Source organism: Sparus aurata, chromosome 11 (genome assembly GCF_900880675.1).
Source record: "Sparus aurata chromosome 11, fSpaAur1.1, whole genome shotgun sequence".
NCBI classification, from domain to species: Eukaryota; Metazoa; Chordata; class Actinopteri; order Spariformes; family Sparidae; genus Sparus; species Sparus aurata.
In genome coordinates this window covers 19,953,954-20,098,132 of record NC_044197.1, presented here as the reverse complement: position 1 = coordinate 20,098,132, position 144,179 = coordinate 19,953,954, and the positions used below count along the sequence as shown (strand labels likewise).

Here is a 144,179-nt window from a genome sequence, read left to right as displayed (position 1 = left end):
GAGTGGATATTTCCATTGAAAAAAAAACAAGCCTCTCCTCAAAAGATGCCGTATTTTCTGTCTTTTAAAAAAAAAGATGATATCTTATCCTGGATCGGGTTAGAATCAGCAGGTGTTTACTGCCTTGCTCATGGACACTAAGATAGCCACTGAAATCACAACATGGCTATGAAAAATGTTTCAAGGCACTGTGCCATGATGCCGATGTTCAGTTCTTTGTGTATAATCAGGGTGTGTCACCGTCAGAAAAAAAAACATGTAAATTATGGGTTATTGTAGTCACACCCACTCTCTTGTTTGTCAGATAAAGAGGTGAGGATGAAACTATTGGCTTCACAGGTTTCCCTTTATGAATGCACCGACATGTGATGTAATTATCCTTTTGTGCAGCTCGACTAGAATGAGCGCCAACATGAAACGCTGGCTTTGATGTCAAAAGGAAACAAAAGGAGGGGGTGAGCGCTGTAGGTATGTTTGTTGTACTTTCAAAAAAACAGGGTAAAGCGCGTACATTTATGCACATACAGAGGTCGGTCAATTATATCAAGGCATCGACACAAAGAAACACGTACACACCCACGTGACAGTGCGAGGGCTGCGTCAAATTGCTGTTCAGATCTCATCTCAGTTGACCTGATTTTGAAACAGGCCTAATTTCTGAGTGCACAGTGGCATTAACAAGCTATCCGTCTAGTTGACTATCCATCCACAGGGGGGCGATATTGGTCTCGGTTTGGGCTTTTTTGGTGACATTACCTCCCCCTAAATCATCACTTCATTAAATAAAGCCTCACACAACCGTCACACCAAATCAGTTACCGTCAGCATTTAAAGAGTCACACAGCGACACATGAGAGCATAGGCCTTTGTCTGAGTCCCACCAATTTGACGACGCGATTCCAGCGTACAAATCGCCCCCACCGATGCATCCCCGTCGACCCGTTTTGTCGTCGAGCGAGTAAAAGGTTTGTGGATAGACCAACACGTTCCCGGCCCAAAAATAAGCCCTCTATGTCTCCGGCTTTGAAATGGGATCTTAAAAACAAGAGCTTGGCCCAGCCACACTCTCTAATTAGAGAGGCCCACAGATGCCTGCATGCTCCCACACACACACACACACGTAGAGAAACCACACACACACACACACACACACACACGAATTACAGAAAGACCAGAGAGATCAAAGAAAAGAACACAGTACAGTAGTTTGTGTATTTACAACACCCCTTCCAAAAAAATGACAAGTAGCAAGTGTTGTTCTTTCCTTTTTTTTATCATGAACTGATGCCGCTTGTGCACTGAATGCCATGAATGCTGCCTCTTCCAGATATTATTGGCACACCCATTGGTTTCTGTGTGCGTGAATGAGCTGGCTGTCATTTTCTATCTATGCGCTTTTTCAGTAATGTGTCACATGATCAGCGAGGCAGCCCTAGCCAGCCTTTATCATGCTAATGTTTTTCAATTTCCCCCCACAAAGAGCATACATAGCTCATACAAAAGATGGCTTCAGACAGGCCCGTAACTCTCCGTCTCTGTCTCTCTCTCAAACGCACTACACACACTCTGACAGAGTCCCATTTCAGTGGCCAGATACAGTCATTTCTTGTCTGATGCACACACTGACGCATTGAGGTTCACCCACAGACTACGTACGACACACACACACACACACACACACACGCGCACACACACACCCCCCCCCCCCCCCCCCCACACACACACAGGGGCTCGAACGTACACAAACCCTCCATGCGTTTACACACTTGCAGAGAAAAACACACTAATGCCCAAATGCACTCGCTTGTACTCATCCTCACAGCTGGTCGCCCCTCTGAATGCGAGCAAGTGGATCTTATCACTGGTACTTATGTGTACACACACACACACACACAAACACGCACACACACTTTACACTCACACACAAAGTACAGCACAAAAAGGCCTCTCCATATCCAACTCTGTCACTACCAACCATTCTTTCTTTCTTTCTTTCTTTCTTTCTTTCTTTCTTTCTTTCCTGTCCTCTTCCTCTCCTTATCTCCCCTCCCTCAGCCGGGTGTCCTTGTTCAGTCCCCAAATAACCACGTCCTCTCAGCATGTTAACAAAGAAACCCAATCAAGAGATAAATGTCTCTCTTTTCTTGTCTTATTATTCTGCCTCTGTCTCTTACTCTCATTCTCTTCCTCACTGCTCTGCGAACGAACAACATTTACCCATCCTGTATTGGTTCTTTCCACCATAAGTACGCTGTCGATATATTAAAACATTATCGTGGCAATTAGCGCTGTGTGCGGCTCACTTGCAGAGGCACTGAACCAAGTAAGTGAGGTTCGGGATGCTGCTAGTATTGGGAATAGAGTACAATCATATGCACGTTCTGCATGAGTGAGGCAGTGATGTGTTTGCATTTCATGTTGATTTTAGCACCGTTTAACATCCTGATTTGTATTTAATCTAATATTTTACAAACAGAGATATCCAGCCTTTGGAAATAACCGTCTTCTATTTACCGACTAAGTGATAAGACTAAATTGAACAGGAAAGCAAATACTTAACACTCATGTACATACTCAGTGACTAAAATCAGGTTAAAATAGATGATCAAGTGATCAGGTTTTTTTTAATTGTGCATATTGCGCAGTCGGTCAGGTGAAGTACAGTTGTCCTTTGAGCCTACAGCTTACTGACAGTCGACCTAGCTGCAGGCTATTGTTGTCTAACAACAGACACACACAAACACACAGATGCATGCATACATATGCCCTCCCCCACCCCCCTTTGAATAAATCACCACATGAAGCATATAATTCTCCATGTAGGGGCCATTTAAGGGGGCATTATGGCCCATTTTAAAATCTCATTAGCAGGGCAGCTGCACTTTGCACCCCAAGCTGGTGATTGGGGCTCTCTTTTTGTTTTGGGTTTTTGTACAGGGGGCCCAAGCAGAAACCTCGCCACCCCACCCCATCCCACCCCGGCACCCACCTCCTTCCCCACAAAAGACATTGTGGCAAGATCAATGGCAAACACCCAGGCGAGGAGGTCACTTACTCTGCATCTTTGGGGGTTTTATCTCCTCTCAGAGGAAACTCAGATGTGATGTTTAATAATCAGTGTGAGCAGCAGAAAGCATGTGACTTGCACTTGAATGCCTAAATTAGAATTTGTCAGCATCCCGGTGTAACAATAAATTAATCTTCACCTGAGACGACTGTCATCGTTTTGGCAGCTTGGCACAGAACTTATAGAGCAGCAGGACACGACAAATAGGAGGAGACATACAGATGACCTAATTGGCGTACTTCAGCACACATAATGTAAGTAAAATGGGTGAAAACAAGAGCGAATGTGATGTTGTTTGTTGTTGTGAGGGTGCGGATCGTGTATGCGGATAAACGCCCAGTTAATTACATTCATGTTTTTTGTAATTTAGGCATCAGTTGTTGTTCCATGTGTGAGGATTCCCATCGCAGGAGTTGCTTTTGTGCCAACTGTTTGTGATTTGTTTTTCCAGGGGTTTTATTCATTAAGGTATGCGCCTATCGAGTTAGAGTTGCACCCCCTCTGGTATTACGGTGATGAACATGTGCAGCTTTCTCACACGGCAATAAGTCAGGCGAAAGGAGGACACGTTCCGGGGGAAAGAGGATACGGATCGCGGTCATTTTGCAATCATCAGTTGCTGCAAGATTCATTTTTTCTGTTTTTCTTTGTTACAAAAGAAATGTTGTAACGGAACCGTTTTCAATGAGGTGTTGACAGACAGATTTTATTACAAAAGACTACACATTATTCACCAGATTAAAAAGCCTGCTCTTGCAAAACAGTTTATAATAGATGATGATAGGCAAAAGTAAATAAAATCATCCCAAGACTCCTTCAAATGTGCTCTCTCTTCACTGGAGAATCTTTCCTACGAGTTAAATAATGCCCTTTTGATTTTGTTTCAATACTCATGCACAATAAACAGTTTAACTGTAACTACTACCCTGCTGTTATGTTTGTCTATTTTTACACCATGTCACCGCTTTCCAGCTGGACACTGTTCTTTTTTTTTTTTTTTCAAACCAATGCTAGAACTCGATAAGGGAAGATGGTGTGTGAAAACAATAATTTCACACCTCGCCTCGGAGCGCTCGGATCGCTCCCCTTTTACGCACATTTTTGTGGAAAAATCATTCTGAGGGAGAGAACTTTGTACTCCCTGAAGCCTGCTTTCGCATGATGGGAGCTTTGTGCAGCCGCAGACGAACTCTGGAAGCGCACAAGCGTAGTGAGGGTAAACATGCTAGGTGGTTGGTACACACCTTTGGGCATATTTCTGGCAGTCTGTCGGTGCAATATGCAACGAAGGGTTAGGTAAAAGTGCCAGTGTTAGCAGGAATAAGAAAAAAAAAACCTCACTGTTGAAATAATTCAGCGTAGTGTAGAATTTAGCAGGGACTATTTTTAAACTGGGAAAAACCTCACAGCCTGTACTTTAAGAGAAGGTCATGCGAGGCAAGATGGAGAGGTGCCATGAAGGAGGTTTTGGCAGATGTGGAGCTGTCGTTTTGTCTCTTTTTTCTACGTCTGTTTCCTTTCCTCACTTCCTCCAGTTTGTTTCAGGGGCTGCTGGTGCCTTTCTGCACTCACTTTCTCATCTCCCCTCGTTGCGCATGTGTGAATTTACTGCTCGTGAGACAGCCAAAACTGATGATGACCTATCATCGTTGAATTAAGATCATTTTGTATCAAATTGCCCAGTGTGATCTCCAGAAGTGAACTACAGTGTTTTCAGGAGGTAAGCTGTCACAAAACACTGTGCACCGTTCACTTAAGTCAGTTTTTGGCAGAAACGTACAAATGGGAGATGTCAGGTTTGCTCGTTGGTATTCAATATTCAGTCAATATTGCTTTAGTGGTTTGTTACTATGTGCCAACAGGAGGACTCTGGCAAAAGTAGGCAGATAATTGTTTTAGAATATTTCAATGTGCTGAGACCTTGAGACGAATGAGTCTGTGTGGAATTCATGTGTCAGTAATGTCAAGGCATCTGCAGACAACTGAAAGATTGTTGGTGGAAACACGTACAGAGTTCTGCTTTTATTGGAGACAGTACAAAATTGTGTTTCTGACCCCTGTAGGAGCAAGCAAGCAATCGAGCCAGCAAAATGTTTTTTCTAAACGGGCAATTCATCACATGTGGAATCACAAAGTGCTGCTGAGCCAGAGAAGTTGCAGCCACAAAAACAAACAAAAAAACGTGTGTAAAGATAAAGCGTTAGATATAAGTGGACACAATTAAAATAAACACATACTTAATACACATGAGTTGAAAACTGATAAGAAAATAAAATGAGACTAGTAACAAACAAAATTAATAAAATAATAATGACACCTTTGCATTTAAATCAAGATTTTGACTTCGATAAGACTAAATTAATATTTTTAGAATTTGACATGAAGTCCATATGAAGAAGTCTGCTTGTTCATCTAGTGAAATAATATCCATACCGTGGAGGCTGTTAATGCATTAAAGTCGACATGGCCTTTGGGGCCTTATCGCAAACCACAACGTGTACCTCTATATTTTGAAATCTCCTTTTAAATCTCACAAAATCAAATATCACAATAATTTTGACCAAATACCTTGATATTGATACTTAAACAATATTCTAGTGGAGACAGGATGAGAATTTTGATAAATAGTCATCAGTAATGTGGATATAATGACTAAGTGGGTAAAGGCAAGTATTAGAAAACACTTATGTCATATCAGGATATATTACGACATTTGAATTTTGATATGATATACAGTATATAGTCTCATGGGTTATATCATGACGAAGATAAAATATTGATATGTTGGCCAACACTTCAAATATCGTTACACGACATTTGTGGTTTTAAAATAACACAACTCTTTTTCAAATACTTCCCGTTGTTTAACACACTTACACTCTTAAATTCTACACACACCTCCAAGTAGGCTGTGTGTGTCCTCTCCCCTGTAATTTGCTGCATGTCCTTGCCATGTTGAATGTAAAAAAAAAGAGAGAGAACAAGGAAGAACATCAGATATCAGTGCGGCTGCGTCCTCCCTACACCAGATCCAGCCAGATCCACTGATAGACGTGAGGCTGACGGAGAGTATACGCCCCAGACAGGATATTAGAATGGACGTTTCCTTCTTCCCTACGCCACAGGCAGGGCCCTCTCCCACTTGTCTTCTCTGCAGAAAGACACGGGGAAAAGATAAAGACGTGAGCGGAGCTGACAGGCTGCTGGAGCCACAGTCTCCTTCACTGTTTGCATCTCGAGTCGGTTTCTGATTTGATCCTGAGAGGATGATTGTGATGGGGGGGCTTTTTTGGTATGCGGACAACAGATGGCAAGGGATGATGCAGATCTCCATGTCCAAGATAGTAGGAAGCTATTTGATGGTGGAGAACAATATTTGTCATGTTTTAATTTAACCTTTATTTAACCATGTAGCCCCAGAGAGATAAGGAATCTTTTTTTATTCTAGGAGACAAGGTCAAGAGAGCCACATCATGATGCATCTGAAGCTGTGGAAAAAAACCCCACAAGAGATGAAATGAAAAAGCTAATTTCAAACAACGTGAGAGGAAGAAGGAAACGCAGAATGCGCAACACAGAGCAAGGGTTAAAAGGGTGTCACTTTTCTTGGAGCACCCAAAATCTACAGACGTTGTTTATCTAAGATTCACAGAGAGGACCGGACTTAGTGAGGGTGCTGTGCCCGTTTTTTTGAGGCACAGATGTGACTCATCCTGCTACATGGCACAGTGTGTGGCAAACAGAAAGACCAGGTCGGACACACTGTTGTCGTGCCAATTTTTCAAGTGTTTGCAAAGAGCTCCATCTGTTTTGTCAATGTATTATTTTGTCACATTCATAACTGATTTATTTTTGTTCAACTGTAGATTAATCTTAGACTATATGCCAACTATCAGTTTTAGACACCTGCAGCTTTACATCGAAAACCTCATCATACTGAAGGCCTTTGTTTTTTTAACAAACATAACATTTTTTATTCAATTTTCAACCAAATTAGACATCTATTAGACAATTTTGTGAGTTTTTCTTTTTCAGGGTTTTCAGGATTTGGAAGTGGGTTATTTCTCCAGACCGGTTCATCACTGTGTTGAACCATGTGGTGGTAAATAGAGCATGACAGCAGTGTATGAAAATGTATATGTGAAAAAGTGCACCTGTTTTCACTGGAATGTAATTAAGCAGGACTGTTTTTAAGTACAGTTTTGAGGTACATGAGTATTTCCAATTCTGCTACACCATACTTCCATTCCACTACATTTTAGAGGTAAATATTGTACTATTTATTCCACTTCATTTATTTGTTAACTTTAGACACATGCTACTTTGCAGATTACATGCTGCATCCAAGCCAAACTGGTGCATTTTTAAATGATGTAATTTATTGTCAACTGGCAACTTTTACTTGTGGTATTGATTCTTAAGTTCATTTAATTTGAGATACCTTAAGACTTTTACTCAAGTGCTATTCATATGGATGACTCACTCACTTTTCCCAAATTCTTTACTTTTCCTCAAGTATAACTTTTGGGTGCTCTTTACAACACTGACTATTTGCAGAAAAATTGTTGATTGGTTGTCAAATACTGACGCGTTGGGTCGGTGATTTGGGTCCCACACCAACCAAAAACACGAGGTTTGACAGCCTGGTATCAACCCCAACAAACATTTTAGTAACCGAGGCAAACATACTCAAATTGTTGCCAAAAGAGGCCTCAGGTTTCTGCAGCCCCTGATTCTCAACTTCCTGCAATACTGCCATAAAGAAACACCCCATTGCTTTTTTACACTGAACCAAATAGGAGCGATATAATGCTTTACACAACAACGTCAGCATATAGTGTGGCTCACAGCCTGCTGATGCACCCAGCAGGGATTCAGCTCTGTTACTATATCAGCTACCAGCTTAAAGGTATAAAAGCATTGCCTCTTCATTCAATGTTTGTACATTTTATATAAAACGGTGCGGCAGGGTAAGGGTGCAACACTCTTGCCTTGAACAGGCTGTCTAAGAGGAGCTTACATCCGTCTTTAACCTCTCTGACAGAAACACTGAAGGATGGAATGAACTTTGCCTGACCATCAACCCCACTTTGATTGGCTCCAACTGTATTAAGTCAAAAGTGTGTTTGTGCATGCCAGTGCATTCATGCATCTGAATTAGTGTTTACGCATGCCTGTGGATGGGAATTCCATATGTGTGAGCATGTGTGCATGCATGCATACGTATTCCATCACACATGACGTACTGTACCTACAAACCAAGCTCTCCACGCTCTGCAGTGGTGTGTCTCGTAACGCCGTTAGTCACTTTGAATGCAGCCGTTTGTAGGTAAATGAGTGGTTTTCACCTGCATCATCACCAAGACGTTCTAACAGACCAGACCAATCAACACGACTCTGTTTTATCCAGAAAATGCTTTATTTTGATGTGACCTCATTAACATGTAGAAGTGGATGCATATGTGGCTGTGCATGTGAGCTGACACATAATTTACATAGCTAACAAGCAGCCGAGTGTGAATAAAACATGTGAACCATAACGAGACAGGCAACATCGTGCAACAAATGTCCTGATCGGATGGAGAAGCGGCCCTCTACACCCCGCCCCCTTTAGGCCTCTAGCAGAGCACCTCAGTGCCTCCAGAACAAGAGCTGAACGAGATTTATATTGATGCGTTTTTGTTTTGTTTTTTTTGTTTTTTTTACCCTGTGTGATAAAAAATGTTTTAAATCCTCCATTTGTAGGGCAAAACATGTGCGGTTCAATTTTTATGGCACTTCATGTGTCAGGAATGATTTTAGCTCGCTGTAAATCTGCAGCTGAGCTACAGAGGATGGGGCTATCCAGGAGATAATATACATATGGGATTACAATCTGTCGAATATGGCACAGACTAAAGTGCATAAGTACAAACAGGGTGGACTTATGTTCGAGGAGAGTGTGAATTTATGGTAACACACACTCGTATCTTTTTTTTTTTCTCTCCCTGCTCTCCTCTCCCCTGCTCTCTCTTTATCCCTTACCCTCAAATGCTATGTATGTGAATTGGTAATTGCCTGATACACTGGGAGTTTAATGAGAAAACGTCTGGCAAAGGCAATCACCAGTTCCAGGCTATTTGCTTTCAGCACAGATTATTTCAGTGAGTGAGTGCACAAAATTGGATCATTATGGAGTGGGTTTTATAATGCGAGAATGACAGAGAGCATTAGGACGAGTAGTCATGACGCTTTCTTATTTAACTATTTCATTCGTTTTATATTCATCTCTCCGGGTCAGTCCGAGTCCTCTCTCCGCAAGTTACGGACATCAGTTTTTAGAGACAACTTTAAAGATGGTGATGAATAAAGTAAGAAACAGCAGAGGGAAACAGAATGATTTTCTATATTACTTTTTTTATTATAAATCATTACACGTGCTGATCGTTCCATGGAGACCTTCCTTATTAAGGCTTTCATGACCAGCAGCAGCACATCTGTTAGCATTTCAAATAAAGACCTAGACAATCTAAAAGTGAGACAGGAAAGAGGAGATTGATTGAAAAAAGATCGGGTGAGAGAAAAAAAAAAGAAGATAGAGGCAGTTGACATGATATTCGTTTTGAGCCGGTAATAACAACGACAGTGATGAATGTCAAATGGCTGGTTGTCGGACTGGATAACTTCCAGGTGAGAATGTGTGTTACACTTAAACCTATTTCACAATGAGCAAAAAACTCACCAACACCCACTAACATCTGGTTTGTGTCTTCAGTGGGAAAGGGTACAGTTGGCGTTCACTGCCAGGTCAAATGGAAAAATAATGTGGCTCATTAACTCTGCCAAAGAGGTTATGATTTCCCCACTGCCCTTTTTGATGGTTTGTTTGTTGGTTTGTCCGTAGAATAACACAAACACTACAGAACTTATTCACCCCGTGGGTCTCCTCGCAACTCTTGGTGTGGATCTGGACCGAAGGGGCAGATGCAGGATTTTTAAAAACATTTTATTTCACATTATAAGATCGGTCGTTTTTAAAAAAAACATTTTCATTCATTTCTGAGGGAATTATGCGTAGATCTTGATGAAAAAATAAAAATCAGGTGTATTTAGGCTTATATCTACGAGCGAGTACAAAAGCGAACTGATGGGCAGAGGTATGCACTCTACTAAGTGCCATTCTATTTCGGATGTATTGATTCGGATATTTTTTTTAGTTTAACATTGTCTGGGTGCAGTCTGATTAGACATATCATCTGCCTTCCACTGTCCCCTGTTTTCCAGCATGTTAATGATGCTGAACCTGCCACACCAGAAAAAAACAGAAAGGCAAATTTGTCTGCTGGCAATGGGAAAGAAGTCAATCACATATTTTTGGTGGGTTTACAATTGTTGTGAAACTTGCTTAGTGTACAGCAGTCTGATAGAAAAAGGGTGTTATGGGTTTATAACCTTTATTTAAAAAAACAACTGTGGGAAATTATTCATAAAACACAAATATTGATGCAGGCAGGCAGGTTATTTTTTAATCCTCCCTCGCTCCCTCCGTAACACCCCTAAAATCAAGTGAATCTAAAGCCTCCCTCAGGCCTGGTTACGCAAGCCAAGACATTTGTGGGGTTGGTACAGTATGGTTCCTATTTCCTATATATGGTACTTTGAATGTATGGGCCAGACTGTTTAGACAAAGCCAGTCTATCCGATGCCAACCAGGGTGTATGTGAACTCCAAATCCTGTCGATCTTTCCACCCAGCGCTATGTTGGAAGCATTCCCAGAGTTATGGTAGGTTGAGGCCACTAGTGATGACTTCACCTTGAGACAAACTAATTCGGGAACTGTCGTGACATTGCCACTAAATCCTGCTTAAATAAAGCTTTGACTTTGAATCGTGCTGTGAATTATGGTTTTGAGGAAAACGCCTGTTGGGATTTTTTTTTTCTTCTTGATTAATAGTGTCAGAGGACTTATATAAATGGGGTGGGGAGGGGTGGGGGGTTCTGCAGACGGAGAAGTGGTGGATCTGTGAATGGGTAATCACATCTGCAATCCTGGACCCTGCCACCTAATACTCACTGCAGGGTCCAAGGTAAACACAGCTGTGAAATGTCCTGAGCGACTGCACAAATAATAAATCTGTATGTGTGCAGTGGGCGGCTGTTGGGCCATTTCTCCTTCAGCCCTCTGTCTGTCTGCCTGTCTGTCAGTCGGCCTGTCTATCTCCCCGTCTTTCCCAGAGGGAAAGTAACGGCACTCAAAATCAGCGGCAGAATGCAGCGACTGTGTACGAATGAAAGACGGCAGCAAATCAAGATGGATGGCAAAAACAATGACAGCACGCATGCTTTTGGAGGTATTGTAGATTTGGCTCCATCCATCCATCCATCCACATTTACTCTCGATTTGGACAAGCTGTTTTGTTTGGAGCACCGTGCTGCTTAGAAGTGTGTGAAACGTTATGAGACAGAATTCATTCATGTGAGAGGAATAAAATGTTTATTTTTAAAACTTTATACTGCAGGAATGGTGGATGTAATATATGTGGAGGAGGTGAGAAGTGCTAAGCTATATCATATCAAGTTCTTCCTCTCCTTTCAGAAAGAAAGTTTTCTTTTTTTAACCTTAAATTTAGATTTTTCAAGCACAAGAGATGACCGTGAGCAAATATGACTCAGACTTCACTGGTGCATAAAGGATTACCAAAATGCAGTTAATATCTCACATGAAATTAAAATATGTTTGATGCTGGGAGAGAATTTTTTTTTCTGAGTAGTCAACACTCTTTTTCAAGAAATGTAGCCAAGAAATTCTCTTCTCCCATTTGTAGTCTGTTGAAGGTTTTTCAGTCATCCAGGTCATGGTAATTCTAAGAGCTGTTTTGTAGGCAACTGGGCTTGTTTCAGTTCCTCGAAGCAATTCACTTCTCATCCAAGAGGCTTCTTCAGTTCTAACCAACTGGACGGGAGTTTCCAGGCTTTCAAGCACATTCTTAGTGTTATACATTTTCCTACACAAAGCGGTAGCATTTAGATTTGGATGACTAGTGCTGTGTTTGAAGCTTTGACACGTCCCATGCTGATATTCAAATGCCAGGTTCCACAGGTAAATGTGCAAAGTGTTTTATTTGCTCTATATTCACTAAAACTTTACATTAACCCCAATTATAATTGGCTCCTTCTTGATTCCAAGCCCAACCCCTGCTCTTTTTTTGTTATGTTTTCTTTCTATAATCTTAAAAGTCAGCAGTCTTTTAACTATTGAACGAAAGACAGTAAAAGTGGACCACAATTATCAACAAAATGCAGTGTGACCAAACCTGACTGTGGCTATTATAGAGGTGGAAATGAGAAAATCACTTTTTCCTGATTCAAATCACTTCTTTCAGTTCAAATATTCATAATCATTAATTATTTCGTTAATTGACCGCCCAGTAAGTGAATGCATCATACAATGTACATCCGGTCCAATTGTAGACTATGGTTGTTTTTATGGCTTTTGAAGTCTTTTACAAGGTTTTAATTAGAAGAAACCTCTGAAACATAACTGAGCTGCCAATAGTGCCCTCAGTCCCCAGTGAGAAGCTCCACAGACAAAAGATACTGATTCAGTTGAGGTAAAAGATTATTCAAAATCGTCAGTTCATTCTGAAAATATGTATACTGGAAAGCTCTCTCTGGTGGTGGCCAGAGCTTGCATTTTCAGGCCAATTCAAATGTGCATAGACAGAATGTAGGTAAGAAGTAGTGATTGTCTAAACCTTACTGTCACAACATAAAATAGAAAATTCAGCCTGAAGAAAAACGTAATGTTGAAACATGAAGACATGTTCTTTTTTTGTTCTTGTTAGCCAACAGTGTTAAATGTGGCACACAGATTCAGATCAGTCCTGTTCTGTGTGTATAAAACCAGGTAGCTGCTTGGAAAAGAGAAAAGTAACATTTTTTCAACAAGTGCCTTATTTTTGTAATTTTTGGGCAACATTCCTATCGGCTGCAAAAGAAATGTCCCCATTTGTCAAAAATGTGTTGATTTGTTTATGTCGTGCCAACTGGCACTTCTGTGGTCATGATTAGGTTTTTAATAGGACCTGGCAATAATCTACCCTGCCAAAAAATCTCAACACAAACTCGCCAACTGTCACCCGAGTAAATAAGTCAGGCGTTGCTTGAGGTCTACTGCAGAGGCGAGTGTTTGCCTAAGCCGTTCTGTCATGTATTTGTCACTGAAGTGTGGAGATCTCCTGGAGGGGATTCAGGGCAGGTGTAGGAACATTGACTTTGTCATTCCTTTAACTTGTGTCCTTCTTGTCAAGAGGTGTTGAGCGCTCTGTATGTGTCTCTGAGAGTGAGAGCAGAGGTGGAAGCCAGGGAGTTTTTCCCACTCGGACATCTCAGACACCCTGTCCGTGTCAATGTTGTCAGATGCAAACAGAGTTTGACTGGCCAAGAGGAGATTCAGTTCAGACCCAAATTCTAGGACGATTATACCACACTCTCTAACCCATCTCTAAAATATGCAGATATATTCTCATGCCCTAAGAAAGTGCCATCTGGATCTCGCCAACATTCACAAAAGTTTGTGACACCGATTTAGAAACAGCTTGCATGAACAATGAAAGGTGAAGCAGTGGTTGTTCACAGCTGTGACAGTTTCACATACTATTAGAATTTATGCTTCTCTGCGGTCAGTGATGGGTAATAACGTCTCAAGGCAGAAAAGTTTATCCTGCTGCCCAATTTGCACCTGAGAAATATTTTCCATTGACAGCTGCACAATAAATGCTCAGCTCGTCCTTTATTTTGTCCTTCACTCCAATGTGAACAGTAAGGCACCACATCAATATTTTCAAGCACTACCACATGTCTCACTATTATATTTCAATGCCAGGACTGAACACTCTCGTCACAACAAACTTTCAGTCTTAATTAAGTTTCACATATCATAACAATGCCTCTAGGGACTGTTTTCACACTAAATCTATTGGAGGGATCTTTTTCATAAGGCCATTTATGCAGAAGTTGTTCTTGAACTCCTGTGCTGTCTAGAGAAAATGCAAAAAAATTGAAGTGTATAACTTATTGTATACAGTATATTTACTAAGGGAATTCATAGGCCTTTAGTCCTTTACAGCAATGTGGTCTCAGTGTGGCATTTAAATAACGTGCATCTTTGAAGGACATTTTGTGTGTCATGTCATGCACTTATTAAGAACGACAAAATCTTTGTCAGAGATTGGTTGATTTTCCTAAACCTATGCAAGTACTTTTGAAACCTAACCCTAACCAAACTGCGTCGGTTTGACAACGTGAATTACTGTCCAAAGGTTGAAAAGGACGAAGGGGATGGTGACCTTTGACCACATGGTCAATCATTGTTATCATTATCATTAATTATGTTTAGGAAAATATCAGGATTTGAGTTGAAATAAGTATGTTAACTTACAATATATGCGTGAGGTAAGTTAAATATGTTAAGTAAGTTTTAACATGCAGAACACAAACATCCATTGTGATATCACACAAAATGACACTGGTGTGCTCGTCATATTTTCTGAGACCAGGCTAGTCTCACAACTCTTTGTGTCAATGTTAGAACATTCATGAGATGGTGTGGGTGCTAATATAATGAAAATTTGGAGAGGATGTATAGTCTGACATAAGTAGGGTTGTTGTAATAAGCTCACCTTCATGAAAGCGTGCAAAGCACAAAACACTCCTCTTATATCAGGCTGTGGTTTTTCCATTCGAGAAATATGCCTCCTCTGAAGCTGCTGCAGCAGATTAAACGACTTAAGATGGAGTGACGTTCAGTACTTGCGAGTGCTGGCAATGGGAGCGGGTCGTTCATCAACACAAGCACTGACTCGGCCATGGAAATGAAATATAAAGAATGTGAATCCCTAGTGTCCCCAAATAAAGGGTCAACGCAGCTGATTTCCACCTCAGTGCCACGGAGCCATTTTGTCGGTCACGGCCACTATCAGCATTTCGCTGTGCCTTTAAATGTACTTTCATACTTGGTTATGAAGACGCGTGTGTGTGGGGGGCACTGTTGTGTTGATTGAGTCACATCCAGCAGTGCTGCTGTGGGTGCAAAACAGCCTCCGGTATTAGCATGTATAAACAGGCTTATAAATGGAGCACTATTTGGCTGTTCATTTTCATCCTCTTAACAGTAAACAAGGCGGAACAGGCCCTGACACCCTCAAATAAATGGAGACCAACGCACGCAAAGTCGGCTGCAGCAGGGAACCGAGGAGGATTGTTTGAGTTAAGGTCAATCCTGTTTAGATTGCGTTGGTCGTGGGCCGTATTTTTTAATTTTATTTTTGTGTTTTGTTTGTTGAGCTTTTCTGCGAGGCAAATAATGTATTCATGTATTCGCAAATCTGATGTAATGAATGTGACTGTGTTTGCCAGTGTTGTCTTGTTCTTATGGCAAAGGGTGTGTGTGTGTTTGGAATAGCGGTTGGGTGCAAAGGATTCGGCACAGTGGAGTCACTGTATAGCGGTGGATTCTGGCAGAGGCTTATTGGTGAAGTATATAATGTGCTGTATATCTAAATATACAGAGACATACAGTATGTGGATCGGTTTGTTCTGTGTTACACAATCGTTAAACTTCCGAGTGCCTATTTTCTGCTCTGTATCAAATCATTTGAGCTTTGGCTGGGGTCAAACTGGGGATTAGAAGACTCTTGCTCACGAAAACTTCATTGTGTCAGTTTGCCATACCGAGGCTGTTACAATGATTGAATCAGTGCCCTCAGACATGCTCAGTGTGCGCTGTTTAACCTACACAACATGCCAACAATCATAAATTGATGAGTGGCTGTTAAAGACAGTCGAGCATCTAACAAACCGAAAACCCAGAATATTTGTCAGGTGATGTTCGTCGACTGCTTAGATCCATGATCCGGTAATTATGGATCTGTGAGTTTGCTAACAGCTTTTACTGTCTTCTCAGTCACGCCTTACAGCTGGAGGAAAAAAAGGCTTGATGCCCGCTTGATAAATGTAAGGACATTAATTTATTTTTCTTCAACCGACTTAGTGATTAGCTGCACAATTACCTCCTTGTGACAGAATATGGAGAACCGTCAAAATGTGTATCCTCTAACAGATGTGATTAAAACAGTTAAGCACCGCGCTTCAAGTCAAGTGAAATTTAATCGTCATGAAAACTGTTACAATGACACTGAATTGCAGTAACAAGAACATTAAGTACCCCGTACCATAGCTGGATATGACAAAAATAAATTAGATTCACATTCAAATGTTACATTATGCAAAAGGAGCTGGACTGTACAATACAAAAGCTAAATGGCAGTCAGAGACTGAGTAATATTTCTACACGCCATTTGACGGTTTCATCTTCCACCTTTCAATGACAGAAATTTACAGCGTGTCTCTGTTTGAGCCTTTGAATCATGCTACATGCGAGGATAATGGTGATTGTCAAAATGGCGGACAGGTTATATATGAGATCTCCATTCATTAAACGCTATCAGTCGTTTCTGAAGAACCCATTTAGGCGAACGCACGGGAGACAATGTGGCATGTCATTGTGATAGGTCCCATCTTGGCTTTTTGGAGCTTTGCTAAAACAAAGACAGGATTAAGAGCATGGATTGAAATGGTAAACCCGAGTCAAATACATTTGTTTCTCTAACACGGCACAGTCTCCGCGCTCCCTGCGGCGACCTGCTTCGAGTTATTTATGATGTCGAAATTAATCTCACTTAGCTCGATGGGCTCTCGAAGAGGGGCCCTCCTTCTGAGTCGGCCGCCGAGCGAGGGATGAGAGAGAGATTGAGGAGAGAGGGAGAGAGAGCGCGGAGCCACCGAGGACTTATTCAAATCCTCCCTCATAGATTAGCAATCGCAGCTTGACAAGCCGCCATGCAAGTTATTATTTATTACATTTTTTTTTTTTTTTTTTTTTGAAAATCGAAGCTGTTTCTTACCAACATGTCAGAGACAGGGGGTAATCCATTTGGAATTTACGAGTGATGAGACGGGAGACAAACTTGCCGGCGTGTCACAGAGTACAGAGGATGCAGGAAGTGAAATATGCAAATGAGGTGTGCAGGCTTTAAAGCAGCTGTCTGTTTGATTGCTGCTCTCTGGCATTGTTTGCCCATGATGGATGGAGGCTTTCATGGCAGGGGCCCATTAGTAGGACAAATATTATGATTTATGATAACACATGATCTTTGATTGTGAGTTGATGTGAGGGCTCTTTAATGTATGGTGCGCTATTGTTCAGAAATGTATGTGTGGACGTAAATACAGATTAATGTTGAGGTAAAAGAAAAAAAGAAACAGCTCACTTGGATGTTCACTGGTGTCTGCATACTAACAACGGGCCAGACGAAGATTAAACTCAGATAGTCATAGTTAAAGTCCCAGTAAATTAAAGTGTTCATGAAAAATGCAAAAAGAGCAACTCATGCCCAGGCCCAGCATCAAATTGAAAACACTCTGCACAGTCTTTTCTCCCTTGACTAAGACTTAATCTATTAAGATAATCTTTCTGCTCAAACAAACAGAATGTGACAAGGACTGTCTGAGGGAATAAACACAGCTCCTTTGTTGCAGCTTCCTCACTGAGACAGTGTTTTAAACAGACAAACAAAGCGTGCAAGTGAATACCAGTCACCACTAGCGCCTCGTACTGCAAATGCTGATTGTAACAGAACGAGTGGGGATAGGCTGCTTTTACTGCGCATAAGGGGAAGGACGGATAACAAGAATGACGCGAGCTCACGGTGACATTGAATCAACATGATATATGTTAAACAATGTTTGCCAAAAATATACTGCTCAAGTGGAGCCTCGTTGAACTTTCACTTGACTCAAAGCAAAACTGATTGTGTATAAATTTACATAAATAAAAAGTAAAAGGTTGCATATTACATACGCAGAATGACATCGAAAAACTTTTAAATGTTCTTCGAAAAGAAGAAGGAACATGCGTTAAATTCTCTACTGGGCCAGATCCCGATTCGTACGGTACGACATGCTTGTTGTCAGTAATGCAAACAGTTAAAACACTCAAAGGCCGGCAACTACACAAAAGAGCGACTTGACTGCGGAAATAAGATCAAATCCTTCCAACAATGCGTATGTGGCAAATAAGGCCAATAAAATAATAATAATCTAAATAAAATTAACAGACGTGACAGAAAAAGTCATAATGACCATCACCAAATCAGTGCAGATTAATTTCAATCATTGCTACATATATTGGCCAGAGCACGAGCATTTGCTACAAAGGTCAAGGTAGGTTGAAAATCCTTCTCAGTGTCACGCACACCCAATGAACCAACTGGCTCATTAGAGCAGGGACCCTCACAGAACATACTGGCATCATTTGGCGGCCTTAGCGCTGTGACATTTATAAATATTTGACAACAGATGAGCGTGCTCCGCGGGACGCCACTCCAAGCACCGCCGACAAGTCTGCTAATAAAACAAAGGCCATCGGTGGCTCCCGCGTTGAAGACCGCACTCGATATCCACCGGTAGAGACAGCGGTGAAAACACAAACACCCCTGCTGATGCACACGCTTGTGGACACCTTTGCCTCTAACAAACTCGGCCGCACACACGTCTGCACCGACACACACACATACACACACACTTGGGCATGTGCATTGGGCTACTTGTCAACAAGTGCTACTGAGAGACTGTTTAGAGTGAGTGCGCCAGTCTATACAATCAAATACAGAGCAAATGAAAAATAAATGAGATGCTTTGTGACCAACTGTGATTTCAATAATAATACTGTGTGCGAGGAATGCTGGGCCTCTAAATGATCCTACATTTGCAGCCACACTTGAGACAAATTGTAGCAAATAAAGTATCACTCAGATGGTCATGCTGAGGATATTCAGAATCCCCACTCACTTGATGAATAATGCAGTGCATGTGTGCGTGTGTGTGTGAGTGAGTGTGCATGTGTGCATCAATCTTCTTCCCGGGCAGCTGTTAACCTCCCAGGTTTGAATGAGAAACAGGTGGTGGGGCCAAAACACATGCTCTTGGCTCCGAGGAAACACCGAAAACAGCATAATAGCAGACATGTTGCTAATGCCGCACTAAACATTGTCTGATGAGGTGATTTAGTGTGTTTTGTGTACTGTATATTTAATTTACTGCCACGTTACACACGAGTGTAACCCTAGCAGCGCTCCCGTTTGCAGCGGTCACATGCAAAGGCCTCGTTTTCTCCTTTCGAGCCGCTGTCGTCTCTGCTCCACTTTGCGCAGCGAGTATTCTGACATTGAATAAATAGTTGTTGAAATGAGCCGATAGTTATACAACACCCCGCTCATATGTTGACACTTGTGTAAATTTAGCGAGGGAATAAAAAATTGCAGCGACATCTGCTGTCATCCGGAGCTTCTTATTCGCGGCCTGAAAATGTTGATGTTTTAAAACAGCTTGCAGAAAAAGAATGTGAATTCTTCAGTGCAGCACAATGTCGTATTGTGTAATACTTACTCATATTTCAAACTTTTACCAGCATTCACATCGGTGTAAATGAAATGTTACAGCAGTTTTCTTCTGCTCGACATTTCTTTCCCGCGTTCATTTTTCTGCTTCTTTTATCCCCCCCCCCCCTTCTTGTCGGCCTCTTCATCTGTGATTACACGTCCTTTGTTCTTGCTCACTTCTCTCCTCTTCCTTCCTCCCATTCCTCCATCCCCCTCTCTTTCTGTCCATCTGTATATGTTGCTCTCTCTATGTTGGCACGTGCATCGCTGTTCCCCTGTTGGTCCTTGGCCAGCTCCCCCACTCTTCTGTTCTCGCTCTTGTTCACCCACCCACCCCCCACCTTCCTCCTCCACCGCCTCCTCCTCCTCGTCTCCTTCTTCCCGTTTTGCATGTGTGCCAGGGTCCGGGGGGCTCGGCACAGTGTACAGCCCAGTGGCCTAAAAGTGAATACTTACGTAATTGCCAACTGTCTCCAATCATTAGGGGCAGCCCTTAAAAAAGACATGCTTCGCCGACAGCTGCGTCCCCTCGCCTTTGCCAGCCTTTCAGATCGCATTTGCTTTAAAGGGCTCGTCCACATTATATTTAACCCCAGAGCAGTGTGTGCACCGTGGAAAAAGAAAGAATATACAATTTATTCAGAGTTCCACAACACAAAGTTTGTATGAAAACAGGCTATAGATGATAAGTTGATCGAGGTTGGTTGTGTTTATATCTTATATTACGCCGTCAGAATTTGTGACCTGACCTCATAAACACTGCGCAGTAATTACAACAACATGCGTAACGAAAGTGTCTCACAGTGGGCACAGTAACATGACAATAAGTCACATTGCATCTTTCAACCGCTGATAATCGCAGTAACATCGGTTGTAAACATCTTTCATTCCCATTTATCTACATGTGACTGAGTTGCTGCGAGCAGGTAGGACTGGTGACCTTTGACCTTCCATGTACAACAATGTTTTCTCAACCAGCCGCAGTGCATTTCGTACGTACAAAGAGGTACAGAGACGAGCTTTGTTTCTTCTCCCAGTCCGGCATTAAGTCTCAATTAACGTCACCGGTATGACGTGAGAAATTAAGGCTGAGATGTGCTCAGAAGAGACTCATTTGTTTATATTAACTACTGACAATTCCCTGCCAGTTCCTGCTGAGAGACGAACGTACATTTTATTTCCGCGCTTTCAGAGAGACCTCCCACGGTATGGTTAGTGACAGCTGGGTCAGGTCCCCACATATCGGGGACACAGCTGCCCCGCAGACATGTGCTCACACACTCAGACACACACACACACACACACACACTCCCATGCACCAGGCAAACAGGAACAGGAAAGCAGAGCATCTGAACAGCCTCGGAGCAGAAGCATATGAGCACATTTCTGTTGTCTCACAAAAAACGTGTATCTGCAAAAAGATATTCTAGCAAAGAACAAAAGAGTGCCTAATTTCCCATTCATCCCCATGTGTTTTAGATACATTTCACTCTCTTTGAGGTTTCAAAGGAGGGGATTCAAGGGCCAGAAATGGCAATGGAAAATTTCCAGAGAGAAAATCATATATTTATTTTGTCAAATCACGAATGAATGAATCTGCTTTCAGTTTGTCCGCAATCATCAGCAGTATTTCTTTTAATTTGTGCTCATCTCCTTGGCTGTGAAAGACTCCGGCATGTTTCAAACGATTGCCCAAGAAAAGGATTTCACTCAAAATGAATTGTATTGTGTCAGCCACAACAACAGGCCCTAGACTAACACAAGAGGACTCTCATGTGTTGCTATTCTGTCTGATCACAGACCAGGCAGGGGGTTCTGAATGATTCCTGTAGTGGTCAGGTGTAACTTATTGAACAAGCCAAGTTAAGACCAGTGCATGTGAGACAGGAAGATTCTGTTGTTTACATTTTTGTTTAGGCTCCAGTGATCGTATCACGGATGGTAATGCAGCCAAAATGGCCCCAGTGAAATGTGGAGGTTAGTCCCACACAGTGCAAAATGGCTAAATCCCAAAAAAATGAAATGGTAACAGACTCTGGCTTGCCATTTTCAGTGTGTAGGTTGCTAGCTTGGAGGTTGTTGTTTGTTGTTTCCTGTAGCAGCAGGGATTTTGAATACGGCAACAAGCAGATAGCTGAAGTGAGGAGAACTGCGACTGAAACAGTCAGCATGTCGCATGCTTATACCAACAGTGTACATCTGATGAGTCTGACTACGCATTTCTTTATATGACGACACCGTGGTTAAGGTTTGGTTCAGTTTAGACACAATAACGACTTAGTTTTCGCTCATGGTTTGGGTTTAGGCGTGGTTAAGGTTATGGAACAATAGTGGTCATGGTTTAAAACAACACTGACTGTTGACCAAAAACGGGAACAAGCAGCAATGTCCAGCTCGAATGTCTGACGTTTTTTGATCCATCCATCCACTGAAACCTCATCCCTACTTTTTAGCTCTATAACGAAATCATCTGACTCCAACATCTGACTTTGCTCTTGTCATAGTTACTCTGGTCACTAAAAAACTCTTTCGCTTGTTCCATAGCAGTCAAAAAAGCAGTTTTACTGACATAAAGGGATGTGGTGACTCTTGTGGGTGTCGCAGCTTCACAATAGGGATCAATAAAAGGAAAACTTGGTCTGACACCCGCACTGTTAGACCATTTATCTAAACCACTTTGGAAGTAAAACTGAAGTGAACACATTTAAATTATAGTTATAATCATTATAAAAATACCACTGTTCAAAGCACTGATGATAAAGGTTGAAACAAGATCCAAGGGACATTTAAAACACTGGGGTGTGAACTTTAACATTTCAACTTGTGTTCCAACTAAGTGGTTTTGTGGACACTTCTCATTTTCCCCTCACATGTTCCAGAAGGGGGCTAATATTAAACAACCAAAGCTCAGATAGCTAGCTTACAATCTAAAGTGTATATCAAGGTTTTTATTCCGGTATGGCCAAGACTTGTGCCAAAATAACTTGTTTTATCTTGATTCAAATTACAAGGTGTTCACGTTACCCATTTAGTTTGGAATGTAGGCATAAATAGCAAAAGCATCATATTTCAGTGTTTGTAAAAGATGTAAAATAAACAGACAGTGGAGCTGAGTATAACCCAGAACTGTTGTCTTCAGGCACAGATGAAGACCTTCTGTACCTTTTTCAAACTTGCCTCTTTCCTTTCCTGGTTCAAAGTATATGTTCTCTGCCCAGTAAAATGGAGTGAACTCAAATTCAAAAAGTACTGTACCTGCTGATGAAAATATCTCTTGTTTCGCTGCGACTGAAGGAATTTGGGTTTTTTCAGGGGGACAAATAAAAAGTGATGCACAAGTTAGGGTGTCTGTCTGACGGCTTGTCTAAACGGTCCCCTAACAGAAGCTCAGAGGGCCATGAATCAACCATGAAGGATAATCAAATCAAATGCAAATGTGGTTTGTGTGAATTTTTTTTTATTTTTTTCTGTTGCCGGTGCTTGATGCCCTGAGGGGCCCTGTCAGTTGTAAAGGGAGGGGCCGTACATAATGAGGGGTCATGCTTGAGGGGCCCTTTGTAAACATGGTGAGTGGTAGCCCTTTTCTCGGGGACAAGATTGTGGAATTAGTCCAAGACAAAGGGAGGTATGAGAAAGGAGCACCCTCATCCCCTCACACACACACACACACACACACGTTTGTCCTTCTCATTCTCCATCCTTGTGGAAATCCCTTTCATTCTTAAGACTGTGCGGGTGTGGGTGTGATCTAGCGAGGGGCCCAAAGGAGGTGAGTGGGGGCTTTGGGGTGAAAACTGCATCTTGATATTGATATGCTACAGTCGGACGCTCATGAAAATCTGGGAAGTGGCTCCGGAAACATGTTTAAAACCATCTGTTTGTCTCATCTGTTCTCTGTTTTTTTTTGTGTGTTTTTTAAATCAGAAAATTATGTTACATTTTGAGAGGACAGTCCCACTTTAATCTTTTATTTACCCAAAGAAAGTTTGCTGATCATGTTTAATATGTTTTCATGCGGTTTCACATCCTGTTGTCACATACACATGAGGACATTGTAACTCTTCATCATTAGTTCTATTCCGAGGGTCCTACTTATCAACATGTGGCTATAACTCACTGTATCTATCTGAAATAACTCCAAGGCCAGAAATGCACAGGTTTGGGCTTACGTGTATTTTCATGGGGCATCTTCTTATTGTAATGGTGGAAATTTGTGTTAAAATGTAGTTCACAACCTTTAGGCGCCATTTACATCAGGGGACATGATGACATGTTCAGACCACTTTTTAAAATGCCTGTTTTTGACAACTGGACAAGGATCAAATGGCCTAATGCCTAGTATCAGTCATGATTGGTTGGAGAATATGTTTACTGAGTAGTTTAGTCATTTAAGCCCTTAGCCAATGCTTTATTGATGCACCATCAAGCAAGATTTTTCTGTCCTTTGACCTCTGACCTCATACCAATTCCCCACATACATGCTTCAAATTGCATACTGGATATTGAAGAAATATTTTTTTCATTTGAGACTTTATGTCCCTGACCCTTTTCAAACACAAACCGACACCCTTGGTCTCAGCTGAATCCAAATTGAAGACATTTTCTGTAACAATTTAATTAAAACGTTTTTGGGTTTTTTTTGAAGGGGAAAGAATAAATTATGAGGCTGTAGTAAAAGGATGGGTGAGTAAAAAGTTCCAAAACCGTAATTCTTGTACTTGTTCACAACTGATTGAGGTTTGTTAACAGCGACAACGGCCTACATGGTCACTTTAACGTTAAAAACTGATATTTTTCCGAACATACAAGAAATTATATACGTTTTACAATACATTTCTTGATGTTGCAACTCTGGGTTTCTTCGGCTCAATTTTCCATGTTATGTTGTGACAACATTATGCTTGACATCTGGTTGGGTTTTGGCACAAAAACGGTTCCTGTTATGAACAGATCATGTTTCAGCTTACCTGGTGCTGTCGCCACAAAAATAAATGTACACGTCCGGACATCTGGCCAGAAATATCAGGTTTTATTGGCACAAAAGTGGCTCAAAATTGTCCCGCCAACTCATTTAATTGAAGCTTATATGGCGAAGTTTCAGGAGCAGGACCACACCTCAACAGCGCCAACTTCCGATCATCCTATAAATAACCACCTGACCCTCTCCTCGTCTTCGCTCTCGTATTCTGCGCCCCTCCCCCCCCCACCCAATTTCTCTCTCCCTGTTTCTTCTTTTCTTTCCTCTCCTTCGTAGGACCATGAGGGGGTCCGTCGCTGCCCGAGTGCGGCGGCGGATTCTCTACAGAGAGCACTCGAAGAACTCGAAGAACCAAGATCGTTTTGTTTTCTCTTTCTTTCATAATAAATATAAATTAAACGTATCTCGTTGAAGGTGTGGTCCTTGCTAGTGAAATACACAGCAGTTTCTCACCTACAAATCTTGAAACACCATCTCAATCACCGCTCTCTTGCTCGAGAGCCTTCTTATACAGCTGTTGCACCACAACCGTCCCCCCCCCTGCTGAAATGAAACTCAGCTCATTACATATGAATGTGTAATGTTTCCTAGAAATGTTGATGTGATGGGCAAGACACACACTAATTGGAACACATCCGTGGTTTTCAGGGATGAAAAATGCCAAGATTTGAACATTTTCTAACTAACTGGACTGTGCAAACCACAAATGCAAAAAGTTTGATCTCTATTCTATTCATGAGTGATACTTTGTAAGTGAGCCACCCAGTTAAAATGAGACTCACTATGAAACTAACAGTACACTCACACCAAACCGCCAAGCTTTCAGCTAGCTCGAGTTACTGTTTCTCCTTCTTGGCACAGCATAAGTGGTTTTATTTATTGAAACAGGGATTGTTCTGAGAAGCAGCTGCTGAGATGAGACTTTGGTGGCGATCATGTCAGGTGTTTGTGTTTATCTGAATGTTTGCCATTTAAGGCAAAACAGCAGTGACATGACTCGTGTCGCGTTGCGCTTTTGAAAAACAACGCAGTGATGAATCATTTCACACAGACACATATTACAGTGCTTGACTCATACAGTAAACGCAGGATAGAGGTTGGGAGGGCAAATAACGAAGGCATGATTTATGATACAATTTAAATCAACAAGGACTAAAAATAATGAAATTAAAAAAGAAAACAGAAACTTCCCAGAACAGAACACTCCTTATGGAATAATCATAAATCATCAAGATAATGACAAGGATTCAGAAAGAAAAACTTTATTCACGTACACTTTTAAAAACCATGAAACACACAATAAAGCTGAGGTTTTTTTTCCACTGTAGTCCACCCTCAGTCATTTTATAGCTTTTGGAAGTCACATCTGAGGGTGCTTGTGGCGTTCATAGTAGCGGGTAGGGTAGAGTGTGTCATGCCCCCTAGGCAGAGGAAACCAGACAATATGTAAAAATGAAATCAAAGATAAAAAAAACAAACCTTTGAGCCTCCCACCTGTCTTCTAAATGTCATGGCTGGAGAGTAGTTTTTTTTTTTTTTTTTCAACAAGTGGGCCAGATAATAAAGAGTCAACAGGTTTCCTCAAACAGCTGAAGCAAAGTGAACACAGTTGGAAAAGTTGAGACAAGAGTTCATATTACTGTGCAGTCACTGGGTCGTAAATTTTGCATCAGGCCACAGCTCCACCACTGCTGTGAATACAATATAGTGTGCTGTTATGATGATCATGTTTTAATATACTTGAGTATCAAACAGAATGGCATTTACACCGATCAGACCTTCTTTTCACATTTATGTGAAAATGCAAAGTGATGAAATCTAACAAAGAACATCTAAGTTATGTACTTAAGTGCAATTTTAAGGTTCTTGTACCTTAATAACATTTCTAATACTTGACACTTTAACTCCACTACCTTTTGGTATATCGAACTCTTTACTCTACTACATTTAAGTGGTAACTTTAATGAAGAGTCACTTCACAGATTATGCAGTCTGTTAGCTGCATCAGAGCCAAAGCAGAACAACTTTGAATATATGTATTTATGCTGGAAACTGGATTAAAAGGAACACCGACTGCGATAATCAGTAAAATGCTGAATATTTAATCTAATAATCAGCCAGGATGATAACTGGTGGAACCATAGTATATATTATTTACATACATGTACATGACTTTTACTTGCTAGGAAAATACATCTGATATCAGATACTTAAAAGACTTTTACGAATATTTGGTTGGTTTATGCCACCAATTAAGCCAGGTATTTACCAAAAAGAAATCACATTCAGTTCCGTAACTGAAATTATTTTTCTTTTTACCCAGTTGTATTCCAAAGACAACAAAATGTCCCTGCGCTTTTCGCTCCAAAATAGCTTGTATGAGCTAAAAAACAAAATATTCAAACTTGTAAATGTGACCGGGAAAAAACTAGAAATCATGAATATTAACAAATGATGATAGAAACCATGATTTGAGATGTCTCCGAGCTCTGCAGACTTTAATTTACATGTCCTTGAGTTGTAGAACAGGCAATTTCGTGAAGCTAAAAAGCAATGCAACCAATTTATTTTGCATCCATTTAATATTTGGAGGGACCGTAGCTCATTTGGTTCATATAGCTAAACAAAAGCTGACTTTAACAACGTGGCTTGGCTGATTCACATGCAAAGCAGAAGGCCCTCTTTCAGAGCCATGTGGAAGAAGGCTTGTACGTAATTACAGAAGAGGGGTCTCAATAGCATCGTAATTGGAGGCAACGCCCCGGCCCAGAAAGGGGCCACGGGGCTCTAAACATGTTGAGGGGTTTATTGCAATGAGGTCCTCAGTCTACTACTCTTAAAAAACCTCAATGGAGGAGAGTGAGAAACAATGGTGGGTTAACATGATTGTGCTTGTGTGTTTGACTAGGCCTGGGAGCTCTCTGTTGTCTTTTCTGCTGCACTCCCGGTGAGGGGGAAGTGAGGCGTACTGATGACAAAAGCGACGGGTGCTTGGGAGCATAAAGGGGCTGGTTAATCACAGCCCTAAACTACAGGAAGTGTCTATTCAATGAAGCCTCAGGCAGCCGAGCAACGATGCAATCTGGGCACTGGGCTGGACTGGGGTTCAGCAGCGGGAAGGTGGCAGCAGAGGAGGAATTGAGTTATGACAGATTTACAGCATGCAGGCTTTTGGGGTTGTTGGAGGGTACCGCCAACTTGCTCGAGTTGCCACCATATTTGTCTGGGCTACCTACTCGCATTCCAACATGTTTGACTCTGGCCAGTTTGTTTGCAGTAGCCACAGACAAGTATGATAAACCAATGAAATATCTGACATGGCTGAGATTGAAATAAGATCAAAAACAAAAATGCATATTTGGTTTCAGCTGTGTTAATCCATCTCGACACCACCAATCCATTTATAGCTCTTCTGACGTCGAGCACAAAAGGACAAGAGATGCATTTTTTCCTGCCCTCAGCCTCAACCTTGACATTTAAACATAACACATTCTATTCAAGTTCTTTTCATCCTTGCGTGCCACCGCAATAACAAAACAAGAAGACAGCAGAAGCCATTTAAAGCAAATGTTTATTATCCAGTTTGGGTGTGCACCCATCCTGACTAACCGCTAAACAGATTTTCTGAGCTGAGAACATATTAAAATATCTTTTCCGATTCCGCACCGGAATTTGTGCGACTGAAAATAATGAATTGTCTATGCCTCACATACACAAATGCATCTCTAATGATCAGTGTCCTACTTGTTCAATTCATTACAGAGATTTTCTGACGCTTTCATCTTGTGCAAATGCCTATGTGTATGACCACAAACCTTGTGTGTCACATAAGTCGGGGGGGGGAGGGTTGGTAGTTTGTACACATCCGTATTATCTCTTGCTGCTCATCCGGCTGAGAAGCTGGCCTTAATTACAACTGTCTGCCTGAGTCACTAGCATGCTCCCCTACCCACACAAATAGACAGCAACAACAGGCAGCATCTCAAAGGAAAGGCAAGAGTGGTTTCGCTCGTAGCTGGAGGGCAACTTCTCCCTGCCAACAAGATACAAAGGTACTGTGGGCCCACATCCAAATGGATCCCTAGACCCTTTTCCCGTGGGCCTTGTTGACTTCCAATTGCTGTGCAGGGGCTGGAGTTTGGATGAGCTCAATCCATTGTTGATTTTTTTAGGCTCTTGGTTAACTGGTTTTGTTCTCCAATCTCTTTCTAGTCTTTTTAAAATCAGCTGTATCAAATCAACTCTGAGCTTTGAAATGGTGGCCGAGGGACTGGTTTAGAATAAGGCTGTACATTTTCGGAGAATGTACCTCTATCGAATTCAGACAGAAATCATCCCAGAGGCATTGCCCTATATCTAGACTGCTTTGATAGAGTCTTCATGTGTAGGGATTTTTTTCCCCCTTTTTCTTAACTCGCTCTCACTGCCTGAAACTGTCGACCCAAATGAAAAACTTTACATGGGAACCGACGGGGCTTCAATTAAACATCTGGAAAGACCAGGCACAGCCCAGCCTGGGTGGAAAGCGGGTTGAGACTATAAATAAATTCCATACATTTTCTGTGGCCGGAGCCTAACCCAGCATGCAAAGAATTTCATTTGATGTTTCAATAAAGTTAAAACAAGGCTTGGATTTCGTCCAAGAAATCCTGTTGGTTTCTCACTATTGACAATGTTCCTCAAGCACAATGTTTTATTAGCTGGCAGTCGTCCACTTACAGCCAATAAGACCGCCATAAAATGGCAAACCATAGTCATCTGTGCTGATGAATGTATATAGAATAACATGTAGTCAAACATGGTTTGCTTAAATACAAAATGTTTCTCCTGGCTAACTTAAACAAAGCCAAGAAATGTCTCTCTACTTGCAGAAGAGCAAATCATTTATTTGCTGGAAATGTTTTAACATACCAAGTTGTTTCAAAAGTGAGTTTTCTAACTCTTCTATAGTCTTACATATGTCTATTGTATGTCTGCAGCTGAGGTTGCATTGTCCTATGGGCTAACAAGTTTGCTTTTGCAAATGACAAATTAGGTCATTTCGCTGTGCTCTCTGAAGCAATCCAAACTGAATATCAACGTCATGCTACAGCCATCTTTGCTACTGAGCATAAAAGTGTGTCATTTACTACTGATGTTTTCTGGAGAGGGCTGTCTTCATTTGCATGACCACAAATGTTGACAGAGAAATCAGTAAACATCATTATGTCCACTGATTTCTCTGTCAACGCTTGTCATGCCAAGCCACTTCAACAAATGACCGATGTTGTAGTTGTTTTTCTGGTGAGGACAGTCTTTCCCTCGAGCTGCCCTATCATTGGCTATGTTTACATGCACACCATATTTCAGACACACATCCTATTTCAGTGCTATGCAGGAATTCACTTCCTTTTCAAACTGCATTCATGTTGCTTCTGCGGCGCGCCCTCGTTGTCACCCTTCTGCAAGTTTTGCAAAACTGTGATCTTTAAGTGAATCCTTTTAACGGCCATTGACCAGAACAGACTGAGACTCTGACATCGTATGGAGCAGGCAGCCTACTCAGTTGGTACAATGCACAGAGCAGGCTGTGTGCCTTGTATTGATTTCTTTTTAGCTGTTAAAACAAATTGAAAACAAACTGTGTTTGCCAACAACAGTTTTATGAAGTGTTTCAGAAGCAATGTAGAGATATTCTTTATACAATTATGGTTTACAAAGTGTTTAACCTCGCCCCATCCTAGCTTTGGAGTGACTGAACCTTCTAACCCAATCATGATACTATCACCTGTTACCATCTTTTCTTGTCTCAACTCATTTGAAATGCGTAGCTGTTATCAAACTCAGCACACATTTACAAAAAACAATGAATGTAATGAGGTCAACCATTAAATATATTGTCTTTTTGTGTCAAAGGGGATCAGCAAATGATCTAATTCTGTTTTAATCATGTTTTACACAGGGTCCATTTTGGACACTTTGGTTCACTTGCGTTACCAAGCAGATTTTCTTGCGCTTTCTTTCCTGCCACATTGTAGATGCTCTTTTTAAATCTAGCCTTAACAATATCTGTGCATGTTGTCTGGAGCTGTCCCCTTGTGAGGCGCACCACTAGTGCCCTATTTCAGATGTCCTCATGGTTTTAAATATGCATGTAGACTGGCTCGGTATGTGTCAACACTAAGGCCAGAAGGATCATGACTATAACTCTAGATTTAAAGTCATTTTTGTTCCAAGAGTAATGCTTGAAAACTGGACACATCTTTAAGGAATGTCATGTAATTAAACCAGTCTAGTAAATGTAAAAACGTCAACCAATCTTTCAACCATCATTTGAACACCACGCTTCTACAAAGAGAGCAAAGCTGACATGTCTGAACAGTTTTACGAGAGACAGAGCCTGAGCCGGAGAGCAGCAATAGTTCAGCTGGCATGGAGCAAGAAAATAGGACACTAAAGTTCTTAAGATTAGAAATATGATAGTGAACACAAAATAGCATTACCAGTGCCAGTGTGCTGCAAGCCCAGCACCTAGAGCCACTGATGCTGTGTTATTACTGCACAGGATGGAGTTCGTTCAGTCAGTCACCCGGTGTGAGGCGGCGGCTGTCTTTGCTTGCCCAGCCGCTCCTCTGCTCCTCTCTCACTGCATTAACAGCAGGGAGTCAACTCCCAAAGCCTGGAAAAGACACACTCCATTAAGTCTCCTACAGGACCCAGACACTGCTCAGATACATGACAAGGAACAGAAGCTCGGAAAATAAATCCAGATAAGAGGAAGTTCACTACACTGTCTTTTTGATACGGACTCTTTCTGCATTAGAAAGTGTGGTGTTTATGTAGTAGTTTAGTAAAGGATTGCAAATAACAATTATTTTCATTAGTGTTTAGGCTTTAGAATGCCAATAAGGTATGACTAATGCTCATTACAATTTCTGAGGGCCCAAAGTGGCATCTTTAAATTATTTATTTCATCCAACCAACAGTCCAAAACCCAACGATTCTTTGTTTACTCTCATACATTACAAAAAAATGTTTGATACTATTGCTTTAAACAAAGAACAATTTTGTAGTTGGCAATTCAGTGCAATTCAGTGCAGCTCTAGTATAGTTCATAGCAGAAATACAATACTCAGTTATCACTACAGATAAAACAGAGTGCCAATATTGAACTATCATTAGACTTACATTGAGAAGAAAAAATGCAAAAATGTACGGTATGCACAACATGTTATGAGACGGACAGAGAGAGAAGGTGTAAGAATGCACGGCGAGAATTAAAAGATTGGCTGTGGATGTGTTGAAAAAAGAAAGAAGCCATGCTTGTTTGCCTTTGTTGTGTTTTTTGGCATGTTCTCATTCGTGTACTAAGTTACATGTGAACACATCCTCTCTAATCGGTTCACATTGCGGAAATATCTGAAATAACTACAGTATAAGGACAGATATTCTACATCAGCACAGATACTTATTTCTGGCATCTCAGAGTGAAGAGATGAGATTTATCCTCTAATACTGACTGAAGGCTTGGCATCGCCCATCACTGTGGCTAATTGCATCATTGTGGTCCGCGTGCTTTCCAGTGTTGGCAGTGCACTTTCTAAAAAGTTAAAATAAAATGCTTGTTTTTTTTATCTTGTCAGACTTCTGTGATAATGATAAACAGGGTGATGTTGATGTCCTCTAAAAATATTCCTTTCTTATCCATTTACTCTACAGATATAAATTCATAATCTTCACACAAGCCCTTCCTTGGTGCTTCTGGAACTCGTGTAGGAACACACGCAGCTTCTTCATAATGACCTGAATGTGGTTATTGATTTGTGCTATTTTGCAAGAGGGACCGGGGCAGAATCAACCTCTTCCTCATCACATGCGATGCATCAAAATAATTGGCAGTACCCAATTATCCTGTGATCCGTGTACAGGAGATCTGATGAGCTGCCTGAAAATGAATCTGTAATCAGCAAGCCTTGGGTATGAATGACAGATGTGATGCCAGCAGGTCAAAATGTGGATAAAATAGGGCAGCGCGACAGGCAGAATTGGAAAAATGCAAACACGGCCAATTGTTCCCATACTCTTTGTTTAAAATGCCACATTGAATTTCAGCATGGAAAAAAAGAATTCACTGGCTAGAAGTGTAAGCGTACATGACTTAATCAACTGTATTGCAACAGCAGTTACCTAACAGTCAATTACAACTGTGACCATTCATGCTCACAAAGCTTGGAAGCCGCGGAGTTGTGAAACAAGTCGCTGTTACACAAGAGTCACGTCATCATCAACATAGCTGAGAATAAGCCATTAACTACAGACTGCATATCACCGTGACCTTTAGTGCTTGTTGACACTTCAGTGTTGTACTGAACTTTTATGATAGAGGATTGCTCTCTTACTGTTTCATTAGAGACAACTGTGCACATAGTGTCCTCAAGTTGATTCCATAGAATCAGGGAATCAGTATTGGAGAGATAGTAGAATAGAAAAGAAAACTTGGACTCTGCTGCTGTCTGTGTTTGTGAGGAGGAGACATGGGAAAAGTGCTGAACTACCAAGAACTTAAATCTATTTCTGCTGTGTCTTGCTCAAGGACAGATTAATAGGGCGAATTCTTGCTACCAATTGATCTTTAATGCTGGATTAGAGTTTAAACTCTAATGTAGCTCTGCTGATTGAGTTAAAGATATAATATGTAGCATTTCTGCATTCAAATTTCTCCAAACCACTAGTTCTTGGTTAAAGTAGTGTATTAACATTATCTTCAATGTTTCCAGAATGTTTAGGCACAGAGAAATCTGTCAGTTTCTTCAAGGTAACAGTGCATTTTCATTTGGTCCCCTGTCATAATAACTTCCAGGGAAAAGTCAGATGATACATCAGAGAGTGAGGAAGGAAGTTGGGGAACTAGATCAAATGTAATGTGAATTCATCTGTAAAACATTATCCTCATAAGCAAAAACGTATAGAACTTTCCATGTTACATCACAATGTCATCAAACTTTCGCTTTGGTTTTGACCCTTAGTGGCAGAAACAACACATCCTCACATAAACCAAATTTAGCTGTGTAGGTCGATTGTCAGCATTTCCTAAAAAGGTATATACGACGTGACTGCTGTAATGAGAGCGACACACGTACCAGACTTGGTTGTATGGTCACAAGACAACTACTTGGTTAGGTTTAGGCTGAAATCACTATGGTAGTTTCTGTAATTTCAAATGTACTAACGTTACGTTAAATTAGGTTTCGTTATGTGCACGACGTAACTTAACTGCATAAGTAAATTTTTAAAATTCACTGTTGACGTCTGGTTTCCCACAAACAGCATTCTCCTGAATTCAATTCTTGGGCTTGTTTAACCCGACTGTCCATCCCCGACCTCCTCCTTATAAAGAATTTTCACACTTTATACTACTTCTTCTCACCTCCTTCTTTGCAGCTGTAATAATGACTAAAACAAGAACAAGAAAACATAACTAAGTGTTGTAATAAACAGCTTTTATTTTTAAATATATATGGTTGTTTCTCCTAATGAGGGCGGGCTACGGTCTGATGAAAGGGACATATTCATGATTTGAGAATCAGCTAACAAGAGGCCATAACAAACGATGGATATGGCCAAACTATAACATTTAACATTCAACTGGAAATCAAACCACTGACCACATCAATTTGCAGTGTCACCAACCCACTCTTTCTTTTCTGGCCCTATTCCAGTGATAGACAGTTTAAAAAATGGCATAAAGAAAGAATGTCTGAAGTCAAAACCCACAGATGACATAAAACATCAAGAGAAATGTTCAAACACTTCATGGGGGAAGGACACGGTGATAGGTCAAGCTTGAGACAAAGCACTCAGAATGAATGCCCCGCAACCATGAAATGTCGTCGCTGTCAATCAGTGGCTGAACAAGATTTAAGCTGGCAGCAGCCATGTCACAAGGTGGCTTCTGTCTGTGTGGAGTTTTCATCACGCTTCAAATGGGAACAAATAGTGAACACTGTGACAGAATATATGGTTCAAATAACAATCGCTCAAATTGTTTTGGTCTCTACATGACAAACTCAATATATGAAATGGTGCTGAAGGAGTCAAATCAGTATGATATGTCTTTTTGTATGTAAAAAGTTAAGAGGATATTGTTCTTCAGAGTGACTTCACAGTGATTGAGCAGGTGTGGACTCCTGTGCGCAATTGATATCGCTGTGTTGGTGTTCCAGGAACATCTTAATGAACGTTGCTCCAGGACAATCATTGCAACTGATCAGTCATGTTTTTGAAAAATCATAGCTTGGCAAGTTGGGTAAAAAGACCTGAAAATATGCACATGAGTGAAGTTGCCCTTTCAAACACACATGTTTAAAGTTGTGGATCTATTTGAACGCAAACCATGTTTTGCTGAACCTAACGAAATATTTCTGTTCACTAAACCAAACAGCGACAGAAATGTTAAAAGTAATAGAAAAAAAAAACAGGCCTCATTCCTGATGTGAACTACAGCAGCCTGGTCAGTTGCCCCATATTTCTATGTTTGACAATGTGGTTGCCCCCTTATTTTCCTCTTCCTCTTCCCCTTCTAGCCTAGCAGTATAAAGAGCAAGAATTCCAAGTCAAGAGGAAGTCAGGGTGGTTAATTGTTCATAAATAGGACTTTCCCCCAGGATTGTACCCTGTGTGTGACCAAGTAACATTTATTTGTTAACTTACGTAAGTTACATAAATCAAATGACCCAATGTTGTTTTAACACAAAGCGTGTTGTGCATTTAACATTTTTAAAGACATGTCAAATGTTATAAGAAGACATATATGTGTCAGCAAGCTTTACTTTAGATTTGTGGCTTTTTCATAAATTGAGATAGATGTTCCTGGAACAGCATTGATTATGATGTTCCAGGACCAAGACATAAATGCGTTGTGAAGCTGTGACATCACAACAGTGCGATTGGTCAGTTGCAATGATATTCTGGGAATGACACCAACACAGCAATATCAGATAGGCCGAGGTTCTACTGCTGGAATAAACTAGGGCTGAGGATGGAAGATAAACACGTGACCTTGTGATTATAGAAAAGCTTCTCCACCAATTAAACTATGCTGTCATGCTGTCATGCTTTCATCACACATTGGCCAATTAGCATTTGTAAATCATTCTTAGTGGACGGTGTGACCTACTTGGACGACTGGATCGTCTGATAGTGTGTGCCTTCAGCAGGATCAGAAATTGGCTACGGAATAAAAATGCCCCTAAACACTGATAGAAATAGATGTGAATTTTAAAAAATAAAAAAGCAAGTAGTCAGATGTAATTAGATCCAATATAATCGGGGAATGGGAGTGGACAACACCAATATACTCCTCTATGGCCTGCTGCTAAATTTCCAGAGTTGTGTCAGATGTTAAATCAAAACAGATGATCTGTACAAACTGCATATTTGTCAATATAATATTAAATACATAATATGTTTTTGTTGTGCCCTCAAACTGCCTCAAAAGGGACAAAACATGCATCCAAAAAATAGGATCAAGGGGATAAAGAATAAAGAATTAAACAAGAGAAAACAAGGTCATTTAAAATTCTTGAGCTTCTTTTTCATCTTAACCAGCAGACTTGACTCTTCAAGAAATAATTTATGTCTTGAGCTCCCTTCTCCTCCCTTGAATCCCCCCCTTCCTCCCTGTATATTCATGCTAAACTTGTTCCTGTGTTTAACAAAAAAAAAACACCTGCTTACCATTATTTGAATATCTTATTTTCTTACCTATCGCATCTTTATTCTAAATTGAAATTATTGTGATGAGGAGTTAAAATCTAATATCTGGCTGCTCTGGTTCTCAGCCCTCAGCATCAGTCGTGTTTCATGTTGGAGAGCTAGAAACAAAGCTTGTTCCGATGTAGCGCTCATCCAAAGTCGTTCTAGTTAAGAGCCTCAACTGAAGGCTTTGAATCTTAATGCATAACACAGTGGTTAACTCTAATACATGTAATGCATACAAATATCTATTGCGATCGCCACTCTGTGACCCTCAGTCCGAAAACACTGAATTTTCTTCCAGCACATTATAAAAACCCATCTGAGATAAATGACAAACTCTGAGTTGCAGCACCAGGGAGGCAGAGGCTACATCGGCTTATGCTTGAGCGAGCATGTAGGCCATACGCCATGGATGCACCACACACCCTGAGGTGAGTGGAGCATTTTTTTTTGTTTTTTTTTTCATATACACGTCAAGCAGGCTTCACTGCATCCTTGTGACACAACCCCTGCCTCAGAGAGGAGTCAGCTCTGTGCTGAATAAACTAGACCTGATATCAGCACGGAATATGGTAAATTGTTAAGGCTAAAGCTGGAGGTGTTTATTCAGATATGATTTTATTTAAACAAATTTCAATATATAATATAATATAATATAAAAAGTATGCAATGTGTTGGTAAACAGCTCTGTCATATATTAGGAGACAATTATGTAAACTGTAATTTGAGATTTTGAAATTATTTGTTTTATTTATGAATATTTTGATTAAAATATTGTTGTTTTCCTGAAATGTATTTGTGTCAGAAACAACTTTACACTTGAAGTGTGTATTACAGTGGATTGTAAATGTACTAAAGCATGAGGTTAAATGAAATGTGATCAATCATTATAATTAAGTAAATCATGAATTAAATTAATCATGTTAATTCAAATGAAATCAATTTCCCACAACTGATTAGCAAAACAACGCTAACGCTAACATGACAGCCCTCCTTTATATAATGCAGGACATATGCAGAACCATGTATATAGTATTTGCCAATGACTCAGCAATAGCAAAAATTTCCTCAACATAAAAATGACTATATATTTGACTATAGCAGCAGCTTATTACAACCCGTTTTTACATTTGTTGTTAGGCGGCAACTTTTACAGGTTGTAGTCATTATTACAGCTGCAAAGGAGGAAGTGAGAACAAGTAGTATAAAGAATTCAGCATAGGGAGGAGGTCATGAATGGACAGATGGGTTACCGAAGCAGAGGACTTTCATTCCGGAGGCCACTGTTCATGTCCAGTGTGAAGCGAGAAGTCAACAGTAATCCTCTTACTAATGTAGTAAAGTGATGTCACATACAAAAGGTGGCATTCTTACATAACGTACAGTGAGTAGGTTTGTGACTGAGGCCACATAAGAAAAGTAATCAGTTGAATCCCAAACCACAATGTTTTCCTAAACCTAACCAAGTAGTTTTGGTCCCTAGACCTGGCCAAACTGGGAACTCATGACAAAGTTACATGTTACACTGCAAAAACCATGTTGTTATGGGAGCGGTGATATGTGTCATTTTGGGAGATGCTGGCAATCAAACTATTCAGCTGTTTTTGTAGGATGTGTTGAAAAATTATGTCTAGTGGGAATCACTGCTAACAGTGTTAAGCTATGCTTACTATCATCGGCTTTCTAAGCAGAAGTTATTTAGACTAGCTTGCTAGCTTCCAATTTCCATGGTGAATACATACGTAGTCCTCACTAATAATGGATGTTGTAAAGGGACAGACCGCTTTGAACGGTATGTTAAAAAAAGTCTTGTATGTAAGTATTTATTGTAGGATATGCAGTATGACATACTTCAGTCAGTAACACACCACAGAAATGCACATATCTTTATATGCTGTTTCCAAAAGTATGTAAAAAACAGAAGACATCCTCTTTTGAAAAAACTTACGAAAACAGCTTGTGTATCATTATCATTCATATTCCTTTACATGAAGAGAGAAAAGTCAAATATCAGTTCATATTTAACAGAGTTACCATGTCACAAGGTTCAAGAACCTATATCTAAAAAATTAATACCTCCACTTGTATTAAAACATGTTAAATGTAATGTGGCATTAATATGGGCTATGAAGTGCTTTAAAATTTGATAAGGCCTTTGAAAGACAAAGAATAATATTTTACCAGTTTGGAGTAACAGGAGTGTGACAGAGCAGGTACAAGCACCTTCACCAATGCAAAACCCACAGTGCTAACAATCAAATTAAACATACAGAGGGAGGTGATGTGGTTTACTCTGTTGCTAGGTGATGTGACCTATCACATCCTCTGATGGGAATGGGCAAGCCAATCCTGTTTCCTCGTTAGAAATCCGTGGCAAGATTAGATGTGAAATTTGAATATGAACGAGGATATCTGGGCTAATTATAATCCTTCATCCTGCTGCCTCGTCAGCACTAAGTGACATTCAATGGAATAAAAAAAACTGAGGGCTGAGGGGAGGAGGAGGAGGGAGGAGGTGGAGGGAGGAAGGAAGAGGAGAGAGGAAGAAAGGAGTGAGGGAGGAGGAGTCAAGAGATCAATCCATAGTTTGGGATTACGTGTGCTCAGATAACATCCTCCACCCCACCCACTGTTCTCTTTCTGGGTGTTTCACGGCTGCGGTGAGTGATTCCCTAACCCAACTACACACGCACACACACACAAAAGCACCTTCGCTCATACCCTGCACCCCCATCCGCATAATGCCGCTGGCCAAGTTTACACCTAGCTCTGCTGCCACAGTCTCCAAATGCGATTAGCGCTTATCTGAAGGAAGACCAAACTACCTTCATCATCGAGTTCATCATCGTCGCATCCATATTCATGCTGTTCAAATCCCCTCTGGAGTAAAACTAAAGGGATTCAAGCACCTGAGAACACGGAGCGCTTAGCGGAGGAGGGAGGATTGCAGATTTCTCTATTGAGGTCACGACGCTGTAAAAGAGGCATTTGAAGAGTTTTGTTCCACAAAGAGACATCCACCATGATCAGGAAAGTGACAACTCTTCTCAAACAGCGAGTGACTGTCCGTAATGAGAACGAATCAGTGTATCTTGAGAATGACAGGAGATGATGTAAGACATTCCTATGACAAAATAATAATCATTTTACAGGCACCATCATGAATGCCTTTTTGGCAGGTTTTCAGGTTTTCTGCTGAAAGAATGAATGAATGAATGAATGAATTTCCTACGGTGCAGTGGAAACAGAGGTCACTTATAGTTCAAGCTACAGAGCTCAACAATGTTAGAAGCCTCTTTCACGCACGGAAACCTGTAACCTCGTTGAGATTCATTACTTAAGTGAGAAAGTTGTTTTAAGAGTTCACACATACAGTAGGGCTCCTATATGTGTTGAGTCTGTATCCACCAGCCAATAGATTGAGCATTATTTTCCACTCACCATGTGTGGCAGCGCTACTGGATACTAGTGGAGAATTGGAAAATAAGAACACCACAGAGGGACAGTGCTATAAAATACTGAATGGCACATTTTTAACATTTTCATACCTTGAACTGAATGACAGTCTGTGCTACGGAGGGTCAAAACACTGCACCATTTTAGAAAACACACCAACGTTTCACGAGACACATTTTACAAAACACAACATTTCACAACACTTTTAATTTGAGAAAACACACTCACATTCCAGAAGGAGTCCCGAAAGCACACTTAAAAATGTAGGATTGAGGCGGAGAGTAGTGCACAGTAGAAGCAGGAAATGACATTGAACTGTCAACAGGGACTGGGGTTCGGTCCAATCACAAACAAGTTTTTTCCTTCCTTTGCCCCAGATGTTGTTGTTGCTGTTGTATTTTCTGAAATGTCATCATGTTTTTCTGAAATGTTGTTTTGTTTTGGACCTTCAGGGCCACTCTATCGTTTCCCTTTATGCATTGGCTACATATTGAAGTCACAGAAAAAAATTATTGTCTACTACAGATACATTAAAATTTGAGATTTCAATATTCAACTTTGTTTGGTGACAATGCTGTGCTTAAGGACTAGCTAGGTTTAGGCACAAAAGCCACTTGGTTAGGGTTTGGAAAAGATTGTTTGGCTTAAAATACCTGCTTTACCTTTGAAAAATCTTGTTAAAAAGATCCAGTTTTGCAGCCAAAAAGGGAGTACCCTCAAAATCAAAGATCAACTTAGCTGGGAGCCAAACTAGGCTGGTCGGGATGAATGGATATCAAGATCATGTAATAGTTTTCATCTGAATCTGAGTAAAACAGCAAAAAAGTGTTTAAAAATTCTGTTATCAGAAGAAAATCAATACCATAACTGCAGTTGTTGTAAAATGTTCAATGTCTTTCTGTTGATGTTTTTTAATAGTTGAGCTCCACCTCACAAAAAAAGCAACATCAAACTCTTTCTGTTTGAGCAGTAGAGGATGTTTTTATCTGATATGAATGCTCAGGGAGACAGATGTAATATTCAAATTTTGCTGATGACATTTAACATTTCTTGTTGATCTGAAAAGCCACAGTGTGTGGTCAACAAGCTTTCTCTTTCACTCTTTTACTAATCTTCCTTTGTCTTGCACTATATACTAAATATGTTTGTGATTCTCCATTTCTCAGTCTTCCGAAGTCGTGGCTACAGCCCTTCTACCCTATTGTAACGAATGTTTCCCATCATCAGCCGCATAGGCCTACCTTCAAAACCACGGCCTTAACGGTTCCTCAACCACTTCCACCTCCTTTTTCACTATGTATGTGTATACTGTGTGTGTGTGTGAGAGAGATAGGGGGCTTTATGCAGCACACAGCTGCCAAAGAGGCCGTCGAAACCTTCACAGCATCACACAGGAAAGAAGCTCGTGAGCTAGACACTAGCTGGCACTGCTAAATGTGGAGGAAAGGGGAGAAGTGAGGTTAAGTGCTTATCTGTTTCTTTGTGGATAAAACAGATGTTCAGAAAGCATGGGAACCCTTCAAACTTCTTCGCTGCTGCTTTTTTTGTGGAGATCAGGATAGCAGTGTGTCCTTATCCACTTTTTGTTACGACTACTAATTAGCAAAGATGGATCCAAAGATGTGACTAAATGTTCACACACAGGCTTTTAAAGTGCTTTTTTTTAGGCTTTTTTTCAGTTTGTTTCATTTGGTGGTGTATTCATCTTATGCCTGCAGATAACTCAGCAGCGATGTGATGTAATGTCAAAATTTCTCCACTGTAGGCAGACACAGCGTTTTAGCCGTCATTTTTGCTGCAGTCAAAGTCATCACTAGCAGATGTGAAATTTTGTGGTGTCAGTTGTTTCAGTAAATAGAGCACTAAAAGAGCGAGGGCCACCATGTTAGACCAGTGTTCAAAAATCAAACAGTGTACAGAGGAGACGCACCCACTACTGCTGGGGTACCCTACACCGAACAAGGGTGTAGCTATGCTCAAACTTCTCTGAGATGTTTGAAATGTTCCTGGGAAATCCACAAAATACCTTAAAGTAGCAGCAGAGGAGTCGGGTTTCAGGGCAGGCGGTTACACCTCATTTAATTGAATTCCTTTGTAGGAATAGACACTTTACATCAATTGGCTGAAAGGCTACTTGTTTATCCGCATACACTCTACCTGATGTTTTCAGGCATTCTAGAAAAATCTAAATAATACAATCAACAGTTTAACACATACTACATTGTGATAAAACAACATACAGCACAGTAAATTAATAATTCAATTACAAAACTAATACACACTGAGCACACTGAAGTCCATTGAACATTACATATGCTGCAGAACACGACATTCTAACTCGATTAAAGGTTTCATCATCCATTGAAATCTATTCATGAATCAAAATATGAGCAATCACTATTCCTCTTATTAAAACTTTAATAATGTGTCATATCTTTTTAGGTTATTGTAGCATTTGCAAAATCAAAGTAAATAGAAACCAGAGTTGTTGAGTAACATCCCAGTCGCCTGACCATATGTTGGCATTGTACTTTTCTGCAAACCAGGGATATGCTGAAACTTTACATTCCTTTATGTGTGTTTTAGTCAAAATGTTAAGTTTTATCCGGTGACAATGCTGTGCTTGTGCTCTGGTTAGGCTTAGGCCCAGAAACACATACTTAACAAAATACCAAAACATCATGTTCAAGCTTGAAATACCTGCTCATAGATATAGATATCACGACTTCCTGTCTAAAAATAGCCATTTCTTGTCACCTCAAACACAGCTGGAAATGTCAACTCAATTTCATAACATGTCATTTCAATATGTAATGTGAACTTGATATTACGCTCGACAGACATGTCAATAGGGTACGTAGCACTTGACACGTAGCTACAAATATGAGCCAACGTTAATGACCATCTAATATTTCCCTCTGAAATGTTATGGACTCAAATTGATAATGATCTCAAAGAAGGAATACTTGATAATGTACCAGTACTATGAAAATGTATGCTAAAAAAGGGTCTATTTTTCCTTGAAGAATTAAAATGTAAACCTTTGTAGTGCTGGAAGGCTAGATAAATGCACTGCACCTAATTGATACATACCTAGAGTATGTTTGTTTCACTGTATTAGCATTATGCAAACAAATGCTAATTTTGTATACTATATCCAGTGTTTTTTGCTTCTTCATAATGAAAATGTCCCTCCTAAACCAAAGTCATCGTGACTTCTATCAAGTTTTAATAATTACTCCCCGGGCAATAGATGCATATCTGTCCACAATCTAGTTTACCAATCAGCTTATCTAATATGCTGCAAGTGAACTTTGTTCACAGCCAGCATGTGTTGTCCCTGTCCCCACAACCAAAACCCCTCCTCCCCTTCTCCCTTGCTCCACTCCTTTCATCACTCCACATCCACAGGGGAGATGTAAAGCTTTTGGAGTAAATCAAGGCTTTCTCCTTCATAAACGCCTGAGCAATTAACTTAGCTCCTTCTCCCACTGATTTACGGCGGCCATGTTGGAGACCGGAGTCAGCCTGCCCCTCTGGGTTTGAAAAGAGAGGGCTAGTTGGCTAACGTCCCTCTCTCTTTCTGTTTCTCTCTCTCTCTCTCTCTCTCTCACACACACTACCACAGTTGCGACCACAGTGCATGCACACACACGCAGACTCATTCACATCTGCTTCTCTGAAAAGAAAATGATGAGTGAAAAGGAAGAGAAGAAAGAGCAGTGAGTGAAACGATGAGGCATAATGGCAGAATGATTGGAAGCGGCGCTGCGAATTCATCTGACATCGGCCTTCTTACAAAGGTGTATAGTCAGAGTCATAAAACATATTTAACATAGAGCGCCAGCCGTTAAATGTACATCTAAAACAAATCCACTGTTAATGACACATGAAACACATTAAAAATCATTCTACGATGGATAAACATTATTTTAAAAGTTGCTTTTATCTTCACAAGGACACATCTGCAAATTCCTTCAAAAAGCAAATTGCTCTGGCAGTAAAGTGCCCTATGGGACTGATGGTACACACAATTTGGAAAAAACCAACCGCGTCTTTCTCCAAGTGGTTGGTGCGAGTTGGAAAATCAGGGTTTATTAGTTGACCCAGAATTTTCCCACACAGACGGTCCTGGCCCCTCCCTTCAAGGAAACGACCGCCTTCCACAGACTGTGTGCGTCTTCACCCCTGTCAAAACCTCACTCAAGCAATGAAATGTGAACGTGGATGATGCTAAAATGTAATGTGAATGAGATGTTGCTTTAATGTTGCACAACTCGGTCTTTGTTCAGAGAACACCTGCAGTTCGGTGGTTTTCTGACTTGAAATGAAACCTGGGTCTCATGAATTTTGAAGCGTTGCACTGCACACCTCTGTGTACACCCTCTCTATATGAACACTGTTATCTACTGTATATCTACATGTGGAAATGTGAGGTTGCTTTCTTCTTTGCTGTAAAATATCCATTTTTTTAGTCTCTCTGCTGCTCCCAAAATGCATGAATGCAAACGATTAGAAGATTCAATGTAGAAGTACGGCACAACAGGTTGCATGAAGGTGTTTTGTGTGACTTTAATGGGAATTAGTGGTTAAAAACTACATCATAGACAAGGGAAATGAAAGGAGATATTCAAAGGTGAAACATTTTACAGGGTTAGGGGTTACGGTTAGCCTACGAATCAGTAGGAATTACTGAAGTATTAAATATCAAGTGACATTTTAACTTGGAGGATAAGTTCACCCAAAAATAAAAATTCTACATATCTAATATATTCAATATCTACTCACCCCCATGTTGATGAAAAGTCAGGTCAAGGTTTGTAGACGTTTTGGAAGTTTCACAGCAAAACAGCATTGCAGCATTTTCCTAAACAACGGAAGTTGATGGGGACTAAAATGTGTAAAAATGTCAAACTGAAAATAAACATTGAGTGGCTCCATACAGATTGTGCAGCGCAATCCAAGTCTCAGACAAAATCAAGCTCACTGTCGCGACAGGCACGGCTTGAAATTGTCCCCGATGTCTTGTCAGAAATATCTGGTGGTTTCGCACTTTCACACACCTCAGTCTACTGTAGCTTGGCAGCCATCTTCCCTCACTGTGATACCACCATCATCTCCTCTTGACATGAAAGCCAACTCATGTACATGCAATCTCAAAGTGAACGACATGTGTTGTAGAAGTGCTGATGTGATATGAGTGAAATATACAAATTGAACATGTTCATGGATTGCAGAAATGTACAGTGCCAACGTTTTATTCTGGTGACTGGCCAGCAACTACTGCCTTCTGTACTGCTTTTATAGAGTTAAAAAAAGGGGGGTCAGAGATGAAACCCTGTAATCATCATGTTTTGGCCCTGTGAGAGTTTGCCTTACTGAGGTGTCCTTGAGCAAAACACAGTCACATCCACCTGCTCACTCAGTGTAAGCAGCTTCGGATAAGAGTGTCGGCTAAATGGCTTAAAAGTTAAACGAAACACTGACATAGTGAAGTCAGATTTACTTTCATAATCTTAATCACAGTTAAATGTTGGAGTAGAAGTATGACTGTGACAGGTTAAGAGGCTGACTCTAAAGTACCTCGGAAAATTAGAGCAAGGGAAAAAAGAGATTTTAAAGGCACAGTTCACTAAAAACTGAAATTTCACTATTGTCTCAGTTTAAAGTTTTAGAACAAATCTCCTTTTCACGTTCCCTTACTAGATTAACAGGTTCGTCTTCTTACCAAGAGGAAGACAATGCTTTAAATAGTATTGTCCAGATACTGGCAGTGGGTTTTAAGTGCCCAGGAGCTCAGTAATTATGCATATTCCTATATTTTCCCTAAGGCTGAGAAAGACCTATGGGTATTAACTTGCCGTGTTTGCTGGATCTGTGAAGTTCAGTGGAATTTCAGCTGACAAGAAGGTGAGCAGACAATGACAGAATATTCGTTTTGTGCTCAGTATTTCTTTAAAGGCTCCTTGAATCCTTTGAGTGCTGCTTTTAGACAAGGTGCTAAATTTAGCATGGAAACATCCATGATTTTAATAATTTATTCCCAAACTGGCCTGCGAGGATCAAGTCTCACATCCTTCAAGGGCTTTGTACTTTAGATACGACCACAGATCTCCCAGTTTGTCATAATATGACTCCCAGAATGTCTGCTGATTCTATTTGTGACTCTGTCTATTTACTTAAAATGCATTTCAGACGTATAGGCCAGGGCCCCTCCCAAAACCTACCCACATTTCCAAGCCCATCCACACCCCCAACACACACACTCTCACACACACATGCCCCTGCAAAACCCCGGCCCTGCCCTTGTCTGCTGGCTGCCTCGCTGCACACTGGCTCCATTCTTCCAGGCCACGGATTGAGAGGGGCTGGTGTGTCTGTGTGTGCATTTGTGTGTGTGTTTAAGAGTGTATTGGCGCATACAGAGCATGGAGTGTACCGGGAAGCCAGTGTATATGTGTGCCAGTGTGCATCAAAGGCTAAAGTTGTGCGTGTTTCATGTTTTTTGGAGTGATTATGCTGTTAACGTGTGTGCAGAAGGCACAGACTGCAGATGGGTTCAATGCATGTGGGAGGCTAATGTGTTCACGAGTGTTTTGCATGTGACAGCGAGAGGGAGGGAGACAGATGGATACAGCATGTCAGGATGTGTGCAGGAGTATTCAGCAGATGACCCCCTACAACCCCCCCCCAGTCCAACCCTCCACCGCTTCAACCCTGTGGCCCCCCTCAAACCCATCCACCCCGCCCAAGCCTCCACCCTGCCACACTCAGGCCCGTACACAGTGTTCTCACCGAGGCTGGCTTGCCTGTCATCTCCTGGCACACGATTTCAGAACGGATGTAATTGGTCAGTCACAAATTATGTGTTCATTTATGGCTGAATGAGGGCAAAATAATATAAAACCCCCAGAGGAGGGATTGGCGTAGGGACAAGGAGAGCTGCGATGCACATAATATGAAACTAAAACTGTGCACATTACATCATTTAATGTTTTAAGAATGATTTCAAAACCCACACTCACATTCACTCTGACACAGAATGTAAAGACAAACAACACAACCTTGGTTCAGACCCAAAGATGTCTGACAAAAAAGTAACTTGAAATATTGTTTTAACTAGACAGTGAAATCATGATATTCACATGATGGGAAAGAAAAAGTTGAGTCTCCATTTCTGTTTTGTCCTACAAACCAATTTTACTTTGTGGTTGAAAGCACCTAAAGGTCTATTGTGTTAGATTTAGGGGGACTTTGATGCAGAAATGTTATTATATTATCCATAATTATGTTTTCATTTGTGTAGCGGGCCTTTCGCATTTTTACTGGCCCCCATAGGGGCTGGTGAAACAAGGGGTACTTCACTGGTTCCAATCAAACCACATCAATAGATGCTACAAAATCCTACACACCGGACCTTTTAGCTGACAAACAACCGAGTAGGATCCAAATACACATAATATTTTGTGGGAACTGGTGCTTGTTTTGTGTTTTAACTTAACCTTGATCTCACACAAGCTAAACTAAATATAATGCCGGAGTTTGAGAGTTGAGCACAGATGTGAAGCAGCTTTTTATTAAGATGCATTTTTGGTTGATGTGGAAAAATATATTGTAGTAAGGAGGGACACTGTGCATGCAGAAGTCTTTGATCACTGAATGACTTAATCATTGAAGTAGTTTTTCATCAACACTAAAGCGCACAGCGTAATGCGGCGCGGCACGCAGCTGAAACCCTGCACCTGAAAGCTACCTTTGCTTTCCACTTCTTGCACCACATGGGCACTAAATCACAGAGACAAGAACATAACAGCAGCTTACCTTTGTGTAAGCCCAAGGCACTGAGCACCATCTCCCTCCCTACATCTTCACTTTGTAGCCCATGCCAAACACTGTCACCCCAAATCTCCTACTAACCTGCCTCCTTATGGCAGCAGTCCTCAGAAGGCGACCGCGGTGGCATGGCAGAGCCACACGGCGCCATCTGCTTCAGCGGGGCACGTGGTGGAGGAGAGGGATGGCCTTCCCTCCCTGCCTGCACCCACTCTATCCCCCCTGTCTCCCCTCCATCCAAATCCTTCATCCTATGTCCCTTAGATCACCTCCCCCTCTCCCTTCCCAAAAAAAATCCTCCTGATAATTTCAAGGAATGAAGAGTCCCTCAGCGCTTGGATTTATGAACTCCTGCGGTAGTCATGGCAACCACGGCCAACTTTGTATTTGAGGATGGGAATGGGGGGGCCGGGTTGGGTGTTTGGGAAGGGATTGTGGTGGTAAGATGTGTGTGTGGGGAGAGAGGGGGTGCGGAGAAAGAACAGGCATTGTTGCATTGGTATTCAGGGTGTCAGCAAACCAGAGTAATTGCTGGGTCTTTATAAAGGGGAAGAGGTAAAAGCTTTTTCTGGGGGGGGTTGCAACTCTTTTAATACTACCAGCACATGGCTGCAGGGAATAAATACTCCCTCTGTTTATTTTTCCTGTGGACGGAAATTATTTTTACAATTTTTGGGGGGCACAACAATGATGGTGGGGTCATTTCAATTTGGCTGGCAGCTAAATGAGACACGGTATTGCATCCTTGCTAAAATACGTCGGCGCTAACACTTTATGTCGCTTCACCACGCGTTTAGGTGCAAAGATAGGAGTTCGCCAGCCTTTCACCATCACCCTACGCTAACACCTCTGTATCGTATGCCACATGTAAATCCTCGAAACATAACGTATGTGATCTGTTTACTGTCTCCCCGACTGTGTGTCTGTATCTCACTCCCGGATGTATATATCTGCTTTCAGCCTCTTATCAGGCACTCACAGTGTTCCCTGTAAAGCACAGACTCAACCACTATAGAGACGTACTCGCTGTGAGAAGACAGAGAGAGAGAGAGAGAGCGAAGGAGAGAGGGGGATGGAAAAAAAAAAAAAAAAAAACTCCTGACACCTCAGACGCCACTTCACAGCCAGTGAAGGAAGAAAGTGAGCGAGCCGCTAAGCCTTTCCTCCCCACAGCCGCCTGCAAGGTGGAGATATTACCGTTCACATTTGGACAGATGCGAGGATCCCGCTGTGGTGTGTGTGTATGTGTGTGTGTTTAGGTTAAGGCCTTCAACTGCTTGTCACTGAGATTTCCTCGTACACTGAACGTCTATTACCGTTTGATTTTGCTAAGTAACATTTTCTTTCTGCTCACAGACCAAGACGTCTGTGATTTCAGCGTCGAGTCAAAGACAAATCTGAAAACGTGTCCTCTGTCCTAAATCGTGGGAGGCAATTTCTGTGTGGTTGCGGCTGAGGTAACTGTTTGTGTCTACCTCCAAGAGAGTTGGACGCTCGCTGGGAACAATGGACGGATGCTTGGTTTTACGTATCCCCAATGGTCAATTTAGAGAGCCCGTAAACGTTCGTGTTATGGCCATATTTCTAAATGCACAGCAGGATTATTTTTTTGAGTGTGAGCTCTGTAAGGCTTTACGATGGAGCTGCCAGGGGGGAGCAAAACAAACATACTGCAGGAGACAGGGGCCCTAATACTGTGTACTTAGAGAAGAGCGAGACAATAATAGCATAATCAAACATGACATGATCTTATTGCCCTCCAAATGTCAACTGATGATGGCAAACATTTAAGACCACTGACTCACAGAGTAGCCAAGCAAAGGAAAGAAAGCGTCACAGTGTGCACGAGGCTGAAAAAAGCTTTTAAAATAAACACACACACAAAGAAAAACAACTGCAGTCAGCATATGAACCGACACAAAATGGATAACTAGGAGGAAGTCTGAGTGACTTGTCCAAACCCTAGTCTCATGCCTTATGCACTTTCATGTTGCATTATATTTAATTATAGATCATACCGGGGCAGCCCTTAACAGGGTCTGCTTGCCTCACAGGTACAAACAGTTGAATAATTCAGTAGCCGGCGTGTAGGATAGGATGTGGTGTGAGTGCAGCGGGAGAATAAGCTTACTGTTATTCAACCCTCGGCTCCATCTTGCTGCAGGACAAAATGGAGATTCAGTCGGGTTAAATGGCAGATTTTTTACAAGCTTGTACAAGGAGGCATAAACCGGACAGGACACCTTTCAGGTCATCCGCCCAGAGAAACGCCAATGTTACAGTTTACGAGAGACTGACAACAGCCGGTTGCTGCTGTTTTATTTTTAACGCCGGTGCAAGTCATCGGCTCAGCCATTTATCTGAAAATCAATTGCAACACAGAGCAGGCTATAGAGCATTAAACCATGGCCACGTTTTACACTGCACAGTTTATTACAGGTGAACAGATGACTGCTATCCTGTTCAGCCAAACCCATTACCATTATCTTCCTTTTATCATGTGTGCCCTTTATGTTTTTACACATTCTCCATCATGAGAAAGCAAATTGCAGGTGGAGCTCTAAATAAGTAGATTGTATTGTGGTTACAAGGTGGGAAAGAGAAGGCGTTCATTTTTGTATTTCTATTTATAGCAGGAGTAACTGAATGAATGACATGAATGGATCGGCAAATCAGGTGGCACACAGAGGTGATGTAATCCTTGTGCTTTTTTTTATATATCCCAAATGAATTCCACAGTGGCCAATTGATAGCATTTCTTTCATTCTTTTTGAAGAGTAAAATGAGAATAATATTCATAATTGTGGTATGATTTGCGCTAGTATTTCTGTACAGAAAGAGGCCAGACAGAAAGCTGCTTAATTCATCCTCATCAAACACGTCCGACTTTGTTTGGATCCTCAGTGCTGATGACACAGCTGCTCTTTGAGCAGTCCGGTACTTAAAAGTAAAGTCCTCATCGTTTGATTGCATCGCAATGACTGTTCCAGATGGGATGGTGATAAATGTTTAATTCTCATGGATAGAAAAACATTTAGCACTGTTTCTGTTCTAAAGTTATTCAACCCAAAACAACCCGCTTCTCTCTTATAGCATTTTTATTCACTTTGGAAATCCTGACCCCCTGTAGAAACAGCTCAATCATGCAAAGTAGTGGATAGCTCAAAAGTGTCCATAACAATGCTGTGCTTATGCTGTGGTTAGGTTTAGGCGCAACAATTTGGTTAAGGTGAGGAAGACAACATGGTTTGGCTTAAAGTACCAGTTTTATTTTTTAACACTTACAAATGCCAAAACGCAGACTTGGCCACTGCCTCTGCAACACTGCCCCCTCCATCATCCAATATGAGGTGTGGTAATACACATGTAATGTGTCATGATATGAAATGTTTTGTACAAATGTCAATATAATACATAGCCTGGACATGGACATGTTTTCATTTTATCCTGCAGTGTAACCGTGAATGTTTTTCAAACCCAAAGCCTTGCTTTCAAGTTTGGCCTGTGGCCATTTGTGGTATTTCAGCAAAAAATTCCCACAAGGCGTCTGTAAAGTTGTTACCAGCACACCTTGAACTACAAACAAGGTCAAGACTCGTTTTATAATGAATTTTTGATCCGTGGATGTTTTATATAATATTTGTACAACTCTCCTCAAGCCAAGAAAAGTGATTGTGCTGTCGTCACAATGTCAAGTCTGTGGGCAGAGTGAGAACTCTGGGAAAACACTACTGCGAATATCCAGCTGCAAAACCAGGAAGTAAACCCGGAAGCTAGAGATTTTTTTTGCTGTATGCGTCAACCTTTTATCAACCTTTATTTATATGGCGCTTTTCATACAAAAAAGTATCTCAAAGTGAAAAAAGTATCTCAAAGTGCCGCTTTGACAAAAAAAACAAAAAAAGTTCAATCTCTTTATTTTTATATGTTTTTCGACTTTTTCACATTTGGGGCACATTTATCGAGAGGAAACAGAAATCAGACATCACCTTTAACTCCTGTCTTGATGTTTTGTTTAATACATCATGTGTTCAGCCTGTATGTGGCTGGTGAAATACACATCGATGTATAAACTGAATGTATTGTTTTAACTTCTAAGTACAACATTAAACATCATTACAGTAAGGAATAAAGTGTCGCTTTTATCCTGCTCAGCCGCTGCAGCAAAGGTAACGCTGCAGCAATACTACAGTGTACATTTTACAGTACAGGCACTATGTGGCAAACTAGGCTACAGACACAATATGAGAATAAAGAGGATGCTTGTAGTAGCATTTTAATGTTTCCAGCTGCTGTCTCCGCTGACTGTGTTGAAAGCAGGCTGTGGATGCACAGCAGGAGTTAGGAGTGGTGGGAATGTGTTCTGCACTCCTCAGTGGTTCCTGCTGAAACTTTGGAATGAAAAAAGGAAAACTTTGGATATTTGTGCCAACGCCTTTCCCAACAAAGTAAGCTGCTCATGTCATCCAGTCAATGAGGGGAGGAAGCCTACAGTGGGATATAACTCCACTTGAAGTGTTGAATCCAGGTCAGACTTTGTCAAGAAGACTTTAATACCACATGTGATCTCCAAAAATTGCATAGCGCGTTTTTACACTTATCAGATCTTGGTCGAGCCAGAAGAAAATCCTACAAAGTGTTTACATTTGCACATTTAATGGAATTTGGTTGCGTATGCCAAATTCAAGACCAATTTAGGTGTTGAAAAGTATGCAAAAAAGAAATGATGGAAAACTAATGTTTTAATGTGCATGAGAAAATAGAGTTGGTTTATGGGACAGAAAGTAAAAAGGAAGACGTGTAGATGTGAGGTTGTGGGGGTGGAGTGACAGATAGAGAGAGAGAAGAGAGAGAGAGAAAGAGGAGTGGATGCAATGAACAGGAAGCATCCGGAATGAATTCCCAGAGATGGCCACGCATGGCTGGGCTGAACTGGCCTGGATCCGGGAGGTGGAGGCTGGGTGGGGGGTTGAGAGGCTCCTGCACGTCCAGCTGGACGGAAAGAGAGAGACAGAAAGACGACGGAGGGAGAGAGAGAGGCCCCCGGGCGCCGACAGGTGTAGCCCTCCACTCCAGCTGAGGCCTCACAGCTGACCTGGATCTCTGGATATTTCTCTCTGCGTCTATGTCTCTCTCTCTCGCTCTCTCTCCCCCCAATCAAAACACATGCTTTAACTCTGAGGGTTACACACACGACAGGCTGCGGTATGTTCCACCATGCTCGCTATTCTTCATTTAATATGGCAAGTCTCTCAACCAGGCTGCAGCACGGCCACAGTTCATCACACAGTTGCCTGCAGTTAAAAACGAACAACCTTCGTTAACCTTAACAGTCTCACTTCATGCATGTTATTGCAGACGATTATTATTGGTTGACTAACTAAGTGGAATCAGCGATGGAATGTAACTAAGTACATCTAATCAAGTCCTGTAGTTAAGTACAATTTGGAGGTGCTTTACTTGAGTATTCCTATTTTCTGCTACTGTAAACTTCCTCTAAACACTGAGGTAAATATTGTAGTTTTTCTTCACTGCACTTATTTGATAACTTTTGTTACTAGTAACTTTGCAGATTGCATGCTGTTTTGTATAAGTACATACAAATAGTACTTGAGTAAAAGTAATGAATTATCTAAGATAATATATATATCGAAAGTACAAGCAAAAGTAAATTATACATAATATAACTAGTAACTTAAGTTCTCAGATAAATGTAGTGAGTAAAGTACAATATTTGTACTTAAGTAAAGTAAAAGTACCTCTTTAACTCCAGCAGTTGAGTAAATGTACTTGGTTACACTCCATCACTGATCGCATGTAGCATCAGAGCTGAAGTAGGGCATTTTTAAATGCATCTATAATCAATTAATAATCCAATCATCGACCCGTAGTATACAGTGTTTACACATACAGTATGTTTAATTCCACTTTAACTTGTATATTCATTGCCAAAGAAATACATTTGATACGTTCAATATCAGATGCATTAGAACTTTGACTCAAGCATTTGTTAGAGAACACTGACTCTTAACAAGGCAGTCAGCTTTCCACAAGCAGGAAGTAAAACTTTTTCTTCAAAGCAATTCCTCCAAGGATCAAACACAATGCAGCGGCAAACAGCCACAGTTATAAAAACTGGGTCTTCTACACTGGTTGGATCTGTGTGTCTCACATGAAGAGGCAAGTATCTGAGCAAAAGCAGAGACTTTTCAAAGTCTCGGTTGACAATGGAGGAAATACGTAATGACATGAAACACGTCTTTCGGTGGCTTCACACCCAGGACATCATAATTAAATGACTCGGACTGGATACCAGAGAATCACTTATCAGTTTGCAGGGACTCGACTTGAGACCTTAACCTCATGGAGAATATCACACTCATGGCACAAGGCTTTACAGGACCCCAAATCAAGATCAATATCTCTGTATTCCTCACAAAACTGGTGTTGTTGGTGTTTTTTTCTTTTTTCTTGCAAACTGGAACCACATCTCCCATAAACTCTGTTCCTTCCTCCCACAAAGAGAAAAAGAGCGTCCCCAGTTAATGTTTGTCTCTTTGGCTTTGCTAAATGGATAAATACACTGTTGTGACTTTTTCCACCCGCTCCAAAACTCAAAGCTTCGGCTGTTTTGGTGAAGGAAAGAAAAGTGACCTCTTCCTGTGTTGTGATGGAAAAGAATCCCAAAACCCGCCACCGACACTGACCCATAAAACAAAATGTCAAATGCAGCGTAGAAGCTGCTGATCTTAATCATTTACGGTCATTTACTAGATTTAGATTAGACGCCAAAAAACATCACACATTTGAGAAACACTGCTCATCTGATGTGTCGGCTCAAATTTAAACAGAGTGTTTAAATTTGGACTTTAACAGTAATGAAGTTGTTGCAATACCAGTTCAACTTACATATTAAAATGTATGAAAGAAGTGATTGAATATTATATAGTGCATCAGACCACCACCAGATCTCATTTAGTTCAACATTATGAAATGATGATTTATCCCTTTCCATTTCAAAAAAAATCTTTTTACCAATTAGAGTTTCTATCATCATCCAGACCTCTTTGTCGTGTGCTGTTATTTGAAACATCAACGTGATTAAAAGTAGCCCCCAAATTAATTTAATTTGCCTCAGTGGCTCGTTACGTGAGGCGACTCTTAACATGATGAGTAAATGAGTATTCCAATATGACAAGTTAAAATGATAAGGTCAGTGCCGCTGAACAAAGAGCGACCATTTTCTGTCATTCTGACAAAAGACTAGATTTCACTCATGTTAAATAAACAATGAATTAGAGCGAGTGAACGGGATCAGATTGATTTGCTGTTAGTAGAGCGACAATTAATCTTATGCCGCAGATGAGGGCGGAGAAGAAAAAAAAAATACAAAGAACTTAAAAAATACAATGCGCAGCATTGTTTCATGTCACTGTCAGATGTAGTGAGTGTAATATACTGCACATTTCACGCTGTGTCTTTCCCCGCCTAACAGGGGTTTCATACTTTGTTGTCTTAAATTGTATAACCTCAAAAGAAGTTAGACAATCTGCAAAATTGGATGATTTTATTTGTTTCTCGCGCAGGTTTTTGTGAGAGTATCAACAGTGAAATGAGGCAGATAAGGTCCATTAGCATAATGTCACTCAATTTAAGATGCTTTTTTTGTGAACATTTAGAGGAAAATCAAGATGGCAGAGTTTAGTTCCACATCAAATTAGTTTTGCACGATTTTGCAGAGTTGCAATTTATTTGTGTCTTTTTTTTATTTTTATTTTGTGTCGTACCATTGGTGGTTGTGGAGAGCAAGGGCATCTCTCACGAGGAGACATATCTGCACACACTTCTGTGAACATTTGGCACTAAACTGCGCTGCGACTTTTAGTTCTTCAGGGACGGGCATTTTTTTGTCTTAGCTGTGATATTTGACTATTTGGGCAACCAAGCAAGCCTGCGCATCCCTGCATGCTCCCACTCCAACCGCACGCACACACACTCGCATCACCTTAACTGAGCCTCTCCTCCTCAACACACACCCATCCATCCAACCGCACACACACACACACACATACACTCATGTGGATATTATCAGCGGTGCTCAGCTGAGGCTTCAGGCCTGTCCGGTCCCCACGGCGTAGCGGTGACCAGGGGAGGGAGAGCTTATCTCGGCCCCAGGCCCCTCCCTCAGCCCCGTGCCTTGGCTCCGGGAGCTGGGAGGCAGATGCCATGCAGGCCCCCAGTGTGGCATGTTTCTGTGGCCAAAGCATATAGCGTTTAATGCTTAAGGGACGGGCTTTTTGAACCAGACAGTCCATCCTGTCTGTGTGTTTGTGTGTAAATGTGAGTGTTTGCGCAGGCCACACAGCAGATGGAGGTAAAGGCTTTTAGTATGACCAACTCCCTCTGGCCCACCTGGACCAGATCCGAGCATTTGGTAGTCACACACACACACACACACGTACACACACACACAGTTTCACACATGGACTTAAACCGGCTGTACTCCCTGGATAATAATAAATGGGATTGAATTATATCCAGGTGTAGTGTTATCCAGGAATATTTGCTTCCTTTAAATTCATATGGACACGATCAGTTGCATGAAGCGATAAGTGGGGTGATGATGGGGATGATGGGAAAGAAGATGGTGAGACGGCGAGGGCACCTCTTACACCTAAAATCACACAGATTTATTTTTAACAAACTTCAGATGATATCAGCTCCCTCCTGTGCAGCTGAGAGAACGGACCACCTCCTCACATCCAGCACTTTCTCACAGTCACACTGTGCCATAACATCCATTCATGACAAACTATTTCCTCATTGAAATGAAGAGTCATTTCACAGGACGACAAAGGCGAGAACAGGTGTTTTTTTTTGTTTTGGCTTTTTTTTTGGAACGCGCAGCTGAAAAAACTCCAAATGAATTTTTAAAGACACGGGGTTAACGGCTCCGAAAAGCTCCTTTCGTCTCAGCGAATTATGCTAAGTGATCACAAAACATTGGTCTAAATATAGGGCTGGAAACGCGCCGCAGATTAGCTTGCACAGTGATGGGTCTATAAGACGGCGGTGCAGAGCTGTCTTCCCTTCTTTGACTGGCACGGCTTTGAACCCCGCTGCTCAAACTCACTCCACAGTTGATACACATCTGCAAGCGTGCGTGTGTCTTCCTATCAGCCTGTCCGTGTGTCTTCGCGAGGTGAATGTTTTTTTTTTTTTTTCTGTGTTCGGAGCAAAATCCTATGTGTTCAAATGTTCGCCTGAAACTGCTGACGTATGAGGCAAACAGGGCACTGCGGTAGAATGAAAATGACGCGACTGGAGTTTATTCTAGAGCAAGAGCGCCTTCCTCTTGGCTGTTGGAAGGAATTAAAGAAAGACTGATATTTCGGCTCTCGGGGGCGAACTGTATCATGCAGCCTCGCAACCCCCCGAAAAACCATTGAACGGTTCAACATGCTCAAGTCCTGTTACAGCGAAGGCACCCATGCTCCAACGCTGGAGTCTTTGCCTTTGATGTATAATCACACATGCGCATGTCTACCACTCACACAGGCACAATACATTTGCCGAGATAAAGTGACTGCAGTGTATGACCCATTTTGCAGAGGCAGGGTTTTACTTTCATAACGATGGGGTGTGAGTGCGCGCGTGTCCGCGTATGAATGCATAACCAGTATCTTACACTGGGATGATGCGGCACGACAGGCTTTTAAATCTTGAAAAGGAAGTGCTAGGTGGGTTTCTGGTGAAAATGCTACTGTCATACGTCCAGTCATAATGCCGTTAGCCATACTCCCGCGGGGGAGACGGGCAGTACTGAAAGTGACAAGAAAAGGGGAAGCATTATCTCGAGTCAAAAAAAAAAAAAATCAAAATCAAAATCTAGTTCAGGGAGCGTGTTGTGAAATATATTTCATGTTCTTTAAGTGTGGCGACAAGCCTCGAAACCCCCTGAACATGCTCCTCAAGCAGTTAATAATCATTGTTTCACGGTGTTGGAGGAGCGAGGCGAAGATAATGTTTTGTGTCGAGATAACGCGTCGCCTTATTCCTGCCGCCTCCCGTTAACGCACGAGACAAATGGAATGGGCGCATCGCCTTGGAGCCATCCAAATGAGGGTGTCTGCTGTGAAGTGAAGTGAAGTGAAGTGAGGGAGGAGGAGGAGGAGGAAGGGGGGGGGGGGGGGGGGGGCAAGTGCCACAAAAAATCGGGGAGCGGCTGCTCGACCCTCGCGGTGCATCACGGCAGCAGTCAAGTGAATGTGAAAACAAGAGAAAGCTTTGCGGAATATTGATTTAATGCCGCAGCCCGCGCAGGGGGAAGATGCGCGCTCCAGATTACATGCGCTCTATTTCCCACCCATACAGAACCTTGAGTTCCTCTGCCTCCACACTCCAGAGAACCAGAGAGAGACAGAGAGAGGATGTTCTTTTATGTGCTGCTGCCCTCTGTGACGTCCAACTGTGTGGAGAATCAACTTGGAACTCCAAAACAGGCTACAACTGCATTAATATGCAAAACATATCAAGCTCCCTTTGTTTCTATACGTGTTCAAGGGAATACCAAGGGATCTCCGCGCTGTAACGTCCCACCACCTATAGATGGGATCCCCTTCCTTTCAATTAGCTCCCCGTCCTCTAAATAATGAATTAGCTTCAGAACTTGTTAGCATCAAAAAAGATGGTTGTAAAGGTTGGCTTAGGTCTCACGTCCACTATACACAGAATGGTAGGAAAAAAGTATCAGGACAGCATGATGTCACACCATCATTACCAAAGGTGTTTCTTTGTCATATGGGGGATTTCATTCCTTTCTTTTGGTTCATCCGGTTCTTTTTTTTTCATCCTGGGCACATGGAAATTACCCAACCCCGTTCCCTGCTTTGGAGCCATGATGATAGCCTTGTTAAGTTAAACTGCTGCATCGGTTCATTATCAAGCAAATTATCCAGGAGAGACAATGCAACAATCAAACTATACGGCATGAGCCACAAATTGGAGGATTTGATACTGCGCTTGGAAGCGTGTGGACCATAGCGGTGTTACATCACATTCAAATCAGATCAGATGTGTTGAGGTCGATACATAACTTGACATTAAAATATATTATTGTAGTCTGGCTCATGTAATAGGGGCAGTTGCTGCTCCCTTTGCTGTCTTTTTAGATGTCACATATTTTTTATTGGGGGAGGGGGATTTTTACCCTTCATCATGGAAGATCACGCGTTGCCTCATTTAGATTCACGTGTCCACATCTTCAAGTTGACTTCCACTCAGAAAGTTCTCCTGTAGACTCACCAGCCGACATTTTCATTCATTCTTCTTTTCTTTTTCTTTTTTTCCCAGAGAGAGGAAACCGGAACGCATTTTATCCTCGCTGCCCTCCGCGTAACTCTGTGCGTCGATGACAAAAAAAAAACAAAAAAAACAGAAGATCTTTGGAACAATTTGTTACTTTCTGCCCCCCCCCTCTGGCTGCTGAAAATTATGAACAGTGAGCCGCACTCACATTCTTGCACAGCCAAGTGAGGAGGCGCCTCCGCTCCCGTCCTGGGCCAATGGCGCACAGAGAAGCCTTATCATACTTATCCCCGGCTGGCCAATGGCGCGCCGCTCCCCGGCTCACATGACGCCTCTCTGTGCGCTCCCTCTCCTCTCAGCGCTCGATCCCGGCGAGTGCGGGCATCACTGAAGACCTGACACCGGCGGGATCGGACGTCCGCTGTCCTCGGCAGAATTTAACCAGGCGTTATCTTTTGCCAACTTTATCGCCATCAGATGAAGCTGACCGTCCTGTCGATGAGAACGACGCCGCTCCGCCGGAGAGGAACCGACTTTTTTTTTTCCGTCTCCAAACGAGCGGAGAGACGCAGGGGCGAGACAATAACGCCCAGAAGTTATTGAAACGAATCGTAAGTAGGCGACGTTATGCATATTTTTTTCTTCTTTTTATTGCTTATCTATTGCTTCAATTCCAGAAAGTTGTTGAAATATTTATCGTTTATATTTGTACTCGACTCCAGTTTTAAATGTGTAACTGAATATGTCACTTTTGCGCCGTGTGCTTCCAGTCCTTTTTTTGTTTGCATCCATAGGAGAATTAAACATTTCTACACGATATACAGTCTTTTATATTGTCAACAAATGTGACTTAATGCTTGAATGAAGTTGAATCTGTCCTGTCGACATTCTTTGTGCGTCTCTGTGAATTTTTCTCTTTGAGGATGTGCGGCTGGCTGTCTGCGCGCAGCGCCATAGCATGAAATATAGATAAAAAGCACACGGTAAACCCGCTGACCCCAGCAGGGCAGCCTGTGCAGCCAGTCCACACGGCTCAATGAGGACAATTAGGGGGGGACAAGAGAGAGAAAAATGGAGTACTTGAAGCGCACTAAAACAGGTTTGCACTTCACTTCAACCCGCCAGGCAGGATAAGGGTGGATCTTCAATAACCTTTTGCGACATTTCCAATGCAGGATATGACAAGAAAAAAAAAAGAAATGAAAAAGAAATAGAAGGAAAAATTGTTCCTTAAGTTTAGACTCCGGTCAAGATGAGAGAATGAGCCTTACTTTTTTCTTTTCTTCCACCAAACAAACATTTCTGTCAAATTCCAGTGACTTTGACAGACACTCTCTTGAGGTCATGTCGTTCGCTGAACCCTTGTATTGATTGAAAATTAGGGGGTAGTGGGGTCATGGGAGAAGGGGAAGGAGGGAAGGAGGGGGGCACAATTTATGTACAATTGGGAGTCGGAGCAAAAATGGGTGCCCTCGGATTTTCCATGATTTTTGCACAATCAGAGGGAGCGAGCGGGGGATCGGGGCCATTTGATGTTTTGAAAGACTTCAGATGGCTTTAATTAGGACCTATAAAATCTGTCTGCCCCATTCTCTGAGGCGGCGCTCTGGAGGAGTGAGAAGGGAGGGGAACTGACACACACACACAGACAAAAAAAAAGAAAAAGCAAACGATACAGAAAGTCACTTCAGTGAAGGATTGTCTTATCAAAATTTTATAACCCACCGTTTTTCTTCTAGCTGCCCCCTCCCACCCTCCCTCTCCTTGATGCTGGTGGTATGTAGGCAGCCCTCTTTAGTCCCTCTTTGTCTGGCTGCTGTGTTATCTACACTCAACCCCCCCCCCCCCCCAAAAAAAAAAAAATCCTCCCACCACCCTCAACCTAACTACCGCCTAGAGTCGGCCCAGGTCCAGACACCTGAACGCTAGACATAATGATCAAGAGAAGTTCCAGTCTGTCTGGAGCACAACTAGTTGTTTAAGGGTTTTCTTCTTCTTCTTCTTCTCCTCTTTTCTTGACCTCATGCTGTCGTGGCCGGCCTTTCCGGTGCCTCTGCCTCTCTCCCCGTTCTCCATCCACAAATCAAGACACGCAATGTTGTTTCTGAGTTTACACTTTGTGTGTGTGTGTGTGCGCGCAGTTTCATCGCTGCTGCTACCGTTGCTGCCGCTGTGTAGCCTATATGGATGTTGGATGGAGTGTGGGTGACTCACACAGCTGCAATACACACACACTCATGAGGAAACATCAAAGACTTCTTCTTTGTGTGTGTGTCTCTGTGTGTGTGTGTTTGTGTGAGAGGGAGATTTAAGCTTTGCTGTTCTGGCGCGTGTCTGCAGGAATATAGGTATGGCTTGGTGCCTGTCGTTATGCTATTTAATCTGTTTTGTTCAAGTCGCTGGGGTTTATGTGCTGAGCTACTTGGCTCTTTTTAAAAGCGTTACATTAATTGTACTATACCAGAATTTTTCTGTAACGCGCGCAAGAGGATCTGAAGCTCGATGATTTCCCGGTTTTTAAGTTTTTTCCAGGATGATGACGTTAAACCTGAGTTTTGATCTTGGAGCTCAAGTGGATAAAATGAATAAAACAATGTTTTTCATTATTAATGGACAAGAGTTTAATCTTTTGAGCTTTGAAAATAAACATGAACCATAGTTCCTGTTGGGAGATTAGATTTTAACTGTACTTGGTGTCTTTTTTTAAATGAGGCCCTCAGACGATTTTGACGCACCGCGACTCTGACGGTGGGCGTCTTTGAGTTGGGGCTTAATCCGAGGTAGCTTCTGAAGTCGAGCAAAAGGAAATGAAAAACACTTATTAGAGGTGGGAGTCTGTAAAAAAATAAAAGAAATCTTCAATGTGCGTGTTTCAGTGACAGACAAATTTATTTTCAAGAGTGTCTTCTTTTTGAGGTGTCTTTGTTTTCTCGGTGTGTATTGGTTGGGGATTACATCATTTGGCTGCTTCTGGGTTAGCTAGATAGGAATAAGCTAGCTTGCTTTATGGAAAATGGCTGGTTGGAGTGGAGCCTTTGTTCCATGTCTTTGCATCAGAACAAGTGGAATTGCATGTATGTGTGTTTTATTCATTTTTTTTTTTTTTTCTGTTTCCGTTTTGAGCCGAACAGGCCTAATCATTTTTCGCTTTCTGAGTTGTTTTTCTCGACCATGTCCGTTTTTTTTTTGTTTTTTTTGATAAACTTGTTTGTTAGGAGATTATCCCTTAACAGCTGGAACGGTCTCTCTCTCTCTCTCTCTCTCTCTCTCTCTCTCTCTCTCTCTCTCTCTCTCTCTCTCTCTCTCTCTCTCTCTCTCTCTCTCTCTCTCTCTCTGCCAACCCTGTAATCTTCTCAGATACAATGTTTTGAAGAACAAGTGTCGGTAAAATTTGCACAGAGCTTCAGCCGAAATCCTGCCACTTGTTTGTGTGTGTTTTCTGCGAGCTGACTCTGTGTATCATGGCATCAAGGAGATTGAGGATGTCTCTTCCACTGCCACCACCCTTTGAAGGGGGAAGTAATAAAAGCTCAATGGGTGCAACAAGCTGTTCTTCCCTCCTACACTTTGAGGCTTTCTACCTGGAGATGAATAGGAGGCCCCTCCATAACGAAGGGGGAGAAGAGAACATTTTATTGAAGGCTGAGGATGTTGTGGGGTGGGGTAGGGGGGATGCGCCATTGCTTATAGACACTTGGTGTGAAATAGTCCAGTTGGACCAGTTTACAAGATGACACTGTCTACTGGGTTGGGTGCCAGAGTAATTATTATTTTAGGTCCTGTGAAGGCATCGTTTTTCCAAACCGCTAATCTGTCAACATGTTTGAGTGCAAATGATGTAAATCTGTTAACGTTTAAGTAGGTCAAAAGGGTGTTATGTAAACATTAACAAATTGTCCCGTTAAATCCCGCTTGAAGTAAAACACTGCCTCCATAGCGTGATAATACAACATCCATGATAATGACATTGGACAATCACAAAGCCACAGATTAGGATTTTCGGTAACCAGATTTATGCGTGAAGGAGTGAAGTCATGGTCAGGAATGTAAATGCTGGAGTCATTCAATTACCGGCGTGCCCTTTCCTGGGAAAAGTCCCCAGCCGTGAAGAGGTTAATTGTTTTTGAATCTCCATCGGAGGGGAGAAAATGGGTGAACGGGAGGGATAATTGAGCCGCTGATAGTTGAGTGGATTATGGATTACTGCGCCTTCTCCAAAGGGGGAAAAGAAAAGGAGGTGAACGAGAGACGAAGGAGAGGAGGAAGAAGGGAAGGAAGGGGTGTGTGTGAAAAGGCCCGTGTTGTGCGACGCAGCCGCAGGGGTCGTCTGGCCTTCTTGGGAAGAAGGGAGAACTCCAGTCCTGTTCAGGGCGCGAGGTGACCCTTGACCCCCTCGCTTGCTCCTCCCTGCTCCAGGTGCAAGCCCTCACTGCGAGCAGCTCGATCACAGCGAGCTAATTTTTCACACACTCTGCAAGCACTGGGGGGAAACGCAGTATGAAAACGCAGATCCTTTTCACATTTTCGCCCCCCTGCTTCTCTTCCCTCATGCCATTCTCTTGTCAGGGGTTAAAGATCCGAGCCAGCCGGTTGGGGTGGGGGAGTGTTGTGATAATATCAGGCCTCTTTTTTTTTCCCTTTTTTTTTCCTTTTGCGTCCTGTGAAATATTTTCTTGCAGAGAAAATGGATGTGTCTTTTAAAAAAAAAAAAAAACTGGAGGGGGGGTGGGGGGAATCTGACATGGTGCAATAATCACAGGAGTGTTAATCAGAGGGATGTCATGTATAATTACTACAGTGTTTGATAGCACACAGCGAACCACCTCAGGCCATTAGCGAAAGTTTCCCGATGCTATTAATGGGCGTTAATAAAATTCAAGAAAACCTGGATTGAACGAGCCCTCTGCATGGCCCACTGGTTAAAGCACTGTAAGGTTAATGAACCAATTTACATACTTTCTGCTGCCATCTGGGTGAAATGACGAGGCAGATGCTTCGCGTTTCTCTGTGCTGTTGCGTTGCGCTGTTCAACACAGAGGAATGTGTCAGGTCCACAGAGGTTCGATGAGCATATTTCACATTGAGCCTGTGGTCAAAAACAATCACGAATGGACCGGAAATCGAAGCTGCTGAAAGGTCCTGTAGAAATACATCGACCCCACTGCCTCCGTGGCATCTGTTTAACTTCATTTGTAAATGGGGGAATAATGAGCTCTCGTGTCGGATGTTGGTATCAAATGTGACTACCGCTCTACAGCCTATTGTTCGTCATAAGAAAAGTGAGGCTTGAGAGTGGGTTATACCCTGACCCCTCCCAATTTAAAAAAAAAAAAAAAAAAAAAAAAAAGAATGTCAGGGAGATGAGAGTCATCTGGGCCTCAGGCGATGAGAAACTTGACAGGGCCGATCCACAAGAATCACCAGAGAAGAGATGCTGTGGACTGGGGGGCAAAAAGAGGATTAGTGTCTGTCCACCTCGCTGCCATCCTCATCTGGGTGATCACATTACAAATAGAGCATTCTCGAAGCACTCTTTTAGCTGAGGAACACAATGAAGTCTGTCGGCGATCAATAAAGCAGTGTGAAAGAAGAGGGATATCCTTAAAAAAAATCAAAGGCACTGGCTGGCATGGCCATCATCCCGGCCCGTCTGCTGGAATCAGATAAGGGAGCAGGGCCTCGCAGGAAAGGTTGTTTGGCCCCGGGGCTGCTCGGCTTGACGGATATCCCTCCTACTGGCACCCACTGCAGACTGATTGCATCTGCAACTGGGGAAAAACCGAACATTTCTGCATGTATCTGGTCCCTCTCTGATACTGTACATGTGGTAGGAACAGCTGAAGGGATGGTTGGGTAAAAGGGAGCATAATGTATAATCCCTGCAGCGTGTTTGGGGAGAAAATACGCCGCTATTTCTCTAACCCCTCTGTTGTCCTCCATGGATGGTGGCTTTTACCTCATGCTTCACTTACATGATTTAAAGAAAATAAAATCACTCCGGTTTTGGTTTGACAATGTGTCAGAGCGGGTGCGAGTGTTCGTCTCAGATTAGCTCTTTGTGCCATGAGGAGAGAGGAAAGACGGGGTGGCGGAGGGGGGGGTCAGGGATGGGGGAACAATACCGCCGCGATCCCAGTTGAAAGAAATCATTTGCACAATTTTATGAAAGCTGTATTTGTCCGGTCGGATGGTTCTATCAAAGCCTAACAGCCACGGTGGAACGTGATTTAAATGACGGGCGAGCTACAAAGCCGGCAAGATGTCGGGTTAGAGTCATTTCTCAGCTGAACGCTCTCCAGGTAAACGCAGATAATGCGCTCTGCTCGAGTTTGGCGTTCTCTTTCTTAAAGAAGTCTAATTTCTACAGATGGCTCTGAGCTGACACCAGCGCTGCCGGAGCTTCTGTTCTCTGAGCTAAGCTTGTACAACATTTATGTTGTGAAGATGAAAAGACATCATGGCTACACTTTGTCAGTAAATTCATCCCTGCTCAGAAAATCGCCAAGCTTCTTGTTCTTCTAAAAGTATCATCAGTATTTTTTTGTATGATTTTTTTTTTTTTATTCCATCCCAATTCTTTTTTTCTCCTGTTAGGAAACTTGAAATACCACAGGGGTAAACTTGCATTGGATGATAGTTCAGGTAAGTGCCTGGGCGGTGTAAGAAAGAGGATGAATGCGATTTCTCGGGGTTGAAACCTGCTGTTCACTTGCAATGCAGATGAAAGAAGATTTGCCTCTGCCCCTTTTTCCTGTTGTCTTCAGCTACAGAACCCCCTCCAGTATTTCCTGGTGACTCACTTCTTTCCGAGTCATTTATGCTTGAAAACTTCCTAAGGATGAACCACACATATTCTGGGTTTTTATCGTCGATGAGGGACCATTGGGCATAATGAAGTTCTGTTTCCCAGCATGAGTTTGGGAGGCTCATGATTACAAATGCTCCTCTCATTGTCTCCCATCATATCCTGCCTAATTGAAGACAATATAACGAGACAATGGGGTCTCGCTCATCATTCTGCATCAATGGCATGCTCTATGGAACGTGCCAGTCTGTTAAAAAGTGGAGTTGTTGGCAGTGGGAGGGGTGTGTGCGTGTGTGTGTCTGTATGGATACTTGAATGCGCTCGAGCTTGTTTAATTTGGACCAAGAAGATGGACAATTAAACTACAGCTCCCGGGGGGGCTGTTCATTTTGGTCAGCTTCCCCACTTCATGGCCGCCCGCCCCTTGTAAACGTTCTTGGATGTGTCTGGGTCATGCGTAAGGGGGTGGGAGTGGGGTTTGCAGGCGGGAAGGGGATTGGGCGGGGGTCTGCCTCTGGAGGGGTTGTCTCAGATGATTAGGACAGCCAAGTGGGGAGAGTCCCTCAGTGGCTGGCCTCCTTCACCTCCCTAATATGCTCTGAATAAGTCCCCCTCTGCTGCCCGTTTTTTTGTGGGGTTTGGCGGGAGGTTGGCGAGGGGGGGTCGGTGGGGATTATGTCTGGCCATGGTTTAGGAGTGTTTGTCATCTGCCCCCTCGAGGCCTGCACCGGCTCCTTTGTCTGAGCGTCAGGCGTCGGTACAATGTCAAGTCACACAATATGCTTGTGCAATCAGGGCATCTCGGGTGAGGAACTGACACAGGATTTCATGTCTGGATTTTCTTCTTTTTTTCAGTAACTTAATTTTAGGGTTGAGAATTAATCCAACCAATTCACCCTGCCAAAGACTGTTGGAGTAGTTTTATTTGTGTAGTAATTGTGTATTTATGCCTATTTTTCTAACCCTAATCTAGGGGTTGGCAGTAGGGTCAAAAAATAATATCGCATTCGTATCATTTATCCAGAATCACAGTCCACCATCTAAATTGCGATCTTTCGTCTCAATTGTATAATGCCCCACGGACGACAGCCAGACCTGAAATAGCCTATGAATTCCCCCCTAAGTAACTTTATTGGTAAGTTCAGGTAGCAAATGAGGTTACGTGAAGTTTGCAAACAGAAGAATTTTAACATTTAGATTCATTCAGATCTCCCACTGCTGACCCTGAATCCCTAAAATGCAGGTAAGAACTTTTTAAAAACAGCCACTGCATCGCATTTCTCGGTCCACTCAGTCGTTACACATTTTTTTGCATTTCCATGAATGACTTGGCACGATGCATGATTGTTATGAGTTGCTCCAGTCTGCCTCCGTCTGCCATTTTGCGCCGACATTCAGCAGTCATGCAGAGAAAAATCAATCACAGAAGTGGAAGCAATGCTCATTTCTCTACAGAGGTATCAATAAACCGGAATGCTTTGCAGTCACAGCTTGCGTCTTCGCTAATCTACATTTCTAGTGCGAGAAATCCATCAAACTGTTTAACAGCATTTTTCTAATTTGAACAGTGCAGCGCGATGGCATTGTTTGTTCCCCTGGTCTCACGACACGATCACTAATGTGCTCTGCTCCACATGTGGAGGCTGATGAAAAGCATCTGGAAAACATGCAGGACGCCACTAAAATAAGAAAGTGAATTACAATATTTGCAACACTTGATAGCTAAATAAGGCTTGAAATTGTAACAGTTTGGTGGGATTTATCTTAGATGAAGGGCTGACACTTGCCTCAAATCAGATTATATGTATTGTCCTATTCCTGGTGCCTGCAGTCTGTAATTCACTTAAATCATCTCAAAGGTGTTACTATGGTTTCACACAGTGCATCTCTGTATGAAATTTGGAAGAAAGATTCATTCATCTCCACACAATGGCGAACAAAGAGGGCACTGAGCCCCAGCCAAATATCACAAGTTACATTGAAAACAAACAAAATGGTCCTGCTGCATACTGAAGAGGCAAAACCTCCCAATGACTGATAACAGCTCTGGAGGATTTAGGCGCTGTGGGAGAAATGGCTTCCGTGGCTTTGCATTCAAGTCGCCTGCCCATTTGGAGTGCCAGGAAATGACACACATTCCTCCCTCCCAGTAACAAAATAAACCTGAAACCATCTTCCGACTATTTCTGCGCAATGATGTCTACAATTTCTAGTTTTAATTACTCCGCTAGACAATCGTGAAATTGATTTATGGTCTGGATTTCGCTGCACTTTGGAGAGCGTGCGCGCTTCAAAAACGGCAGACATTGTGATTAGATTGAGAGGTTTTATTTCAGCGTGCCGCTATTCCTCCATAATGACTAATTACGGAAATGAAAATGCTCTGTTGCACATGGCTGGGCGCATTGAAACCGTGTGTTTCTGTCGTAGGATTTGTAGTTCTTGCAGAACGACTGATGAGAAATAAAGACACAGGCACCCACATGACATCCTTGCAGGGAAGACACCTTTCCAGCTCAACCACATTTCTGAAAAGATAAGCAAAAGTGGAAGACGAATGTTCAAGTTCGGGTGTCCTGAATAGTGCGGCCTATGGGAACACCATACTTCTCCAGTCTCAGCAGTTCTCAAGTCGAACTTGCTGTTAATTCTGACTCAGAAAGGTACACTGTAATGACTAATCGCATCACACTCCCTTGTGACGATATACAGTTGGTTGAAAAGCACGCTCTCTAAGGGCGTTGCTACTCCACAGATGAGCACACACACCAGGTGGATGAGTTTTGATGACAACAAGCTATTTTAGATCATTTTAGCCGTCACAAGCTCCTGGCACTTTCAGGTGTTTCTCTCACAGCTGTGTTCTCAGTCTCACAGGCTTTTTAAATGGCAGAAATATTTCAAACAATGAAAAAATGAGAAGTTTACTCGATCGGTCTCGCCTGCTTGCTGAGGTTCTTATTTTTATTTTTTTTAGCTTCTAAGTACTTTCCACTTCATTTGACGGTGCCTGAAGGTATATTAAAACTATTTTCATAAATATTCTTGAATAAGCCCTTGAGATGCTTTTTATAGCCGGGGTTTTTAAAGAGTGTAGATAGACACATCAATGGGTTTGTACGTGTGTGTTTGGGGGTGAGGGGAGCAAGTAATTACAGTTTTGTGTGTGTGTGTGTGTGTGTGTGTGTGTGTGTGTGTGTGTGTGTGTGTGTAATTGAGTTTACCTGGATTTGGGGTGAAAGTCTCATCTGACCAACGGAAATGTGTTCTCTGGCGCCTTTTTATACCCGGGATTGCATTGTAGAGAAGGGAGAATAGTTGTGGATATCAAAGCAGTTTCTACCGCAGCGTGATTCTGGAGGATATTAAACGCTTTCTAAAATTAGCTGCACCGCTTCCCACAGCCCAGAGTTCTCAAAAGGTGAGGAAATGATGGATTTTAATTAAATTTTGTTTACATGGACAAAAAGAACCAAAAATTTCAAAAACTCTAGTGTTGTTCTTTGTTGCATCCCTCTCAGACGCTTCAGAGGTTGCGGGGCGGGGGGTTGAGGTTGAGGTTAATACACTGGTAAATAAATCAGTCTATGCAAATCATCCATCAAATGGAGTCTGGTGGTACAAGAAAGCAAATCTTGTGCAGATGATCTCTGTGTGGGTAGGAAGCCTTGGAGGGTTTGCATCATGTCTGCCACGTTCTCCCCGAGGGCATTCTACCCTCCTTACATGCAGAAACGCGCGCTCGCACACCCGCACGCACGCAAGCTACCGTTTTCCCTTGCAGCGCGGCAGGAGTCTGTCTTCATCTGTCCTATTGATTGATGAAGCAGGCACAGCGGGGTGTCCGAGAGAGGCAGAAGTCTAGATCAAGGCTGCGAGCTGCATCACTGGCAGTCACACACACACACACACACACACTTGCACGCAAGCACGCACGCTCACACACTCTTTCACCCCCTCTGTCATGTTCTCTCCGTGTCTGTCACAGCAGACACTGTAGACACAGACAGCCATGACACACAAGCGTACACACATGCACACTCAGAGACATGACACACAGCAGTGCTGACACACACGTCCTCATAGCTCATAAATACACCGTATCACACTCACACACACACACACACACACACACACACACACACACACACATACACTCGCGAAATGATTTAGCATAGCTTGGCTGTGTGTGCGCCTAAGCTGGACAGGCATTTTTTTCTATAAACATAATGTTTGTAGATTAGTTGGGGTTAATGATCCGATTGCCTCGGAGCTGCCACGGCGTCTGTGTGTGTGTGTGTGTGCACATGTGAGTTTTTGGCTGAGCTGCTCTACAGTGCCGTCTCCCTCATTTCCAAATGAGACATGCCCCAGGCACCATTACAAGGGCAGCATTTATGCTATTAGGGATCTGGGTTCGCCGCGCTAGCAGCAGTACCAGAACGAAACGGCTAAAATTATGTCTTGACTAACCTCACTGGGCAGGTCTGGTGTTTTCTTTGCATAAATGAGAAATTACAAGTTGTGTACTCAAAGGCTATTTTTGCTAAATCGCCTGCTGGAATATCACGCACATTATTTCTGAGCCATGTCAATGTAAAAGCCAAAGAAATTGATTTTTTTTTTTTTTAAGTGTTTGTTCTTTCAGAGCAGAAAATAAAAATCCAGAGTCAGACGGCTTTTTTTTTTTCTCCTTCTTTACTTTGGTGTTTTAAAATTAGCTTCCAAGTCCAAACCAGAAATAGTCGTCCGCAAACAACTTTTCTTCAACTCTCAGTCAACTGGAGTCGGTGGGTTCAGTGAGGGTGTAGCCACCTCCCCGCTCTCCACAAACACGCTCTGAGAAGCCCCTCTCATGTAATGCTGAATGGACAGAAACGCACAGGAGAGAAAGAGCGCCTGGAAAAAAATTGACTATAAGACCCCTACTCTTTTTTCCCTCCTCCTTCTCGTCCTCCTCCTCCTACATATTTTTCTCCAATCTCTCCCTCCCTCCTTCCTTCATTCCCTCCCTTCTTCTCCTCCTCCTGCGTTCCTGTCGAGGCATGCCTCCGTCCCCGCCAACCAGCATCGTCCGGGGCAGGGCGAGGGGGCAAGAAGAGAGAGAAGGGGGGGGGGGGGTTAGATGGGTGGGAGGGAGGGAGGGGTGCAAACAAAGGAGCACTGTTGCTGCCTCACTGGGGTTTTGGGGAGGGTCGACACCAGGCTGGAGGAAGAAGGGGGGGGGCGGGGGTGGAGGCGTACAGACGGGGCGAGAGTGTGACTGAGAAGGTTTATCATTAAGAATAGAGATTAAAATGAATGGGAGGGGAGCGGGGGTGTTCTGCTCTGTTCACAGTAATAAAGAGGACAAGCAGTGCCAGTCATTTTTTCACACGCAACTACCAGACACACACACACACAGTTTGCAATGCTGCAGTTTGTGTGAGCGAGTGTGAGAGATAGGAGGAGGGATGGGGACGGTTCATTGTTTCCTGGCCATTGTACAATATTTGCTTAACCCTCGTGCTTTATCTGTGCAGCTGTATGCTACAAATGAGATGGGCGAAGAGTGTGTGTGTGTGTGATGGCGGCTGTCACAGCTGTTAGCAATTTCATCAGTGTACTGTAAGACACCCCCTACACACACACACACGTTGTCAATTGACAAAGCAGTGTGGCCACGATAAATTCATTCACCGAACAGCACAATTACACATCAACGTAGTCGCCGCAAACAAAAACTGAACAATGAAACGGAGGCGGTAACAAAGCCAACGCAAGCATGCAAACTGTAAATGGCAATCATGGCGCCATATAGGAACATAATGATTGTCACTGCCTTCCACTCAGCGCTCCCTGACCCAAACTTGAACCTCATTCCTCCTTACTTCTATCAATCAAACGCTGGTTTCTGTCCGTAAGGTGTATTTAAAAAAAAAAAAGAAAGACAAATGGTTACTCAACCCCTTGTGATGAATACAACACAACAAAACATCTCTTAACTTCCATGTAAGCCCCTTTTTTCTGTAGGTCACGAACCGCACCAGTTGTAATCTCTGCGCCTATCTTTCTCGTACAGTCTTTCTACACGCTGAGTAAAGAGAGTGTGTTTTTAGCGGCGATAACTGGAATACCACGAGGCCCGACTCCACGGACTATTTTATTTATTTTTCCTGATGTAGGGTTGCTGGTAGAGAGATATCTCCATTCCACTCTAAAACAGTTTCTTAATGGATCGTTTCCCCTTTCTGTCCTTTTCCTGTTTCAGGTCATGGCAGCTGGCACGAGATGAAGAAACAGTGCGAGTGCTCGCAGCGTTAGCCTTCGCTGCGGAGGGAAGGAAGGCAAGCAGAACGCAACGAGGAAAAAGACGAGAGTGATAAAAGAGAGGTAAGAGAGCTCGGTTTGCCCCGGGGTTATACATAGTATTGTGTGTGTGTGTGTATGTGTGTCTTTTTATCTTCTGTTTCCCTTCCACCTGATTGCCTGAGTCAGCTGTGTACCTGGGGTGGGTTTGGTGTCTGCATGCATGTGTGTGTCTGTGTTTGTTTTTGTGTGTGTCCCTGGCCTCGAGCCACAGCCGCCAGGTGAAGAGCGACCGTCATGACTGACTCACCTGCTTCACCCCTAACTCCTCTATTGTCTTTATCTCTTCATCGCCTTCTCTTTTTTCCACTCACATTCATTTCTATGTACTGAACAGGAACCCACCAGCAATTTTCTTTTCCATGTGTTGATACACTTCTGGATTTACATGATAAGATAACTTGGAAATTCAGAAGTGATCGTGTCTCATCAATGGACGGCCTCTTTGGTCAAGTACTGGCTTGATGTCATACACATTCAATCAAACACAGCCACAGAGTACCAACCAGTAAGATTTCTTTGTAAATTTTTTTCAATTTCAAAGTTGCAATAATGTTAGAATTGGCTACTTGTCAAATTCATCCTCAAAAAGATAGGGGGCAGCATATCACCGCTAACCGTTGGAAGCTGCTGTAAGCGACTTAGCTCAAGTAGCCGAGCAGCAAGTGATTCCAACTGGGAGCTGAGAGCACTGTTGAAGCGCTCTGGGCCGGTAAAGGCCGAGGCTAGCTGGTTAGCAAGCTAACCTAAATAGATATCTGTATTATTATTGTTATTTTTTCCCATTTTGTTAATCATTTTAGTTCATTCTTGAATGTTTTCCACGAAAACCATACATATTGCACCTTTAAATGAAATATTCAGGCGTTTTAGACATATGATTCCTTCATAATGCATTTTATATAGTTTCCTTTTATACTGACCGGGCAATTTGTGTCACGTTGCATAAGGAATAAATGAAAACAATTTTAAATTCCCCTAAAGAAATGGAAAAGAAAATACTAAGCTTTTATATTTCTTGTATTCGTTGGTCATGAATGTAGTATACATGTCCAAAAAGTAAACAAAGAAGTGTTATCATACAGAAATATCTTCATCACTATTTATCCCAATCATTAATCTGTATCGCACCTGTGTCACCTGTGTTAGCCAGTTCCTGTTGTGTGAGAATCCACTTCATGTTGTGAATATCTCATGATTCTCTCCAGCATCCGTTAAAATTTAAAACAGTCCCCAACATTTCAGGAATGCAGGGAGTCAAAAATAAAACATTACCTTGGAGAGCGGCGTAGCCAAAAGGCAAAACACAGGAGTGAAACGGGGAAAAGAGCCACCTTATTGTCTTCACTGTGTCTGAACAGTTCCCAGAGTGAGCAGTCTCTCATAGAGTCTCTCTATCTCTGTGTGCGTCTGAAAGCGGCAGTAAATCATTTTGTGCCGTGCAGGCACGGCCGCCGCACACAGATATGGGGATGGTTAAAGAGGGGAGGCAGGGAGAGGAAAAGAAAATGTTGTTTTTCTCAGTTTCTTGTCATCCTCCCTTCTGATGAGCCTCTCTGCAACCTCCACCTTCCACCCGGAGGTTACAGCAGCAGCGGTGTGATTTTATTTTCTTCCATAGACGATCCAGTGCGCTTCATCCCTGCTTCCCCGCACCGAGTGTTCCATCAGATAATGTACTTTATATTGTATCATGATTGTTGTCATTATTATATTTTAGGCTCTATTAATGATAACTCCATATAGGTTCAATTACATCAAATGAACGCTGGCTACTTTTCTATTATACGACATAATAGTTGCTGCCTCTCTGTCCTCTCCCATCACTCTCTGTCCAGCTCTCTTAACAATACGAGCTATATCTCACAATGACTTTGCAGAAGACAGAACAAATACAGTCCAGTTTAGTTCTGTTCATTTCAGCCCAGGTCCAGTCAAACTCGATTCCCTCCTCTGGCCCTTCATGTCTTTGCACTCTCTCTCACTTACTTTCGGTCTGCCTGAGCCCCGTCATCTTCTCACATGTTCAACTCCCATTACTTCTGTCTCTCCCGAGCGACCGCAGATTCGTCGCCACCTCACATTCGCCTATTTTTACGCACATCCGACTCGTCTTTGTCTTTTTTTACACCCTTCCATCACTGCCTTAATTTCTTCCATTTGTGCTGGATTGTTAAGTTTTCCCCCTGTTGTTGCATGGCCCAGTCTTTCTGCCAGCCCCAAGCAGCAACAAGAAAGGCGTTCAACAATTTTTTTTTTGTAAAAGACAGTGAAGAAAAATGATGGTCCTGTCAATGCCAATCGTTTTTAACAACTTGTATTCCTCACATTTTAAAATCTCTGTCCAAATCACCGTTTTATATATTCAATTTAATGGAAGTGATTTTGAACTAGTTTGAGGGAGAAAATGCCTTCTCCTTCTTCTTTCATCATTCTTTTGACGGATCGACCGACTGGGAATGGTGGAGTCGCACGTTGTACAACTACACACAACCCCATTGTTTTCGGAACTGGTCAAATGATGCAAGCTAGTCTGGGGAGGAAAGAAAGGAAAAAGGTGGAGGATGTTGTAAGCAAGTATCCAGACATGCCACTGCTCTTTCTTCTCCCCCCTTTTTTCCTCTCAAGGGTGTCCGTCCTCTGCTCCGGTGGAAGAAGGTCTTTCAGGAGCAGCCGAGTCTGTCTAAGCTGGCTTTAAAAAGCTGCAGGACTCGAGGAGCGTCGGCGTCCATTTGTATGTGCGGAGGTGGGGCTGCGAGGCTGAAGCCACCGCTTGTCACACGGTTTCATATTTCAAAAAACACATATGGGAAAATGACGGCCAAGTGAGTCACTTCGTCAAGTCATATTGATTCACAGCAGGGCCGGGGGACAGAGCGAGTAATTGTTATTTTCCCACTCACGCAAAATAAACCGGCAAATGATAGACGATGGTTTTACAATGGCGAGGGGGGGGGGGGATACTCCGTTGGGGAACCTGCATATAAGCCTGACGGACAAGTGTTGAAAATGGTCATGTTTGTGTCCGCACAAAGGAAAGCGTAGAAGCTCTGAGTGCCCCTCCATCAAAGACTTCTCCCCCCTTAGCAAAGACACCCGTCAACCACCGGAGGATTAAAGATTAGAATGAGAGACTTTATTGAGTTTGAAAGGCAGAGCGGCTTCAAAATGGTTGGTTGGATGGATGGATGCAGGATTGATGGGCATGAGGGGGAAGAAATGGAATAATTAGGACAAAGAAAGAAGGTTGTGGGCAGAGACAGTTTCAAAGAGAGTAGGAATCGACATGAATTGAAAGGGTTGTTGGTGGGGAAGATTTTCGAAATGAGCGTGAGAGCATCATCTATGAGAGAGAACCAAAAAGGAGAGAGAGATACTGTAGAGGTAAGGGGGGGGGGGGGGGTTGAGGGCCAATAGAGCGATGTCTCTAATGTCTTTATAAGGCCATAAAATACTGCACTTCCTGGCCTCTCTCTAATTGCTGCGAGGGATGGGATGGGATGGGGGGGGGGACTCCACTCTACCTGCCTTCTAAATGAGGCTTCTAAATCCTCACTGTTTGGCCTTGGGGGCTTTCTTTTGGATTGCTATGCCAGCAACATGGATGCAGAAGAAAAGGGAGAGCAACTAAGGAACATCTGAATATTCTTTATTGTTCTTTTCCTTGAGATTAAAGTTGAGCAGGAGAGAGAAACGCAAAGAAAGACGAGGAGTGATCGAGGGGGGAAAAGTTCTACACTTTAGCGATCTCCTCAGAGTTAGCTCGTCAGAAAATAAAGGTGGATGGCAAAACGACGGAAGGGGGGAGCGAGAGGAAAATTCAAAAGACGGAGCACTAAGGGTAAAAATCTAAGGCTGTTCCTGACAATTACTACTCGAAAACAAGGCTGAGAAAGAACCCACAGAAATAAAGAGCGGGGGGAGAAGTGAGAGAAGGTTTTTATTGACTCAGCGGGAAACGACCGTAGAAATGGCTACGCTTCCCAGAGGAGCTGTATGCTGAACTCTTCAAAATGTGAAAAGTAACGCTTGCCATCATTGGAAAAGAAAACATTTTCATTTCATAAAGTGCTTGTCTAAGGGACCCTGCCCCAACCTCTAACCCCTCGAGTGAGCAGAATAGCTAAACTGAGCCTTCAGAGGCAGAGAGAAGCTTCTTTTTCCTTCTTCTTACAGACTCATTCTAAACTGTGCCCTAAATACCTGCAGATGCATGTGAATGGAAGAGCCATTCATATCAGTGTGCGTTTGGAAATCAGACGGCATCAATTTGAGAACGGTGACAGTTTTGTGAAATGTTTGCGTGCACAAATCATAGAAGATCGCGGATGATAAAGTCCCCTGCCAAAATAAAAGCCTTTAACTGTATCCAGGTATTTTATATTTAGGCCAACCAGACGTCCAAAGATGTGATGGATGTGTCTGTGGGCAGGACGGGACAATTAGATGTCTCACAGGCAAAAAAAAACAAAACAAAAAAAAACACAATGCTGTCTCTTCCATCTTTTAATATTTAATGACATCGTTTTTCAGATGCTCTGACGGGAATGACAAAAACACCGATAGTCACAAGTAATGCGCGTTTAGATCATCTCGATAACACGTGTGCTGTCGCCATCGCTCCCACACTTATAGTTTACCCCTCTCATCCACTCACCCTATACAGTACGCTGTACATTCGAAATTAACGGGGATGTCAGGCATTACGATTTTGCTTTCCAGAAAATTCCAGTGTTCGTTTCTGCCTTTTGTCACCGGGTTCACGAGCTGCGCGTCTAGCTTTTGCTTATTTTGATGGTGGCAGTACGGGGTTGTATTGTGCCTCAACTTGCCACGCTACAGGAGCTGCAGAACAGTTTTATCAGTGGGTGAGAGAATGAAAAGGAGTCAAAGGCAGCCCCCTAAGCTTTCCATAATGCGTCCCGCGAGGAGACAAAGGCCCGCATTCACTGCTGGGTGTCGATAAGACCTATCATTAGTCTGCCATTGGAGGTATTACCAACACACACAAGCCCACTCGTATACACGCATAGACACACACACACACGCACACACACATACGCAGAGTGTAGTACTTATTCCTGTAGCTGTTCTCCTTTTTCCACATACACAGGCATAAATATTCGTGTGCGTGCCAGAGGAGTGAAAGAAGCAGCCAGGCTCGACTTGAATCGAATGAAGGCAGAGGAGTGGACCCCCCACCGCTTTCCCATCACAGCAGAATTCACTCAGCTGCACATGGCCGGGGCGTCCACGCTCAGCTGTACACCGCGCGTTTCCATATATATGGCTGAAACGAGCTTACGATTAAGAATACACAGAACCCTGAAATTTGTTTATATGGTCCTCTGTTGGTCCTTTTACAATGAAGAATATTTAGATTCGATCAATGGTGGTGTAATCTTGTACAACTATGTCATGTATCCAGACAACTGATGGCTTTAACTACATGTGCATGATATATATCCGACTGATAGAATATCTGGAAAAATTCCTGATCAACTATAGGCATGGGCTGATATGAAAATGTTATGTTACGATTACCCTGTCCAACATTAAACTGATTCTCGATGATCATCCAGATATTCTTTAAACTCCTTAAAGTGGACTAAAACATGCTGGAGGCAGTTTGACCTTGCATTTAGTTAGGAAACAAATATTTCCATTGCATCACATATAGGAGACATCTTTTTTTCTGATAACCAAACAAAGAAGTCTAAATACGTTATCATAAATCATAAAGTCCTACTGCTGATAACACAGATAGCACAGATAAAGGATGAATGAATGGTGGTAACCTTGTCTCCCTGTCGAATCTGTAACATTTCCGCACATCCGATTGAACTTGTTTTGTGGGGGCTGCGATGTCCAAGCCGTGGTGACAGGCTTAGACAATTCAGATGTTTCCGTGTCAGAGGAAGGCGGCACAATTGCAATTTGCAATTTATGCTCTGCAAGGGGTTTAGAGAGGAGGGGAAAAAACATTTTAACAACAGATTTAACATGATCATCTATCTTTGCTGACTACATTTTCGCCCTTCTAACCCTCAGGTGTGCATAAACTACAGGTTAGGAACTTACCACAACGTGATATAATTGGTTATCTTATCCGTATTGGCCATGAGAAGCAGGTAATGAAAAAAATCTATATTGAGCATCCCTAGCTTTCCTACCTGTGTTAATGTTAAACTAGACTTATTTTACTTTCTACCTTAAAATGATCTCTCTACTTGCTTTACTCTTTATGTTTTGCAGCGCTAAGTCTTTTGTGCGGTAAAACACAACAGCACAATTGACAAATCCACATGTGGTTGACTGCGGTTAAAAGGTTGAAGCTGGCTGCCAGCCGTCCTGATGATAGAACTCCTTGTTTACAGTAATAATACCAATGTCTCAGAATTAATGTGGTATTGACTTATTGATGATAAAACACAACACAGACTACATTTACTTAACAAGACAGGAGTAAAATGAGGTGCAGGAGGAGGAGGAGGAGGATGGTTGGGTTTCCTATTAAGGTTTTCTAGTGCGTGTGTGTTTGTGTGTACACTCGGGGGAGGACGATGGCACTGCTGTCTAGGTCCTAAGTAGATGATGGACCGTGGCTCGTATTCCCATTCCCTCTCATTAGCTCAGCCCCCTGAGAATATATGAGGTTACTTACCTTCCCTTTGCTCCGAGTTCCCGGCCAAACGCCAAGTGTCGGCTGAGGGTCATTAGCCTCGCCGCTTGGAACAAATGGCCTTCGATAGCATCTCAGCTAGAATACAACAGCAGCGGATTAACCCCTTGATCCTTGGAGGATAGGAATATTGAAAACATCAGGAAGAAAGGAGAGGACAAGGGTGATGGCCATCTTCAAAAAAAAAAAAATGTGCTCCTTCGTGCTTGTGCTCGTTTGTTTTGGGGGTTTTTTTGCAGGAGATTTGAAGAGTCCTCCTTTTTTTTTGGGCCTTGGAATCTCATTGCGCTTCAGCTAAACATCACAGTTGTTTGGCTGAAAACAAATACCGCAGAGAGAGAAGTGGGCAGAGGATCAAAGCCAGAGGAGGATTTGTCTGGCAGATAGTCGCTGGGGTCCTGGCTGCATAGACTCTCTCTCTCTTTCTCTCTCTTTCTCTCTCTTTCTCGCTCTCTGTCTTTACACCACCAGGTTGCCCCCTCACACTGCCAGATTGAAAATTATAGATCATGAAAAAGAACAGTGCAGTCACAACAACCTCCTCCCTGGAGCAGACGCCTCCTTATTACAAAGTGTGTGTGTGTGTCTGTGCATGCACGCGTCGTCTCGTCTTTCCTTTTCTTTCATCTAAGCGCGCAGGTTTTGATACCATCGGTATTTCATCCCATGTCTTTTGATACGGTAAACAATTTGCCACTTGATTTTAACATCCTGTAGATGCTGTTATCAAAAGACACTCCGCAGGAACTATTTAAGTCTGGGATCATTTACAAGTTGCAGGGATTCGGGTGAAGGGGGGAGGTTATCTGACATAAAAACAATATAAAAATCAGATATTCTCTCTCTACCTCAGTGAAAATAAGCCCTCGCAGGGCTGAAAAGGTTTATTCCATCTAAGGTCGATGTGTTCACCAAAGCGTTCTTTCCATAAGGCCTCGGTGAGGTTTGTGGCCTGTTGGTGGAGGGGGGGGGGGGGGGGGGGGGGGGGGGGGGTTCAGATGTCTGTTTTGGGCAGGAAGACACGCCCAGAGGATGGATATAATTAAGACTAGTGACTCGTTTTTTGTTTTGTTTTTTGTGAGAAAGGAGGGTGTTTGGGTAACTGCTCTGGGTGGTCTAGCGCTACATGTCTGTACTCGTTTTATTACAAACAGGAACAATATGGTAAGAACACAGACGTATCCTGACAAAGCACAAAGATGAGTGTGTGTGTGTGTGTGTGTGTGTGTGTAGTGTGCTCAGACATAAAGAAATGAGAACAGCCATGTCACTTGTTTCCTGGTCTGTTGATCGTTTGGGCATGGCGCAGCATATTTTTAGAAGGGAAAAAAAAAACAGATCTGATCAAAGGAGCTGGTAGACATACCTGACATTCATAGCGCTGCGCTTACAAATGATTATTTTACTTCATGCCGTCTGCATTTCATCACAGAACCAACTTAAGCATCCTAAAGATTCATGCCGTTCTTTATTCAAACACTGAAGTGAAGCCATGTGGGCCGGATAAAGCTTATATAATGTATACAGTATATACACAAGTTTACCATTAAGACTTTCTACTTTATATATTTTTTTACTTTTTAGCTAAAAGCGCAATCAAATATCCACAATGAATGTCGTATGATTCTGCAAACCACAGATATGTAAAAATGTGTATATTTCATATGTAAAAGCTGCTGATGGGTTGTTTTTTGTAAGTAAGTGTAAGGCAAATGTCCGGATGTCGTGTTTAGAATATCTAGTTTTGTTGCCCCAAAGTCAGCTGCAAAATTTCGCGACACTCATTAAAAATATAATCAGTTTTGTCGAGGGCTCCATTTCCTCAGTCAATCCAAAGATTATATGATACACAGTGTACACATGTTGATACGATAGCCTTCCGATGAACTGTACAAATTTAACATACCTGTGGTTTGCAGAAACGCATAATGCCAAAACTTCATACTATAAAACTTGTAGAAAGGGTTTTTCCCTTGAGAGCGGACATCTCTTAGTCTAACGAGTATCTTTTATATTTCAACCCTGGGTGGCCCATGGGAAGTTCCAGCTCCTAACTGTTATAATGTTTGTGTTGTTACTTACCCATTGAGCCATGCAGGTGCAAAGCAAGAGCTCTTTATTAATTACTACTAGATGGGTGTGTGTGCTTGACCCTGCAGCCTCTCTCTGTCAACTGGGTCGCTAGAAACGAGGTGTTACCGTTTTAGCGACGCAGTTTGTCTCTTTGAGTCAGTCTAAGAGTGAGACACGTCAAACCGGTTTACGCAGTTTCTTTTCTGACACATTTGGAAATGCAGCGTAACTTATAGGAGGCCTCCTTTTTGCTTCGTGGAAAGAAAAAAAAAAAGAACACAAACTGCAGCTCCAGTCAATCCCACAACAAGGGCTTTTCAAAGCGCCCAATCCTGATTAATAGCATCTTCTCGTTAACACATAAACACCCCGTGTACCATCAAACCCTCAAACGTCCGTTAATTTGCAACTTCTCTTTTCTTTTCTTTTTTTCCGTTTCGCGTGAATTGGCTCATTTAGCAGGCAGCAAGAACACAGATCTTTATTGTTGCATTTTGTTTTGATGGGGGCCTAAACACGTAGGTGGTCGCAAAGTTGTTTTTTTCTTCACGTACCGAGCAGCACATGGATCTGTTAATGAGAGTGTAAATTGGTGACTCCGTGCCGGGACCCTAATGACGGAGGTGCCCTCTGTGGTCTCGGCAAGTCTGCTAACTGGGAGAGCTGGGATGGGAGTGAGGGAGACACAAAACAATGTGAGAGAGATGGAGAGGTGGGAGAGGAATGCTGGGTTAAAAACAACACCGCGACTGTAGGAAAGAGCATACCATAGAAAAGGACACATTAGCTCGGTCAGACACAAAATAGTAAATTACATGTATATTCAAGGCGATTGGAAAGAGAAAGAGGGACGAGGGAGGCATTTCTTAGCTGGCATGAAAGGTTTAATTTTTCCTTCGGCCGTGGTGAGCAGCTTTCCTGTGCTGCCCCGTTTCACTGTATTCAACATCAAAGTGAAGTATGAACAATTGAGGCAATTTTTCTTCTGGCCAAGGTCAATCATTGTTCCCTCTCTGTGAATGTAGATCCGGCTGAAAGGAACCATATTTCAGTGGCAAGTCTATTTTAGCGAGTCACCTTTCAACAACCTTTTGGCACCATTTTTTTTTTCACTCTTTTTGTGTGTGTTTTCATTTGCGACTGGGTTTTTTTCAGATTGCACGTGTAATTTCTAGGAAATTTCAGGCCCATTTATTACAGCTGTGGTGTTATTTTCTTAGCATGGCTTTCATTGGGGGCTGTGTCTAGACTTTTTTGAATAAAACATAGCATGTAATATGAAAGAAAAAAACGGATTTATACGAACACAAAAGATCTCTGCCACATTATAAGAAAATATCATGGCTGAAGTTGGCCGTAGACTCTGCACACAAATTCATAGTTTACGATCAGGGATCTGTTCCAGGATCAAATTAAAGATCCAAAGCTCCAGTTCTTTTGTTTACACAAACTAAAAATGGAACTGGTTAGGACATACATAGCATGCTTAAACACAGCACGTTAAGATTTGTGGATGTCTTTAGCAAGAAAGTCTTGTACGTGCCAAAATCTAAACTTATTACCTCTCACAGGAGTTTTTTCAGCCAAAGGCGTAAAAAGGGTCTCTGAGGGACTTTTTAAAACGAGCAAAAAAAAAATTAATTCAGGCAAAATGGCTTAAAAAACATTGATGATTACGTCTTCCACGGGAACTTTAATATGCTTATTGACCACAAATGAGCCTGCAGCTCTCACAGTACACAGCGTGTCTCATTATTAATCACAATGGGAGACCAAAAGGCATTCGAATCAAAGAGAACATCAGGGGATGCAGAGATTAACCATAATGGAAAAACTGTGATGGGATCCGAAACTGCAACTAATACCACTACTCCTACTAACACTTACTTATATTACTAATAAGAATATGTGTAGAATGTTTTTCCCCTTGAAATATCAGATAGTGTAGGACATTTCCCACACATCTAATTTCCATGCTTTCCTCATGTTTATTTTTTGTAAGGCAAATTAGCTTTACACTACGTTTGACTCTCCAAAAGCCCTCAAAGTAATCTACAATAAAACAGAATTATTATCACCATGAACAATTCATACCACGTTTCACTTGAGAGCAAAAAACGATGAGGTGATTTTTCTATCAGTCAAATATCCATCGATGACTGATAGCAAGTATTGTCATGTTAATCTGACAGCCAGGAAAAATGTAAATGTTCAATATTTTCTGACTTTTTAAAAACCAAACTATTGATTGATTAACCTGAGAAATAATTGTCAGATGAATCCTTAATGAAAAAAGTTGTTTAGTTTTCCTCCTTTTTATGCTCTGGCAGAGCAGTTAGTGATTCAAATAACAGACAGACTTTGTTCACGTGGACAATGTTGTTTCCTTCCGACATTGACATCAGAATGATGCCTTTATTTTGACATCTAAGCCTTGAGTTGCTTCACAAAGTGCTTCACAAAGGCAGACATATGTATATACATACAGGCATAAGCACGTGTGTGTAGTAAGGCCATGAATAAAAAACAAAACAACTGAAACCATAACATAAAACCCAATTCATCTGATAAATTACAACATTAAATACAGTTACAGATCTCATAAACACATACATGTCTCGTTGAAAAGAAGCAGATAAAAAAAAAAAATGTCGGTTAGCTAATGATGATCTTTCTTCAAACAAATTAAATTATGTATAAGATGAATACCAGGAAGGCTGCATTAGTTGCCCCCCTCGCTACATCTCCAGGTTGTACTGCCTTTTTATTATTTTTTTCCCCCTTTCCATCTGGTCAACTTAAGAAGCAACACTCAGAAATTCTTTTTGATAATTCATTCTGTCTCAGCGCACATCACCAGCAGCCCCATCACGCCGCGGGTATGTCAGACGCTCGGCCGTATATAATGCATTCCAGTCGGTGCCGTCATTATCCCGACATTCTTCATTGTGTTCGGGGCACCACATAAAAGCACATCAGTGGCGATCCGGCTTTATTAGAAGAGACACAACAGCCATCGCGACACTGCGCCTGTTTATCTGAACGCAAAGTGGCTTCAAAGGCTGATTCCATATGTTTGTGTTAGCAGCCATTACGTTTTTTTTCCTTCTTCATCTTCTTCTTCTTCTTCTTCTTCTTCTTCTTCTTCTTCTTCCTCTTCTTCCTCTTCCTCTTCTCTTTAAACCACCTAGCTTGCGTCCAGACTTTTTTTTTTTTTCTTTTTAAGATGGATCATGTGTTAACATACACACACGGCGGCTCCCTGTCATTGTTTGTCAAGACCACCCAGAGTGTATATCGGGGTTGTGAGCGGGCTTGTTGTACATATATAATCATGTGTGAGTTCTTTAGAGGGGGATGAAGTGCAGACTTATTACAGCTAATACTGTTACACACATCAGTCAGTGTTGCTGAATAATTTAAGTGCACCTCACAGTGCATGTTTGTGTGTGACATTTTAATAACATGGTTTAGCAAACAACACCTGAATTTATCCTGCGCTTTCTTCTCCTCTCTGTTTGTTTTCTGCCCAGGTCCAGACACGAAGGAGGCATGCACGCACACACACACATGCATCGGCACCTAGAGTCTGTCTGCGGTCTACCACCAGCCTGCCCCACACACACACACACACATACACACTCATCAGCCTGTTACGGTAAGAATCAGAGAGAGACCACCGAGTTAGGGGGGATAATAACGGTGTGAATGTGAGAAAACAAACTCATTATCTTCTACTGGGTTTCTTCTCCAGAGTAATCCTAAAGACAAATTGACTACTTGTGCACCAAAATGCTCTAAATTCGGTAATTAAAAAAATAAATGGCAACACATTTAACACCGCATGATGCACTCCGAAAAGTAGTTTCTTCAATAGGCTATTAAAAGAATGTCTTATTTTGCCATATTTGGATGGACCATTTTGGAATAAATCCTAAATTATGCATTTTTAAAAGGAATAATTGAAAGTGTCCTCGGTCATGCATGCCATCTGTAGTGTGTGTGTGTGTGTGTGTGTGTGTGTGTGTGTGTGTGTGTGTGTGTGTGTGTGTGTGTGTGTGTGTGTGTGTGTGTGTGTGTGTGTGTGCGTGCTCCCTTCTTTTTTCATTTTTTTTCCTTTTATCCGTCAGTCAAAACCAATCTCCACAAGTCGAGTTTTAACAGCCGCGCCACATAACCCACAAACCCCCATATCCAACCCCCCTCACCCACACCGTGCCCCTCCCAGGCTTCCCAGCATCCTGCTTCGCCCTCCATCCAAAAAAACACGCGTGCTGAAATTACAGTGTGTGAGGCGGCATTGTGGGAAACCCTTCCCCTCCCTCTCAGCCGCCATATTTGCCCTCCTTGGCCCTCTTTATCTTTTTCTCATTCCGCTACCGTTTCGGGATGGAGCCAGGCGGGTTTTTTTTTTTTATTTTGATGCTCATTAAACAGCTGTCCGTGTTAATTTGCATCAGCAGTTATAGTGACTTGAGTTCAGACTGAGGTGAACCAGGGTTTAATGCACTTCTAAATAAGATTGGCCTCTTCGTATCGATGCGTTTTTTTATTTTTTTGCCTTCACAAATTACATTTAGGATGGTAGTTTATCCTTTTATGATTAGTGAGCCTCCTTGTTTGTATTTCATGAATTGCTTCGAACACAATAGGTCATAAGTAAACTGAATATGATTCATTAGCTTTGATCTGTCCCTAGTATTTCCAGATTATCAAAAGCAGAAGTTAAGCCTGACCTGTTTTTGGGGGTGATGCCAATGTAAGACAGTAAAAAATGGACTGTATCGGCCAATAAACATACCATACATTTTAATGTTTAAAATGACATCAGTGCACCGAAACAGTAACCTTCACTGGGATACAGTAATTGTAAAGTAGCCCATGCATTTTTTTTTCTGCAGAATAATCACTCTGATAAAAAAAGATTCCATATCACACATATCAGACAACGTATATGCTGATACTGATATCTGCAATAACAAAAGCCAACAGATATACCGGCCGGGCTCTAGTTACAACTTTAATTGTGGCCTAATGGCCTGACTGACATGGGTTTTATGCACGTGTTGATCTATTTTTCATCATTGAAATAACATTATTTCCTGGTGCAAACCTGATTATAGTTTTAAATGATAGAATAGTTCTTCCGCTGTTTGGTTATCAATGATCCGATGTTGATTCAGCGTTTGTTCGCATATAAACAGCTGGGCTTGATCCATATTTTTAGCCTTTTTTACAATTTTAATGCTTATGAGTTTGGCTACTATTTCTAACGCACATACCCCAGTAGTATATCGTTTTTATGCAGGCATATGTCTATAAGTTTCTTCCCCAAAGTGACATTGACTTTGGTAGCAGTCCTGAGCAGCGGTTGCCAGAAAAGACCAAAGAGTTCCATCTGCAAAGGCTTAAACAGAAAATCCAATGGAGAGAATTCTGCGAAGATATTACAGCACGGCACTGCAAAATAAATAAACGTATAAATGAAGGAGGGATATTCTCGGATTTGCTGCTTGCACGAAAAGCTACTTAAATCTGAAAGCAGCCCCGTCCTCTTGGTTTTCTAGCTTCAGGTTAACTGACAGCGCCGCCCTCGCAGCAACCCTGTTACTAACCAGCTGTAATGACACACTCCATCAGTCGGGCTTTGCCTGTGCAGGGCTAGCTTGGTTAACAGCCGGCCGAGGTGCGGTCGCTAGGGCCCGTGTGTGCGTGTATGCCGGCTATTAAAGCGCTTGAGAATCAGAGAGGAAAGGAGTCGCGCTGCTAATGGATGTGTTCTATTGATGTTCCCATTTAGCAGCACAGTGTAAACGATAGGGCAATGATTGTGTGGAAGACGGAAGGAGGTGGAGGAGGAGTGGAGAGCGGTTTGGCTGGGCGATGATAATGACAAGGAAGGTTATTATTTGGCACCCTGCGGAGTCTCTCTCTGCTTTGCGTGTGTGTGTGTGTGTGTGTGTGTGTGTGTGTGTGTGTGAGAGAGAGAGAGAGAGAGAGAGGCACTCATCCTCCAGCTCTCTCGCTCCTCTCTCATCCTGCCTATTGGCTATTATTCTCTTCTCGCTTTTTTTTTTCTCCCCCAGTCCACTCCTCTCTCACGACATTACTCACTGCTGCTAGTCTCCATCCAGCTCTATTCCTCTTCCCTCAATGGCCGTCGCTTTTACTCCAAAAGTCCAGTGCAGACATCTTTTCTACAGCCGCAGTAGGAGAAGTCAAACACAGGATAATGCGGCAAAATAGTGTCTTGTTATAAAATTTTAAGGGGTAGCAGGTTGCCCTTGAAATATTGATTTACTCACCAGAAAGACTTATTTTTTTTTTTTTTTATATTCCCAGCGGTGTGTGTGTGTGCGCGTATGCCTGTGCCCTGTCAGTTCCAATCAGTATGTGTGTGATGAATATGAATACGGTCAGCCTGCCGGCAGGTTTGGCAGGGGACCACCTCCAGCTGGACTCAGACCCCTACTCAAGTGTGTCTGTGTGTGTTTTGCGAGCGAGGCTGAACACGTCAGACTGCATCTGTCAGCACTGTGACAACCTGAGGATGAAATAACGGGAAAAATATACAACTTAATGCACCGCTTGACACAAAAATTTCCGCGATCTGACCCCTTCGTTCTTACCGAGACGTACAAAGTGCGACATATTTAGATGTTTGGAACAGGTTTTGCTAGTTCTGCTAAGTGCTTGCAAATGTTAGGAGGTTTTATGTCCTTGTTTCAGTGCACGCACAATCCTGCCCTCCTAACTTCCTTTCCTCCAATTACTGTAATCAGCCCCATTCTTTCCAGTCCCTGTGTATGTGAGTGTGAGTGTGTGTGCGTTCATGTTAACTGCACACTGTTTGCTAGAAGGTTAATACTGTTTAAATTTGTAAATATCTTGTCAGTGTATTAAAAGTCCCGTCTATTCTCTCTGTGTCTGTGCGTCTGTAATCGCAGGGCAGCAGATAAAGAGGGAGACGCCATTCCAGCTGTGAGGAATTGGAAGGAGTCGACACACACGCACACACACACACACACTCTCACACACACAGCCAGAGGCGTGTGAGCAGGTGAGCATTAAGTCAGGCAGCTAAACAGATCACGTCGCGGTATGATATCTGCAGACAGGCAGACAGAGGAGGCCGGTCTGTACCTGCAGGCAGAGAGCAACAACTCACAGCACCCTCGCCAGGAATTTCCTCCCCCTCCTGAGAGAGAGGGAGAGAGGGAGAGAGAGGGAGGGGAGAGGGAGGGGAGAGGGGGGTGCATAAAGTGGGGTTTCCACAAAAGTGTTTTCATGCAAACCAAAAACTAAAGGCACAATATGAACTGGAAGGTACTTTTTTTCCGATTTTTTTTATTCAATACCTTATTGAAATATTTTTATTCTGAAATGAAGCAGTGATTTTTCTTGTTGATAAAAATGTGACAAGAGCAGTAGTTGCAGTAGTTACTTGGGTGCTGACCCCAAATTCTTTGGCGTAAGAACTCAAAAGGTGGCCGATTCCTACATATTGCATCCTCAAATAATCATAGCAATTTCTATTTTTCTTAATTTTGAAGCTATCTTCTAAGTTTCTATTCAACCTGCTTTATGAAAAAAAAAAAAAAAAAATCTCACAGATGTTATTTTTTAAATTTTATCCATGTTTTAGACAAAATGTGGCACAAAGTGTGTCCTGATGCCCAACGTTCTCCCTTAACCCCAGTCAATGAAAGAATATCCTTTGACATCCAAAAAGAACAGCACGTTCACACGCTACTGTAATATCGAGTGCAGATGCCTCTTTTGTTATTTTGGAGTAATCTGATCGCCTCCTGTATGATTTGTCTTTCTGGAATTACTGGGCTGTTTTGACAGCGTCCACAGTACTAATTGTGAAACTTTGACAGTATCTGTTTCGCAAACTTGTTCTGCGAGTTCGCCCTTCGTCAAGCGGCTCTGGCATTTTTTGTTTTTTCACAAGTTTTTAATAGCTTTCTTTCATTCACGGTCTGCTCGGCATATGTGTCGTTTATCGTTGGCGCCCTGTGTCACGTTCATAGCAATTCCCCTTTGAGAGATTGGGCTGTGATTTTCAACTGTTGTTGCTCAAGAGAGCCTCGACACAGACTCGCTTCTCTTCCCTTCCATCTACCTCTTTCCTCTGCTTGAAGTTGATTCCAGGGAGATCGTCCGTGTTCGTGACCACGGTTATCCCTCGGATGAGTTTTTTCCTCTTGTGTTTTTCAAAGCTCTTTAAATTCAGCAAGTAGAAAAAAACACGTTAAAAAAAAAAAAAGAAAAAAAAGAAAACGCCTCCTGAAATTCTCAACTCTCCCCTCCCACACAAACTACCGCATCCACTTATCTAAAAATGATTCAGTGGTTAAATGTCAGAGCTGTCCGTGCCATTAAGGCCAGGATGTTTGAAGGACGGACACCCTTGTGTGCCCTCCCCCCCCCCCCCCCCCCCCCGTCTCTTCTTATTCCTCTCACTCTCACCCTCTCTCTCCTTCCTCCCTCCCCCTCAGCTCCCTCATCATCCACCCTCCCACCCCCACACCCATCCCAGGCTTGTTTGAGGGCTGATGTGCAGACCTTGTCATTCAGATTAGGGCCACATTGTCAGCTCAGGGCCCTTCTCTCTCTCGAGAGAGAGCGAGAGAGAGCGCGAATAGCGAAGGGGAGAGCCCTCCCTCTCTCTCTTCGGAGATAGCTCTGCTCTCTCTTCTCTCTTCCGCTCTCTCCTATCTCTCTCTCTCTCTCTCTCTCTCTCTCTCTCTCTCTCTCTCTCTCTCTCTCTCTCTCTCTCTCTCTCTCTCTCTCTCTCTCTCTCTCGTCGCCTGTCCCGGATCTTTCTTCCTACTGTCACCCTCGTCCCGCGGCCAGATAAGACCTTATAAAGCAACATTCCTTCTCATCCACTTCTGTCAATTCCAACGCTGTCACTCACATCACTGTTCGGGAGAGTGGAGAGAGGCCGAATTAGCAGTGTCCCTCGCAGCAAGGACTGTGCTTTTTGGTCCGAGCTGGGGTGACGTGTCAGCAGCTAGAAAACAGTTATTTTTATTTGATTGAGGTATTCTGAGTAAAACATTCTGTCTTTCTTTTTTTTATCTTTTTTTTTTTTATCACATCTGACAAGCTTTTCAGAGGAACATATTAAGTGAGATGAACAGGAAATGATAAAGTTGAACTGACTCTAAAACTAAAGAGTCATAGCGTTCTTAACTTCATGTTTTCTGTGCGAAATGAGTATTTTGGCAGGACATGACATACCCAGCCCATTATCTTACTCACTCCTTACTCCGCTCTGTAAAACAGTCCCGGCAACGTATTTATCATCCGACCACATCTTGACTCACCGCCACAGTTTTATTGTCACGTCCTATCTAATTGCTTCAGCAGCTCTGTGGCATTTGGTGTTTGTGCTTCTTACAAATTCTGCACCTTTTTTCTTTCTCATGATGAGCAGCAATGATTCAGCAGTGTGTAACAACAAAAAAAAACAAAAAAAAACCTTTCACGCAAGATGGCCGACAGTTCCTTTACTGGTAAGATGGGGAAACAAAAAAAACACAACAACACAGTTTTCGGCCACAGTGCCACATCATAGCGAGAACAACAGATGCTATTGATCAGGGTGAGTCGTCAGTTTCGTACCCGGTGTCTTCCTCGTCCTCCACCTTGCATGGAGCGCTCGAGGCAATGCTGGTTCCTCTGTAGACGCTGCGCCGCTGTGCCTTCAGTACAGCACATGACGACAGGCTGCAGCAGCCGCCCAGGTGCTGTGTTTACTAGCTCCTGCTATGAGTCAGGAGTTTCAAGATGACTTCCCTCTTCTAACTGCTGCAATAAAATGTGCTCCCATACCCCGACACTGTCTTTTGTGTCATAAAGACCATGTGTCATGGAAGTTAATGATGCGTACTGAACTCAATGGCATTGGCGGTGTTGAAGAAGAGGTGGGGCAAAGCCAGCTCTGCTTCTTTTTTTAGGAGAGGAGAGCACAGGGGGCAGAATCTCTTTTTATCAATCAAATGATGAAACTAATTTCATATATTTATCTCTGCACGTCCGTTCATATTAATCCCTTTTCCTGTCTCTGATCTTCAGGTACAGCGTGTAAATGGTCAACACCAGGTGTAAAAGAAGGAAGAAAAAAAAGCAGAATTAGGTATTTGAAGCTTCTAGACGTAAGAGCATTCATGTAGATAGACAGAGAATATGTACATTTGTAGTTTTGTCGTTAACCTAGATGGACGAGACAGACAGCACCCTCAAAGTATGTTGAAACACTCATGACTTTTTCAGTGTCCTTGCCGCTCTGAGAATGAAAGATGGATTTAGTGAGAGAGGGTGAGCGTTAGAAGCCTCTCCGCCCACACCGACAAGACTTGCTCCCTCTGCATCTCTAAGCAGACTGTCATCCCTGGTCACCATCAGGTCTGTGCTCGCCCCAGTGAACATTCAACGCTGTCGGTGAGTTTCAGCTAAATTGAAAAAACCATCGACCGTTGATTGTACCCTGTGGCCAGCCTTTGTCACTCAATTTCTGAAACAAAGAAGGGGGGAAAAGAGGTAAAACTCACACAGGCACGGCCGACAAACCCCTTGAACATTCGCCGCCGTGTCTACCCTCAACGAACAAACAAACAGAAATACCCCCAGCTTCCAAACCACAGCAAAGGTCACAATCAACATTCATTGCTGTCGGTGGGTTTAACTGTGTGGAAGAGCTCACTGAACGATGAATGCAACTGTGTCCCAGATTTCATCCAAACGTCAAAAGGAATAGCGTCCCGATATGCTGATGATGGCATTATTTATTTTCTCTGCTCCCCGCTACTCCCCCACCGCACCCCTCCTCCTTGCCTCCCACCAACAACAGGCACACACAGGCGGTGTGAATTGACAGGCAGCTCAGATTGCATCTCTACCACACTCGCTGGGGCGGAGGGGTCCGAGCAAAGGAAGATGAAAAAAGATAGTTGGAAGAAAATGACCTTTAAAAGAAGAATACACAGATAATATAGTGTAGAGCTTGCATCGCATCTAGGCTCTGATAAATGATGTATTTGTCATGAATATTATATGAAAAATAAACAGCAAGAATATATTGAATGTGAACGGGCGCATTCAAACATGGTAAGTGACCTTTCTGGAGGGCAAAATGAAAGAGTTAACTCGAACAGCCAAATTGTTCAAGATAATATCTAAATGTTAGCAAGCCATGTTATATGTAGACATGCCATATTGGAACAAATCTCTTAATATTTTGTGAAATAAAATATGTTCTTGCTTTCCATTTATGTTTTACACAGAGTTTTTTGAAAAAAATAAAATCCAGACATTAAAGTTGTGGGATCGTGAACTGTGTATTTTTTCTAATATTGCATGCGATTTGATGTTGTTGTATTTTATTAAATAAACTGTTGCCAGTTCAGCCCTCAGTGATGTGGTGGGTGTTTCTTTGTTCCTTCCGTCACGCTATGGTTTGATTAGAGGAGACGTCCCAGTGCCGAGGTGGGATGTAACGGGATTCAAATCCACGTCTTTGAAACATTCAGTATATTCATTCAATAAAAACACACGCTACTGTAGACCAATGCTAGTGTTCATGGTAAAGACCATTGATTCGTGGATCTAATGCTTATTTAAATCTAGTCAATATTCACTGGAACTACTGACTATGAAAAAGCTTCTAGCAGTTATATATTATTCTATGTACATGTATAATATTTTTATCAGATTTAATCTCCATGATTATCGTACCCAAACAAATTCATGTTAACAATATCATTGTGAAATCAATGGAAATTTAAAAAAGGAAATAATCAAAGCTATGTTTAACTTAATTTTTTTGGCAAATAAATCACACTGAAATATGAGAGTAGGGAGACAGAGAGTCTCCAACTAGAAATGTAATAACATGTACAAAAAAGACAATTACTATCGACCACTCATGGACTTGCGTAAAGCCAACCAGATAAACTCGCAGACAAAACATGCATAACGCCAAACATCTTCACTGGATTATTCAGATGATAGCATATGTTTATTACTTACACAATATTAATATTTCATTCTTTATCAATGGTTATCATTGATGTTGCGACTCCCTTATTAAAATATACTCTAAATTATTGAAATAGTGTAGTGCAAGTAGTCTTACACTTAAGGATTATGTTAGCCTTTTATAGAAATGTCTTTATTACTTACATAAGGAAAATAAATGGTACAGCTCTGACAGAAATGCACACACATCACAAACAGCACAGTAGAAAATACTTAAAAATTCATAACTGAAGACAACAACCGCTATGAAATCTACATGAGTCAACAGAAATGCTACAAATTATATTTTTAACACTATTATCCATGCCTCCCTATTTGCCTGAATTAGGCCTCAATGTAGAGCTGCCAACCTTGTAACGATAAAATTAATATGTTCTCTGATTTCATTTTAGCTTCTCTTTAAAGAAAAGATCTATGATGAGAGATGTAAAGTAAATAAAAATGAATGATTGTTTTAGAGAAAGCCGGCTAAGTGAGAACACATTTTGCAGAATACAATGAGACATTATATAATTGCAATAAATAATACTATGTCTTTGCCGTGACTGTGTGTGTCAGCTGAGCTCATTTGCCTTTTCCACTACAAATGATAACAGTGACAGTAAGTCTGTGCCTTTATGTTTACCCGCCGATCTAGTTTGCCTCAGTCTGTAAATGACGAATGTGTGCAGATAAAACCTGCATACATAATTAAGTACTGACTTACTTTCAAAGTCTGCAGGAGAGTTAATTGCTTGCTTCTGCAGGCCTCTGTCCTTTCCAGTCGGGAAAGTACCTGCACGGTATTAAAATGAAAAAACGAACAGCGCTGATTCTGTATCATAAACACTGCTTGACCAGCAGAAATGCAGAATGAACAGCACCAGTGCAACTGGAAACCCCCCTGTATGTGGTATTTTAGTTTCATTTATGCACCACATGGGTTGTGACTGTAATGTTAAGCTTTTAAAATAGCCCTGCAGCACAGTATCACCAATCTTTTAAATACATTATTGAAATAGGCTGGTACTTCTTGACTGACTATACTACAAACCATTATTCTGCACATTTAAGACCATTATCTCAAATTGAAACGTGTGCATTTAGGAGAAAACACTCAGTAAAGCCGTGCTCAGTCAAGTATTGTCTCACCGAGCCACAGGGCTAACAGTAGACAAGAGTACATTCAAGAGGATATTCATGGTGTTGAGTGCATAAATCACATAGATGGTCATAAGAAAATATTGGCTACCCATGAAAACAAGAAATAAATAAAAATAATAAACCCATTCTTGGACACTAAAGCAACAACTAACATCTGTGCTTTCTGTGTCTCTGAAATAAAATTTAGGTTGTGAAAGTGAAATTGAGATTTTGAACATCTTGTCAGATAGAGGTATTAGGCTTTAACACAAAAAGCACTGCAGGATTTAACTGTTTGCAATGTTAACAAGAAACAGTAATTCCATTGAATCATAGTTGATGAAGAACAGTTGACGCACAAGGAGAGAAATGTACGACTTACTTTGTCCACTAGAGGGACACCAAAGAACACGACATGAAATGGACCAAAGAGTCACCCAGCTCAGGTTTGTCATTTGTATTTTACTACAGTTACATTAATGCAAAACAAAGGCAAGAAAATACAGCAGGAAGAGTAAAAGTTAATGATCATAATGAAATGTAAGCACTTTGTTAATTATGTAATCAAAAAATTATTACAGGCATCGCGACACATGAAAAAAAAAAACAGATCACAAGAAGGGGCTTAAGGAAATATAAACAACTTAAAAAACAGAAGTCTGCACCTAATTATTTTTAAAATTGGTAATTATTTTCATGAATGCTATAGATCAGGTGTTTTAATCCCTTAAATCATAATCTCATGCTTTGATATTATTAAACCTGGGCATTGAAAAAAAAAAAATATATCTCTAAAATACAAAATGGTTAGTATTAATGCATCTTCTGTAAATATAAAGCTTGTAGCTTCCAGCTTCCAGATAATTGATCAAGTTACTTATTTTACCCTGAGGAGATAATGAATAGTTTTGGAACTCATTTTCCCGCAACATATATATGTAGATCATGAGAACAGTGACTTTAATTGGTATCTCTTTGACCAATAAAGATCTTGATAAAGATTGATTGATTTTATTAATACAATTGTGTAGATTATGGCACCAAAAAACAGGTGTAATCCAGTGACGTGAACTAACACAAACTGACAGCCCAACATTCCAATATCTTAACATTTTAAGTGCTGATGTACTACCGACAAATGTCTCTAATCACAAATTCTACACATACAAACAACTATTCCTTTTGACGATATCATAAATCGGCTTTTTTTTCCTTTTTCTTTTTTTTCTTAAATGTCATCAAAAACCAAATGGAAATCCAGCCATGTAAACAGTATCACATCATGTTTCTAAAAATGTACACCACATTGTTGATTTATCTATGAAACAGATCATGCCAAGTACAAGTTACCAGCCTCTGCTATATTCACCATTATTTATTTTTCAACACTACAAAAATAAAATTATTAACTACCAGGCTTCTCTCTCAGTTCCTTTGGAAAATATTTTTTAATGACACAATGCACTGTAAAAGCAGCTAATTTGATTATGCTGAAATGCTTTTTAAATTGGTTGTGGATCAGTTTGAAAAAGTCATTAGTGCTACAGCACTGGAGAAGAGAAGTGTCCTACTGGGAAGAATGTTTATGGAAAATGACTTTGTCATGCTTACTTGTCGCAACTTCTGACACGTGATCATGTTCATGTACCAACTTTTTTCTTCATTTATACAAGATTTTATCTTTATTAGTTTTGGGGGGAATAATTATTTTTGTCATGTCTCAGAAGATAATTCAAAGGAGCATAATGAGCAAATCCATCTCAAATCCACATGAAGCATGAGTACTAAAAATAATTAATGCAAAACAAAAATCAAGCAGTTACGATATTATTACATCTCCCACAGTTGACACTTTAAGTAAACTCTGAACTGAAAAACAAGCAAGAGGATCTTAAATGACAAGTTCAAAGGTTGGAAATATTAGAAGAGGATGTTGAATATTTGATTAACTGTATTTTGCTGAGTTAATTTATGGCATAAAGATAATTAAATGTCAGGTAGCAGCTCAGAGAATCCCGATGTTGTAAACTCCACCCAAAAACTGAGCGCTTTGTACCCTGACATAGTGGTATTTCCCCACTGTGCATTGGCCCTTTGCTGCTGTACATACCCCCCTCCAGTCGGGGTCACTACTGTCTGATGTCTGCTGGTCTGAGCTGTCTCTCACCCTCGGCCAGAAAGATCTGCATGGCCCTGTAGAGCAGGTGGACGCCCAGCTCCCGTTTCTTCTTCAGCTGCAAGTTGGACACCACGCCATAAAAATCCCCCCGCTTCTGATTGGTGAGCATCTTTAACCCTGGGATAATTGGAGAAGGAAGTAGGTTACTGAACTGCTGAACTGGCACAACATCGATGTTATCCAAGTTTGTTTTTTTATTTGTTTGTTTATAGATTTTCCATAAATAAACAGCCATGTCTCATTTGGTCAAATGTCGTAAACTGGAGTCTTTCAAGCTTTATACTCAATAAAATAAAGGGTATAATGCGAGATTACAGCTAATTTGCTTCACATGTTTGATTGAAAATAGTGGAAAGATGAGATCAAAAGCAGCAGGGCAAAAATGTGCTGTGTGCTTCCATTAACATAACATTTAAGGAACACAGTTGTCTCAGTTGATGAATTAGCTATTGTAACACGCTGCTTGATTTGATCTCATTCAAAGCAACTGCAAGTGACACACCTACTTTTCCTGCTAACGGGGTCAAATATCAATAAAATACTTTTTGTGGTTGACTGATTTAACCAATGACCTTTTTGTAAAGACACCATTTTGTCTTCTCAATATGTAACTGTTTTAATTTAATCTAGCCTTTTACAGCCTTTTTTTGCCAGTGATCATTAAATCCCTCAACTCCCAATTAGAGTTGGCACTGATGCACTCCAATATCAGAACCAGGTGTCGATACTGTCATGAATCATGACAAAAGAGCTCTGGTATCAGTAACGCCAGATGTTCAAATTCAGATGATGGAACTGGAGCTGGAAAAGTGTGCATTGGTGCAACTTGTACTCACCAATGGCTTCCACCATGCATGCCTCTCTTGTGTAGGCCTCCACTGGAATGACATTCTGGAAACAGTGCAGAGAGATGACGCCCTGCTCGGCGCTCCACACCTGAAGAATGTGCTGCACTTTGGGGCACAATTTCTGAGAGAACAAAGGGACATGTTTTATATACAAATTTTACATCTTTTTCATTTGAATTTAGTTAACTCAGTCTCATCAGTGTGAAGTGCTTTACCTTGCAGGTCTTCTCTCCTTTGAAGTACTCTAAAGCCTCATACAGATGGCTGTAAGGACGGGAGCGCTTTCCTTTGCCTATGTAAAATATAGCGCGGATAAACGTCTGGAAACACTCCTGTTGACTCATGGTGTGACTGCGGAATGGGAGGTTTTTCGTCACTCTGGTAGAGAAGATAAACAAAGATCAATTTCAGGTTCGTTTGAGGTTGAAATATATTTAACAGTTTAACAGTTTAAGGTGTGGGTAGTTAAGAGCCAATGAGGGAAGAAAGTCTGTTCAAAAGACACACTGGGAATTTAACAAGATTTGAAATGATTTAAATGCACTATGAGATGACATTGTCTCATCGCGTTAGGTCTTTTTTTTGTGCAGCTAGTATCACCTTTCCTGAGAGTGTTATTAACACTGCCCAGAAGAAAGCAAAGAAAAACACAAATCAACATGAGAGGGAAGAGACCTTGGGTCGAGCAGCAGGTAGTTGAAGCTGGACTTGATGATGCCCTCCCTCCACTTTCTGTTTTGATCCGGTTGGTCAAACTGCTGGCACAACGCCTGCTCGTCAGCCTGGCAATCAGGCAGCTCGAAGGTCCTCAGGGCCCGGCACAATTCTGGACTATAATCTGAATCTACAAAATAAAATTTAAATAAAATGATTTTCTGTGTCAGTGACAGTGATAAAATATAAGCTAATAAGTGTATTAATATGCATCAACATTTGTTCAGTGGTTCTAATCTAATCCACCCACAAAGTGATGCTGACTTCAATCCCCAAACAGCAGTGGTGAGTCTCAATACAAATAATGAGTTTAATTTTCCATTTTCATGCTTCTTTACAAGATTTTACGGTCAACTAAGGGCCACAAATATTTCACAACTTCACAGGACAAACAATAAGTTATAAAGTACCATAATTATGAATTTATTACAAAAACATTTTACATTTCTTCTCACACACTCCCATAAACTGCTCACAATCTAAGCTACAAGGTTAGAATTACTATCATTATTTAATTGTAGCTCAAGTTGGGTAAAAAATAATCAAAAAGAGCTCAAGTGTTACCTGTCTGAGGCTGGTCTAACTGCCTCCGGTGAAGTGGTGATTGAAGGTTTGACTCCTGCAACAGGCGACACAGCTTTCGCATGTAGGTGGGCCTGGTGCGGCTGCAGATGGGGCCTGGGCTCTCCCCCAGCTCTGCTAGCCTCAATCTCAGCTCCTTGTCAGTCAGTCCTTTGGTCTCCGGCAACAAACTTTCCTCATCATTTTCCTTCTTCTTAAGCACCATCGCGGATCTCTGGTTCTCCTTGCCTCTGTTCCTCATCATGTCAGTCCGCATGGTTCTCCAATCATAAAGGATGGTCTCGTCACTGCTGCTGGTGCTCATGCTGGAGCTGAGTGAGGTGTCTGCTGTAGGAGGGACGTGGATCTCAATCAGCTTGTGGCCCTGTTCTGTATCAGTGTAGAGGTACTCCACTGGTTCCTCCAGATCCTGAATGTGTGGACGCCCTCCGGGGGTGTACGACAGGTTAGCCAGGTGCTGCGGCCTGCGGCAGCTCGACAGTCTGCTCATGCTGTACCTAGGGGTGCATCCAGTGCCTGGAGTGCAAGAAAGGTCATAGTCTTCACTGGATCCCCTTAGGGAAAGACCGCTGGAGCTCGATGAAGATGACACAGACTGTGGCTGAGAAATGGAGTCCTCTGTGAGCCAGACATCTTCGTTTTTTAAATTCTCCTTACCAGGGACATAATTTACATTTCCCTTTGTTGTTGCCTCATCTGAACTTGTAGGATCATCAGTCAGAAAATCCCTGCCTTCAGCAAGATTATGACCCTGCATGGCCTGTATAACCTCTGCAAGGTTTCTTTCGTAAGCATACATTGAAGAGTCCTGTTTTTTCTCCAGTATGACTGTGTCGGACAAAGTCTGAGATTCATCTACAGAGTCCGTTACGCTCCTAGAGAGGATGAGAGTGTCAGCTTGGCTACTGCTAACACTTGAACCAGCTTGGAGGGTGCTGGACTGTGTGTCCTGGACATCAGCAGACAAGGGGTGCCCTCCTGTGCTACTCCCCGAATAGGATGGTGTATAGAAAGCTGCATGTGGCGAACTATAAAAGTCTTCACTGCTCTGAGACTTGGGCGTCTGGCGGCGTGTTCGAACTGGTGTAGGGAGGGTCTCCTCAAAAAGAGAAGAATTGCAGAGTAGGCTCTCTGGGGTCCTGCTTGTTCTCAGTGAGCAGCGACTCAACCTCGATCGAGTCCTGCCTGTTACAAAAGGACTTGGTGTGAAAGGAAGGTCAAAGTTTTCCTGTAAAGCTTCAGCTGCATTATCCATTGGCTGATCAACAACACCTTTACTGTAAGTGTCTGCATCAGGACCACTACCACCCTCAAATACATCATTGTTTAGGTGTTTTATTTCAGACAGAGCCAATGTATCATGCGCTACAGTTTCAGGTTTTGATTCGATCTGATGTCCTGTTTGAAGAGGTGGAAGATGCCCACCTCGCCTTGTAAATTCAGAATCAAATTCTGTAGAAATCTGAATCTCTTTGTCAGATTCAGACCCGACAGAAACTTTCTCTACCACAGGGAGTGAACAATGTTTAGGGTGTAGAGACATTTCCAGAGCGCTGGTGTAATGATCGCTGTCACAGCTACTATAATGACTACTACCAGTCCCACTGCTACTGCTACCAACACAGGCTGCCTGCTGTTGTATATTCACCTGAGAGTCTTTTACAAGTTCACCCTCCAGTTCATCATCACTGTCTTCCAAAGCACAGCGACTGATGACTGTTTTCTCCATTTCCTCTTCTGTGCTCTCACTGCTCTCCCTGCAAAAAACATAGACGTGATCCGGTGATGTGACGTCGATGCCCTGGCTATGTAATACAGTGGCCATGCGATCTGAATCAAGAAAGTCAGAGTACTCAGACAATTCAAAAGGTAAGTTGCTGGGGCACTGGCTTCCATCAACAGCAGGCAGCTGTTTGGGAGATTCAAGGCTGAAAACAGGGAAATATTCATCTACCTCTCTGAAGCTCACACTTTTTCTGCTTGCTCTCCTCTGGGGAAATGCTGGCAGGGTGTCTCTTCTGGATAGGGAGACTCTGCCATCAGTTGTAGCAGCACGTTCATTTGCATCTGATTCAAACACATCATCATAAGTACATAAATGATCCTCCTTAAGAATCGGCATTGCAACTGCAAGTCCCGCTGCAGACATGCGTGTGCTTGATAGGATGGAGGGACCTTCAGATGCCCATTGTGAAGCGGAATCATTCCAGAGATGCCTCTTAGTGTCCATATCAGAAGGTTTGTTGTATGATATTCCTTTGCAACTCGGCCTTCCATGAATGTTAGACAAGTTGAAAAATGAGGAGCGCCTTGTGCTGCTCAATGGGGCTTCACCGAAGTCACTTATCATGGAAGACTGGGAACTGAAGCTGTACTCTGATTCAGGGTAGCCAGACGTGTCCGTTTGATCTGAATACACAGCTGTCGACAAAAAAAAAGAGATATCAATTAACACTGTTCGTACACTCAGTTCTGCAACCAGTGTGATGAAGTCTTCATACACCACCAGACAGTTTAGCAGATGATCAGCCTTGTGTTTATTTCTATTTGGAGATGAACATCGTAAGTGTGACTGGCACATTTTGGAGTACCTGATGAGAGGTATTTACAAAGTATTTTTTGTCTCAGCCACCTCCAAGACACAATATCCCTGTTGAAATGCTACAAGGTATTCTGTCAGATATGTGGATATTTTTCTTTACATTTCAAAGAATTAAAGGCAGTTAACACTTGAAATTTGAATGGGATCACTGTTATTGTGGTAGTAATATGATATGACCATCAGCTTGCAGGCAAGCATGATGTAAAAAATTGACAGGCTGAATAATATCTCCACACCATTTCTTACATTACTCAGTTTCTTCAAGTTTTCCACCTTTGAGATACAACAAATTTCCAGGATTAACATTTTCATGTAATCCCCAACAAGACAAAGTCTTCAAAGAGAGTCTCTTACAGTATTGGAATTGAGGCAAGTCATCCTCTTCTGTGTCCAATGAGCTGCTCTGGTACTCCTGAAGGAGCTGGGCACATTTTCGATTCTCCTGCTGCTCTGCAAGCTGCCCTGGTGTATTCCCTTCCTACATAAAATAAGAAGATGAAAGGCGTAAAGCTGACTTTTTAACATTTAAAGCCACACATCTGTAGCTTGATACAGCTAAGGTATTTTCTATTTATTAGTTCAGCTGCAATATAGAGTCATAACTAGAGCTTCATAATCACTGTAGACAACAGATAATACTAAATCGTTATATGCATGCATACGTGTACGATTTGTTCTTGATCCATTAACTTCCCTTATGGAAAATTACTAAGTATACAAAAAACAGTTCCTACATTATCTTTGTTGTTTGGGTTTCCTCCATTCATCAAGAGCAGCTTCAGATTTTGATAACATCCCCAGAGGGCAGCAACATGAAGAGGAGTCAGGCCCTCTGATGACCTGGGAGAAATAACAGACATCAACACAACATCACATACATATGTCTATAGTTAAACATCACAATGGTACAGGATATTGAAGTACACAATGCAATGCAGGTTTTTTTATGATGAGGAAGATTACTATCATATACACTTACTGACACTGCATGTCATAACGATCAAAAGACATTGACAGTAATTTCAGATATAATTTCGAAGCTCTGTAGTTATACCGATGTGTTTAAGTACCTGACATTGGGATCCGCTCCATATTGCAGCAGCATTTTCAAGCAGCGTGTGTTCTTCTCTGTCTCTTTGCCAACAGCCAAGTGTATTGCAGACACCCCACTACTACCCACCAGGTCTGGGCGTGCACCTTGAGAGAGAAGATGCTGTACAGATCTGCCAAGGAAGAGAGAGTAGTTACAATCTGACATCCACTGTAGCCTACAGTTTTACTGTGCTGAAAACAAGGATGTGGCCTGCAAAATGTTGAGGTTAGGGGTAAAGGGTGGACATGCAAGTATAATCAACAATAGTGCTGTAAATAATGAGCGATTTGGTAAATGTTTGGAAAAGAATATGTAACAGTTTAACTCAAGAATAACTGGTGATGCTGTAGATGGTAGTGTCTTTCAGTCAACCGTGCAGGGGGTCTGCTTATTAACTGTTCATGTGTACAAATTCAATGTATGAATGCTATATAGATCAAATGCATTGCTACTACTACTACTACTACACGTAGTAATACTAGTAGTAGTAAACTGATATTTACTATAAGAATACCATTAGCTGAAGCTGTAAACAAATCCATGATAATATGTCGTGTTAATGAATTCTAAAGAATCAGAATTATGTTACATAATAAAGGGTCGAAACTGAAAGATCCCGGTAACATACAGAACTATGTCATACACAAACTGCCCTGTTCAAGGGAACAATAAAACAATGATCATCGAACATGTTTTGAGGACTCTATAGACACTGAACACGATCAACAGTTCAGCAAGAACTGGAATAAATAATAATAATAATAATAATATAGTACACGATGCATAACGTTAGCCAAAGTCAATTATAACGTTACTGTAAATGTGACGCTAGCGCTGCTCAGAGCTGCCGCATCCTGTCAACAAAAGGCATGTCTGGACAAAAGACAGAGAAGGGAGGCTGAGCATCACCTTGGTTCTCCATCGTTCACAGCTTTACTCAGCTGACTGTCGAGCCTCGTCGTCCTCCGATCCATGACCAGCGTTAACGTTATCCGATTATAAATTATCTGTTGGCATCTTCTGAATTAGCCCATAGCCGAAACCCGTGCAGCAAGAACTTTTAAACGAGGCTAGCCAGCTAAGCTAACAGCGGCAGAGAACTTCCAGAAATCTACGCAGTGCACGCACATATCAAATTACGTTTTAATAAACGGTTAGCCTACGGTAAATGTGTACTTAGTTTCGTCCCTTAACTACTTGAAGAGATGTGTAGTGTAGTCAAACTCTACAGGCCCGTTGTGTATACACGTTGTCTTAGTTTTCGAGGAGCAGCGACACTATTTTTGTTGAATTTCCCTCCAAGCAGCCAAACCCCTTCTCCTGGTTGTCAGAAGGCGGAAGTCCCGCCCACAAGTGCATCTGATTGGACGTTGCTTTTCATGTCGACCAATCATGTGCTCGTTTGAGTCGATACCTACCAGAGCCAGTTTCAGTATTGATACTTTGAGGTATTTATCACTTATTTCTTCCTCATCGGTGAATAAAAGCTGGGTGGTCTTTGTGAAATAATTACTCCACTTTCCACAGCATGTATTCACTAAAGATAATGCACTATTGTTACAGTGCACCATTTCAGAAATCTATTGTTAGATGTGGCTGATTTACGGTTTTTCATCGAGTATTAAATGTTTTCGTCTCACTCCAACAGTTTTTAAGAGATTCATATATTTTCCAACCGTCACTTATTGAGGAAACTCATTATCTCACAATAACTGTAGCATCTTGTGTTTTCTTTGCGTATCGTTTTGTACAAATTTATGTTTCAGTAAGATAGTAAGATACAATCAAGCCACTTAAACACTGCATAACTTTAGTAACAGAGAGGGAGAGGACATCAAATGTATCTACTACCCAATTCCAATATGCATTAGGACTGTGTGTAAAGAGGCTTGAAAACGGCCTGGGATGGGATGAGAGGGCCTGGGATGTAGGACAAGGATGTGCCCACTAAGCTTTTGCATAAACAAATGAAAAATAAAGTGGAAAGGTGAGTGAGTAAAATGGCCGTGAGAGGCTGGAAAAAGATGAAGCAAATGAAGCCATTTGTTTGGCTGAGAAATATTCACTTTTGGACTACTGGTAGATACAATAAACTGCATTTGTTGCCTCAAATATGGTCTTCTTATAAATAGGCAAGCATATGACATCCTGAAATGCGAAAAAAGTGACAGGCGAGAAAATGTTTTTGTCTTACTGTAAATGACAGCTTTATTATAAATATTTCAAAAATAATTGAAACCATATTTTCAGATAAATAAACTCAAAAGAGTATTGAAAGTCATGGCTATATGCAATAATGACACCCTGGCAAGCTTTTAATAACAAGAATAAATTGCTTAAAATGGCTATACAGCTCTTCGATTCCACACAGATAGTGTGAAGATTAATTAATATTTTTACAGTTATTCCAAGATCAGGAGAAAATCTCCAAAAGCTGTTGTCTCAGACGGAGTACAGAGAGAAGAGAAGGAGGCCCATCAGAAGGAGCAGCAGGCTAGGATGGATGGATCCAGCATGGTTGCTTTGGGTGAGTCTGCAGTCCTCGTAGGGCTCCAGGCAGGCAGCGTAAGCCATGACATGGGCAATGTAGTTCTGCTCCTGGACCCCGTCAAAAAGGTGAGCCATGGGGCCTTTGGCAAAGATGGCAACATCATCGATGCCGTGGGTCTCTGAATCAAGAGGAACGGGAGCCTGCTGACGATACTCGTTTTCCACTGAGGAGGAATAGGACAATGGTGCATTTTATTAGCTTCTGTTAGGGTGTTCTGGCACATAGGACAGATAGAACTACTCCAAGAAAGATCTTGCACCCTAAACACCACGCATGAAGGTAATAAATGTTAATGGGCGCATTATATGGACAAATTTCAACCCTACAGTATTAATATATAGAGGGTTAATTATGGACACCTGACAATATGATGAAACCCAATTCGCCTAAATAGCAAAAAGAAATGGTTGAAATCCTTCACAGTATATCAATAAAGACAGGGTGTGTTATAAGCTTTTTAACTGCAGCATTTGTAGATATACAAAGTTTTATAATGAACTCATTTACCGGTCAGTTCATCTTCTTAAATGTGCTATATTTAAGTTTTTAACGCCAATGTGATGCCAACTTTTGTTTTTCCTCTGTTTCCGTCATTTCTTCATCGCTTCAAACTCTGTTGATCATTTGAGTTCATTTAGTACATAGTAAAATATTTGATAAATGATGCTATACTCACATTATGATAACAGTGAATAGGCTATGTTTGTATGAAAGGTCTTCTATTGTTGTTTGTGGCAAGAAAAAAATATCTGTGACATCTGCAATGATCCCCTTGATACATGTTGTGTGTTTTACAAAAAAAGGTACTACATGCTAATTTCAAACGATTTAATGTAGAAGATTAAAATGATGAAGATGTTAGATATGAAATGAAATAAGTAAGCAGGTAATAGCGCATTGTCTTGAACAGTCTATTTCTGTGGTGGTTATGTGTCACTGAGCATGCTGATTGAGTCCTTCTTTAGGGTTTGCACCTCCACAGTAGGTATCCTGTTCGGCCACAAGATGGAGCTACTATATTGCTTTGTCTTCTCTAGAAAGGTTATCAATGTACACTTACTGGAAATTGTCTCATTCACGTCTGGCCGTGTTCCATTGGCAATCTGGTATCCTGGTCCATTTCCATACACAGCAGTGGTGAAGCGCTTGTTGTCGCTGGCTAGTGAGCGAGATACCCCTGTAAAGCACAAGACAAAATGGTATGTTCAAACTTGGAACATTAGAGGAGATTCATCACTCATCTATTTCTTAGAGTGCAGTTTACCTAAAACAGGGTTTCCTCTGGCAGAGTATCCTCCAAAGGCAAAGACGTGGGAGTGGTCAGCAGTGACGACACTCAGGGTGTCCAGCTCACTGGTGAGTTCAGCTGCTCGGCCGATCGCCCGGTCAAACTCCACAGCCTCGTGGAGAGCTTTTTTAGCCTTCCCGCCATGGTGAGCGTGATCAATTCTCCCACTTAATGTCCAAAAAAAAAAATACTTGACAAATAAACAAAACTAGCATATATCTCATATTTTATCAAGTATTTTCAAATCTTATTGTGATGTTTTTCTATGAAGGATGTGTAATGCAACTCCAATAATTCAGCCAAATGTTTCCAGAATAATTAACTAATATTGATAACGTGATTGTTTGCCTCCAGAAAAAAAAAACTGTTCAACACTTATCTTCCACAAAGAGGAAATATCCTTTTGGGTTCTTGCTGAGAATCCTAATTGCTTTCTCCACCATCTCAGTAAGGGAGGGGTCCATGGACGGATCACGGTCCAACTCATAGCGGCAGTCCTTGGGCTCAAAGAGACCTAAACGCAGAGAGGAGCAGCAGGCATCAGTTTTTAGAGGTTCCCATTCATGTTGATTAGAAACATCGGTGTTAGTGCCACGGTGAGATAATATGTGCTTCAGTTTGCAAGTTTAGGTTTTCTGCAGAACAAAAACAATTAATAATAACACAAATAAGTGTGTTATTGCTCTAAAATTGCAAAAAAGAAGCTTTAAAAGGGAAAATAATCTTATGCTGTGTTTAACTGAGACCCTGTTTGATTCACCCAATTGGCCTGAGGAGGGTTCAGGTTAGCCATTATGCATCAAATCTTAGTAGTTTGAATGGTTAATTGATTATCAGAATAACTTCAATAGGGTCTGGACAGCAGTTGCTGAGTTGTTCACATACAGTTAACAAATTAACGAAGACTCAGACATAAAAGATGTGATTTACATCTCGTGAAAACCCCATGGTAGACTGTGGGAATGCAGTAATGTAATGTCTGTTTACTTAAGTAAGTAACTGGAGAAATGATCAGTTCTTCTTACCCATCAGGAAGTCTGTATTTTGAGGGTTGATCTTATCAAAATCAGCTTTGTTCCAAACATAGGCAACATTCTGTCGGAAATGAATCAGAACAAACAAATTAACTTTTGGCAGAGTGGTGGATTGGCTGCGAAGTGTATTTAAATAACTCTCATTTGAAATATCTAACTAGCTGTAGCATGATGGAAAATGGCAATCATCCACACCCAAACTCAAACCTGATGGGCACGCCAGTAAAATCTACCATTTACCTTTTTGTTCTTCGTCCACTCCAGAACAAGATTTTGTCCATCAGTTCGGTCTCCTGTATAAGACGTATACTCCGGGTCTTGCATATTTTTGGGAAACATGTACTGACGACCTCCACCTAGAATGACCTGGATCGAGAGACATGGTGACAGTTTATACATATGAGTGTGTGTGGGAAAAACTCCCAAAAGAACATCTACAGGTTACTCATTATGTTAGTGTTAGGGTTAGTCTATAGTCTCACTTCCTAATAAGGTTGAGGATAATCTTACAATATTTCTATGGACATTCTCTGTCATTTAGGTGTAGAAAACTAAACTTTGGAGCTTCTTTGTTGTGCTACAAAAATATCTTCATATTAAGGCTTACATTTATTTCTGTGTTGTGAACCAATTGGTATGCAATGTCACGGCAGCCGTTTTGGACGGCCTCAGCAGAGAGATCAGAGTCAGAGTACCAGCCTCGGTTGGCAGTGTGAGCGTAGGTTGCCGCAGGAGAGGCGTGCTGCACTCTGGTTGTGGTTACGATTCCCACAGATTTTCCTAAAACACACAGAGTACATCATGATTTGGACATGTTTAAATAGTGACATGGATAAATATTAGATAAGATTAGGATACATTTCTGACCATATTTAAGGGTACAGAGTGATACTGATCTGTCTGAGTCAGTGTACTATAATGAATAACACGGTGCAGACTTGTCTAAACAGTGTCAGAGATTGTAATCATAGTTTACATGAAAGCACTGTAAAGTAAAGCTGCGTGAACCTGAACATACCTGCTAACTTGGCGCGGTGCAGAACTGATGTGACCTCGTTCCCGTAGGCTGAACTACAGTTGTACCTCTGGGTGGCGGCAGTGACACCGAGGGTGCCGTAGTTGGCCTTCACACCACATAAGTAAGCCGTGGCTGTGCCAGCGCTGTCTGGCATCTGCTGGTCCACATTGTATGTCTGCGGGGGGTCAAGTATAATCAATGGGTCAATATGCACATTTATTGGACTAGGCTGACATGCGAATGTACTCTCAATTTATGAACATTAATAACTTCAATTTAGTTGTTGCTTATGTAATAAAATACCATTTTGATTAGAATGGAACAGCAGGTTCCAGTTATGTGTTTCAAGGTTTGCGGCGGGCTCCACTAAACTCTAACGTGGACCAGAAATTATCCCAAAAGTTTAAAAACACATTCCTATCTAGAAGTCTGAATGTGTTGATCAGTGAGGGCCGACCTTAGACAGGGCCAGGTGTGGGAAGGAATCCATGAACAGACTGGTCTCCTCCCCAGAACGTCCGGCCAACTGGCCTTTGAGGATCCGCGCAGCAGTCACTGTTGGTATCCCCATACCTGGAAGCAGGTGTAAACACAGCTGAGTGTTAGATAACATCGGCCAGGCAGGCACAGGGATGCCATTGTTTCTCTGTGAACCTCATACGGCTCAGCTGATGAGAGGGCAGTGACAGACATATGTAAGAGTTATTTACAAGCAGGAATGGTGGACAACCTGCAAAGAAAATACAGTGATATTTCATGTCTTTTCTTATTCCTTCTTATATTTCGAAATGAAAGAAAAATCCAACACATTTTGTCTGCTGCATGCTATAGCTTAGACTGAAAAAAATGTGAGCTGATTTTCTCTCTGCACTGTATTTGTGTGTTAGTAACTATCTGTAAACCATGTCATTTCATCATTTTGTCACTGTCGCTGTGGTCATATAACTGACCATCAGATTCAATATGTTTTTAAAGTCAAATAAACAGCTTTTCCAACATAAATCCACAAACTGTTCGGGTGTTAAACCACTGTCACTATTTGTAACAGTTTGTAATTTCTGCCTCAAAACAGTTAGACAAGACATAGATACATACCACAGGTCTGTCATGGTTTTGGTTTTCAGTTTATTTGTTTCCTGTTTTATTTTGTAGGCTACACCCTCATGTCATTTTTAGTGTTATACTTCCTGCCTTTGTCTTTATCCTGCCTTTTTTCCCGTTCATCAGTGTTTCATTAGTTAATCGTCCTGGTTTGTTTTGTCCATGTGTTTTCCGTCACTTGTTGTTAGTTCACCTCTTTTAGTTGTTGTGTCACAGCTGCATTTTAACATCTGTTCCCCAGTCCTGTTCTGCTCCTCATGTCCTCCTGCATGTACTCATCCTTTGTCTTTAATGTTCCTGGTTTGTTCCCGCACCTATACGATTTGTTCTCAGTCTAGGCTTTCTGTATTTTTCTTCTGTTTTTCTTCTTATTTAATTGTTATTATTTGCCACAGCCTAATTATCTATTTTGTTGCCTGACTTTGATTATTGGGACCTCAGCTTTCTTCTAGTCTTGGTCTTAGTCTTAGTCTGTCTTGGTGTCTTGTATTTGGGTCCTTCATTTGGGTCCTACAAGATCTAATCATTTTTAGACATTTAAATGCTGAAATGTTTGATATTATGTCTTTAAGGGTGAATATGTTATCCATCCTTAAGAACGTTTTGCCACTGTTTCATTTACACAGTGAGAACTTTGCAGTTTGTTTTCATAAAAATGCCGCTTATGGGGTGATTAAATGTTACTGATCACTCCCAAATGCTGATAAAATCTTCAGTGTGCTGCAATCAGCATGTGTGTGGGTGGGGGTGGAGGCAACAGTAATCATAAATCCATAATTCATCTATAAAATGTAGTCGAGTGGCGTTGCCAAATACTGATCTTGGATCACGGACACAGAAGAAAGTAACTGGCAGTGATTATCTCCGTGTGTGAGGTCCCGGGGTCATGGCCACATGACTTACCAGCAAATATCAGCCTATCTTGTTCAACTTCTTTACACTGGATTCATGGTTAATTATTGATTGCTGATTGTAAAATAATTATTCAAAACAGACATTTCCATCAGAAATAGTAGCCAGTCATCCAAAACAGTCAACCTGAACTTTAGCTATGCATCATGGACTTATTTGAACTCCCTTGCAGTGGTTTACCTTTTTTGGTGTTCAGATCAGTTAAGAACATGAGGAAATAGCTACAGATGCAGTGCAGACTGTGGTCTAGCCTCAGTTCACTCTGTTATGTTTGGCTCTCCAAGCAGCAGTAACTGCTGGTGATCAGGTATCAACATTCATCTCCCTTTCCCCATAAACCCACACTTTCTGGGGTCACATAGTGCAACGGGTTTGCATTGCATTCTCCTCCCCACAATGATGATGAGGCTCACACTTTCAGGCTCTTACCGCTTCTTCTCACCTGAACAAACGGACTGAACTCAAAGTGGGAAAATGTTATAAAATCAAAGGAAGTACTTGAACTGTGTGAAAGCTCCTTTCTCAGACTCACCGTCTCCCAGGAAGAGGATGACGTTCTTGGCTTTGTTGCTATTACGCTGAGCACTCATTGCAGTGTGAAGAGCCTGCTTCGCTTTGTTGTTCCAATATTCGGCATGGAGCTCGTCCTCTGTGAGCACAGACAAGACAATAGTGATCCGCCACCAGAAGTGGCATAGCAAATGTACTTTTACACTCCAAGTGTGTGGACCTTTTTAGCACGTACAACTTAAATATAATGTAGACTTTTACTTTTACTCCTGAATGTAGCCTACAGCATGTCTTGGTAGTGTTTGAAATGCAGTTTAATACATCTGAAAGTCAGCATTCTTAGTTTCTGGAGATAATAATACAAAAAAAAAACATCAATATGTAATGTATCCTTACCTGGAACAGACAAGGTCCACTTCACTGAAATGAAAATCATTAATCCAGCAAATATGAGTTTATGTGTGCCAGCCATGGTGCTGACCAGATGGGCTTTAAAGTAAAAAAAAACTGAGCAGGCTTACAAAAGTGCCTGTCCGCACATTAATGGTCCTTTATAGTTGCAGCAAAGGAGCAAAGGGCGCATGAGGGAGCCTTTCAACGTGACCAGGAGGATATACAACACACCCACACACGCGCACATACACACACAACAAAGTACATTTACTCAAGTACTGTACTTAAAAAGTTGAGATACTCTTACTTTACCTGAGTATTTTTTTCTTCAGTTCTATAATAAAGAGGGACATATTGTACTTTTCACTTCACTAGATTTACCAGACAGCTTTAGTAACTAGTTGTTTAACAAGATAAGATACAAGTACAGCTAAAATGATCAGGTCATTAATTGATCGACAGAAAATGATTTTTCTAATTTGATACAAAAGCATTTCATGCTTCTCAAATGTGAGGATTTGCTTTTACCTTATTAAGTTTAATTATCTTAATTCATTACCTCTAATAAGGAGGTTATGTCTTCACCTCTGTCTGTTTGTGGGTTGGTTGGTTTGTCAGCAGGGTTACACAAAAACTACTCAACAGATTTATGCTAAACTTGGATGAAGGATGGGCCTCAGCCCAGAATAGACCCTGGTAACTTTTTGCCGCAGATCAAGATAAAGGGACGGATCCGGGAATCTTTTCTTTAACATTGTAAAATAAATGGGAATGTTGGTCCTTGGCAGAGGTTCTTAATCTTTTTGGAGTTTGGACTGTTGTTTACGCAAAATAAGCATTGTGAAATATTTCCCTTTGAGTTCTGGGTGATTGTGGAATTGGTGTTTCTCTTTTTCTTTACCCAAACAATCAAATGATTCATGTAGAAAATAATCAGCAAATGAATCCATCATGACAAAAACTAATAATTTTCAGTCCAATACAAAACAGTTCAAAATTTGATTCATCTCAACCAACTACAACAGCAGAATCCTGCTTTTATATTCATGCATTCATATGATAAAGTTATCATATGACAAATATGAGTGTAACAGTTGTATGGGGCCATTTTTCAGCATTGAGTACTTTAATAATTAAAGTGCATTGTCCTGATTAAACTAACAGGCTTTCATTATTTTCATTATCACTCTTCCATTCTTCCGTGTATAGTTTACTGTGTTTGAAGAATTTTGGTATGGTCAGCAAATTAGAAAGGAATAACTTAATTTCTGGCTTAAATCGATACAGCAGAATACTAACGTGTGTTGTCTTCAGGTAAATCTGATTGGAAATTATGTTGAAGTGAAATTTTTGATAAAGCAATAAAATTAGAATGACCCCAGAAAATGCACACAAGGCTTATTAATTATTAATCTTAACTGTGATCTAATGAATCCATTATCTGATTTTATTCTTGGAGCTTCAGTTATTATTGTCTTATGGCCACCATAAATCATCACATAATAATGATGATGATTACATTACTTTAGGGTGCCTTATGTATAATTTATCGCAGCTTTACAAGCCTCTGCGGCTACCATTCAAGCCGGACAGAATTCAGCCCACGCTTTGTTAAAACAGTTTTCTAACAGAGGAACTATTTATTTAAATTTGTGGCAGAATTAATTGATAACATGTGAGTCTGTTTATGTTCAGGTGGGTCTGACTGCACATCTGTGTGATGTTTTTCAGCAGTGTGGTTAAAAACCCTCAGCACTGTTACATCGATCTGCCTTGCGGTTCAGACAGACCATCGCAAGGTCACATTCTTTTTTTTTCAGTGTCAGCATTTGAGCGGATTATAGCAAAGGATTTTTTTTTAAAAAAAAGAGAGCTCTGAAAGGCAGAACTGAATCTATTGACACAAGTATGACAATGAGGGGATACAGCATTTCCCAGCCTGTGTTGCAAGGATTCACAGAATGAACTTGACTTCCTGCATTTGTCAGTGCCGTGGAATTTGATTACAGTTACAGAAAGGTCACAGGGTCGGTCCTTTAACAGGCATTGTGACTGACATATCACTAAAGTGAATGAATTGTTGTAAGAGAACACATGATGATGTTTTGTTTTGTGCATTTTAACGTGCCATTTTGTTGTGTTTCCAGGGTTTCCAATGTATTTGGATTTTGGAAACTACCAAGGTGCTGGTACAACTCCACTCTGTGCTTAGATGAAATACAGTATAGTGCAGTTGTACTTTAACTGATACCTGTGACTGATCCCTTGACAAAGGACAAGAGACCAAAGGCTTAGGTTTCTTAATGCTTACGTTAGAACAAACTGTGCCACCGCCTCTTCTTTTACTTTTTATAGAAATCAGTAAACCCTTTTCAGGAAAAAGCCATGTGTCCATGTATTTGCCAAGGAAATTTGAAGCAAACTGAATCTCTTTGCAAAAAAGAAACAAACAAAAAAAGAACATCACATGTATGTCCATAAACTGGTTGTGTAATGTAGTTTCATGAGAAGTTGGCAGTGTAGGTAGGCTATGTCATGCATGACTGTGACAAACAGAGAAGAAGAAAAAGAAGAAAAAGACCACTTGCCTTGGCCACGACAGAAACAGCTTTTTCTTTATGAATCTAAAGAGGCCATAAAACAAGATGTTGCATGTCAGACCTCTTTAATGTTCAATATATGTTAGAGAAAATCCAAATGACAAGCTTGATTGAATGTGAAACCCTGAGTCAAACTGACAGACAGTAAAACCTCCAGAAAGAGGTGTACCTTGTAGAGTTGCCATTAAACAAATAGAGCAATGAAACCACCAAAAAAGTGATATTTTTCATCCTTATTTAAGTGACATTTGCAAAAACACGGTATAAAAATACATTGACAATATTTGCTTACAAAATACATTCATGTACAATCCAAATAGTTTATATATCAAGTGACAGACGATCAGACAGAGAACAGATTTTGCTATTGAAACCAATGAGGTCAAGATACAAACTTAATAAAAAATCTTAAAGCTACATATGTCCCAGTCCTGAAAGAGGTACAGCATCTTTATGATTAGAAGGTCTGCGGGTGTCGCAGCTCGGCACGGTGGCTCGTAGTTCAGCTTTGTGTTACTGTCATAAAGTCATTTGTTCCATATGGACAGTGACGATCATGTACATCAACAGATGTGTGTCCATAGACTGAACAGTGAGCCCTCAGCCTGCTGGCTTATTTCAAGTTATTCTGGCTCAAGCCTCAGATGAATGTGTAACTAATACATTACAGCTCCTTGCAAATGTTTGATAGCTCTGAACATGCAGAGTGCTAGCAGAGTTTGAATTTTAGCTGTAGAAAACAAGAAGAGGACACAAACCTAGTAGACTAATGATGAACTAATTAGTGCAAGTTAGTAGTCGTTTCGCAGTAAATAGTTATGTAACTAATGATCTAAAAACTGAATGAAGGTTCATGTTTGCATATCTTCTTTTGTTCTAACCTGCAATCTCTGCCTGTTTGTTAGTTTGCATTTAAATAAGAGCCACTACATGCATGTTTAAGCCTGCATTTTTCATGCACTTTAAGGTCAGAAGCTCATGTGAATGTTCGCTCTTAAATCAGCATGTATGCAAGAATAATTCTGTCAACACGTACAGTACTGCAATGGTTTATCCCTGCATTAAGACTCGCCATTCTGTGTGCATACAGTGAATGTGTTTGTATTTATGTTTAGTGCATAAAGTGTCTGTATTGCTGCAGGCATACAATGTACTGTGTGAGTTTGTTTGTGTTTGGGGTCATCTGAGTAGACAGAGGAGACCAAGAAGGCCGAACAGGAGGGTCGAGGGTGTGTTGGCACCCCCACTCGAGGTGTGGCTGTGGGGGTGAGGCGGGCACTTGCTATAGGGCTCTAAACAGGCAGCGTAGGCCATGACGTGAGCCACATAGTTCTGTTCTTTAACCCCGTGGAACAGGTGAGCCATGGGGCCTTTGGCGTAGATGGCCACATCTTCCCCTCCATGTGTCTCGGCATCCAATGGGACGGCAGCCTGCTGCATGTACTCCTCATCGTCTGGGGAGGGATGAAAATTGCGTAAGAAAACACTGTCCTGAGCAACTTTCTGCTTGGATCATGGATTGTAAAAGTAAAACAGATGCTTTTATAGACGTGTCATCATAAATGGAGCATGATCTTTTTTCAGTCTAGATTAACTTCTTCTTCACTGTGAGTCATCCACATGAAGACTATTTGCTGAGACCATTTACTAAGACTATTTAAACAGTGTTTGCTCACAGCACTGAGCCATACAAATGAGGTGTATCTGTTTCTAGAACATCATAATTAGTGTTGTTCCGGGGGCCCATCATTGCAAATGAACGATTACGTTGTTGTGATGTCATAGCTTTGAGAGGTGTTTCTGAAACATCATAATTAATGTTGCTCGAGGAGTATTACTTTTACTTGTAAAAGCAGCGATGAAACCACATCTGTAGCAAGATGCTTTGGCTGAGTTGGTAGAGAGGGATTTTGACTCAGGAGACTCTGGTTTGGATGCTGTTTTGCAATGTTATAATATGGTCGACTTACTATTTTTACGCTTAGTTCAGTTATTATTTTCCATTTCTTTTCTGTCTTTATTTGGTTAGGTTTAGGCAACAAAAATATTAGGCCAGGTTTGTGCTGCATTCAGAGACGGGCCTCCAATTCGTTTTAATAAGGGTTGTGCATTTTCACTGCAGACCGCAAGGGCTGCCAAAAAAAGTATGTAGCTGGCAGCATCCAAGCTGGTAAACTCTTCTGGAGAAACGCAACTGGACTAACAGCTCGTGATTAGACTAACAGCAGGGATGACCAACATCACAATGTAATGTTTTATATGTGTACCCTCAATTCGGCCTTTTGCACCAGTTTAAACCGGTTCTTTTTTATCTGTGGATTGACTGAGACTGGTATGCTTTACCCCCTATGGCTAAGGCATGACCCGATGACCGGAGGAAGAGTAAGACAGGTCAGCCAGTTTAAAAACCATTCTAACAATATGCCTCATATCATGGCTTAGTGTGTTGATTGTGGACAAACAATCACTAGTAGTACCAGCATGCTAGTAGCAGAGCAACACAGCAGCTTCTCCTTTTGTTCGTCATTTCAAACACCACCCACACCAGAGAACATCTTTCGGATTACATTTGCCTCATAACCGTTTTTGTGGCTGTTTTGCCCACAAAATGGTGTCATTTACCTCATTAAATTTAATTACAACACTTGCAAAACCCAGAAGGTAATTTTAGTCCTTTTGATAAAATGACAGCATTTACTCCCTGACCTTTCTAAAGTGAAGTGCACTGACAGATTACAGATATGATTCCTCCCCAAAAACAAACACACAATGCTTGAAAACAAGTGGGATACTAAAGTGCTGTCGCTGTGCTGATAGAAAACAACTGCAGTTTTGATAAAGGGTCCTTAGTTTTGTGAAATGGTGGTTACCAAATCAGTTTGACACCTTTACTCTCTTTGGCTAGTCATATGCTCTTCTCTAAAAAATACTGTTATAGTGTCTTGGCCTCGATCTTGAACAGAATCTGAATGCCTACTTTTACAGTGCTTCATATTTCTTTCGATGATGCATAAAGTTTTAGAAATGAATCCCGCGCTTGTAATTGCATGTTTACGTAAGGTACCAGATGAGTGTGCACTTTTGACACACGATTACTGGCTCCAAAAACATACAATGATGCCATGCCATTCAAAAAGACAAAATTGGGGGGTTTTAAAGGGCAATTCATCCCTGGATAGAAGTATTTCCACCTTCAAGTATACACACTCATGCAATGACTAAAGCGAATGATGCAGAACAAGAGGAGGAGGAACTGGATCATTTCTGTCCACTCTTCCACAAAGAAACACAAACAGCCTTTTTTCGAGCGCAGTTACATGTACACAGAGAGGCCTGTGCCGAGACTGGAACAGAAGAGTGAACAGTAAATGCCACAAACATCATATTTCATCTACGCTTTCCAGAGTAAAACACAGGCATGAGTCAGCCGTAACCACATCACTTCACGCTGTCTGTACACACATCAGCACAGACGAGTGCAGCATCTGAAAGGCATTAGTTTGTGCTTACAGTAATCCACCATTGTGATGTTCCCTCTGGTTCCATTTATGTGGACGTAACCAGGGCCGTTGGCGTAAAGGATGCTGGTGAAAGGCATTTTGTCATCAGCTTTCTTCGGTGCCAGACCTGACAAGACAAAATATGGAGACGATGGTTTGTCACCGTGTCGTCTTACACAGACAAAACAAGCACATAGTTTTGTAATTGCATGTTTACCTAAGGTAAACTCACACGAGGTGAGGGGGTAAGACAAGCTATCATGCTCTCCTCAACTTTCATTATTTACTTTTATCCTTTGCTATTATTGTTATTATGGAAGGGATTTGCAATAAGGACAAAAGGGAAGACATCTGCCACACTCTAGACAAGATTGAGCAGTTTGTTGCTGCAAAGAGGGTTGAGCATCCACTCATCACAACCCTGTACCCGCAGGATTGCATTTTTTGCACACTGATAGGAATGATGCCCTCCCGAAGATGGTTTTCCAATCACAGATGCTGTTCCGTGCACTCACTTCTTTTGGAGAAGAAAACAAAATGTAACATGATAGAGGAGCTTAATTTCTCGCTTTCTATCATTCTATTTACTCTTTTGTGGTGCAGCTGTAAGAACGCATCCTTCCTCCCTAGAGGTCAATTACCACGGCAACAGTAGCCTCTTAGAAGCATTCAGGTCAGCCTTGGTAATCACCGACATGTGTAAATGTCTTAAAACGTTTTCATTCTACTGTTTTCCATGTGTGATTTGCATCCAAATACAAATCCCTTTGCTATTCTGGACTTTTCCAGCCAGTTTCTTTCTGGACTGCGTTCAAGCATTTGTGCTTTGACTCATACCAAAGATGGGATTCCCTCGGGGTGTGTTGCCACCGAAAGTGAAGACGTGGGAGTGGTCAGCAGTGACCACAGTTAGAGTATCCGATTCTCTGGTTAGGTGTGCTGCTCGCTGAATGGCTCGGTCAAACATTACAGCTTCTGTCAGTGCCAGCTTGGCAATGCCGTCGTGGTGGCCGTGATCTATTCTCCCTCGTAACGGAACAACAAAAAAAAACAAGCAAATTAGACTCGGCCCAAAACATCTAACTAGTACACCTCTATTAGACTCATTTGAGCGAAAATTAAAGAATGAAAACTCTAATGGGTACTCTGTTTTACATAGATTGGTCACTCAAGGTACAATAAGGTACCCTCATTCTTCATGATGATATATTGATGTCATGCTTGGTGAAATTTTTAAAGTAAAGGAGTGCTGATACAGCATTACTGTAGTACTCATCTTCCACAAACAGGAAGTATCCTTTGGGATTCTTGCTGAGGATCTGTATGGCCTTCTCTGTCATCTCCACAATGGAGGGGTCACGTGTGTTGTTCCGGAAAACCTCGAATCTCATGTCCTTTGGCTCAAACAGACCTGGAGCCACCAAAAACAAAGGGAAAGAATATTTTACTGTAATAAAAATAAAAAATAAAAATTGTACAGTGGTAATGACGAGTTAAAACTAAAGTGCCAGAGCTGAAGACAGAGTAAAGCAAAACAAGACAGGAGGCGAAGTGAGAGAGTAAAGAGGAAATTGAATGACTGAACAGAATGATCGTAAACTAGATTGACTTATCTTGTTATTTAGCTAACAGGCTTTGCTAACATTCACAGTGAAATCCAAGCTCCAAGACTCCCATTTATTCTTAAATCTTATTCTTACAAATTATGGCATTTAATATTTCTGTCTATCTTCATGTTAATAATGCTAAGTCTTAATGACTGCAATTTGGAGAGGTTTTTTCTTAAGTAAGTAAAGAACAGTAGTAAAGATTCCAGATAGTACCCTTTAATTCATTATACATGAAAGCAATATAACTGTGCAGTGTGATAACAGCCCAGCTGCATCTGTATTACCGACAGAAGCATCACGGCAAATAAACTTGCCCTTTGGTTTTTATGACTACAGGTAGGGTTGATAATACCAGCTTACTGTGAATTATATAGTGCGCAGTCAGTTCTACTTCGCATGGCTGTAAAGATGAAAGCTGATCTTACTGGTAGTCTTTCTTTAAGCCACTGAGAGGGTTTCACAATTAAGATAAGCAACAGCATTAACATCGATGGCGCAACTGACATGTTGAGCTGTCATGGGCCACACGTACTGCCTTCACATTAGGGCCAAGAAGTGCCCCTACTGTCAAGTGTGAGTTTTTATGTGATGGATGTGTTACACAGGCATTATATATGCCTTTGCCTTGTCTACTATATGGTGTCAGTATGTGTATTAAACACTGCAGTAAGCTCACAAGTTTCTGTTATCTGCTCAACATGATATCTGCCTGTGGTGTCAAATCTATACCCACCCATCAACCGGTCTGTAGTCTTAACATTTATCTCGTCAAACTCCCTCCTGTGCCAAACGTAGTGTGACTTCTTGTTCTGAAAAACAAACCAGAGAAAAAAGTAGCCTGTGATTTTACATCTTACAATATACAATGAAATATTCAACAGCAATGTTAAACGAAACCTACGGGTTTAGCCTTCAGCCACACGTCGATAAGGTTCCTCTTGTCTTTGCGGTCCCCTTTGCGAGAGGTTGAGGTCGGGTACTCGGGGTCTGGGGTGCCTTTTGGTGTCATGTACATCCTCCCTCCCCCCAGAATCACCTTAAAGGTATACCAGACAGAATCATTATATTTACATTGACACTGTAACAAAGTCCTCTGAATGCCAAATAGCTGTGTTTCACGAGGAGGGTGAAAATGACTCATTTAATGATGATTATAGTTAAGCTGGACTAAATCAGAAAGTGAGTCTTGCACGCATTCCTTATCCAACCTAAAACAAAACAACCATCATAGGATCTACTAGTGGAGATAAGCTCTGGACTACCGCTTTGTTTCACTTATGCAGGGAGCCATATGGGATTAGTACAGTGTTTACAGTGCAGTTAGTTTAAACGTAACTTGATCCAATTGATCAAATATGTTGGCAGCAATAAGAAAATGAGCCAAAACACGCTGGTTCTTACATACATCAATGTCAACGTTGGTGACCAGTTGGGTTGCGATGTCGACACATCCCTGTCTACGGGCGCTGGATGGAAGATCTGCATCACTGTACCAACTGCGGCTGACGGAGTGGGCGTAAGCTGCAGCCGGGGAGGCGTGCTGGACACGGGTGGTGGTGACAACGCCAACTGATTTACCTGGACAACGCAGAGACAATCACAAATCAGAGGTAAAGCAGTTAGGAGAATCATTCACAATGGGATATTCTTTTTGTGACACTGATGCAAATGAACAACTAACACATGACAGTGGGACATTTAATATACAAAAGAGGTTAACTTAATTTGAATTTCCTTGGATATAGAGCTGCTGCAGAGGACAAAACAAGGATACTGGCTCAGTCATTAACTGTAGTCATCGGCTAGTCACCCTCTCACCTTCCCCACGAAACATTTCTGGAGCTTCACAGCAAAACAGTGTTGCAGCATTCTCCTTAACAACTGTAAAAGCTGAGGAATTGTTTTACCAAGTCAAAAAATAAAAAATAAAAACAAAAACAAGAAAATGGCTCCATACAACACGGCCAGCATTATACTAAGTATCCGGAAGCCACAAGACCACAACTTGATTTGAAAAGACCTTATTTACACCCTTTTAAAAGCCAAAGTCTTCAATGTATCCGCAAAGCTAAAAGCTTCAAAGTGCACCTCGTCTGAAGGGCGTGTATGAGCTTGTGCACCAACGAGGGTGTAAATAATGTCTTTTCAAATCAATTTGGGATCTCCGAGCTTCTGGACCCAATTCCCCATCTACTTCAGTTGTTTAGGATAATGCTGCAACACCGTTTTGCTGTGAAGCTCCAGAAAAGTTTGGGTGAGCGGGGTTGATAAATAAGTTTAATTCTAATCTTTGGGTTCTACGATCTTTCCTAATGAAGCCCTGTGGACGAAGGCTTTTACTGCAGCAATTAATGAGTGAAAAATGGAAACCACTGCTCTTTACATATATTTTCTACTTTATTTGTTTTACTAGCTTCAGGTGTTTGATGGGCTGGCTGCCGATAGTTAACTTAAAAATGGCAATTAAGTTTTCCTTGGAAACATTTTGGCATTTTGACCTCAACAAAAAAGTACTGCCTTCTTAAAATGTGCATCATTAGAACTTTACGACTTCATAATAAAATCAGAAAACAAATACCTCTTTATTTTCTAAACACATAATAGCAATACCTAGTCACCACTGTATCCATGTATTGCAGTGATATAATGAGACAGCGATGCAGAAAGACTTCAGATAAAGACTTCTCAGAATGTAAACTAATGAACCCTCAAACAGGAATCGTAACAGAATGTGCACATGTTGTTCGGCCATAACCACAAACGATGGTCAGTGTGAAATGATATCTTACTTTGATCTATTCTGGACATTGAACTAAACCTGCTGTCATTTAAGTAGCAGGGCACATGCTTATCAGATGATTGTTTTATTCCTCATATTTCATTTTGTACTGTATATGATCATTGAATATTTTGAGATAAGAATGTAATTCAGACCAGCTGACCTTTCCATTGCACACACACCAACCAGTTATCCAAGGCTTTTAGTGTCTTTACCTTGTGCTTTAGCACGTCGTAGCACAGAGTAGACCTCGTTACCGAAAGTTGTGTTACACTCGTAGGCCACCGCCATAGCGCTGAGTCCCACTGTCTTAGCGTTGGCCTTCACTCCACAGTGGTAGGCTGTAGCTGTGCTAGCGCTGTCCGCTACCTGCTTATCCACGCTGTAGGTCTGTGGAGCAGAATCACCAGTAAAGACACAAAAGGGTGTACTTACATTTCTATATATTATAGGCCAGAACAGAACTCAGACTAACTCACACTTACACTTACAGTTACAATAATTGAGGGATTATACGTGGTAATTAAGCTGAATCCAACTTTAGTTTGATTTTAAATCTGTTTCTGCCACAATGTCAGCATTTTCATTTAAAGTGTTGATTTTAGCTAAATCCCCTGAAGAAAGTCTTTTCACACAAAGGTTTGAGTACTTAAATCAGAGCTGGATTGGTGTGAGGCGAGATGCAACATGTCGAGAGAACAAAGCATGCGAAACATGGACACACACACACGCTAAGCCATTCTTCTTTACAATTCATCTGCAGAGCGTCTCTGAATGTTTATTTCCCTCTCACTGTCTGTCTCTGTCTGTCTCCATGTGTCACACTGTACTGATTTATTTACCAAGCAACCACTGACACACACACGCACACGCACACGCACACAACACACACACACACACACACACACATACACAAACATGCACTCACAAAACACATATTAAAGTGTATGAGCATGCGAGTAATCTCACTTTCTTTCTCTCTCTCTCACACATGCATCATTTAACAAAAGTGAGTCTGGGAGTCCATCCACTGATATCAATGTTGATAGTGTGTGTGTGCGTGTGTGTGTGTGTGTGTGCGTGCGTGCGCATGTGTGTGTGCACGTGTTTGCAGGCGTGTGAGTGTGTTTAGAGGCACAGCAATTCAGAGTTCACAGAGTGCAGAGAAATAATAAAAAAACTGCTTTATAACTGTGAATTATTTTGAGAAAAGTCAGTGTAAGGGGTGTTAAATCACTGCAATGCCATTATTTTTCACTTTTCTCATTCAAATCTAAAAAAAAAGAAACGGCTAATACTGCAAAAATCGGATGTTTTAAGGGGCAACAGTAGTAAAAAGTGATCACTATTTAAGGCTAAAAATGCTAAACTATAAGCTCTGAAAAAAAGTTAAACTGTAATCAGGTACATGTACAGGTGTTCAGTGGTAAACAAATATGTACATTCATATCACAAAGGATTATTGATAATAATTACCAACTGTAGAGAAAAAATTAGAAAAGAGAAAAAGTAATAATCCAGTATCCAAGTTGAAAAGCTTTAGTTGATGCATGTTTCGAATGAAAAATGTAACTATCCATAGAAGACACGACTGAGGAATAATTCATAAACACATCTACGTTATATGATGAAACCATACTGGCTCTTTTGAATTAGAAATTGTGCTGTACTCCACACTAATTGGTGGTTGAGTGTAATGATTGAAGATTCAACAATGTTGTGTTGTCACCTTCGACAAGGCCACATATGGGAAGGTGTCCATGGCCAGCATTGTTTCCTCCCCTGATCTGCCCTCCATCTGACCGCGCAGGATCCGAGCTGCTGACACTGTGGACACGCCCATCCCTGTGAGACAATGATTGACAGGTGAAGGAAAAAGTTCAGGTCAATCCATAGTTTTTTTTTATTTCACAAGCATAGTCAACTGAAATATTGAATGACATATTAAAGAATGATAAGGAATATTGGGAATGTGTTAATGTCTTGTGAAGGTTTTGGTGCTCTGAGGAGCTCAGAATACAGTTCTCTGCCTCGTATGTGGACAGTTTACAAAATCCGGCCTGGTAATATTAAAATGTGTTCAGGCTATAACTGTCACATGAGAGGAAAACATTTGGATTCGGTAATTCTCTGAGCAAACACAGTCAAGGCATGTCAAGGCCATTAGCATTAACTGAATCCACAAATACAGGGCATTCAGGGCAGTGGTTTTCTAGGAGGACCACAGTTTCGAACAAAATCATCACACAGACCAAACACTGACCCTTCCGGGCAACTTATTTGCCCACTATTGACAGAACATATAACATATGAACATCCAAAAGTACTGCTAGTCACTATTTTGCATATATTACATAAAACACACACTAAATGCCTTTTTGTAAATGAGTTAAGGGACTTGTTTTCTATCTTCCACTTTTAGATTTGACCTCTGACTTTGAAAGCCATGCTTTACGAATCCCATGGCACTATGATGCACTTAACTCTCCCTTCAACATAACGGTCATAAAACTGAGAACATGCACTGGGCAGGGCATCGCTGGCGAAATACACAAAGAAAACTCGACCACCCAGAAATGTGACTCAGTGGGTCTGATTTAAAGCAGATATTCTGGTAGTTAAGATGGCAAACACTCTTAAATCTCTGCAGGTTTAACAAAAATTACTCTCATGCCTCGCCAGTTGTAAATTATGCAAGTGACCATTAATGTGAAGAATTTGCCAAATCTGTTTCGGGTGGAAATTTTCCTAAACTGGCACTAGTCGTCTGTCTTGTAGACAGAGGAGTTACTAAATGCAACGCACTGCTAAAGCGGGAGATATGTAGCCTCCCAACTGACTGCCACCTCAAAGGTAACCTGCATAGTATTTGACCAGTAAAATGTTATTGAACAATGTTTTCTGCTAATAGCACCCCGATAGACGATGTGCAAATGAACACAGTGAGAATGAAAACTGCTGACAGGACAACGTGAATGGAAACGACGCACAATATAAAATGCTCCAAACCATTGCAAATGTTTGCACTCAACACATTTGCTAGACCTCAGTGATAGACACAATGTGATTTGGCTTGCAACACTAGTTTGAATAGAACTTTTTTGTTTTGCTAACAAAAAACGCCTGAGCTCCTAAAAGTACAATGCAACAAGTTGTCAACCTTAAACAACAAAATCAGCGGCAGTCAGTGCCTTGCAGCAGGAGCATTTTTTTTGGAGTTGTGTCCTTTTTTTGCCACTTGGTCCTGTATTCATTCTCACTCTAGCTCAGTTTTTGGTCTCCACCAACTCCTGAAGGAAATATGTAGCTTTTTAACCTCAAATGTTCCACCAGCTAGTTGCTGAGTACACATTGAGCTGAAAGAGATAAAAATGCTCAGCAGAATATATGTATGTATGTGTGTGTGTGTATATATATATATATATATATATATATATATATATATATATAGATATACATATATATATATGTATATGTATATATATATATATATATATATATATATCTGTTATTTGATGTTACTGCTATGATTATTAAGAAACTGGTATATAAACAATGCAAATAGTAAAGATTCACACATTTTTTTCCCAACTGACCTCAGGGGGATCCACGATGAGATGTGAACTCATCCTGTCAAAGAGATTAATGTCACACTACTTCCGCCCTTTCTACATCTGAGTCATTACTCACACAACTCTAAGTGTGGCTTGTCAAGCTCACAAAATCAATCTAAAGCTCTTGAACAAATGACCAAAGCCGGTCAAAGTTTTATTATGACCGCTGGCTCATCTGCTCTTACAAATCTGGTCACGTGCCTGCACTACCCGTCACACACAATCCCTCAATCCAGCAGCAACTTTTTCTGTTCAAACTTTAACCAAGTTGGGATTTGTATATTTGCTGGGATGGATTCCATAATGTTAGCATGACCTACCGTCGCCGAGGAACAGGATGAGGTTCTTGGCCTGATGGTCCCTAGGGCGGAGTTTCAGTGCAGCATCTAGTGTTGCCCTGGCCTGAGCATCCCAATAGGCCGGTTCCTTCTCAAGTTCATGCAGTGCTGCGCCGTGGAAACACAGACATATGGAGAATGAGATATGTGTGTAGGCAGTGTGGATAGATATGGATCTCAGAGATGCAGCAGGTATGGAATCGGAAATGTGTGCGATATTGACTGCTTAGTATGCGCAGGCGTGCTGTGTTGGCTTGTGTGGAATGGTAAAGCTCCAGAGCAGAGAAGCGGCGAGCGTATTCAACGCATCCCCTTCTGCCATTTTCTGACACTTTGAATTGTATTTGGCCTTGGGTTAGACAAAAGAGGAGGCTTCTCAAGAGTCAAAATGACAACAAAACGGCCAGGAAGGCCTGGATTCTGTCTGTTCATGCCCACTGGGAGCCTCACGGTGAAAGAAGTCAAAAAAGAACATTCCTCCAGCCACACACAAACACAACTGAAAGGCAAACTGTCTGTCCCACATTTTACATAAAACAGGTAGACACAGGAAAAAATATACTCACACGCTTTTGTTCATCCACACCAACAGACTCATTCCAACCACAAACCTGAGTTTGTGCTCACATTCTGTCATCGCACACTCATCCTTTTCCCAGGTTGAGGTTACCTGCTTGAGTCGCCCTGCGAGTCCATTTGTCTGCCCACACGGTGCTACTAATATCCCAACCACAGGCGGCAATAATAACTCTGTTGTCTCCTCACCTTGGCTCTCCAAAGCGGCCCGGCCCACAGCCAAGAGCATGGGGCCCAGAAGGATGAGCAGGAGGTTGGGGGCCCCGCACTGTGACGTCTGCATCTCTAATCCGAGCGACCTGGAGGCTGGAGAGGTTGACACAGCCGGCTTTCAGAGCAGCACTCCGAGACCAATAGACAGAGGCGAAGGCAGAGAGAGAGTGTGGCTGTTAAGACCTCCGGCCCTGCCTTTTTAAAGCCCCATTGGGTGTGTAGTAAGGAAGGGCCAACGCCAGCTCATAGGCTTACAGCCACAAAAGAGGGAAGAGAAAATGTGAGAGAAGGAGGAAGAGCCAGGAGAGAGAGAGAGAGAGAGACAGAGAGAGAGAGAGAGAGAGAGAGAGAAGCTAGGACCACACAGGAGCTGTGCAGCATCGCAGCCCCTCTACTCACTTTGATTCCTGAAAATGCACCACCCCCCCATTTTATTGTTTTAAAAAGGTTGCTTTAATTTCGTTTTCCCTCTTTTCCCTGGCTCCGCCACTCTGATAGAAATTTGAATGGTCCTTTGATGTGGTAAACGCATATTGGGTCTTTCTTTTCAGCAGCCCCTTTAAAACTGAGAGAGAGAGAGAAAAAAAAAGGGTACCCAATTTGTGTTGGCATCCATCACGATACAAATCATAACCGTGTCTCTTTCCATTTCTTCCCCCCCCCCATTCCCTGGAAAAACAGTCCGAGGGAGGAAAGGGAACAAGGTCCAACCTATTCTTGAAATCATCATGATTGAGTCGTGATGTGTTCTGCTTTTCATGTCAGGAAAATGGTATATTTCCATTTCCCCCTCTCTGAATTTTTGCATTTAAAAGACCCCAATAATTTCCCCCTCACCAAGTCAACTTGGCAGATTTTGAAATGAAGCGGGGTTAGCATTTTTCTCCTGTGAGGTAGTGGAGACTGCCTGCAGAATGAAAATGTCTCTCCTTTTACACAAACACAACAGTTAATGTGTGAAATGAAGTGAGTTGGGCCAACTTTGTTCCACGCGGCCAACAGAATCAAATTCCCGACGAGCGGCTTTCGCCCTCGTGAACCCGCGAGGCAGAATCTCGTTACAAGTCAGGGCACTGGAAGACCTCTGCTCTCTGCCAACCGTTCACCCGTTGCAAGCAGGGGTTTGCAGTTAGTCACATGTGCCTAATCAAGACTGCAATAAAATCATAGCAGCAATCTGGGTAAAGAGGCCTCACATGATGTGGCCCACACCACATGCGCTGGAAATACCAGCGGCAATGTGCGAGACCAGAAAAACCTGCAGAGGCACGTCTGTCTCTTAGTCCATTTGTTATGGTTCTGCCCCTGAGAGAAAGTCTAGCTTGAGTTGGGAAAGTCAAATTAGTTTCCAGCAAGACAAGTGTAAACACCTGGTGGCTGTTTTAGGTCTCAGCGTCCTGCATCCACCACAAGGTGCTTAATGCTTAATCACTGCTGTTGGCTGATTATATGGCAAGCTCGAATGCTCGTGGGAATGCAGCGAACTCTTGAGAATGCAGAAGACAAACATAAAGAAAGATTAAGAAATGTATAGGCCTGCTTTGTATACATTACAGCAACAGAAGCATCTGCAGTACAACATTCAGTATCTAAATGAGAGGCTCTACTTGATCTTCTTATGTATTAAAAAATACAAGTTTGTTTAGGTTTGTACTACCTGCTACCTCCAAGGGGGTACAGCAGACATCTAACTTTCCTGTTTACAGCAAACACATATCTGATCTCCATATTGCCCTAAGCAAGGGTTTCGTGACTGTAGTTACTAGGGTAAATGCTATGTTGAATTAAATCACACGCTACATGCAGGAGGGATAAGAGATCACTGCTGGTGAAAAAAATAAACATAAATACATATTTTTCTAGCCTCAGATGGAGAGCAAGTGTATATGGGATATTTATAGGGTAGCAGATGGTGACTTGTGTACACTATTGAGATCACCAAGCAGAGGAAACCGTACAGTGGGGGGCTCCATGTTGAAACAGACTTCCTGATCTAACGGACCAAAAAAAGACACCTGTTCTTGGATCACAAAACTAGGACCCAGCCTAAAAAATAATCATTATCTATAGTATATTATCTATACGGTATATATTGTTTTAAATCCCAAATTCACTTTCACGGTTGAAGGAAACTCTCCACCTGTGCAACAGGATCGCTATCCTCCCTTTACTGCCGTTGTCTTCTTTGTTTTTATGCTGTTTTCTTTTATTGAAATTTCAGACAAAACAGACAAAACCGACAAAACCGTCATCAACAAATAGTTTTATATTTGAATGAATAAATGCAAGATCCAACATAATGTTAAACACGGAGGAGAAACAGACCAAATAATAACTAGAGACGTTTTTAGATACAGTTTCCTTGGAGCTGCGAAAAATCTATCCTCCAAGTGTCCCCTGAGGAATCTTTCGATTAGCATTCTGTAAGGCGGGGAACATGTAACGTGGAACCTTGGAACAAAAATGCTCCCCCCTAGAAAAACACGTCCTGCAGCGCTATAAGGTTTGAAGATGCTGATGTTACGTCCTCTTGTTTGACTCCAGTTGGGGATCTTGTGCAGCCATTGTCCACTGTAGGGCCAAAACTAATGATTATTTTCATCATCAATTGATGTGCTGATTATCTTTTCTGATTTAATCATTTAGTTAATTTAGTTAAAGTGACGTCTTCAAATTGCTTCTTTTCTCCAAGCACCAGCCCCAAACCCAAATACTTTTCATTTCATATCATAAAAGACAAAGAAATAGCAACAAATTCTTACATTTAAGAAAAATTGTAACATACTCAAGTTACCTAGTTAATCTATTATCAAAATGTTAGCAACCAATTGTATTTCGATCAACTAATCGGTTAATCCACTAATAATTGCAGCCCTAGTCCACTGTTTTAAAATTGGGATTCATGACTTCTTATGAAGAAGTGTTTTTAGGAGCTTCTCTTTGTGTTTGATACATAAGGAACCTTAAAGTGAAACTCTCGCCAAAATGCAACCTAGGCTTTTTTTGTGAATGTATAAAAGTCAAACCTTTGTTTAAAAGCATAATTACGACGAAAGAGACACTTTTAAGATTGACCGTATTTTCGTTTTTCGGGTCAAACTCATTTTAAATGGGAGGGCCAGGGACAAATTAGTGATAGCATCAAAATCGCTATTTTTAAACACTAAGAAGGCTCAACACGAGATAAAACTTTGCTCGTAGTATCACCAGGGTCTCTACACTTGAACTCGAGCATTATGAACATTGTTTGTGTACAAAGAGTTTACAAAAACGAAAGTTTTTGGACAACTCACATTAGCAGACGTTTCCTCCGCTCGCCGTCGTCCTGCCAGTGAGAAGTGTCGATCTCTGAATGCGATGTAACATGGAGGACAGTTAAGGTGGACCGCTCCTTCAACTTAATTCCATATAAATTCACAGATAATTCATTGTTTTGTCGTTAGTGAAAAACAATATTGATCTTGAAGTTTAAAAAGGAGCCTCATATAAGAAACAATACTAAAATGAAAGAGCTGGAAAAGTCAAGTGATATATCGCGTGGATAGTTGTTGCTGGAAGACAGTAGCGGTCCACCTTAACTCTCCTCCATATTACGTCGCTTTTGGAGATCAATACTTCTCGGCTGTCATGACGGCGGCTAGCAGAACAAACTACTGATAAGGTGAGTTGTTCAAAAACTTTCTTGTTAGCAAACTCTGTGTACACAAACAATATTCTCAATGCTTGTGTTCATGTGTAGAGACCCTGGTGATACTACGAGCAAATTTTGATGTTGTGTCAAGCCTTCTTAGTGTTTTAAAATTAGCAGTTTTGATACTATGGCTAATTTGCCCCTAGCACTCCCATTGGAAATGATTTTGACCCGAAAACAATAGTACGGTAAATCTTAAAAGTGCCTCTTTCGGCGCAATTATGCTTTTACACGAGGGTTACTCATATACAATTACAAAAAAAGCCTAAGTTGCATTTTGGCAAGAGTTTCCCTTTAAGCAGAGCTTTTTCAAGTGTATAGAGGTATATGTATGTATAAACATATATGGTTTCACAGTTACACACATACAGTACCTCCTCACACACACCAACACTCTACATTCCAGCATCTGGATCCTGAGTCAGATTCCCCTAAAAGTACATTACAAATACTACACTCCCCTCTGCTTCCCCTCTCTCTGCTCTTAACAAGCAGAACTCCTTTAACCTATAGATTCTGTAAATTACAGTGGTGAGCCCGGCTTTGCGTCTAGATTACAACTCATGGAAGGAAATATTTAGGTTTCAGGTTGTCAAAGCGAAGGATATACACGTGGGTGGTGCCAGACCACACAACGACACTTTAAAGAAGGAGCCAAATCCTTTGCCCCTGACTTTATAAAGGTGGCTTCCAAAAGGCATTTCTGAGATATGACAAAGATAGGGAAGAGAAAGTTATTGGACCAGGAAATATTGATGGTGAAAGCTGTGGATTCTTGACAGGACGGTATGTTGAAGAAAAGGGAGAGACAGACAACCATCAGGAAAAAGAAAAGGGCTGAGGAGACAGACAGACAGACAGACTGCCGGATCTTATGGAGAATAAAAACAGAGACAGCACTGGTGGAACAATTAAACTGAGTCTGCAATGATGTCTGTGATCTATCTGGGCCTCCTCTCAAATATGCTCCCCCGTCTCCTCAAACACACACACATGGAGTGACATCCACGAGACAGATGAAGAATATATCTAGATCAATTTAAGGACGTACCATAAATGATGTAACCCCTTTTTTATGTGAAGCACTGGTGACTGAGATCCCATCTCAGAACAGTTGGACGACCAGCCATAAAAGATTTTACTGCCGGCATGCAACTCAATTGGGGGACAATTAGAAGTGAAGCACCGAGAGTCCCGAATCAAGACGGCTCACAGCCGCTACGGAGAGAGATCTCTACCTCGACATCAAACAGTCTAACAGCCCTGAGAAGTGGCCCCTCTTAGTTTTTAATTGGACTCATAAAGGAAATATGGAGTGTGCCCTAATTACACTATTTTTGTGTGTGTGTGTGTGTGTGTGAGTGAGTTTGTGTGTGCACGTGTGTGTGACATAGTTAGAGAGCAAATTAAAGATAGTGCTTTCGCAAGAAGAGGAGAACACGAGAGCATGGGAGAGATTGAAAGAAAGTCGCCGTGAAAGACAGCGTGTTGTGTTTGTGTGTGTGTGTGTGTGTGTGTGTGAGCCTGCAAACATGTCTCTCCGCGATGTGTTGTAATTGTCCACGGTTTGTTATGTCTGACTTGAGACCTAGAAGTTGTGACATGGAAAAAAGTAAATTGCAAGTCTGATCCAGGCGTATGGCTCCAGTTTTTTACTGCGTGCATTGAAGAATATATTGCACTTGACATCACGTCATAAAAAAATGCTTTCATGGGCGCATGGTCACCACATCAAATATTTGTCTATGGCTGCTGCTTTGCAAACCTTCCCCCCCCCCTTTTTTCTCACTCTTTTAGCAACATCACAAATATAAAATTCTGACTCACCTGCGCAACCACATCCAGCGAGGAGAAGTAAGCCTATCATCAGCATCATCTCGCCTCACAGCCTTCAAACCTCTTCTTCTCTTCCCAACACTGTCACTGTTTCTCTCTCCTTTCCTCTTCTTGCTCCTCTGCTTTTTCTACCACCTCTCCTGCTTCCTTGGGTCTGCGGTGATAACAATCTGCTTCTCACACCTCCTTCTGCAACATTGCCGCGCAAAGTTTTATCACCTGGTATCCGGAGAAGAAATAAGTGGATGACTGAAAACAAAAAGTTATTTTCCTTCCACCACCTACATTTCATTTTGTAGCCTTGGCTTTCTCCTTTTGTTTGAGGCAGAGGGGTGTGTGTGGGGGGGTGGGGTTGGGGTGGGGGGGGGGAGACGACACACACTGCACATCTGCACCACCAGCAGCACTCACCTTTTTGCCAGTTTGCGTCAGAAATATCCATCAAATCAGAGAGCGGACCCGTTTCCCTCCCCGCACTGCCCATCTTTTTCCTCCACAATGCATCGAATCAAAGTGTTTTTCTCTCTGAGTCCTTTGTGGACACATGTCTGTCAGCAGCTCACACAGGTTGAGGCTTTGTAGTTTGCTGCAGGAAATGCTGGGATTGGTTTCAGTGGAGTCAAACCAGGACAGAGGCTTTAAAGAATGCAGGGAAAACAAACAAGTGTGTAGATGCTGAGCATTACCAAGACAGGCACGTGATAAATAAACTTGTACTAATGAGCTAAACGTTGAATGAAAGCCAGGATTACACGGTGAGACATAAACCGTGGAAATCCAGAGAGATACATTGGTATTCAGGATGGCCGGGCTCGGTCTGTTGGGAGAAAACAAGACTTTTAATCGACACACACAACCGCAGTGTACCTGCCTTGCATTCCTCGCCTCCCACTCAACTAAGCGCTCTGCTTACCCTAGATCTCCTCCACATCAAAGAGCACTCATTACAGGGGCCATCACACATGCAGAGAAAGATTTGGGAGAGGGAAGGAAAGAGCCAGAGGGGAGAGAGGGAGGCGGGAGGGCACGGGGGGGTGAGGGTGAGCAACCACACTCCTACTGCATACAGAAGCATCATTCACAACAAATCAATTCCAGTTACTATTTGCCTCACCTGGCAAGACCTTGGACAAGACCAGGCAGAAACACAATACATAGCCTAGCAGTTGCCAGAGAACAACATGCAAAAAGATACCCAGTTTTTATTTCAGCCAGAGTGATAGAAAAATCAGGGCCAAAGAGCCAAATGTTTATAAATCACTGAGAGGCATGGCATAAAATCTGAGTCTCGGTCTTCTTCGTCACGGCTTTTGTTTTCCAATCCCGAAAGGGCACCAAAGAGAGATCCCCTCTCCTGCAGGGCCACCCAGGCGTGATGCTCGTGCTTGTGGAGAGGAACATTGTGTCAGGTGGTGGTGAGGTCCGGAGACTCCACCACTGGCGCTTGAGGTCAGACGAGGGTTTATTTTCCTGGGCAGGCCTCCGTCCAAAAACATCCTCGGCAGCGTCCTCAGTGTCCGCCAGGTGCTGACCAGACAGCAGCGCGAGGAGAACTGCTGTGAGATGGACAGCTTCTTTCATTCAACTGGTCTTCATTTACATGTTCAGGTCACACACACTTGCGCATGAATTACCAATAAGGCATTTCTCTCGCACTGCACTGGACCACCCTGCGTGTCCTGAGGGTACATTTGCAATTCACAGGGCTTTAAGTAAACCATGAGCTTCATCAGTGACCTGTATGCACTCCAACAACAGCAACCTTTTTTTTGTTGTCTCCAGCACAGTTCCTACTTTTACAATAGAGGGGTAAGCTACCAAGATACAAAATAAATCATTAGTGACGAGATCTTGGCATTCACTGATCCAAAGAAAATGTTACTGAGGCAACAAAGATGGGCCAGTGTTATTTTTGTCTGTTTTCCTGTAACAGTCTTGATCTGCTTCTTCGGGCACCCATTACATACCTGACTTGACTCGTGAGGACAAATTTTGAAATGTATCCAAAACTGATGCTCACGTCAAGATACCTTTAAAACCACTGACATTCCCATAACCCTTAGCCATATTTTGTGTTGAGTGCTCCCCTGATGTAATATTTGTGAGTTGGGAAGTCATTCTTTAGACTTAGTTGTGTTCACGAGCTTTTAAGCAGTAACGTGGAAAGAATGTTTTGTTTGAGAAAAGGGATTTTGTCCCCGACTTGTTGCTGCAATCTCTAAAAACACTAAAACAATTATTGACAGTTACAACCTAATACCATATGTGAGCAAAAAATTCAAAAGGATAAAAATGAGCCTGAATGTTTCCTGCCGTCAAATTTGCCTCACTGTCGATGCACAACCCATTTACCAACCACTACTGCTGATGAAGATGATGAGGTAATGTTTTAAAGTTTCATTCTCCCTAAATGTAGCCTTGTTCGCCAACTTCGCTATCCCAGAAGTATCAGCAGCAACCCAACGAAACTCACCGCTACTTTGAGTAAACGTGTGGATTTCCTCTGGTTTTTAAATTTTCTTTACAATCTTTTGGCTTAATATGAGTACACAACTCCACGACATACATAACAAAGACAAGTGAATGCAGAAATAATACATATTGTAATTTTAACTTGATGCACCGCTTTATCGAAGTATAGTTTTACAGAGCCACAAGCATTTCTGTAGACTCTTCCTGTTTCTATTTTTATGGGAGCATTTGAAAAATGTTAACTGATGCAGATGAGTGAACACAAAAGGCTTAAACAACTTGCTCAAGAGCTCATAAAACAAACAATGATAAAATAATATTTAAAAAAAACGATTAAAAAAAAACAAAAAAAAAAACATGTGCTCCTTTTCTGCGGGTAACAAACTAAACACCCTGCTGCCCCAACCTCAATCCTCCAGATGCTTTTTGGGGCAACAAACAACTGGATGACAACAAAACAGGCTGGGAAAGAGGTTTAAGGAACCACCAGAACACTTTGTGTGAGGCTGCTGTTTGAAGCAGAGTGTCTCTGACGTGTGTTTGTGGCACAAAGGATGTGAATAATGAATCTCGATGCATCGCAAAAGCTTGCAAACACGGAAATGCATTTCAAATTGAAATCGACTGTGGAGCATCCCCGTGGAGGACAGATTGTTTCAATCTCTTGTTTTTCAACTTTGCTCATAAACACATTGCCAGAACCTTACTGAAGCTATTTTACAATGGGCTGACCTTGATGTGTGAAGGCCATGATCATCTCAGTAGGAGACCTACATGGATCCCATTAAGGAATGAAAACTACTTTGATCAGGAGCCATGATCACGATATTACTTATCATTTGTTAATTGTTTTGAATCATTTTATGATGTGTTTCTTTTGTTCAATGTCCCATCTTAGTTGTTTATGTAACTAAAGATGGTTTGTTGTCCCTGTCTGTCAAGCTCATTCAGAACCGATACAACTGATGTCTCTTGAAATGATTTTAGGGTTCAGCACCACTTTTATCTCACATCAGTCAAGAAAATCCCCATGAACTAGATAAATATATCTCATTTTGACACATTTCCTCATCAATCACATTCTAAAAGCTGTGTTTTGCATGTACGTATACCACAGCAACAACACAAACAGAATAATCTAATTTCTCCATTGTTCAGTGTCTCTGAGGTGTAGCCAAGTAAAAGAAGAGCCAGAACAATCAAAGTAACGTCATTTTATTACATTTCTAATGCTGGCTGATGTAGAAGGTGCATCACCAAGGTAAGAGGAACATGGTCAAATATGTTCTGGGATGTTAAATACAGTGGGGTTGACTTGTACTATGCAACTACCTTTTGTTGTTTTATTAAGTAAGCCCTCCACAGAAGGCAAAATGGAGGACATAAATTGTAGAGTTGAAGTCCAGTTGGCAGCATTAACAACTAAGACAGACAGAGAGACACACAGACACACAGACACACAGTCTCATGTTTGTCAGGGAGCTTTTTTTTCTGATATGTGTAGAGATGTGGACAAGTTTGAGAATAAGCTGTCAGCAACTACTAATCAGGCCCTCCCTTGCAACCCAATCCATTTTTGTGACCATATACATTAGAGGTCTATTCACCAACACAGTTAAAGTGTTTAAAATACAGGAGGAAAATCAGGTATTTGCGTGTTGTCTTGTTGATGGTAATTTCTTTGTTTTCAGGCATCACAAAGTTGGTCCACTTTTTACCAGGCTGGATCACCAAACCAAATTCCACGCGTAACGGACTCCAGGGTAGAATCATCTCAGAGAAGCAGCAAAATCTAAATATACAAAAACCACAGGCACTAACCAATTAGCTTACTGGAAAACTGAGTCAAAATTTCTAGGCTCACTTTATTGTTAAAAAAAAAGCCAAGTTTACAAAAAAACTGACAAATAATATCAAGTACTCATAATACAACTAGGCCAGTAGAATGATTTTACTTTCTATGATCATTACCATGAGAGGTACGGTATACTTTGTGGCACAGCCAGCTGCCAACTCCACATTTTAATGGCAGTTAGCTGAGCGTAACAAGAATAAATTACAGTTACAAATACTGTTGAAAATCATATGTTAATGGGACCCAAAGTGCTGTTTACACATTTCCTTGGGTGATTGTTTCACAAGGTGCAGCTTGTTTGCCACTCACGAGAAGGGGACACTGAGTAAAGTTGTCTTTTAAGCCAATAAGACGATGACTGTAAATAAAAAGTCATTTTTATTTCTTTTTTTATTAAAGTTCTTCTAAATTATGCAAATTCTTATTCTTTTTAGTGATATCCATTAGTTTACATTTTTAGACATGGCCCCTGACAAATTTCACAAATGTCATAACTTATAGTATGTGATTTAGAGGTTAATTTCAACAGCCTCAGCAACCTAATTTAAACAAGGAGGCCATGCTATTTGCTTCTTAATGTACCAATAACCATATGCCTTTTTTTATGTGAATGGGAAGATAACGGACCAAGCAAACCCAGGGCTAACAAAATACAAACGCTTTTGCAATGCGGCTTATCCGGGATTCATTGAACTGAACTTTAAGCTGTGTGCCTCTCAAATCTCTCAAATCCTTTGTTAACATTTGGATCACAGGCTGTGATCAAGACTTGCAATAACGCTCTGAAGATACATGAGTTGAAGCATTAATTATTAAGGGAAAAAGTTGATTAAACAGAGGTAGGTGTGAGTGAAAGCACAAGTGTTCAGAATAAGACTTGTGGATAAAAAGATGTCTGGAATAACAGTTCCAGACTGTCAAACTGTATTGCAGTGAATGTAACATGATATATACAGACAATTAGTCCCTCATCCTGCTCAGACTGCTGTTTCTTCCACTGTGTTGGTGTAGACTGGCCAGTGACTAATATAATTATACTGTAAGTGTTGTTAACTGGTGAGTGAGTGTTATGCAGTTTTCTTTTCTTGGACTTGAAACATACATTCATGGAAGCAAAAGTGTGTCATTTGTTGTTTTTGTATCTACTCTGCCTTTTTTTCTCTCTCTGTGCTGCCACAGCAGCAGCAGCAGGCGCCTGTTCCTTTTAACTAATAGTAACTGAATTCTTTTACAAAGGTTGTCTCTTGAAGATTTTGCTTCTAAGTGTTCTTTGCACCTTCCAGTGGCTGAAAAGTGAATTTAACAATTATCTACAGCCGGCACGTCACTGTGCAGCAAACAGGTGAGCAGGTTTATGTGAGTAATCTTTTTAATACCTCACCTGAGGCAATAAAAAGCCACACGGAGATAAAACACGCTCCCTTGAACTGTATCTTAGCCTTGTTAAATAATCAATGTCTCTTAGCAGCCGGCCCAGATGAGTAACTGGTGTTTGTTTTAAAAGCCCGGAGAAAGGCTTTTCTGAAACTGGATACTGTATTGCTAAATTTTCAGATGAGACCAGATCCTGCGCTAAAGGAAAATGTGTGCGGTAAACACAACAATGGCAGTGTTTGGAAAGTTTGAGGAAGCACCGCTACAATAGAAAGCCCTACTTCAAGGCTTCGAACAATATCCATCATCTCCCGCTAGGATTCTCTGCAAATCTATTACTTCAGTCATTTAGAGGAAGTATCAATCGTATGGGGCAAGAGAGGCTTTAAAGACAGAGTGATAATGGAACAAAGATGCTCAAAGTTTCACAATATTCATATTTTTATCATGCCGTAAAATATATTTAATGAAAAAACTTCCCCTCTACAACAACACCCGGTCAGTTTCTGACATAAACAGTGAGGGTACATCTGGTAAGGGTCAAGAAATACAGCATTTCCCTCAACAGCAGAGTAAGGTTATGTGTTTTTAAGCATGTGAGGTGACAAGAGCACGAGAGAAAAAAAGGTGTTGCGTTGTTGATCAAAGTCCTCAGTATTGGAACTGCAGTCGGCTAATCATGAGGCATCATCTGATTAGATAACACTGACCGTAGTAATCACAGCTTTTATTGTAAATAAAGCGAATAACAGTATTAAGTCTGGCAGAACATTCACCGAGGCAGATGGCATGATCAAAGATCAAGAGTGAGATTGTGTGTGTGTGTGTGTGTGTGTGCGCGCATCTGTGTGTGTTTATGTGCGCCCCAGTCACAGACTTGATGATGAGGACATGTCTGGGGGCCACGCATCTGTCGACATTTTCCATCTGCCAGTCTGACTCTGGCTGCCTTCAATTAACCCCTAGCAAAAAACCACAACTGGCTCTACTGGGAAAGCAATCAAGCATGGAGCAAAATATTATTCTGAAAAGATTCTTAGCATTTTTTAAACAGAGTAAATTGATATATGCAATTACTCAGGATCAGGGCAATGCAGGGAGATCATACAAAACAGATTTTAAGGTACACCCACTATGTGATAGTCTAAACTATGCACCAGTCTAAATACCCATGTTCATATTGTACCTTTATACCTATATAAAAAAAAGTTTATATAAACCAACAAGTATGTCAGCTAAACAGCTTTACACCATTTTATTCAGATAATGTTAATAAATTAAACCCACACTGCTTTTCAACCAGGGCTGTCCAAAGGGTTGTCCATGGGCCAAAACTGGCCTGTCATAGTGTTTGATTTGGCCTATCATGTGTTTCTAGTGAAAACAATGAATACATTTTTATGAAAAAAACAAAAACAAAAACAGAATGGAAATTAGTGTTTATGCTGCTGTGTCTATTTTGAAGTAGAAATGCTATTTAGATATGTAGGATACCAAATTCTTTGTAAATGTGAGCAGTGGGCACAGTGACGCTTGGAAGAGGAAGTCAATCAATTAAAGATACTTCAGATCCTAGTACCATTTTGCTTCTAAATACACATACAATAGGTGGTTTGGCCTGTAAAAGTAAGTTTAAGGGTTTTTTTTAGAAAAAGTTTGGGCCCCCTATTTCATAGCTCGCCTGCATTTAGAGCTGCATGAATTATGAATACAAAACACAGAAATCCAACAAAGTAGCTGACAGATTAAGTTTGTTTTCAAGATTAAAGCTTACCCTTAACCCTGTTTTCCTTCTTTTTTTACAGTCTTTAAACACATTTGTTAACTGTTGGACAATCCTTTAAACCAGCGCAATCTATTGCTCTAAACTCCAGTCCAAACGGTGGCGCTAATGTCAAAAATCCAGTCAAGGGAAAAACGAGAAGGCGGAACCCAGTGACTGGAATGTTTCCGGTCGAGCGTATTTTGAGTGAACACTCGTACAGCCCCACGGTGGAATCGCGCGCTAACGACCATTAGTTTGGTGTTTTTCAGGCTTTATCGTGTAAAAGACAATGGCTGATCCAGGTCGGTATTAGATTGTGTCTAAAAAGATACGAATTAAGATTTCCATATGCATGACTCTCGTAGTTTACTCTGTAAGTGGCAAACACGACGGCAAGGAACACAAAAGGATGTTAACGTTAGCCTAACGTTTAACTCCGAAATCAGGGCAAACAACTCTTTATTAATCAATCGAAGTAATCATTGAATGCCGCCTTTAAACGCTATCATCCACTTCACACAACACGATGTTACACATGAACAATATAACCCACTAAGCTCTTGAAATGTTTACGTGTTTTTGCGACTCATAAACGTAAAAAAATGTAATTAACGTCACTCAGAATGAAAGGTTTCAGTCGTCCGTGGAAGTAAAAGTGATAACACTTAATTACAGTCACTTAAAACGATGATAACAACTTTTATCTCACAGGGCCTAATAAGGACAACATCAGAGCTGGGTGCAAGAAATGTGGATATCGTAAGTATCGCTTTATTAACCTGGATGAGTGTGGCCTAGGAGCTGGAGTCTGTTGTTAAGTTCAGTGAGTCATTTGTGCAGCTCTTGAAGTCAGATTTGGAAGAAGAGTGACTGTGTGTGCTGATTAATACACTGATTAATGTTTCCTTATAACAGTTGGAAGGATTACAGGATATTCTAAATGTAAGCAATGAAGCTATCTGGATGTCTGTTATAGTTGTTCATCCATTCACTCTTGGTTGTCCTTTTCCAGCGGGCCATTTGACCTTTGAGTGTCGCAACTTTGTCAGAGTTGACCCCCAGAAAGACATTGTTCTGGATGTAAGCAGCACCAGCACCGAGGAGAGTGAGGAAGAAGTAGCTTCAGCTCAGCGCACTGAGAAGCTGGGCCGAAGCGGCCAACATCGTAAGTATGAAAAAATAGGGAAAATTGTAAAAACAGAATAATGTAGCTTCCGCTTCAAGGTGTGTACAAGCGACAAATTTCTACTTTCCTGGAGCTTTGTTGAGCCTAGTTTAGTCTGACAATAAATGAAAAAATAAACTAATGAAATTCTTACAGCTCCTGTTCTTATTGACCAGGAAAGAAATATCAGAAAAGTACAACCGTACACCTTCTAAATTTGAGTTTCTTTCTTTCACTGAATGAAGACAAACTTGACTGCCTTGTTAGCTCATTGTAAAACACACTTTACTCAGACCTAAATAAAACTCACCAAATCCATGTTGTTTTTTCTTTCGACTGTTCCATCAATCACAAGCTCTTTTCTGGTTGAAATAAACTGTTCTTTCACATAGTTAGCTGTGAAAATATCCAACACTATTTTATCCAGCTTCTGTTGCTGCAGTGGCTCTCCCTTGTTCTTCGGAGGCATTCAGTTATAAGCTAAATAAAAGTGACTTACATTGCCCCCCAAAAAACCTCACCAGCCATAGGCTAAGACCAAACGCTGATGTGTTAGATGTAGTCCAATCGCCCTAGGAAGTAGATATTCACTTTTGACACAGACGCTCTTTCGTAGTGTGTTAGACATGACAAAGTAAATTCTGCTGCCTTTCGAGCTCATAAGGGATACTTTGGTATATGAGCAGCTGCCCCAGGAGCGCAAGTGGATGAAATCAAAATGTGCCTTTAGACATGGTTTTCTCAGATTTTACAGATGTTGTGCTACTTGCTGTTTAAAATTCAATTTAAGCAGCATAAAAGTGTCTTGAATGTCTTGTGTACAATTCTGTGTAGGTTCCCACGATGATGATAGGAAGAAGAAACACAAACAGAAGAAGAGCACAGACAGAATGTCAAGGAAGAGGTGTGTTTTTTTTCTTACCCTGAAATTCTTCTGTACTTTTGTCCACATTGACCCCAACAATTCCGTTTTATTACTTGTCTTGTGTAAACAGAAACATAAGCATCTTCTCTGCCAAACAGCTTATTCTGCTATTGACTCTTGTTTGGTGTTTGGATTTGATAATTGAAGTCTGTGGAAACAAAACATATTGGCAGTTTTAACAATTTATTAATTTAACAATCAGGGGCCTCAGTATATAGTATATAAACAAGCTATCAGAGAAAGCAGACAGGTACATGTCCGACTCACTGTACACATGTTAACAGCTCAATTACTAACAACTAATTTGTATTAGGCAACAAATTACTTTGTGTTCACAAATCAGAAATTGATTTGCTTTTAATTTACAGGTTTGTGGCCCTTCAATGATCAAGTTTTAGTTTTTTTGTTTTCTACTCTGCAGATCTGGTTCTTCTTCGAGTGATGAGACCACAAAGAAGAAAAAGAAACGCAGCAGGTCCTGCTCCTCATCTGATGAAGAGGAGAGGAGGAAGAGGAAAAAGAAACTGAAAAGCCACAAAAAGAAAAGCAAAAAGAACAAAAAGGAACACAAGAAAAAACAAAAGAAGAGAAAACCTGAATCCTCATCTTCTTCCAGCTCCAGTGAATCCTCTGACAGTGACTGACACCACTGAACGATGCTGTGTCTAGAGGACCAACATATTTATTTGCCAGTTCACGAGAAGTGTGTCTTGCAGACATGTTGTACCTTATCTTCGCCCATACAAGTGTGTCAGTTACTGAAACGGATTTAATTGAGTCAGTGGTTCCAAAAACACTGTAGAGAACACTGTACCCAGAAGATGAGAGTTTTACACCATCATGCAAATTTAGTAAAAGAAAAAAGTTTGTATTTCTCTGAAGCATTTTGGATAACTTGTACGAAGCCTGGGATCATAATCTCATGTATCATGTCTTTGTTCTAGAGCCACTTCACTTCACATTTGACAGTGTAACACGGAACAATCTATAGTCATGCTCATTACTGAACAGTTCTGGGGAAAAGCCTCAGTTTCAGATGGCTACTTTGTTTTTTTTAGTTGTTTATACACTTATTTGCTTCAAGCCTTCTCTTTTATAATTTCTGAAATTGTACCCAAAAAAATGCTTAAATATCAAGTGAATGCTAAATATGATTCGATGCTCCAGAATCTTATAATAGCTAAGGGTCACAACAACAATCAGCTGATGTATTGGCCAGTATTTATAGTGTAGTATATCAGCCAATTTCTTTGTCAGTGCTCACTAGTCAGCAGCAGTTGAACTATTGGCTGATGTCAGTCAACAATTAAAGAGTTTTCTATAAAATTGCTTAAATAATGGTGCTTTTGCTGGGATGGCTTTATATCAAGTGAAAGTCTTGATTGTTCCTGGTGTGTGGATGCTAGTAACATGAATATTGTCAAAGAATAAATTTGATCGTTGAACCTCGTCACCTTGATGAAAACCATCTTGAATTTCAAAGAGTTCATTCCAAAACATTTAAATGTCTGAATTTTGGAATCTGTTATTGATTCGGTGTCCTTACACAGCTTTGTTTATTTCCTCTGTACAATTCTTTCAGTCCTCCAATAAATACTCATGAATTGTAATAAAATATATATTTGTATTAAATAACGTCAACTGTCTTTAATTTGACTCATGATGCCAGAGGTCTGCTAACATGTAACACAGTCATTCAGCAGATATAATTCTTATTTCCTGTAGAGGGCAGCAACATACCTTTAATGTGTTCAAACCTGACAGCTCTTCATTAGAGCTGAATGGCCTTGATCTCAATCAACAACAAAAAAAAACCCCTTAACATTAATACAAAGGACGTGTGGCTGACATACATAACCAGCTGTGTAGCAAAGAGCATTTGATCTATATGCATCAAATGCTCAATACTCTGTTGAAAATCAAAACCAGTGTGTTTGCATCCTATGAAAATGTTTGAGCATATTGGTCAAAAATTCTCAAGTTGCTACAATATTCAGTCACTTATTCTGGCACATGCCACTTATTATATAGAAGAATGTTGTGTTAATTCTTACGAGTTCTGGTTATAATCAGGAACTGATGAACTGTTGAGGTGCGAGGTGCAGTAACTACTGTAACGGTTCACTGTCTTATACAAACTACTGAACTTGCTGTAGTATCTACATATCGTACGTTTCTCGTGTACAAACTGGACTGCTGACTTGAGCAGGTCATCAGCAGATAAGCTGTACATGGGTGAAATGGTCTGTTTCAAAGAAGCATCACTGGGAAATTGCAAAATTGCAAAGTAAAATGTAATGGCTTTGCATTAGGTACCTTTAAACGACATGGAGTGTTCAATGTATTTTTTTTAGCTTCATAATCGTCCAAGAGATATATCAAAAGTGAAAAGAGACATTACATTGAAGAAAACAGTGAATGGCGAAAAAAACAATTAGTGTCTCTCTTTACTCCACCCAGTGGTCATGATGTGAACAGTCAGAGACTCGGCTGAATCCATTCACGTTTCTGCTACTGCCTTCACTGATAATGTGCAATGGAGACAGACACAGGCAGACTGAGACTTACATTACAGAACCTCCTGACACTTGTTTGATTTGCCAAATAATAATGAATAGATAGAAGCTGCCGAGTAACGACGCTCTCTTTGGCTCGAGGCACCTGTGTCAAACATCAATCTCACTTACTGCAGCAAATGTTGGGGGGGAGTCAGAGAGTCTGTCACGTCTTCACATGGAGATTCAACTCACATACACATACTCACACACCACATAAATAAATAAACACACAGACACATGCATAAACATGTCAAAACACACACACACACACACACACACACACACAGATACACACACACACACACACACACACACTCCCTAGGTGTGACCTGTAGAATAGAAACACCACAAAACTCTGCTCAGTATCCAGAGTGTCAAAGACAGAGCACCTCAGGGTGAACAAGGGAGGACAAACTGTAAACAGGAGGCTGAGAATGGACCGGCCCATCTTAAGACCGTGCTTTGAGTGACACAAAGCAGGGTGTGAGAGTCAGCACGGTGGCCCACAGGCCAGTGCAGTACACCACATGGCACATCAGTTTACTG

At 41.5% G+C, this 144,179-nt stretch overlaps 4 protein-coding genes and 1 long non-coding RNA gene across 6 annotated transcripts; 2 read left to right on the top strand and 3 right to left on the bottom strand.

The window, feature by feature from the left end:
- Positions 1-59,225: 59,225 nt before the first annotated feature.
- LOC115590860 (uncharacterized) lies at positions 59,226-89,036 on the top strand. The gene is made up of 4 exons (XR_003985846.1): positions 59,226-59,467; positions 71,912-72,033; positions 84,298-84,422; positions 87,712-89,036. It is a non-coding gene; the product is annotated as an uncharacterized LOC115590860 (long non-coding RNA).
- Positions 89,037-94,379: 5,343 nt separating this feature from the next.
- Positions 94,380-103,265, bottom strand: LOC115591981 (protein phosphatase 1 regulatory subunit 12A). Its single transcript, XM_030434429.1, has 9 exons — positions 102,865-103,265; positions 101,933-102,085; positions 101,597-101,702; positions 101,217-101,340; positions 98,243-100,681; positions 97,640-97,808; positions 97,180-97,342; positions 96,953-97,085; positions 94,380-96,233 (listed from the first exon to the last, which is right to left on the bottom strand). The coding sequence occupies exons 1-9, from the start codon at positions 102,927-102,929 to the stop codon at positions 96,067-96,069; spliced, it is 3,519 nt and encodes a 1,172-aa protein (XP_030290289.1). The 5' UTR covers positions 102,930-103,265; the 3' UTR covers positions 94,380-96,066.
- Positions 103,266-104,135: 870 nt separating this feature from the next.
- On the bottom strand, positions 104,136-110,928 carry alpi.2 (alkaline phosphatase, intestinal, tandem duplicate 2). The gene is made up of 11 exons (XM_030434430.1): positions 110,766-110,928; positions 110,392-110,508; positions 108,304-108,419; positions 107,847-108,021; positions 107,436-107,608; positions 107,069-107,194; positions 106,820-106,889; positions 106,174-106,308; positions 105,771-105,962; positions 105,567-105,683; positions 104,136-104,669 (listed from the first exon to the last, which is right to left on the bottom strand). The coding sequence occupies exons 1-11, from the start codon at positions 110,839-110,841 to the stop codon at positions 104,398-104,400; spliced, it is 1,569 nt and encodes a 522-aa protein (XP_030290290.1). The 5' UTR covers positions 110,842-110,928; the 3' UTR covers positions 104,136-104,397.
- A 2,482-nt stretch (positions 110,929-113,410) lies between these two features.
- alpi.1 (alkaline phosphatase, intestinal, tandem duplicate 1) lies at positions 113,411-131,819 on the bottom strand. Of its 2 annotated transcripts, none has more exons than XM_030434283.1 (11): positions 131,511-131,819; positions 125,186-125,311; positions 122,981-123,096; positions 121,467-121,641; positions 119,878-120,050; positions 119,374-119,508; positions 119,206-119,281; positions 118,139-118,273; positions 117,700-117,891; positions 116,873-116,989; positions 113,411-114,816 (listed from the first exon to the last, which is right to left on the bottom strand). In XM_030434283.1, exons 1-11 carry the CDS (start codon positions 131,557-131,559, stop codon positions 114,542-114,544), a joined length of 1,569 nt encoding a protein of 522 aa, XP_030290143.1. In that variant the 5' UTR covers positions 131,560-131,819; the 3' UTR covers positions 113,411-114,541. The 2 variants fall into 2 exon arrangements, with proteins under 2 accessions (XP_030290143.1, XP_030290142.1); XM_030434282.1 differs by lacking the exon at positions 131,511-131,819 and adding an exon at positions 125,969-126,306.
- A 7,328-nt stretch (positions 131,820-139,147) lies between these two features.
- srek1ip1 (SREK1-interacting protein 1) lies at positions 139,148-142,692 on the top strand. The gene is made up of 5 exons (XM_030434284.1): positions 139,148-139,287; positions 139,697-139,744; positions 139,998-140,150; positions 140,985-141,054; positions 141,497-142,692. Exons 1-5 carry the CDS (start codon positions 139,275-139,277, stop codon positions 141,717-141,719), a joined length of 507 nt encoding a protein of 168 aa, XP_030290144.1. The 5' UTR covers positions 139,148-139,274; the 3' UTR covers positions 141,720-142,692.
- Positions 142,693-144,179: the final 1,487 nt, after the last annotated feature.

What these genes read in the sequence shown, in the direction of transcription:
- LOC115591981 (XM_030434429.1), bottom strand. Translation starts at nt 102,929, where the DNA reads ATGGATCGGAGGACGACGAGGCTCGACAGTCAGCTGAGTAAAGCTGTG. An exon ending in GGAGCGGATCCCAATGTCAG is followed by an intron (nt 101,703 to 101,932) that starts GTACTTAAACAC and finishes TATTTCTCCCAG; the next exon opens with GTCATCAGAGGGCCTGACTC. An exon ending in ATGCATGGTGGAAGCCATTG is followed by an intron (nt 96,234 to 96,952) that starts GTGAGTACAAGT and finishes CAATTATCCCAG; the next exon opens with GGTTAAAGATGCTCACCAAT.
- alpi.2 (XM_030434430.1), bottom strand. Translation starts at nt 110,841, where the DNA reads ATGGCTGGCACACATAAACTCATATTTGCTGGATTAATGATTTTCATT. An exon ending in TTCACAACACAGAAATAAAT is followed by an intron (nt 107,195 to 107,435) that starts GTAAGCCTTAAT and finishes CTCTCGATCCAG; the next exon opens with GTCATTCTAGGTGGAGGTCG. An exon ending in CAGAGGAAACCCTGTTTTAG is followed by an intron (nt 105,684 to 105,770) that starts GTAAACTGCACT and finishes TGTGCTTTACAG; the next exon opens with GGGTATCTCGCTCACTAGCC.
- alpi.1 (XM_030434282.1), bottom strand. Translation starts at nt 126,062, where the DNA reads ATGCAGACGTCACAGTGCGGGGCCCCCAACCTCCTGCTCATCCTTCTG. An exon ending in CATCCTGTTCCTCGGCGACG is followed by an intron (nt 123,097 to 125,185) that starts GTAGGTCATGCT and finishes ATTGTCTCACAG; the next exon opens with GGATGGGCGTGTCCACAGTG. An exon ending in TCACCAACGTTGACATTGAT is followed by an intron (nt 119,509 to 119,877) that starts GTATGTAAGAAC and finishes TATACCTTTAAG; the next exon opens with GTGATTCTGGGGGGAGGGAG.
- srek1ip1 (XM_030434284.1), top strand. An exon ending in GTGCAAGAAATGTGGATATC is followed by an intron (nt 139,745 to 139,997) that starts GTAAGTATCGCT and finishes GTCCTTTTCCAG; the next exon opens with CGGGCCATTTGACCTTTGAG. An exon ending in GACAGAATGTCAAGGAAGAG is followed by an intron (nt 141,055 to 141,496) that starts GTGTGTTTTTTT and finishes TCTACTCTGCAG; the next exon opens with ATCTGGTTCTTCTTCGAGTG.